The following is a 143,844-nucleotide window of genomic DNA, read 5'->3' as shown; positions in this document are numbered from 1 at the left end:
ATGGTGACGTTGCTGCTGATGGTGGTGATGGTGAGGATGGTGATGGTGATGATGGTGCTGGTGATATGATGATGATAGTAATGGTGATGATGGTGATGATGATGGTGATGATGGTGATGACTGGTACTGCTTATTGCGGTGATGGTTATACGGTGGTGGTGGTGACGATGATGATGGTGTTGATAGTGGTGATGATGGTGATGATGATGGTACTGCTTATTGTGGTGATGGTGATATGGTGATGGTGGTGGTGGTGATGGTGGTTATGGTGGTGATGATGGTGATGGTGCTGCTGATGGTGGTGATGGTGGTGATGGTGGTGATGATTATAATGATGTTGATGGCGATGGTGATGGTGATGATGATGGTGGTGAAGAGATTTTATAAGAAAAGTACAGAGAGTGATTGGATGGCCCCAATGGCTAGAATCCTTCACCTGAACATAAGTTCTTTCCATTATCATTGCAAAGATGACCCACCAAAAGCAATGGATACCGACATCTTCGGGTAAGCACATTCACACACTGAGACCCTTTCTCTAGCTAGGATCCCTGCACACTACCCTTTTGTTCAAACTCTTCCTCCAGATAGACTAATAGTTGTGGCCACATTTATCTCCAGTGCTCTAGTATCAACTGGGTGTCCTGGAGTTAGCATCAATTTCCAAAGCTCAGTCTTCCATAAGACTGCCCCCACTTAGATGCCAACCACAAATCTTAGGTGCCGCCACATATCTGACCAGCTGACTATAAATACACGAGTTCCCATGATTCCCTCAGGTTTGATAATTCTCTAGAATAACTCACAGAACTCACTGAAAGTGCTAGACTTATATAAAGGGTACTGATCAGCAGCAACCAAGTAAAGAGAAACAGGACAAGCAAGGTCTGAAGAGGGAGACACAGAGCTTCTGTGCCTTTTGTCTGTGGAATCCAGACACATCACCTCATCAGCAGATCAATGTGTTTGCCAACCAGGCAAGCTCCACCATGCCATGATCTCAGTGCTTTAATTGGGGCTTCATTATGTAAGCGTGATTAAAGAAATCATTGGCCACATAATTGGACTCAATCTCCAACACCTCCCATCCCCCACCCCTAGATGTCAGGCTCGCCCAAAGTTCCAGTTTTCTAATCACAAAGGTGGTCTTTCTGGTGACTAGTTCCCATTGGGAAGATAGCTAAGGGCCCACCTAGAGTCACCTCATTAGCATGACAAAGACACTCCTTTCACTCAGTTAATTCTAAAAGTTTTTGGAGTTCTGTGCCAGGACAAAAACCAGATATATATACTTTAACACACCTGCCTGCGTAAGCCTCTCTCCTCTCTCCTCCCCAGAGCCTTGATTGAATTTTCCAGGCTCTGAATTTATTATTTTCAACCGGGGAGACATCTTGTCCCTGGAAATGACCTCTCCAGGGACTGAGGTCATCATTCAGCTATATGTGGATTCATTTTCTTCACCGTCAGTACTCACACACCTTCCCTAAATCTCCTTCTGACCTAGATCCTGAGCTTCAAACCCAAACTCCACTTCCTAGGCTAGGGCTGAGGCTCCTCACTTGCTTACATCATCTCTTGGATCTGCCCAGCTTCCCCATCTCACCCAGTCACTGCCCAACACCTCTTACTGTGCTTTCTCGGCTCATCCCAACTTCAGATCATGAGCCTGCCAAGCCTAGAATCTGGCTTGAACAGAGTCTTAAAAAGACCTAAGTCCAATGGCCGATGGCACGTTTCCAGCCCCGCCATTTCCTAGTTGGATGGCCTTGAGCATGTCATTTCAAGTACAGAAAGTTATGTTTTCTCATCTGGAAAATAGAAACATATCTTCCATTAGTCAGGATTCACCTAGGCTTTGCTGCAGTAACAAATACCTCCTAACATAACAGCGGTTCATTCTTGCTCACACCCTCACCCATAGCACTGCTCTGTCTTATAACTATGTCTTCTAGGGCACATGGTCGCCATGGTCACTAGGGCAGTGGGAATAGGAGGGAGGGAGGAGATATACTGGCTGTCAGTTGCCTTGGCCCAGAAGTGACCCACATCACCTCCACTCACAACTGCTGGACCCTTAGTCATCACATGGCTACCACATACCTGCAAGGATTGCTGGGGATGTCTATATGCTATTTGGCAAGTGCCAACACTCTTCTCCACATGTTCTATGATTCATTGGGAAGTTGGGAACATCAAGAAAGCTCGTGCATGGGAAAACTCCAGCCACAGAGCAGGTGATTGCTAATCAGTTTTCTGATTTCACAAAGGGCCTTTTTTTGCTTTGTGCACCCTTTGGTCTTGATAAGAGAGGTGGGTCCCATTTGTGCTGTTTCATAATGGGGCCTCTTAGCTTACTGGCTGCCAAGGTTAGACAGATCTAGGGATCTGACCTCTGGGTGGTTCAGACTGGGCTGAGATAAGAGTCGCAGAGATGTAGTCCCTGAATCACTCCCAGCTACCCCTATCCCGACTGCCCCAGGTTGGAGATCCTGACTTCCTAGCCCCCAAATCAAAGGCACAGGCAGAGCTTATGTTGCTGTCTTTTACCTTTGCAGTAGAGAGCAAAAACAATCTGACTTAGTGCTTTCACTTTCTATTTTTCTGGCAAAGTTTACTCTGTGTAATTGTAACTGAGTTAGTGGAATGGAATGGAGCACAGGACATGGAGTCAAGATAACGGCAACAATAGTAACAGCAGTGGACATTTATTAAGCACCTACGGTATGCCAGGCTTTTAGCCAAGTGTTTCATGAGGATTGTCCCATTGAACTCTTTCAGCCTCCCTGTGGAGATCCTATTATTATCCCCATTTACGAGTGGAAAAATTGAAGCACAGAGTGTTGGGAGACCTGTCCCTATGGGTAGGTAGCAAGGCCAAGATTCACACCCAGGTCTGTTGGACTCCATGGCCTAAGACTAAGAGATGGAGCACCTAACTCCATGACTGGGATCAAGCGGCATCTCTGCTGCTCACCATCAGAAAGCACATTTCCCAAACATAAAAGATCTCTAACTCTTAGGGTGTGTGAGCATTAAGTCAATTCATCTTTCAGCAAATGTTTACTAAATGTCTGCTATGTCCAAGGCTGGCTAGGTTCTAGGTTTCAAGAAATGCATCAGACATGGCATCCTTAAGGAGCTCATGATCCAGGATGTTATTAAGCAGTAAGAAAGAGACCATGGAAGAATGGAGGGGAGGCACCTGGCAGGTGAAGATGGAGTGAGGCAAAGGCAGGAAAGAGCTGAGACCTGGTGGATGAACAGGAGAGAATCAGGAAGCCAACAAAGGAGGGTGTTCTGGATGGAAAACAGAATGTGCAAAGGCACAGAGGCACAGAAGGACCTTGTTGGGAACTTGGAGGGGCTTGGGATTATTTGGAACATAAAATCCAAGATGGGGACAGGAGGGGGACACCATTAGGAGATGTGGCTAGAGAGGTGGCTGGGGCCAGACTATTCATTCATGCATTTATTCATTTATCCATTGAGCAGCAGGAGACTCCAGGTGCTGTGCTAATCTCTGGTTACAACAGCCAACAAGCTGCAGAGTGTTAAGTGTGGAGCAAGGAGATGGGCAAGAAATGAGTAGACAAGTAAAGACAGAGCTTCAGAGTAAAACTCAAATGCCAGGCCCAGGAATCTGGGGTGGTAGAGAGCCCCAGAAGAGCTGTGGGCAGAGGAGAGATGATGTTCGATCTTTTAGAAGCTCAACCCATGTAGAAGGGGATGCCGGTGCCACAGCCTAAGCAGGCACTCTCAGCACAGGGCCAGGCACACCGTGGGCACTCAGATAATGCTAGGGATCTGGGTATGAGTGTGGTGTGCTCCCCGATCTGGGGCCCCTCCACACCTCTCTGTCCCCAAGGACATCTGCAGCTGTGCCAGACACCTTCTAATCACTCAGTTGGCTCTATGCCCGGCGAGGACATCTTGATAATCATTAAAACTCTAGCCTTGACCCCAGAGGAGGAGATAGCTCAAATCCCTTGCACTCTACAACTGACTGGCCGAGGACCCCGCCGGGTTTCCTCAGGGCCTCATCCTCTGAATGGGTGGTGGTCAGAGATCTGACTGGGAGCCAAGAGCCTCGAGAGCAACATTTATGTCTGCTCCTGACTTGCTGTGTACCCCGTACAGGCTGGTCCCCAGCTCTGTGCCTCTGTTTTCTTCCTGGCAAAACAAGAACAATAATCCCACCTTCCCACCTCACAGGGCTATGATGGGGGGCAAGGGAGATTATCCATTTGCTCCTCAGCCAGCATGTTCAGACCGCGCACTTACTAGGGGGCCCTCCATGTCAGGGGCGAGGGCAGGTGCAGCCTCATGCCCAGGCTCTGCTCTAATAATATCACATGGAATTGCTTCATTTAATTTTCATAGCAACCCAGGGAGGAGCATTCTCTCATCACCACCTCTTTACAGACTGGGCAAACAAGGCAGAAAGAAACTGTGAAAGCAGAAGAAAATGGGGCTATGAACTTGGTCTGGGTCCAGAGCCTTCCCTCTGCCCACGAGTCCACAGTGCCTTGCTGCCCACATGAGGCTCACAGCCTCGATGAAGGGGACAGGGCTTGAAAAAAACTCAAAAACTAACACAGAGTTACAAACTGAAAAGTTCTGTGGCATCCAGTTACGACGGGACAGGAGACAGAGACAGGAGGAGGCAGGGGAAGGGTGACCTTAAGGAGTGGCTGCCTGGCTGCAGGGAGAAGAGAAAGGGGCCCTAGGCAGTGGGGGGTCAGGCTTTGACTACAGCTAGAGGGCTCCACAGGCCTCGGAGGGGCCACGGGCCTGGGAGTCCCGGGCAGAGTTTGCACTTTCCTCCAGGTGCCCTGAGAGGCCATCGGAGGGATGTAAACTGTTTATGCTCTAGAAAGAATCATCTAGACTACAGGGGCCATGATTGGACACCAGAAGACCATTCTAAAGAGGGTGCAGTGACCCTGGTAAGAGGGCATGGTGGCTCCCACTGGGCGGCAGCAGCTTTGGAAGGATAGGGCGGGGTAGAATTAACAGGAGTGGACGAGTGACAAAGGACGACACCAGGAAGCGTGAGACGTGGAAAAGTTATGGGTCTCAGGGTATCTCAACAGACTCAGTCTCTATGGAAACAAGGGCTGAGTAAGAGTCATTATAGAAACACCCGAGTGAAGGATTCTCTGCCGGACTCTGACTGTCAGACCTGGAAACCCGGCTCTTCCCATGACCAGCCATGTGACCTCTGTCAAGTGTTCCTGAACCTCGTTTTTCCTCTCTCAATAACAGAGACGTCAACAATTTCCTCAGAAACCTCCAGGAGACTTTAAGTCTCAATGGCCAGAAATGGGTCACATGACCAACCCTAGACTAACCAGTGGCAAAAGAGTGAGGATGACATGATGTGGCCGTCTCCAAGCGTATCTGCATTTTCTTGTCACTGTCCTCCTCACAGGGCAAGTCCCTGTGAATTTTAGCCAACCTTAAAACCATGTGAGATTATAAGATGATGGTTGTTGTTTCTGAGTTTTGAGGTCATTTGTTAGGCAGCGCTTGTTACTGGATCACATGATCGGCTTACACCAACCATGCTTAGCCCCTGGGGTTAGGCGTGTTGCCAGCGAGGTAACACTGGGGCTTCAGTCACAAGGAAGAGGGGCAATGACTGTGGGACAGGCGATCCCCAATGTCTACCACATGGCAAGAACGGGGGCAACTGACCACCAAACCCTGAGCAACCAGAGTAATACTAGGAACTTTCTCATAAGCTGATACATACAGCCTGATGATATGATACTCAGACCTCTTGGTTGGTACAAGATTTACCTAAGAGCTAGAAATGTCGGTGCTTCTTGACACAGGTTCCTGCATTACTAGTGTGCTCCACCTCGGCGGCAGCTGATTCACTCATTCAACAATCCCAAGACCTTTCCCATGCCAAGCTGTCTCTGAGGCCCTGAGGCACAGAAATGAAAATATAACCCTGTTATATAACCCTCTGGAGCTCTCAGAGTCAGGCATTCCCGTAAATAACTGCCAGATCAAATGGAAAGTATGTATTCGTGAGATGATGCAACTCAGATGTGAAGGAAATTCAGAGCCAAGCAGTCTCTACTGAACTTGGGGAGATAGGGGGTCGGGGAGAAGGGACTTTGGGGCAGTGGCAGCATCGCAAACAGGGTAGCTCCCCTGCCCGTCTATCTTCCTGGTCTCTCCCTCACTCACTGCTCTCCCACCTCATGGTCTGCTTTTCACTCCTGAACAAATCAAGCCCATTCCTGCCCCAGAGCCTTTGCACTTGCTGTTCCTTTTGTTTGGAATGCCCATTCCCATTTTTGTGTGACTGGTTCTTTATCATTTAGACCTCAAATCAGATGTCACCTCTTCAGGTACTTATCATTTCTTAGCTACTCGGCAACAGACCAGACTTCACATCAAAGAAAGTCAAAGAAGGGTGGATGTCTACTCTCTCACTCTCTCTCTTTCTTTCTTTCTCTCTCTCTCTCTCCTGCCCCCTAGGAATTGTGGAGCAAGCATATGATCTAGCCTCCAATGGGACAACCAGAAATTATCCCCAGTGGTGAGAACAATCAAGTCTTGGGTCCCACAGGGCAGGAGAGAGGGTGCCAGGCGGCTTCCCAGGCTGACTGTGCTAGGGCTGGTCTGGCTGAGGTCTCACTTGGGTCCTGTCCCCTTTCCAAGTCTTGTTCTCTAATACGTGTAAATCCATCCAGCCATCCAGGGCCCCACTCAGTTCCTGATCAGCACTCACTAGCCAGGGTTGGTTTCTGCAGTGTGCAATCATCCCTCACCTCCCTCCCCACAGCGGCCAGCCCCCACCCCACTCTACCAGGTGCATCATCGAAGTACCGAATGAGACAGTGTGGTTAAAGTTACCTGTTTTGATGTCTTTACTTCTCTCCCAACTAGAACGCCCGCTGCATGAAACAGACACCTGGTCTGTTTTGTTCACAATTATATCTTTGGAGCCTAGAACAGTGCCTGACACAAAATCAGGGTCAGAAAATCAATAGGTAATTGTTGAACGGACATGTGAGTAAATATGGGGAGAAGGGTGTGCTGGTGGCAGGAACAGAATAAGGCAAGGCTAGGAGATCAGAAATGTTTGGGAAACAAGAAATCCTCACTGAAGGAATGAATATAAAAATGAGGGAGAGAAGGAAGCCTTACCAGGGGGCTCGTGGGCTTCCTGCCCACCCTCAAGTAGTTCAGTTCAGACCCATGGCCGCGTGCTTGCACAAGGCAGCAGGCCTACCTGTGGCCCAAATGGCAGAGCAACAAAACACCATGTGTGTGCCCGGCACTGCGCCGGGCAATTCGCAAACCTCCTCACATTATCCTGTAAGGTGGGTATCCACATCCCCACTGTACAGAGGAGAAGATGGAGGCCCAGGGAGATCAAAGAATGGCTTGCCCACCATCACATGGCTTCTAAAGAAAGGTGGGCCAATTCGAGGACCTACACACTTCCCTCTGCAGGGCTTGTCAGAAATAAGGGGGCTCCTAGAATTGTAGGCCCCAGAGTCACAAAGAAAGCCCCTCACCAGCCTTGGCTTGAATATCTGCAATGACGGGGAACTCAGCCCATGCTATTGCCAAAGGGCTGGCAGGTTTGGGGAAGAGAGAAAGGAGACAGATCCAGAAAAAAAGAACTCAGCAAAAGGCTGAAAGACTTTGGGGTCACATTAGATTGGATCTGAGCTTTGGGAGCATCCCCAGGGGTAAGATGAAAGGCTGCCAGGGAGACCAGGAAGCCTTGGGGGGACCTGAGGACATGCTGCAGTCATAGATGCCGGGTCTGGGGCACCGCTGGGAGATGATGGGGTGCTTGCTCATCAAGGTCTGGGTTTTCTTCTGGCTGTATTGGGCAGAGGAAATGCCACTGTGCGGCTGACGCCCTGCTATAGGCAGATAAGATCAGCAGGCAAGGTCACAGGGAGGCCTATTGCCTGTTAGGCGGGGGCCCTGGTGGCCATGCTGACCATTAGCTGGTGGTTAGGGGCCTCTGGAGGCTGGGCCCCCTGTCAGAAGAGCCTGTGCCCCTTGCTTTCCCAGCAGTTTGCCCACACAGCACCCTACTGCCCCCTCGGGAATCTTGCGTCGGATAGACTCCGGGCTGAGGGCTCATGACAGCTTTCTCCCCGCACACATCGGAGCAGGGCAGATCATTCGAATTCACTGTCACTGAATGACAAGGGATTCGTTATTGCCTCTCAGGTGGCCTAAGGCAGTCAAAAGTGTCCAGCTTTGGCCTCTCTTGGGTTCCGATCGTGACGCCCCCATCACGTGGAGTCTGAGTTGCTGCCTCTGTGGATCAGAGCCAGGGCTATGCTGCGGGTTGCATGAGCTACTACCTGTGAATGTCAGAGCCCGGCAGCTGACAGTCTTCCATATCCTCCTGTTGACTCTTACTGCCTGAAAGAAAGGAGCTAAGTTCTTCCAGAGGTGCAACCCCACCCCCTTCCTGGCTTTGAGTCCTGCAAGTCCTTCTACCCTAAGGTGACGCATGGAGGCTTCACACACAGAGCAATAGTTGTGTCCATCCACAGGGTGCACGTGGGGATGCGAATTCCCCAGGCAATCCTTTTTCTATTGTTAAATGTCCATTCTAAGTCCTAAGAGCTGGGGACACAAAGATGGATATATATGACCCCTGCCCTCTAGGTCAGCCGAGAGGTACTCATGTGAATAAATAATTCCAATCGACCTGATCATTGCCATCACCGATGTGTGTGCCATATTCAGGGGGAGCACTGGAGAAGGAGTCCTGCCTCATGCTGCCTGGGGACATAAGTTGAAAACTTGTGGTTCCTCCATGCCAAGAGTTTAGGGTGTAGAACAGAGGCAAACCCATGAATACATAATGTCAATACAACCCGATCAGGGCATTCGCAGATGTGTGAGCAAAATTTAATGGGAGCAATGGAGAAGGAGCAGTCAATTCAGCCCAGAGGAGTTAAGCCAGGCTTTCCAGAACAGAACAAGAACTGAAACTGGGAAGACCAGCAAGGGCTAAGTCTTGTGAATGTCCAAAACCTCCCTACCACCCTCCAGGGTGTCTTGCCCTGGGGAGCTATTGCTGCCAAGTCCCAGCCTTGCTCAACTTCCCGGCTGTCCTCACACTGGTTCCTTCCCCAGTTTTGCTCACAGCAGCATTAATGCTGGGTCCTCCCACCGTTCCCCAAGGTGTCCACTGGCACCACGCCCGCCTCAGGCTTCCAGGAAAGCGGGGCCAGGACAAAGATGCCTCTTGGTTCTCTGCTTATGGAGGTTTAGAAAAAAATGTACCTTTTTTAGCTTTCTGTCTGTCTGTTTCTTGAAGCTACTAACTTATGTACCCCACCACCTCCAGATTTCATAAATACATGCTTACCCTCCCCCTAAGAGTGGGTCAATATCCTGCATGGCTAACTCATTACACATCTTTTAAAGAAGAGAAAACCAAGGCTCGAAACATTCAGATGAAAAACGGCAGAGACAGAGTTAACTACAAGAGCAGGGCTCCACTGGCCTAACACAACTACCGACCCTCCCACCCCAGGTCAATCTGTGAGCTGGCCTTCAGTGAAAGGATTAAAGCAATCACCTTTTTTCAACAGGTAGTTACAGAGTTCCTACTATGTGCCAGGCACTATTCTACACACTGGCAGTTTGGCGATGAACAAGCCAGACAAACATGGCCCTTGGATTCCAGTGAAAAGGGAAAAGCAATAAATGGAGGGTCTGTAGCTGTGTTATGCCAATGCACAAATAAATAAGTAAATAGGAACATGTCAGAAGGTAGTGTACACTGTGAAGAAAAGAAAGCAGGGTAATGAGAGAGAGTGATAGGAAGGGAGAGGGGCAGCTCATTTAGATAGAGTGGTCAGGGAGGGGCTAAATGATGAGAACATCCAGCCATATGAAGAGCTCAGGGAAGAATATTTCAGGCCAAGAAGGCAGCAAGTGCAAAGGCCCTAAGGTAGGAAATGAGTTTAGCACGTTCATGAACCAGCAAGACCAGCGTGGCTAGAGGAAGAGGTCAAGTGTTATGAGATGGGACAGGAGTCCTTCTTCTAAACACCACAGGGAGAGAGAAGGGTATTAATCATCCACCAGTCTGCTGCTTCTGTTACTTCACCAGGTGTCCCTGTTGAATAGCTGTCTTGCACAGTCCTGTGAACACCTATCTACTGTAGCAACTCACCCCGGCTGGTCTGACCCTCCCAGTTGATGCCACAGTGGTGCCCCATGCATGGCACCAAATTTCAGCTCTCTTGGGGCACATACTACATGGTCAACTCTTCCTTCTGAAGCACTAGCCCAAGCCAGAATGGCTGGATCCGGAGCAGCTTTCAGCCACATGAGCTCAGCTCTTCCCATAAACACAGATTTCCTTTCCTCTACTGATGAATTAATTCTTCTTTGGGTGTTACTAGCAGATCCAGGTCAGGGGTCTCCCACTGAGATTTCTTCCTTTTTTTTTTTTTTTTTTTTTAAGGTATCTCTACACCCAACGTGGGGCTTGAACTTACAACTCCGAGATCAAGAGCCCTATGCTCTACCCACTGAGCCAGCCAGGTGCCCCATCCCACTGTGATTTCTCAATTTGAAGTATCAGAGCAAGGGGTTGGGAGTTTCAACACTTTTTTTTCCAGAGTACCCTGACATAATTCACTTTAGAAAAGTGTTCAAGCCCAATGTTGCCAAATTTTCCCATTATTTATCAGTAAAAGCCATAAATTCTTATTTTTATGTGAAATTTCCAGATACCACAAAGGCCAAAACCAAACTACAAAGCAAAGCAAAACAAAACACTATTAATAAATCATTTATTTAATTTTTTCATACAAACACATCCTACTTATACGTTATGTGTCTGCGTGTACTTTCCTAACTTTTTTTTTTAAAGATTGATTTATTTATTTTAGGTAAAGTGGAGGGAGGGGCAGAGGGAGAGGGAGAGATTCCCAAGCAGACTCCGTGCTGAGTGCCAAGCCCAACACGGGGCTCCACGTGGGTCTCAATCTCACAACCCTGAGATCATGACCTGAGCCGAAACCAGGAGTCGGATGCTTAACCAACAGCGCCACCCAGGCGCACCCCCTTTCCTAACCTTTGAAACCAGTTTTTTTTTTTCTATTATCGATGAGAAATAAAAATTTGCTCTGCTGCCTGCCAGACCGTGATGTTCCCATCTGAACATAAATGATGCTCAATGCTCACAGAATACAAACGGAGCCTCAGTGGTGTGGGGCTCGGACTGGGCCATGCTGCATCTGTGTTTCGAATAAGACAAAGACAAAGCCATTCAGAGGCCACAAAATTTACTAAATACCCCCTCCTTTGACTAATGTAATGACTGACAGTTTTGCACTGCCTCCAAAATAAAAAGTATTAAGATAACCAGAGACCGAATTGCCCCTGCTACCATCCAAACCAGAATGTACTTCCTTAATGCCACTGAAACCCAAAGTCTCCAAGAAGATCTCCGAACCCAGCCCTACCCTTGTGGCTCCCCTGGGGTGCATTTCCCCTTGCTGCAGCAAACCAAATAAAGATACCTTTTGGCTACAGATGTGCTCCTGGTGGTCTTTGGTGGGTGGCCTTTGACAACAGCTTATCTTGAGCACCTTTCCATCCCAGTCACTAGAGGTACCAACACCCCCTGTAATGGATGCAGGATAGTGAATGGTTTCAAAGGTAAAATCTGTTACTTCCTTTTGTTCCAATATGAAACATCATATATTCCTTTATTGTAGTATCTCATCCCACTCTGTAACTAATTCACTTTGTTGTGTTTATTTGTATCGTTCTGGTAAGAGCTCAATGAACGGCGAACAGAATCAGAAGGTGACCAGAAGGCTGTTATTGATCACCAAAGGAAAATGAACAAGAACAGTGCAAGTTATACTTTGGAGCACTTCCTGATCACTGTAAAATCAATGATGCTGACTCTGGAAGGAAGTTGCACCCCTGCAAGAGGGGAATGGACACTGCAGGCCTTAGCTGGCTGCCTGAGAGCCGGGACCTCTCGGGATCTACGAATAGCTTTCACTTGAGGGCACCCAGCTGTGCTTGAGGTCCTGGGACCAGAAGAAGTGATAGACTAATAAGGACAGCCATGAGACTGGTCCAGGGGGTGACCCCCAGCCCTGAGACTGAGCTTTTCCTCCACACTACCATCAATAACTCTAAAATAGATTGAGTTCCTTATTTGAGCTCAGGGATAGAAGGGAACTGAGAAATGTCAGAGCTCCCCACCTTCCGTTCTTGCCTAATCCAGCAATGGCATTAGACATTCCAGTAATCCAGAGACACTCTTGGACTTTGCTAGGAAATAGAACTCAAGAAGAATGTCACCAGCAGCTTAGCAGGTGCCATCCCCCACATGGAGTTGCATCTGAGGACCTTCTGGGAGGACGTGTCCTTTCTGCTGAGTTTGGAAGGGAAGACCCCATTCTCTGGAGCTGGGATGGGGTAGAATCAGACATGGGGGCTCATGCTTCTATTGTGGGCAAGACTCGAGCCAGAATTTGAATGTGGAAAAGAGGCTGTGAGCAAGGAGAGAAGAAGGGCGGGAGGGGGGCTTGAAAACAAGGGGGTGGAAATACATGACCAACAAGGACTCTTTCTACTCTACAAATGGTCTGTATTGTGTGCTCTGGGACAAGTCACATGTCCTTTCTGATCCTCAGTTTTTTGCCTTTAAGGAGAAGAGGGGAAAGCGAAGGCAGACTGAATAAGGAATAAGCATGGATTAGTGTCCTGTTGACTCTGGGCCAGACATCATGCTGGGCACCGGGAATGCAGAGATCAAAGACACCTTCCTGGGCCTCAGGAAGCTCATCACCCGGGAAGGGGACAAGTAAATAGCTCATTGTAATACTTGAGGGGCAATCAGAGGCTCATCAAGCCAAAGCTCAAGGAATAAGTAGGAGTTTCTCCCTGGAGAAAGGGAAAGGGCATCCCTGGGGAAGAAGCCACATGAGCCAGAGCAGGGAGGCATGTTTTGTTTGGTGAGCACCTAGAAGGCTCCTGTATGTATACTGGACATTTGTAGCAAAAGTTCCTTAGCCCAGTGACTGCGGGGCCCAGCAGGTGATGTACATATGTGCAGTGGACAAGTGTCTAAGACCACAGGAAATATGGGGACTGCGGTGAAGTAGAGAACTCACACCCTGTCAAGAGAGACACTCTTCAGTTCCGGTCCAGTGCTGCCTTGTGAGAATTAGCCCAGTGTCTGATGTTTTAGGAGAAGACAAAAGTCTGGATTTTTAGGTGAAATCTTCTAATGTGTAAACATCGACTTCAATGTACTAGACAAATAAAACAGGCTAGACACGACTCTTGGCTCCTAGGTTTGCAACCTCTGGGCAACGTGGTCTCTGAGGTCCTACAGCTCTTCTTTTCTAAAAAGGCACATAGCATAGTGACTGAGAACACGCACTGTGTAGCCAGAAATATCAAGTTCAAATCTTGGCACTGGCTCTTACCAGCCAGTTCACATAGTTTATGCATGTCACTGCCTGGAGTTGTGCAGTGCACAGCTTGAGCAGCTGTATATGGTTGTCTTGTATGTAACTCTAAGCCAGGACCTTCTCCTTCCAAGCCCCAATTTCCTCACCTGTAAATCAGGGATGATTACCTATGTAACTATGAGAGTGAAATGAACTTACTATATAGGTATATGTACTTACCTCAGTGTTGGGTATATAGTAAATATTTAAAATAGGACGTCTTCCATCTAGTCTTTCTGAGGAATCCAATTGAATCTACAGGCCCTCTGGGGAGAGGTATTCCTTTATACGGAGAATTCTGCTGGGGATCGGAAGGAAAGACCCTCTTCTTTGGAGCTGGTCTGGAGTAGGTAAGATAGGCGAGCTCATGCTTTACCTGGCAAGACATCAGCCAGAATGGCGGGGACAAAAAAGATTTTGAGAAATCTGGGCACCAGGTTTAGGTTTCGAGAAAATTTAGTAGGAATTTATTCAGAGAAGCAGTTGGAATACATTTGGAAGTCTGTTATTTTCTTTAGGCCTCCGGTTCACTAAGGAGAAAGGAAGTATCTACTTCAGAGGGTTATGGCAGGGATCAGATAAGTTAATACAAATGATGCCCTGCCCTTACCCTCTGGCGGACTGACTGTGGCTCCCCTGCTGTGGCGGATAACCCCTCTCCCTCCCTCCAAGCCCTCTCTTCACCCCCAAAAGATCTACTATATCAAAGAGCTCCCTTGCCTCTGGCTTCTCATTGAGTTCAGCCCTGCCAGGAGGGAAAGGGAGAGTGGCGTTAGGTCTGCGTCCATGTAATTGGACGGTTGGAATTTTTGGTCCCACCCCCTCCCCCTCACTTACGGGGAGAGGAGGGAGGTTGGAGGTGAAATCAATCCCCAACGACCAATGATCGATTCAATCACGCTTATGTAACGAAGCCTCTGTAAGAATCCAAAAGGACAGGGTTGGTGAACACGCAGACACTCGGGGTGAGAGGCGCACTTGGAGAAGGCATGGAAGCTCGGAGACCTTCCCACATACCTCGCCTTACGCATCTCTTCCATCTGGCTGTTCCTGAGTTGCATCCTTTGATAAGAAATGGTAATCTAGTAAGTAAAATATTTCTCTGAATTCGGTGAGCTCTGGCAAATTAACAAACCCAAGGAGGGGGTGGTAGGAACCTCTAGTCTATAGCCAGTCAGTCCAGAAGCACGGGTGGCAATCTGGTCTCGTGACTGGCATCTGAAGTGGGCGGGGGCAGCCTCGTGGGACTGAGCCCTTAACTTGTGGGATCTGGTGCTGTCTTTAGAAGATAGTCAGAATTGAGTTGAACTGAGGACACCCAGCTTGGTGGCGTTGGAAAAAAACACGTGGTTGGTAGCCATGAGAGTGTGTAGGGGTGGAGGAGTTAGGAAGGGGTGTGATTTCCCTCCCAAATCCCCATGACATTTGACACATTGGCTCTACCCTCCTTCCCCATCACCTGGTATATATCATGCTCCTTCTCATCTCTTCTCTCCCTCTCCCCTCAGAATCTTTCCCCCATCCCACCCAAGATTTCCTGTCTCCCATCTCCAGTCTCCGTGGGGTCTTAGGGCAATTTCATTCTCCTCCAGCATCTCCACAGCCAACATCAACATCACCTTGAAACATCTGAGAAGTCATTAGGTTGAGTACTGAACACATGTACTTAGTGAACAGAAAGTTCCCTCATCTGCCAAAGGGATGAGGTGGGGGGAGGGAGTTAGAAATATTTTTTTGTATATAGCAATAATAAAACACCCAGCATGGTAGGACATTGCTTAAAGTTATAATAAAATATTTATGTCAGTAATATTCCTAAGTAATCATAACAGACATTTAGATCATATTTGCAGTAGTACCAGGCAACACCCTCAAAGCTTAACCTACAATATCTTACTTAATTTTTACAGTACACCCATGGAGCAGACACTACTTCCCTGTCAAAGACCAGGAAACTGAGATTCATGGTGGCTGGATGATTTGTCAAGGCCCCACACTTACTAAGTGGTTTAACCCCTATATCTGCTAGATTCCAAAGGCAGTGCTCTGAACCACAGAAGCCAGCAAGAGGAAGTCCAACTCAAGATTCTAAGGGCTCAGTCACTCTAACAGAGAAAGATACCGTTCCAAAGAGCAAGGGTAAAAGCAAAATACCCAGGAATAAACTTCGGGCAAACAGGCAAGGCCTATAGCAAGGACATGATGCGGCTTTGCTCGGCCCAACAAAGCAGGAGGTTGGGTGAAGGGACTGCAGATCACATTTCTGGGGTTGTAAGGTTGATGCTCCTCACATTGACCCATTAATTTGTTGTAAAGCCAGTAAAAATCCCATTAGTGCCTGGGAGAAGATCTTGGCAAATTAATTAAAATTAATTTGCAAGAATAAATGCTCACGAGTAGCCAAAAAAAAAATGCTCAAAAGATGGAATAAGGAGAGGAACTCACACACTCATCCATTCTTTTTTGTGGATATTTATTGAGCACCTGTTATATACCAGGTGCTGAAGATAAAGACATCATCCCTGTCCTCAAGAAGTTTACAGTCTAATGGACATTATATATACCATAGAACTAGGACCATGTAGCAGACAGAGGGAAGCAGTGAGGGCCCAAACACAAGCTCTTGAAGGTAGGGGAGCTTAGGAAACAATAATCATAAGGATATTTACTGAATGCTTTGCATGTGCTGCAGGATTGCATCCCCTAGTCATCCTGTGAATCAGGAACCCTGATGATCCCTACTTTACACATAAAGAAACATAGCCCAGAGATATGTGACCTGTAGAAGGTCACAAGCCAATGAATGCTGGAGCAGAGCCCTGAATCCAAGTCCCTGCTCATAAGCACTAAAACATATGATAGGATAGGACATCAAGACCTCGCAGATCAGTAGGGAAAAGGTGGCTTAGTCAACCAATTGTACTGAGACAATTATTTGAGAGATTATTAACTTGATTTCAAAAACAAATTTGAATGGATTAGGTATTTAAATGTAAGGCAAACCCATAAAAGCAATAGACAAAATAAAGGGAAATGGATCAGATATTTATTTACTTTTATTTTTTAAAAGGATTTATTTGTCAGAGAGAGAGCGCGAGAGCATGCAAGTAGGGTAAGGGGCAGAGGCAGAGGGAGAAGCAGGCTCCCCGCTGAACAAGGAGCCTGATGCGGGGCTCCATCCCAGGACCCTGGGATCATGACCTGAGCCAAAGGCAGGCGCTTTACCAACTGAGCGACCCAGGCATCCCTGGATCAGATATTTAAATGTGAGACAAAAACCATAAAAATAATAGAGACAATAAAGGGAGCGAAGGGTTTACAATGTTGAGTTGAGAAAAGCCTTTCTTAGCGGGACATGAAGGCCAATAAAGATACAAGAAAAGATCGATGGATCTAACCACATCACAATTTAAAACTTCCTTATGGCACAAGACATGGACACAAAGAACAAAGTGAGAAAGTATATTCACAGCACAGACAAAGCTTGATATACAAGGAACTCTTATAAGCCCATAAGGAAGGAAAACCACTCTCATAGAAAAACAGGCAAAGGTCATGAACAAGCAACATGGGAAAAAGAAAGAAAGGGTGCTGGGCGGGTTGCTGGCCCCACACACTGGCCCCTCAGAAGGACCTGCCTTCCCTCTGGGCTCCCGAGTCCTGTGTGCTCATTTGCTGGCCTGAGACCCGTCAGATCCTCTCGAAGATCTGATTGAAGAGATCAGTTACAGAGCTGGCGATCAGGTGGGAGAAAGTTGAGCTGAATGGTCACCTTAGGGCAAAGCCAGAGTCACTGCCACAGAGCTGAAGCCTCAAGTCAGACATTCTCATGAGGAAGGCGGCAAAGTGACAAATTGGGAACAACTAAATGTCCATCAATAGGAGATGGGCTAAAAAAAAAGTATAGTTCATGCACATAATGGAGTATCATTTAAGAATTTAAAAGAGTCAGGTAAATCTTTATATACAGAAAAAGATGCAGAAAATTCCTGGGCTTTTATTTTATAAAGAACTCTATTTTTAAATTTATGTTTATAGTGTTGTGTGTCCGTGTGTGTCAGATACAAACTGCCTGGGTTTGAATCCTGGCTCTGACATTATTAGCCATATGGCCTTGAGCAAATTACTTAACCTCAATTTCCTCATTTCTAAAGTGAGAAATAACCATATCAGCTTCAGATGGTTGTTTTAATGAGGATGAAAATCTGTCTTATGGTAGGACCATGTTAGGAACATACTAAGTGCTCAGTAACCAGTAGCTTCTATTGTCATCATCCTCCACAGAGCAAGAAAACCAGAAAGATAGACGTCATACAGTTCCTTGCCAAAACTCCGAGAGAAGGGATCGGGGTGGAGATGGCAGTGGGAATGTGACTTCCTGCACAGTCCCATTAATTCATATTCTCGTCCTAGATAGGCTTTCCTTTGGAAACTAGAAGAAAGCTGTGAGGGAGCTTTCTTCCCTAAGTGGAGGAGCTGATCAGGAAAGAAGGAGAAGAAATTGGAGCCGACGGGCCGAGAGAGCAGCAGCATCCCTTCTTGGGTCCCCAGGGAATGAGCAGTGAAAGAAGTGAGCAGACACTGGCGATGGAGGGTGTCACTTTTCATAGGGTAAGGTGGGGATCTCTTTCTGAAGCTGCTTGGTGTTCTTATCGAAAAAACCACCCTCTTCCATTTTTTTGTGCAAATAAATGCATAAAAAATATTTTTATGCATAGATCAAAGTCTGGAATGAGCTATAGACCAAATTATTCATAGGCTTATTGCTGGAGGAATAAGATTTCAGGAAACTCACTTAACCCATATGGTTTGAAATTTTACTACAAACTTTGTTACTTTTAGAATGGGTAAAAAAATGATAAAAATATTTCCGTTTAGAAAAAAAAGACAAATAATATATGGTTCAAACATCAAAAACTTAATAAAATATTTTATCGTTTGTGGCAGATGCCGCTTCACGGCCAAGCCAGCACTTGCATTCCTGGCGTCCTTCTCCTTGCCTGCCTCCCACGCGGGAAACTAGAAGGGCCACATGGTCACCTGTAGCTAGGGGTGGCCGTGTGGTAGACTAGGGCGCATGAGACCAACGTGGAAGCCTGCTGAGAGAGACAAGGATCGCCGGCTCCCTCCCCTCCCCCATTCCTCCTGCCCCCACCCCCCACCAAGCACCCATTTTGTGAGGCGTTCACCATCTTGTGCAGGTGCGCCAGGCTAAGAAGGCTCTGAAGACGGGCGTGGGACCCAGCCTGGGAACTTAAGGTTGAACTGGCATAGAAAGTGATACCTAAGCGCAGCACCAGAGCAGGTGGAGAATAGAGAGGAAAGACGTCCCAGCAGAGGAAAATTGCATCACTGTACTCTCAAAGGGCAACAAATTAGGGAGGAGGTCATACTATTGCATGTTCGTGCACTTCCTCCTCGAATCAGAGTGTGTTCAGCTGCGAATCATAGAAACCCTGACTTAAGGCGGAGGGGGCTTATTCTCTTACAAGTGAAAAAGTTGGCCCAGAAGCCCTGTAATATTAGGTTTTGAGTCCATTTCTTTGCAGTACTCATAGTTTTTCCCTCATGGTCACAACATGGCTGCCTCTGCTTCAGGATCAAAAGAAGGAAGTAACCGAACAAGCAGGGGAAGGTGTGTCTGTCTCTCCTGTTATAGGAGGGGAAATTTTCACCATTCGCCCCCCCCCCCAGGCAAAATTTCCCCTTCTTCTCATTGGCTGAACCAGGTCACATATCAATCTCCATCTAGAATGGAGGCTGGGACAGCCCGGTGGAAATCACTGTTGTAGACAACAGCAGTGCCCGCTGCCTGCCACCTCCACCCGCCACCCCCTCACCCCCCCAATCAGAAACGGGTTTCCCAAGTCGTCCTTGGCTGGGTCTCAGGCTCACCTTCTGACCTTCACATCCAAACTCCTTGCCGCCTGGGACTCTGATTGACCCAGCCAGGCTCCCAGGGGTTCAGCTAAGCATGATTCCAAAATCTGGCTTTTCCTTCATTCTGGGCCCTTTGCGCTCTTACTTGAGCCCCAGTTCTGGGCTGCCTGTATCAGCCAACACATCCTCCAGCTAGCTGCTCTTAGGAAATCCTTCCTTTAGGAAATGGCGAATAGCTCTTATTCTATGCACTAGTCAAGGTTCTCCAGAGAAACAGAAGCAAGAGCATGTGGATATAGACAGATATATTTTAAGGAATTGGCTCATGCCATTATGGAGGCTGGTAAGTCCAAAATCCATAGGGTGGGCTGGCTGGCTGGAGACCCAGGCTAAATGCATCATTTCCAGCTCTGGGTTCCCACAGAACATTCTCCTTTTTGCTAGTGGAGTGCACCAGGAGAGCAGACTGGCTCAAAGATGGGGCTTTGGAACCCGTCAAGTGAATTCCCCAGCTAGCTGTGCGACCTTGGAGAAAACTCCTAACTTTCTGAGATTCAGCTTCCTCATCTATGAAAGAGTGATGTTGGCAGGTAATAATAATATCTACCTCACAGAGCTATGGCAAGAATTATTTGAGATGATGGATGCAAAAAATCCAGCACAGAAGATGGTGGATATTCAACAAATTGTGTTCCTTCCTAGCTTGTAAGCCAGAACTGGGGCATATATAATGTTGGAGACACTGGGGAAATAGCCAAGTCTGGGTTCTTTGGAGTAGCCGTTGTGGGGCAGGAACCAACTGCATCCACTGAGGGACTCCCAGCCCTGTGACCTTTCCAAAGCCTCTCTCAAGACTCAGAGCACAGGACGACCAAGAATTTCTACACCCCACACATCCTAATCACAGTCTCAGGTGCCCTACTGCAAAACCAGAGCCACCCCAGAGCCCAGGACAGAGATGAGAAATAGCTGATGACAAAACCCAGTGGGTTTCGCTGGAATTTTCCGCAGACCGCTTCAGTAAATGTTATCGCTATGCCATGTCATTCGTTATCTTAATTGTTGCATTTTTTTTTTTCAATTTTAAGCTGTCAGACTCGGCAGAGATTACTCATCCAAAGAAGGCACGTTTTGGGGGTTTTGTTTTGTTTTGTTTTTTTGTTTTTCTATTTTGGTCAAATAGTGGTTTGGATTTTCTTAGAAGAAGAAGCTTCTTCTGCTTCCTTTGAAAGGTGGTTTTTATTAAGTATTCAGAGCAAGAAGAAAATTTGGGCTATCAGCTCCCAAAGCCCTCTTGCAAATGATGACTTCCTATATGATCGTGTTTAGTAGTTTCCAAAGGCTTTTCAGATCTAATACAGAGCTAGAAACTTTTAGAGCTGGAAAGGGTTGCAAATGTTATCCCAGTCTGTGGGGGGACCAACCATGAATTGACTCCAGCAATAACTCCAGTACTAACTCGCTTTATAGAGTATAAGGGTATCGCTTCCCTGTTAAAATCCTTCCTTAGCTCTATTTCATTTAGGATGAAATCCACTCACCTTACCATGGCCTTGCAGCAACACCATCCCCAAACATCTTCCCTCTCCCTCATGCACTCAGCCATGATGAACTTCTCCCTACCTTGGGGCATTTACACTTACTTACCGCTTCTCCTATGTGGAACGCTGCTCCCCATTATCGTCACGTACGCCTGGGCTCAAAAGTCATGAGCTAAGAAAATCCTTCTCCAACCATCATGAACAAAGCGCTGCCCCCAGTCACTCTCAATCACATTATCCTGCTTTGCTTTCCTTGTACCTAGTATCTTTAGCTGAAATTATCTGCCTTGTTCATTGTCTTTTTCCTCCTCACATTCCCAATCCTTGCCTATCTGGTTCATTGCCGTATCCCAGAGTTAACCTGGGGCCTGAAACTTGGTAGATCCAGTTGACGTGTGTTGAATGAACGAATGAATTTAATATCCATTTCTTTTTTCATCTGAGCCTCATCTAAACTCTTTGAGGCAGACATTGCTGTTACTTTTATTTAATGGTCAAGGGAATGGGCTCAGAGATAGGAACTGATTCTCCCCCCAAAGCCCCTTTCCTAATTCATTGCTTTGTTAGAAACCACCCCAAAATTTACTGACTTAAAACAACAAAGATGCATCATTTCTCTCAGTTCTGTGGGTGAGCTGAGTGGTTCTTCTGCTGGTCTTGCCTGGGCTCACCCATGTGGCCATGAGACCTGGGACAGCTGGCTGTCTCTCTGCGTGTGGCCCTTCATCCCAGATGTCTTCACAGCCTGGTGGTCTCAGAGCATTATTCCAAGACATTGAGAGCTGCAGCACCAAGGCTTCATAGAGCCCGGCCTCAGGAGCCACATAACACCACTTCCGCTGGGTTCTGTCAGTTAGAGCCAGTCATGGGGCGGCCTGGGTGGCTCAGTCAGTTAAGGTTAAGTGTCTGCCTTCAGCTCGGGTCATGATCCCAGGGTCCTGGGATCGAGCCCCACACCAGGCTCCCTGCTCGGCGGGAAGCCTGCTTCTCCCTCTCACTCTGCTCCTACCCCCCCCCCCGCCCCCCCTTGTGCACTCTCTGTCAAATAAATAAATAAAATCTTAAAAAAAAAAAAAAAGCCAGTCACGAGGCAGGCCCAGTCTAGGGGAAGGGACCCTCTTGCTGGGGGTGCTGCCATATTGCAGAGGACCTTGGGCCCAATTGTGGCCATCTTTGAAAATCTACCATAGCTAAGAAGTGCCGACACCAGCTTGACTGTACCTCTAACTCAGTGAGGAACACCGAGGGCTACGAGTACCCTGCAACATCAGATGACTTAGAAATCCAAATGGCCTACAACAAATTGATCTCTCGGTCGCATTATGTGCCCACTCGGAGCTGGGTGGGGGTTCTGGGGCCCAATATGATGAAGCAGCCTCTCCCTGACACGTCGCCTGAACAGAACCGGTCTCGTGACAGAAGAAAGTGAAACGACAGACACTTGCTCTCCCAGACCCTCCTGCACAGAAGTGACACAAATCACCTTCACCAGCACGTCAGTGGCTAAACAGGTCACAGACATAGCATCCTTTCTCTGGGAGGGGTACCAAATATGAGTGTACCATAATCTCACCCACAGAGAGCCAATTTCCCTTTTCAGATCCTTAAAAAATTTCTTTACGGAGTCCAAATCTGTCTCATTCTATTTCTACCATTGGTCCAAGAGCTGGAGTCTCATCTCCCTCAGAGGGCCCTTCCTAGACACAGAGGTTGCTGAAGCCTTCTCTTCTCCAGGATACACACCCCAGCCTTTCCAGCCACCCAGCCCCCAAACCTGCCGCAGCTTCCATTGCTCACAAGATCAAGTCCAAACTCGCATCCCTGAGGTGTCCTTAAAGTCCACCCCACCGCACCCCAAGATGATTCCTGCTTGCTGGCCCACCAGGCAGCACTCCCTGGATGCCCCAGGCTAGCTGATGCTCTGCACTGGTCTTTTGCTGTTTCCTCCAGCCCTGCGGCCCTCCCCTCTTCTCCACTCCTATCTCAAGACAATCTTTTTTCCCCCTGACAGGGTCAATCACCTTTTTTCTAAACATTTTCATTATAGTATTTATTCATTCACTTACTCAACCAACATTTGTTGGGCATTTATTAGTATGTACCAGCTACTGTTACAGGCTCTGGGAGACACAGGGAACAATACAAACAAGGTTCCTGCTCCTTCACTGGTTACATTCTGGTGAGGTAAAGCAGACAATTAGCTTTAAAACAAAAAATTCTAGATACCGGTAAGTGTTTTCATAATAATAAAAAGGGATGATGTGAAAGGCACTGTGGCGAGAAGGTGACTGCTTTACATAAGATGATCAGGCCATGCGGCCTCTCTGACGTTTGAGCAGCCAGGAAGATACGGGGGAAGAGCAATCTCAGCAGAAGGAACCGCCAATGCAAATGGTCTGTGGTATGGCCCAGGGTGGCCCGTTCAGGGCACAAGTAGGAAGCGGCTGTGGCTGAGGCACATGGAGTGAAGCAGAATGTGGTGAGACATAAGATCAGATCACGTTGGCAGTGATAGGGGGCTTGGATTTTATCCTGACTACAACAGGAAGTCATGGGAGGGTTTTAAGCAGGGAGTACAGAGAGGCATGTTTGATTTACACTTTCTTAGAGATGACCTATGCGGCTTTGTAAATTGTAGGTGACCAAGCATGGAGTCCCCCAGACCCGCTTGGAAGCTCTTGCTGTCGTTCTTGGATGTGTGGCCTACCACATCCTCCCCCAGAAACTGTGACCTCGGAGCTCCTGAGGACTGTGGCCTTGGTCCGCATCTCAGCGCATAGGCACAGGGCCAGGCCCATAGTGTCAGAATGGGCTTAGGGTGGTGTGTCACTCATCTTTAGCACGCCTCTGAAATGTCTGCTTCCCTGAGCCAGCATCCTTCTGCTCTCCTTTGCCAAGCTTCTGCGCAAACTCCTTTCCTCGTATCAGGCTCCCCAAGCAACTACAGGCAGCCCATCTGACCACCTGCCTCTCCTACCCAGGCCTGACTACCCCAGGCACGACACCCTTGGCCATCCTGTCTGCCCAGGCTCCCTCCACCCACGTCTGCAGCCTTGACATCTTGATATTTAAGAGCTAGGTTTTCCCATCTGAGCCTCCATTTTCCATACCCAAAAGCCTCTTTCCCAAGACCCTCCTCTCTACCTCTTCTCTTTCTCCATCCCTTCCTCCAGCTAGAACAAACCCTCTCTGGGGGTCTTCTGAAGTCCCACTGATCCCAGAATTATCCAGGCTTTTCCCCGGAAACAAGTCCTGTCTCTCCTATATCCTGATTCCAGGTAGCAGGGTGCTGGGCACCCATGCTGAGAGGTGCCACCGGATCCCTGGGCCACAGCCGGGAGTCCCCTTCCACTCCTATCACCTCCCAACTGGACGCTGGGTCCCACCCAGGCAGGCCTGGGGATGGGGGGGAGTGGGTGGTGGAAATGAGGGGGGAAATGAGAGGAAGAGGGGTAGTGTGACGGAAAGAAAGAGGAAGGGGTAGCGTCAGAGCCAGAGAGAGAAGGAAAGAAGGTCTAGGAGAAAGTGGGGGAGCGTGGGGGAGAGGGACTGCGGGGAGGGAGCCGAGCGAAGGAAGAGAGAGTGTGCTGTGCACGGAGGCGGGAGGAGAGAGGGAGAGAAAGAAAGGGGAGCAGGAGAGCCCGGGAGAGGGAAGGGAGGGAGGGCGGGAGCGGCTGCGAGCGAGGAGGAGCGAGTTGGGGGCGGAGACGAGGAAGTGGGCGCGGGGCGCGGGCGGGGCGCCCGCTCCATCCCTGTCCGGAGCGGAGCCGGCGCGGGCGCAGGACGCCAGCGAGCCCGGAGCCCAAGCCGGAGCCACACGGCGCAGCAGCTCAAGGTAACGCGGCCGCCGCCTCCCCGCGGGGCCTCGACTCGGGTGGGGTCCCCGCCGCCGTCGTGACCCCGACCCCGAGTGCGAGCTCCAGCCCCGGGGCTCGCTGACTGTGCCTGACCTTGGACGACTCTCTCCGCCTGCGAGCCTCAGTTTCCTTCTCTGTGACCCGCGGGGGTCGTGCGCGCGCCAAGGGGGCGTTGCAAGGACAGGATGCAGCCCTGGTTCGAAGCGGTGCTCTGGGCGCGGGGTCCGGGGCATTGTCCTCCCTGCCGCGTGGGGGTGGATTTGGAAAGTCCACCTGCACCGAAACAGCCCTGTTCTGACCCCGGCTCTGAGCGGTGGCGGTTTTCTAGGGCCGTTGTGTCCGCGGGAGCCTGGAGCGACGTTCTACTAAGGAAAGCCAGTAGAGGGCTGGGGGTGGGCGGGAAGGGGGCTCGCAGTTCCTCAGGGAGCCCAGGCATCTGGCCTTTCATCCTCTGGGTTGCTGCCCTATGATCAGTAGCAAGGACGGGCAGGGCTTGCCTGGACCGATTTGCTTCTGGGATGAGCTGGGCAAAGTGGCCTCGGCCGGGAATCCCGTTCGCGGACTTAAGTAATTGCAGTTGACCTTGACCATGTGAACCTCAGTTTCCAACCCCGTGAAGAGGAGCGGGGATGCTGATGGCTCTCTGAGAAGGCTCCGAGGATAGGAAGGTGGGTCAGGAAAGTACAGGTTGTGGTGTCTCCCAATGGCAGCTGTCATACCCTAACTTCAACGGCCAGAGTCCTGGTTCTCGTTGCCTCCTGGGAACTCATTGGTACATGGCAGGTCCTCTCTTGGTCTCCTTTGCCAGAAGTGGCCAGTGACCCTGCTGGGCATGAAGCAGGCCCTGGGGAATTGGGGTGGGGAGCAGGCGCCCCTTCCACTCCAGACATGCATCCTGATGGTTCTCTGAGACGTAGAATCTGTGAGATGACTGATTCTGCCCTGAAAAACTCCTGGCGGAGTCTCTCTGAGCCTCAGTATCTTATTTGTAATGGGAAGTTATAAATTCATACTAATGAGTGCCCCGTCGCTGGAGGTTATAAAAGGCAATGAGATAGATTACATTTATTGACATCTTTGACTGTGAGGTATGATGAGAATCGAATGGAACAAGAAAATAACATTTCTCCTGCACTTGCTTTGTGCAGGCCTGGTACTTGGTGCATTGTGTATATGGTGTGGGCTATAGTCTCCACAAGGATCCTGGGAAGCTAGTGCCATTAAACCCCAAAATTACAGACAAGGCAACCAAGTCTCACAGGGGCAAATGATTTCCACATGGTCACACTGGTAGGACGTGCCTATGCTGGGGTGGGTCTCAGATCTGCCTGATTCCAAGCACTTCTGATGGTATCACACCGGCTCCACAATATGACTGTGGAAAGTGTCTAGCATGGGACCTGGCACCTGGCTGGAGCCCAGTCAGCACTGGTTTCTTGTTCTACGTGTAATAGGAAGAGCTGCTATATAAAGACTGGAGAAAGTGAGTCTGAGCCTGGCAATGGGGTTGGGTTACCTTTGCCTAGTGATTTTTCTAGGGATCTGGAAGGAAGGAAGGTCACTAGTCAACATCACATAGGAAGCAGATATCAGGCTGGCTCACCTCAGCCAGCCAACTTCTCTTCCTCTACCACCTTGTTCCAGTTAATCTCGTGTCCATTAACATTGGCCTAGGCTCCTTCTCCTTTTCGTTCTCCATCTGCTGTTGACTAACTAAACTGACTCTCCCAGCTGATGCGTCCAACAGGAAGAAAAGGCCAGCTGTGGTCCATCTCCAGCAATGTCCACAGAAGGGGAAACAGGATTAAGTCACAATCCCAAGTATTTGGCTCAACCTTGGGGAGGAAATCCCTGATGATGGGAAAATGGATGCCTAGCTATGGGAAAATGGGTGTCCCGGCAGGCTAGAGAGGTTCCTTTGCCAAAAATGTTTTAAAAGAAGGGAGGACATCTAAGTGAAATGATGGGACTATGCACGAAGTCTCTTTCAAATGCAAAGATATTCATCAACAATCAGAGAGTGCCTAAATGTCCAGTAGGGGATCAATTAAGTAAATTATGGGACAGCCATGTGGCTACTAAGAATGGAAAGTTTTTAATGAATGAGAACATGTTTATGCATATGCATATATAGGGTATGGTCACAAATTCATGGCAAACACTTAGAAAAAAACTAGAAGTTAAATAGACCAAAGACTGTTAACAGTATTTGCCCGTGGGTGGCAGGAATATGGGAGATTTGTTCCCTGACTCTTTATAATTTCTGAACTTCCATATTTTATGTAATATTCTCATTAGTGGACATAGAACTGTCTGGCTTCTAGTGACAATATAACCCACCATCCCCAGCTCCTCTTGGCCAGCACCCAGGACAGGGCCCACACAGGGATACTTACCAGTGACAAGGCCACCTCTATGTTGAATCCTGGAAGGCCCCTCAGAAAAAAGAAAAATAGTAAATTGTTATTGCCAGCAGTATCTGACATTTGCTGTGTTCTCGCTAACCCTACGGTGTAGGTACAAAGATAACCCATTTTACAGAGAAGAAACCAAGAGTCAGATAACTCAGGCACTTGCCCAGCATCCCACAGCAGTCAAACCCAAGCCGCCTGGATCTGGAACCTATATCCCTACTCAGGACAGGTGGACAGATCAGTTAACTCACATTTGAGTCCTGATCACAGAAACCCTGGGGGAGGCAATGCATCTCTGCACTTGGCAGATGAGGCAATGGCTCGGTAGTGACCTCCAAAGGGCCAGGTTTTGTACTCGATGCTGGGGACCCAAAGGCACGTAAGGTGCCGTCTCTACACAGCTGTGGGGGAGAGTGGTGTGTACACAGCGTGCTCAGGGCTATGATGGGGGTTTGTTCAAAAACTGGGAAACTTTAGAGAATGAAGGATGAAGACTCCCTAGAAGAGATGCTATGGGAAATGATTCTGGAAGGATAAGCAAGAATTCACCAGCTGAGCAAAAGAGGTTAGAGCAGTGGTTCTCCCTTGGGGTCGGTTTAGTCCCCTAGGAGATTGTCGCAGCTGGGGTGGGGGGATGTGCTGACTGCTAGTGGGGTGCTGCTGAACGTCCCGTGGTGCACAGCCCATGGTGCCTCCACAACAGAGAATGATCCTGTGCAAAATTTAATGGTGCAGAGTTAAGAAGGCCTGGATAAGAAGAGGGGGACATTCCTGAACAGGGATCAGCCTGTGCGAGGCATCCACACATAGTCACTATGTGCCTCCCGTGCGCTGGGCACTCTGAGCCTGTGGTTGTGCTCTTGGCTGCCTGGCCTCCTTGCTGCCACTCTGCCCCCACCAGCAACCAGAGTGGTCTTTCAAAACAAAATTGAAGCTTTATAGAGATGTAATGCACATGCCATAAAACTAGCCCATGTAAAGTCTACAAGTTGGTGGTTTTCAGTACGTTGTACAACCATTGCCACGATCTAAATCCAGATCTAATTTTCATCACCCCCAAAAGAAACTTTGTACCCATTAACTCTCATTCCCCAATCCATCCCCACTCCTACACAAGGTTGGGATGTATAGGTGTATCTATTCTGGACATTTCATATCTATGAATCATATAATATATGATTATATGGAATAATAGATGGCCTCTTTTGTCTGGCTTATTTCACTTAGCATGTTTTCAAAGTTTATCCATGTTGTATGTAACATGTATCAATACTTCATTCCTTTATATGGCCAAAATAATATTCCAGGGCGCCTGGGTGGCTCAGTCGTTAAGCAACTGCCTTCGGCTCAGGTCATGATCCCAGGATCCTGGGATCGAGTCCTGCGTTGGGCTCTCCACTCCGCGGGAAATCTGCTTCTCCCTCTCCCACCCCCCCCTTGTTTGTGTTCCCCCTCTCGCTGTGTCTCTCTCTGTCAAATAAATAAATAAAATCTTTAAAAAAAACCAAAAACAAAATAATATTCCATTCATGGACCCACCACATTTTGTTTACCCATTCATGGGTTCATGGGCGTTTGGGTTGTTTCCATTTTTTTGGCTATTATAAATAATACTGCTATGAACATTTACGTACCGATTTTGAGGACATATATTTTCATTTCTTCTGGGAATAAACCTAGGAATAGAATTATTAAACCATATAATAATACAATGTTTAACCTTTCGAGGAACTACCAGAGTGTTTTCCAAAGCAGCTGAAACTTTTTTTTGAAGATTTATTTATTTATTTACTTGAGAGAGAGAAAGAGCACGTGCATGAGTGGGTGGAGGGACAGAGGGAGAGGGAGAGAGTCTTAAGCAGACTCTGCGCTGAGCTTGGAGCCTGATGGGGGCTTCAATCTCATGACCCTGAGATCACAACCTGAGTCAATCAAGAGTGGGATGCTTAACCGACTGCGCCACCCAGGCGCCCCAGCAGCTGAACCTTTTCCATCACCACCAGCGGTGTATGAGGATTCCAGTTTCTTCTCATCCTCACCAACCGTAATTACCCAACTTGGATTCTGTGGGTATGACGTGGTATTACTCTCATTTTGATTTGCATTCCTCTAATGGCTGATGAATTTGAACATCTTTTCAGGTGCTTGTTGGCCATTTGTATATCTTGTTTGCAGAACTGTCTGCTCAAAATCAAAACTCCGTTGCTTTGTTCCCTTATGTACTTTAAAATGCAAACCCTACCGAGGTCTACAAGGCTCTACCTGATCATGATTGGGCCCTGCCTTCGACTGCATCTCTGCTCACTCACCCTGCTCTGACCAAAACGGCAAGCTGGTCCCCCACTAAAGTCCTCTGCACGGGCTGTTTTCCTCTGCCTGACGGTCATGTGCATCGCAGCTCTGGGGTCAGCCTCAGGGAGGCCTGTCCTGTCCCGAAAATTTCAAGGCCCTCCTCCCCAGGCCCTTGCTAGCACATCTCAAGGTTTCCTTTGATCTTTTTTTTTTCTTTTACTATCTGATAAGATCTGGAAGAGCTGGGCTCCAGGCATGACTACACCTTTCATCACTGTGTGACCCTAGGCAAGCCACTGTCCCTCTCTGGACCCCAGCTGCTCCATCTGCAAACCAGGCAGGGGCACACTGGCTGATCTCATAGAGCCTTTCTGACTCTGTCCTTTGATGCCAGCTTCCGTGTGACAGCGCTGCCTGGCGCCGTGACAGTGAGGGAAAGGTGGCCGGAGCCAAGTTGGTCACAGATTGGAGCAGGCAGCATGGCTGATTATCGCCAGCCCCGTGGGGACGGTCTCCAGGAACATGTGGCGGCCTTGACCCCTGCCCAACTTCCAGGAATGGCAGGAAGAATCGTCAACAGCTCCAGCCAGGACTGGACGCCTCAGCCACTTTCAGCCCGGGAATCGCCCACCTTTGCTGCGAGAGTAACCTTCTAACCTCCAGACCGGCTGCCCTGGGGGAATCGGGACGGGATCCACAGAGCTGGGGGTAGAGGTGAATGGGGAGGGCAGCAGGTAGACAAAGAGTATTCCACATGGAGAAAGAGGTGTACAAAGACGCAGAGCCACAGAACCTCTGGCGTGCTCAGGGCACACAGGACAGCTAGGTTTCGGGGAAGCGTGAGGGGCAGCGGAAGGAGGTAACAGAGGAGTCGACAGAGCTGGATCCCGCAATGGATCCCACAGTGCCAAACTGCGGACTCTGGCCTTTGTCCTGGAGGCTGGGGAGCGACACAAGGATTTCAGGCAGGGGATAGAGGTGACCAGATTGTGTTTTCTAAAATGTCCTTTCCCCCAGATAAAGTGGAGACAGGTGGGGCTGACGATAGAGCCGAGACCTGGAATAGTCCAGACAGCCCTGCCCTCATCCAGGTGAGCTGGGATAAAGGTTGGAACACTGCAGCGGGAGAGAAGGGGACCAATTTAAAAGCTGTTTGGGAGGTGAAAGCACGTGAGAGGGGTGTGGGTTGAAGGAGAAAGGGGAATCTAAATAATGAACAGCCCAGGAACAGTGGATGCCAGCCTCTTGGGGTGCTGGCTACAACAGAGAAGGCACAAGGAGCTGCCATTTGAGTGTGGCACTGTCCAGCTGCCTGAGGGATGGATGGTAGAGGCAGCAGGAGAGGGTGATCTCGACCCAGGGATCAGGATGTGCAAAGGCACTGAGGTGTGAGAATATGGAGAGTTAAAGGAAGGAGGAGACTTTCTGGGAGGCCGGTGCACAGAGGGTGTGATGGCAGGAGAAGAAAGGAAACTGAGGCTGAAGAGGGCAGGAGGGGCAGAGATACTGGCATCAGAGGGCTGTTAGAGCCCAGAGCAGCACCACTGACTGTCACTGCCTGACGCAGAGCATTCACTCCCCACGAGAGTGCTGGTTGCTAGGGTTAGTCAGCCTCTCCCGGACTCCTTCCCACACTCCCGGGGCAGAGATAGATGGATGTCAGCGCAATTTTCAACCAGAAGGAAGGTAAGCTCCCCTGGGCAATTGGCCAATGAGTTTGATGCTGATCTGGGGCAAAATTCTCAAAGCAATCATGAAAGAGGGTGGGTGGCTAGAAAAGGGAAAAAAATCTTCGGGGCTGACCTGGCTTTCTGAGAACACCAGCAACGCACCGAGCTCCTAGCCCACAGCTGGTGGAGGACTTTTGCAGGGAACCATAAGATATTAGAAAAAGAGAGAGAGAGAGAGAGAGAGAGAGAGAGAGAGAGATTGCACTGAAAAGCTTGGATATTTTATTTTATAGCCAGAAGATTTCATTTAAAATCCGGATTTCCAACTTCTCTTGGAGAATGCGGCAGTCTGGCGGCATTAGGCCCATAGTGACCACAGTGACCACCCCTCTGGCCAGGGCATGCATCCTCTTTCTGGGTCACCATGCCCACACCCCTGCAGTCTCATAGCGAGTATAGACAGTTCACACACAGCCCACCTGGCTCAGGGAGGCACGACCAGCCTCCTAGCTTTCCCTTACCCTGTGCTCCCTAAACTGGTCCTGGGAGCATCATTCTTCAGGTAGGCTCCATGGAAAAATAAGGCAGGGTGGGGGTGGGCTCTGGGACCTTATTTGGCTTGTTAGGAGCCCTGCAGTCCCCAGCCTCTCTCAGTCCCAGCACATACTGATGGGCTCTGTCAAGTGCACCATTAAGACCCTGTACTTCCAGCACAAATTCGTTTTTTTTTTAAGTAACAACTTTAACAAATGTCCACACAGCCCATTTGGGAAAATACTGCCTTTGCTAAAGGTTTATTCAATAGTTATGTTTTCTTTTTCTTTTTACTTTCCGATTAGAGAAAATATTCATGTGGTCAGAAGTACAGTATACGAAGGTGCACAGGGAGACCCTCACTCCACCCTGGCCCCCATCTGCCCAGTGCCCTGCCCAAAAGAGGGGGTCACTTCTGTTTGTTGTGATGTATCCTTCCAAATTTTCTTTATGCAAAAACATATGCACTATATGAATATATACACACACATATATATGCATGTTTTTGACATAAGAAGAGTACAGTATACACAATTCTGCATCTTTGTGTTCTTTTTAGTCACTATAGAATTAATCCTCAATGTAGAAAAGTTGGAAGGAAATTTGGAAGAAGACAGTAATAAGTCATCATACCACCATCCAAAGAAAACCACTTTTCCCATCCAGTCTGCCCTTCTAGACATAAATGTTGTTTTTCTCTCCTGTAGGTTAACAAGGTAGGAGTTCTTAATTATAATCATCTCCTAGATACAATTTCAATCTTGCTATTTTATTACTTAGAGATAAACATTTTCCCTTATTATTTCATAGTTTCCAGAGCATGATAGTAATAGCTATCAGGATTCCATTATGACATAATTTCTCCACCAGTCTTCTAGTTTGAAACACCTAAAAGTCATTTCTAGTATTCACCTGCCGTAAATAACACAGTGAAACCTGCAGTTTGTTCTGTATCTGGATTGGGCTGAGTGGACATCTCCGGGAAGCCTGGCATCTAGGTCAGACACTGCAGATGGGTTGGCTCCCCAGGGCAGGGGCTCGGAGCTGAGGGTGCTGCCGGGGGATGTAGCTAAGAAAGGGGACACGCTGAGGTCACGGAAGGAGAAGGGACAGGGCAGGACAGAGCCCAGTGGGGAGCAGGAGGAAGACGGGCTCTGGGTCAACCATTGTGCTGCGTGCTTGTGCATCACGTAGAGGGCTCACACCCACTGAACACCGACTACTGGGGCTTTGCACACCTTCGCCCGTTTCTTCCTGGCAACAGCTCATCATTTCCATTCTGCCTGTTGAGGCATCTGAGGCAGAGACACCACACCATTGCTTGCAGCGGCTGCGGAGAGAAGCAGTGGGGGAGCTAGTTCTAGAAATGCCTCGCTCTTAAGCTCGCAAGCCTCTCGGCAACCCTTGTGTGGTTGGGGTTATTATCCCCATTTCACAGGAAGGGAAGTCGGGGCTCCCAGCCGAGTCTCCTGGCCAGAATCGCCTCAGGGTAAGTAGCGGAGCTGGAATTAGAAGGCACTGCAGCTGCTGGGGGGAGCTCTGTTTCACTGGGGTCTGGAGGCTGAGATGACGGTGGGCTGAGGGGCAGTCCGGGAGAAGCCTGCTAACTGAAACACCGTCCCCTCTGGCCTGGCAGGCTGCCCTGGGCTCCCCAGGAGCTGCCCCTGCACCCACACTGTCCCCGTGGAGACCCGCGTGTACTTGCAATGGCTCATTTCTTCTCCCCATCTGGCCAGCTGGGGTGCCTTCTCTCCCAGAAAAGGCAGGACTCCAAGTGCAGTGTCTCTGGGAGAAGAGCAGGGAATGGCCGTGGGGAAGGAAGGGAGTGACACTTGCTAGGGTGCCACCTCGCTTCTAGCCATCCCTTTGTATCACACCTCACCTTCCCAGCACTGCACGCTGCGGTATCATGCCCATGTACAGATGGGAAAACCGAGCCTCGGAGAGGTTCCTGGCTCCTTTCCGCTGCCCAGTGTTGGCTTCCTGCATGAGCCAGATGTTTCCTCAAGGGTGGGGCAGGCAGCCCACCCTGCGGTCCCGAGGTGGACTTGGGTGGTCAGCGGCACAGATGTCGGCACGCAGCCAATCCTACAGAGAGAGGATTCTCTTCAGTTCTTCAGACCTTCCTCTCTGTGTCCAAGGGGTAGTATCAGCTTGGTGCCAGTCCGTCTTAAACACCTCCCCGCGCAGGCCGGTCTGCCTTTCTGGGAAGGACAAGGCTGGCTCTTTGTGCGGTAGTAGCCACATGGAATGTAACATTGGTTAATCGCCACATTAATTTTCAGGGTGACCTATTTGAAGGAAAGTGATCCTACTGGTTATTGCAATGATAAAACAATTCCATTTGCAATAAATTCAATCACTTTAAAGAAAAATAGTAAGTAAAAAAAACAGGACTGGTATTTTGTGGGTTTGGCAAGAACCCTGGAGGTGGTGCGTGAGTGAATGAGGTTTAAGAAACACAGGAGGTGGGGCGCCTGGGTGGCTCAGTCGGTTAAGCGTCTGCCTTCGGCTCAGGTCATGGTCCCGGGGTCCTGGGATCGAGCCCTGCATGGGGGTCCCTGCTCAGCGGGAAGCCTGCTTCTCCCTCTGCTCCCCGCTTGTGCTCTCTCTCACTATCTCTGTCTCTCTCAAATAAATAAAATCTTTAAAAAAAAAAAAAAAAAGGAAACACAGGAGGTGGGGGACAGGGTAAGCTGTGGGGAATGAGAGACAGAGACGGCTCTGCTTGCCTCTGACCAACTGTGTGACCTCGCCTAGGCAGTTGGCCTCTCTGGGCTGCATTTGCAAAATGGGGTCAGAGTGACCTCCCCGACTGCTCCACAGCGTTCTCCTGCAGGACCCGAAATGAGGGCACGGGCACGTGGAGGGGCCATGGAAAGTGGGAGAGGACAGAGAGGATTATGTAAGATAGCCAGTGTGTGTGAATGTTCCCGGCAAATGCTAGCTGTTCACTGCCGCCATCGTTAAGGTGACCCGGCCGGGGGCAGGACTGTCGCCTGGAGGAGCAAGTATACCTTGTCGGAAGGGCAAAACCTGGAGTGAGGCTGGGGGAAAGAAGAACAGAGACGGAGGGAGATCCCAAGTTGGCGGGGGCAGCTCCTGTGCCTGGCTCCCGGGGCGGTGGCTGGAGGTAGGGGGAGGTGATGCAGGGATGGAGATGAGGGCGGCCAGGCCCGCCGATGGCAGCAGGGATGGGCAGGGCGGTGGTGGCAGTGATGGTGGCGAGGAGTCCAGTTGGAGGGCCCAAGGGCTGCTTGCTCAGAAAGAAGCAAAAACTCAGGAGAACAAGGAGCTCTGTCAAGCTGCCTGGAAAAGGGGACTTTGTTCTATGGGTCTTCAGAGCTTTAAGGAACCTACAAAAGATGTCTGCAAACTCCTACAGGCACACACACACACACACACACACACACACACCAGATCTAAAATACAAAAAGAAAACCACAAAATTGCAAGTAATAAATGTTTAATTGGCCTTCTACAATTGTGTCACTATGACAGCTGGTCAGTGACAGCTCATTATACTAAATAGCTAAGTACACATTCTCTTTTCTTTGGAATATGCATTTATTACAACGCATTTATTATGCAGTGGGGTATGCCTCCAAAACAAAGAGTGTGTAGGGCTCTATAATGTCTTTAAATGGCAGTGACTGGCTGGCAAATCATTTCTGAGAGAGTAAGTCCCCCATCATTGGAGGTACGCAAGGTGATTGGGGCCGACGACCTTTCAGGGATGCCGTAGAAGGGCTTCTTGGCCACGGGGTGACCACTGAATGTAGTTTCCACCCAGAACATGCCTATGTTGTTATTTTGGGAGGTTATGATTCTATCCTGCCCACCCCCTCTACACATACATGCATACATAAAGTTGTTGGAAGAAACCTTTGAGATATTCTAAGCCCACCTCCTCACTTGTCTGCTGAGGAACCTGAGGGTGTGGAACTTGATGGAGGTAACACAGCCAGTCAGGGTCATACCAGGAACTCAAACTCGGGGTCCAAATTGCCAACCCCGTGCCCTCTCCACCCCACCCCTGCCCCCTGGACGGCAGAGATTTGGGCTCCCCTGCAAACATTGGCAATCCGGGTCTCACCTCCCTCGGAAGAACCAAGGCAGAATTTTCATTTGGCCCAGTCCAACTCGCTCTTCCCCAGGCCTTTCCCACACTTGCCAAGCCACTGCTGGCTGTGGACTTTGGCCAAGTCATCAAATACCATAAACCTCAATTTCCTTATCTAGAAGATGGAAATGAATAATGGAATCCACAAAATAGGGTTGTTGCAGAGATAAAATGGGATAAAGTATATGAGGTACTTAGAACATCGCTTGGCACCTTCAAAGTACCCAGTAAATGGGATATTATATTGTTATGATGGTTGTTTTCAACATGCATTTAGTCTACCTAGTCAGTATTAATTGAGCCCTCACTAAGTGCCTGTCAGGGAACAGGACAGAGTGGATCCTGGCCCTCATGGCACCCACGTTCCAGTGGGGAGAGAGAAATAGGGAACAAGTAGGGAAAGCAAGAAAAATTCCAGGAGGGAAAAAAAAATCTGTGGGAATTGGAATGGAGGGATATGATAGTGGTGAAGAAAGCTGCTTCGGGGGGGTCAAGGGGGGCCCCTCTGTGACATGGACGTTTGTGCCAAGATTGGAATGTGCAGGTCAGCAGCATCGGCAGCGCACCACAAGCAGAGCCCCAAGGAGGAGCGAGGGGCATGCCCACGGCACTGGGGCGAGGTCAGGATAGCCGGGTGCCCCCTGAGGCCTCGGGCGTAATGTAGGGGACCAGCGAGGTAGGGCACAGAGCCCATGGGGTCTTGTGGGCCAAGGGGAGGCGTCATGGAACAGCACTGGCAAGAGAGAAGGGAGGCCAGTGGAGAGCGGTCACAAAAGTCCAGGCAGGAGATGACGCTGTCTTAGACTAACCCCAGGGTGGTGGCAGAAGCTAAGGAAAGTAGCCACATCCTAGAGACACACATTTCAGAGTCCCCGGGCTTGCTGGTAGGTTGGGGGTCAAGGGAGATGCCTAAGTATTTAGCTGAGCATCTAGGTGGATGAAAGGGAGCCAGGGGGTGGAAAAGAGAATCAGAGGTCTCCCCCAGCCCCACACGTCCCAATTTTACACGCCTTTTGTGCCCACAATACCTAGAATAGGCAAATCCAAAGAGCCAGATAGCAGGTTGGTAGTTGGAAGGGACCAGGACAAGAGGGGATGGGGACTGACTGCTTAATGAGTGTGGAGTTCCTCTGTGGGGCGATGAACGTGTTTTGGAACGACAACATCATGAATGTACTGCATTGCTACTGAATTATACACTTTGAAATAGTTAACTCTCTGTTATGTGATCTTCACCTTAATTGAAACAAAAAAATGAAGGAGAAATAAAGACTTTCTCAGACAAACAATAACTAAGGGAATTTGTTGTCACCAGATGTGGCTTCAGGTTCCCACATCAACCATTAGCAGAGGCCAGGCAAACAGCGTGGGGTCTCTCACTGATAAGACACCTCAATGAGAACTGGTCACACAAACAGTCAGGGAATGAGCTAGACCAGATGCATGTCTTGGACACTCAGAGACTATGGAGCCAGGCCTGGTTCCAAGCCCTGCCGGCCTCTTTACTAGCTGTGCGCACTTGCAAAGTGACCTTAACCTCTCTGAACCTGAGTTTCACCATCCGTCAAACACCAATAATAATAATCTTGGCCTCACAGAGATGGTAAACTATCTGTAGGTGCTCAGCAAATAGAAGTGATCAGTGTCCGGGCTTGTGGTCCAGTGTGTGGACCTCATGTCCCCCTCAGTGCGATGCCAAGGTGATAGCATTCATGGTAATAGAATGTCCACTTTGATCCACCTCCCCACTCTGGGCTAAGGAGTCGGTGGGGCTCTCCCCAACCTGTACCAAGCGGCCCCAAGTCCCAGACAACCTTCAGATCTGTTCACTTCTCAGCCTGTGCAGAGGGGCCCCACCAAGGGAGCTGCAACGCTTGGAACAAGACACACTTGAGGACAGAAGCAAACACAATCCCTGGCTTTGGGCCCCAGGAGGAAATGAAAGGTGGGACCAAAGCTCAGATGACTGGGATCTGGGACCTTTCTCTCTAAAGAACAGCCTCGACCAAAAGCCTTTTCCTGGCAACAGGGCTTCTTTGACCAAAAGTCCAGCCCACTGCCGGGAAGGGGTTAGAAGTCTACAACCACAAGGATAAAAGACTAGCATTAATGCTATTGCGAAGAAGGAAGTATTTCGTGTTGCAGATGCCCAATCACACCGTCTCTTTGAAAAGCCCAAACAGTCATTTCTTTCTCCACAGGAAAAGATAAATAGGCAGTGGCCCAGTACAGACTCCGGAGTCTGACGGACCTGGATTCAAATCCTGACTTTTCCACTTAACGGTGTTGAGACTTTGGGCAAGTTCCTGAACCTGTCTGAGACTTGGTTCCTGCATTTGTAAAATGCAGAAGAGATTTCTTGCCTCAGCATGTTGTGGTAAAGTGTAAAGGAGATGATGTTTAGAGAGAAAGCCCCAGGCCCGTTGTGAAGTAAGAGTTGTATACATACTAACCAGTAATAAGAGTGTCCTCACTGGTGGTTGGCTGACTGGGATCCCGAGAGCGTGTTCCCAGATCTGCGACCAGTTTCCTGGGTAATCTTGGGCCTGGTGATTGAAGCTTCAGTGGCATTCTATTGCCTTCAGAACTAAGTCCAAACTCTTTTTTAAAAAAAATTTTTATGTAAATTCAATTCAATTAACATATACTGCATTATTGGTTTCAGAGGTAGAATTCGGTGATTCATCAGTTGCATGCAACACCCAGTGCTCTTTACATCATGTGCCCTCCTTAATGCCCATCACCCAGTGACCCTGACCCCCCACCCCCCTCCCCTCCAGCAACCCTCGCTTTGCTCCCTAGAGTTAAGAGTCTCCTATGGTTTGCCTCCCTCCCTGTTTTCGTCTTATTTTATCTTTCCCTATGTTCCGCTGTTTTGTTTCTTAAATTCCACACATGAATGAAATCATATGGTATTTGTCTTTCTCTGACTGCTAAGTCCAAACTCTTTAGCACTCCATCCCCAGCTCCAACTTCCCCTGGAGAATCAGCCAGAGAGGTTGGTGGAGGCCAGATCCTGCAGGGTATGGCAGGCATGGTCATCTTTATGCGAACAGCAGGAAAGCGTTGGAGGGGCATGGTATGACCAGTCTGACCCCCAAACCTGTGCAGTGATTGTGGGGAGAGGATGGTGCCTGAGGGCAATGAACTTGGAGTGGAGGATTTCTGATAAGGGGCTCCTGGGCTGAGCAGACCAAGTGCCAGTCCTGGCCTGGAGCCGTGACCAACCACATGGCTGGTCCTGCTCCTAGGTGTGATCTGATCACCCAGCTTCCATCCCTCTGCCAGGAAATCTCTGCCCTTCCCTTGTCCACCTGTCAAACTGTGTGGCTGTTAGGCTTTGAATCGGTGATACATACCCAAGGTAAAAAGATTCAAAAGGTCCCAAAGGGCATATAGTAAAAGAATTCTCATGGGGCGACTGGGTGGCTCAGTCAGTTGAGCATCCGACTCTTAGTTTCAGCTCAGGTCATGATCTCGGGGTCCTGAGATCAAGCCCCACATCGAGCTCTGTGCTCAGCGTGGAGTCTGCATGAGATTCTCTCTCCCTCTCTCTCTCTTTCCCCCTCCTGCTCATGCTCGCTCTCTCACTCCTTCTCTCTAAAATAAATGAATCTTAAACAAAAAAGTATTTCTCCCACCCATGGCTCAACCCCCAGGTCCCCAGAGGAAACAACCCCCTTTTGGCAAGTCCCAGTACCCTTCCTGAGCAGTCACGCGTGGATGCGTGGGTACACACACGCATTTCCCCTTTTCCTATCCTACTCAGCACATGTTTGGAGACCAACCCACATGGGCCCAGACAACCTACTCAGTCTTTTTGATGGCTTCATTGCTTTGCTTTCATTTTTTCATTGCTCTGCACTTTTACACCATTTCTAGCTTTCGCTAACACAGTCAGTGCTGTGGGGAGTCACAGGACAAATTCCTAGAAACTCAACTGCTGGGTCAGGAGTCTGAGTGTTCGGAACATTCACGGGGTTTTTCAGGCTCAGTAAAGCGTGTGTGCACACACCTGCCACCAGCCGCAGAGTCCCACCTCATTCCTCCAAGTTCCCACAGCCCTTCGTTGTCCCCACTGCAGCCGCTGTTAGCCATCCCTTGGCTGTGTCTGAACCGCCCTGTCCACTTGGTTTATATCCCCGGCCTCACAGCTTGCACCAGGCTCCTGGCTGATGGTAACTAGGAGCCTCAGAGCTCCTAGCGCGTAACAGGCAGTCAGCCTTTCCTAAGTGGAGCTGCACCTTGGCCGGCATCTATCTGTAAGTGGGAAGAAAGGACCCCGGGGAAGACCAAGGTCGTTTCAGTTCCGACAGACTGGCTGAGCCTCGGTTACGTTTGCTCAGCACCCCATGGGGGTACGGCCACTCTGGAGCTTGCAAAGACTTGTCTTCCCTCCTTAAGGAATGAAAGTTGCCCTGCTGACAGAACTGCTTCTCGGGCCCCTTTGGGACTCCTGACAGGGACAGAGTTCCTGAGGGTCTGTTGCTGGGGCTACTTTCTAATGCCCTCCTCACCAGGTACCAAGGACGTTTGCAATGGCCAATTATAAGGGGTAGGTTCGAAGAAATTATGGCTCATAAAGACAAGGAACTGCCTTTCCAGTACCCAGTGACTTCTGTCTCATAACTTATGGTGATTACAGGAGGTGGTCAGCAGGGCCCAGCTCAGGCCTACACCCACTGCCACAGCCCACCTGGTGTGGACAGCAGGGCAGGGGGCTCCTTCCTCCCTCCAGTCACATTGCCCTTCGCTCGCACTCCCCCTCTACCCCTGAGGCTTCCCATGACTCTAGGGTTAAAATCCACCATCTCCCTCCTGGTGGAGCTTTTGTGTGAGCTCTTCCCTCTTTCTGGAACCTGTTTGTCCCCCATTGTCATTGAGTTTCCATCTGTACCGATGTCTCAACTCACATATCCCTTCCTTGAGAAAACTTTAGTAACACCTGGACCAGGTCAGGCCCCCCCCATTATATAATCTTTGGCTCCCTATACTTCCCATTTATATATAGAACTCTTAATACAACTGTAATTAAATGAGCAATTCTACAGTGAGTTACTTAATGTTTGTCTCCCCCACTGTACTAGAAGCTTCTAGATGTGTCTGTCATGCTCACTGTTGTGTTCCAAGAGCCCAGCGCAGTGTCTGCACCTGAAAGGCACTCAATAAATATATGGAGTGCTCATGAATGTTATTTCCTGGCTGGACAGCTTTAGACAATAATACAGATAACATTTGGGGAGAACCTGCCATGTACCAGACCCTTACTCTGCATTTTCACATCCACCAAGTGAGGAAGGGCGTATTTATCTTACAAATTTTACAAATGAGGAAACTAAGGCTCAGGGAGGTGGCAGTAAAGTGCCCAGGCTCACAAAGCTATTAAGTGGTAGCACTGGAATTAGAGCCCAGACCTGTCCAGAGTCCTTGCTTTCAGCCCCTGGGGCTCCCCTTCATTTCTCTGCATGCCGAGGTTTGCAGAATAAGGATCAAATCACCTCCTTCACAGGACTTCCTGCTGGATCACCCAGGAGGTACCTGGCACACAGGCGTTGTCTGATGAATCCCGTTTTCTTTTCCTAGTGTAAATTATTGCTTGGAAAACCAGACTCATCTGTCAGGCCCAGTGAGAAACACAATCACACAAGCCTTAACTGATGCCCCCAAACTGCGGGCTGCTTGCAGGCAGTCAGCCTTTCCTAAGTGGAGCTGCACCTTGGCTGGCATCTATCTGTAAGTGGGAAGAAAGGACCCCAGGGAAGACCAAGGTCATTTCAGTTCCGACAGACTGGCTGAGCCTAAGCTCCCTGTGGCTGGAGCTTAGTTTCTTAAACCTTGAAAGGGGTACTTCATTTCACTTCCCAGGGAAAAGGGAAAAGAAAGTGCTCGACTCAGTTTGATAAAATTTGAAAGGGAGGAAGCCTGAGCCCCTAGACTAGTGGCTTTTCTAGAAGGCCTCACCCTTCTAGTTAGCGAACAGAATCTACCACCAGTAGCATTTCTTCTGGGATTTTGTCTATGAAGACTAGTGAGAGGGAAGTTGAGGCACGAGGCAGACCTGGGTTTGCCTCTGGGCTACGCCTGTGCTGGTGGGGCGACCCTCGACCCCCCAAGCCCCTGTGTTCTTTGTGCTGCATGGGAGGAGTGAGGAGGGAAATAACATTCTGGATCCCAGCCACCACAACTCCGTTCCTGGGGAGACATATTCTGATGATGAATCACCAAGGACCCCTCAAGGAGGAGAGTTTTCCTGGAGCACTGAAAACCCAGGATTCTACGCAGCGCACCCCAGAAACCCCAAGCCTGTGCCAAAGGTGGGTGCAAGTGGGAAGTAGAAGTGAGGGGATGGAACGAGTACCTCTGGAAGCCTTCCCGGCTGAGATAGCAGAGGAGGCCAGGTCTCACAAGAAGAATGATGGCTCGCCAGCCAAGAGAAAAGAGGAGGGGCATTCCAGGCAGGAGGAACAGCATATGTGAAGGCACAGAGTCAGAATGGGCCTGGCACTTTCAAAACCAGAGGAATGAAATGTCACCTGTGCCGTGTTTCTCAAAGTGCTGTCCTAGGACACGAAAGTGCACATGGCAGGCAGGAGCTGAGACGAAAGAGAGGAGACAGAACCGGGTCACAAAGAACCTTGAGTGCCACATCAAGGATCTAAACTTAGAGACCAACCAAAGCTAGCAATGGAAAACGGATCAGACCTCCCCCGCACAGAGCCCAGCACGGCAGGTTTAAAACCCATCAGAGAGTGCAGTGAGTGCACTTATCACGCTGGGCCAGGGCTGCTCTTGAGAGCTAATTGGCCAGCATGGCCTCACAGAGGCACGCAATGAGCAGACTCTGAGCTGGCCCCTGCTCTTTGTTATGGCTGCATCTACTAGGTGATAACGCAGGTAAAGGTCAGAAGCTTCCCCAGGGGGCAGCGGGGAGTACTGCCACCCTGAGCCAATTCTCCAGAAGGTGCCTTTTGAAAGGCTATTAAGACAAAGATGAGAAGAGGAAACAGTGGGACATGTGCAGCTGTGACATCGGTGGTTAGCCTACGGGATGGGGGGAGGAAGTAGCTGAAGCCTTTTAATGAATTTCAGGTGATTTTCACACAGAATGAGAGGTGAACAGTCAATTATCTAATCTTCACGGACAGTTGGATAAGATCTATTGTATATTTTGTTGTTTTTCAACTTTTTGTGTGTGAAAACGTTCACCATAAAATGCTGGGGAAAATAGGCCCATTTTCACATATCCATTCAGATACTAACCAGACCCATTGGATCCCAAGGGGAGTACCCGTATATTTCCAAGGTGGGGAAACCACACACACACACACACACACACACACACACACACTCACACTCCAGGTACCCTGTACTTCTCCTGTTATATAGACAACAGAAAATGTTGGCTGGCTGTATGGATGGATGGCTGGCTAGATGGATGGATGGGTGGGGGGGTGGGGGGGTGGATGGATGATGGATGGATGGATGGATGGATGGATGGATGGATGGATGGGTGGGTGGCTGGATGGATGGATGGATGGGTGGGTGGATGGATGGATAGGTGGATAAATGGGTGGATGGATGGATGGATGGTTGGGTGGGTAGCTGGATGGATGGATGGATGGATGGATGGATGGGTGGCTGGATGGCTGGATGGCTGGCTGGATGGATGGATGCGTGGGTGGATGGGTGGATGGGTGGATGGGGGGTGGAGAGAGGTAGGCAAGATCCAGGCCCTGTTGGGAGGGCAAACACGGAGCCATATTAACACTGCAAGGCATCAGGTGCCAAAGTATAACTCGGTGCAAAGTACAGGGGAGAATGCTTCTGCCTCCAGGCATTCAGGAAGGCTCCAGGGAGATGGAGGTGTTTGAGCAGGGCCCTGAAAGGAGAGTAGTCGAAGTGAACAGAGGGAAGAGCAGGGCTGCAGGCTGAGGGAGACAGCAAAGGCAAAGAGTGAGAGGGTGTGATACGTCTGGGGGAAAAGCTGGGTTACCTGAATGGTGAGGTTAGAGGACAAGTACAGAGTGTTTGGTGAGATCCAGCTGGGAGGATGGGTTGAAGTCTGATCCGAGCACAGGCATTAAGGATGGCTGAGGGAGTGTGAGCTGAGTGTGAGCCCAGACTCTCTGACCACTTATTCGGCCTGTGACATCACTGGGCCTCTCTGAGCCTTACTCTTCCAGCCACTAGAGAGAGCAGTGATTTCCCTCACTCGTGGGTTATTGTGAGGATGAGATGATGTTTCATTTAATATGCTATCTCAGCATGCCCAGGGTGATCCTACAGTATGGATGCACCATGATCTCTCAAGCCATCCCCTGCTGCTGGACACCGGTGGATTCCTGCTTTTTGCTGCTTGCAAACCTGCTGTCACAGACGTCCTTCATACATTTAGCCCGACAGAGGCTGTATTGCCACAGAGTAGGTTCTCAAAAGAGGGAGTGAGGCCTAAGTGACTGAGAGGGGTGTCCTTATACAATAAAGGAATTAGGGAAACTGAGCTGCTTGGTAATGTGGAGAGCGCGTGTGCCTGTGTGTACACAGAGAAGCACAGGGAAAGCAGGGAAAGCCCCCATCACACCAAACTGTCAGCAGCAGTCACCTTCCAGGCAGGAGGGCCTGGACATGTGACCACACAGTCAGCCTCTTCTGTATCCCTCAGGATACTGGGTTTACTGTAATAAGCTTGTCATTGCTTTGGAAATTTGAAAGGAAAGTTCGAGAAAGTGTTTTTATGTTGTCTGGGATGATGAAAACAGTGACAGTGATCTTGTGGTGCTGTGGCCTCTGGGGCAGTCACTCTACCCACAGGCTACAGGGTGGATGAAGCTCCATTCGAAAGCTCCTGCCTTCACGGAAGGTCACCAGAAACTCTGGGACCTGGGCTGTAAAAGAGAAACACGACAGAAGTGATTCTTCTTTGAAACTCCATGAAAAAAGGGACCACCGCTGCTCTGTTCATCATTGTGCCCCCAGCACCTAGAACAGCGTTGGCCACGTTGTAAGGTCTGAAAGAAATACTGGCCGAAAAGAACAGAGGGATGGAAGAGAAGGAAAGAAGAAGGGAGGGGAGGATGAATTTCAAATTATATGAGAGGCTGCTTCGTTCAGATTTGAAAACCCCAAACATTAACTAAAACATTGGTCCAGGGCCAAAATACCTACACCGGGCTGTTAAGAAACTCAGAAAAAAAAAAAAAAAATTGTTATCAGAAATAGGGAGTCTCAAAAAAGATAGCCTTGCTGCTATCTCCTCCACAGTTAATTAAATGTACCAGTGAGAACCATGCTGCTTGTGTTATTTATGTAATGAAAAGATCTTCTAAAAATAATACCCAGAGGCCCGGCTCGCAAAGCCCGGCGGCTGAACCAGCTGGAGCGGCAGAAGGTGACCAGGCGCCGTGATCCCTGCACCAACACAGTGGTTACGATTAAATGATGCTTCTCATATTCAGGTTGCAAAACCGCTCCAGGCCAAAGCCTAGGAGAGGCTTAATTCATGTCACGTGGCGATTAGCTTGCTTCTGAGAGGGATTCCACAGTCATCCTGATTTCTACAGGCTCTCAGATCCCAGTAGATTGCCTGCTAGCTGCTCTCTGGAAAACCAGGATCGGCTGGCGTGAAAGGGAATCGGCAGGGCCTTCGCTTGTCTTTCATCGATTGGAATCACAGAATATCACCAGTAGGAGGGGATCTCTGGGGTTTAACCAAGACATACTGTGTGTGCAGCCTTTCTGTTGAAGTGAGGTTTGCATTGGGACAGGTGGAAGGAAGGTAGGAAGATGGGAGGGAGGAAGGAGCTGGAAGCCACCAAAATACTCGTGATGAAGGCATAATAGGATCAACCGTGGCCAGCCACCCCGTGGGCTGCTAGGCAGCCGTCGGAGAGACTGAGTCAGTTCTGCGCCGGCTGACCGACCACATGTGCCGCCAAATAAGAAAAGAAGGATTGAGAGCGATGTTTGGAGCAGGTGCGGGCAGGGCGAGCCACTGGCGGACTATGACAGCAGACTCAATCTGGCCCTCTGCCTGGTTTTGCGCAGCCCATGAGCTAAGAATAGCTTTTACATTTTTAAAGCGTTTGGAAATAGTTTTAAAGAGTTGGAAAAAACCAAAAAAGAATCCTATTTTGTGACACGTGAAAGCTATGTGAAATTCAAATTCCAGTACCCATAGTAAAGTCTCATGAGAGCCCAGACACACTCATTCATTTGCACGTCGTCCGTGTAGGTGCTTTCGGGCCACAGGGACAGAGTTGAGTCATTCCAGCAGAGACCTTGGGGGATGCAAAGCAGAAAGCACTTACTACCTGGCTCTCTGCTGAGAAAGTTGGTCAGCTCCTGCTTTATGGTACGATGACATTTTGTGAAACCAACAGTGTCAGACACTGTTCTCAGTGCCTTATCAGAGCAAAGCCATTACATTTGCTCATTTATTCACTCATTTGATCACTTATCCATCAGATGCTTAATGCCTACCTGTGGGGTCAGGCACCAGGAACCGGCAGTGAACAAGCAGACACAGCCCCTATTCTTGTGGTGTTTAGAGTCTGTGTCTAGTTCTTTCTTTCTCCTGTATAAATAGTCCTACCCTTCCAACGGTATCTCACAGGATGACACAGTGGTCCAGCCCCTTGCATCCTGCCTCCATTCCTCCTCCCGCTGTGCATCCTGGTTGCCTCAGTCCCTCCTAAAGAGAGGCATCCAGATTGACCCTGTGCCTCCTGGTGTCTTCCAGGAAGGTCAAGGTCTAGAAGGATTCATCTCACATCGGTCATGCTCTTGGTCTGATTTCAAAGTGTTCAACACTGGATGCTTGCATTTTCAGCTCCTGTTCGCCAGTGGTCCTAAGAGGCAGATGCAGCAGTCCCTGACCCCCATCACATGGGTGGGAGCCTCCACCAGCTATGGAGAAGGATGTGGCCACAACTCCACATGATCACTCCCGAATAAAACCAAAGCCACCTCCAGACACATGCTCCAGTGCCTCAGTCTCTATGCAAAACCTGGAGAGTAGAGACCTGCTCCAGTCGCTGGAGGAAGCTGGCTCAGCAGGGGGTGATTTGAGGACTGGAATCTGAACGAGGAGCTTTCTCCTTTTGCTCTTCTTCATTCATACTCATGCCCGATATCTCCCAGAAGACTGCTTTATTTATTTCTAGGAAAACGGTACTGGGCAGTCATTGTCACCTCCCCATGTTTGGACATTTTCTTTTGGCTCCATTGGGAGCCTAGAGCCCAGTGGTTGACATAATTGACACACTGGGAAGCTGGGCAAGAAGTGGCCAGGGCCCGCCGGCAGAGGACAGACCTATAGGGTCCCAGGATGGGACCTAACGGCACAGCCTCTTCCTTTTGTCTGGACTCTCCCCCATGCAAGATCACTGTCAGCGTGGTCCTCACCGTCCTCATCCTCATCACCATTGCTGGCAACGTGGTGGTCTGCCTGGCTGTGGGCCTGACCCGCCGGCTCCGCAGTCTGACCAACTGCTTCATTGTGTCTTTGGCTATCACCGATCTGCTCCTCGGCCTCCTGGTGCTGCCCTTCTCGGCCTTCTACCAGCTATCCTGCAAGTGGAGCTTCGGCAAGGTCTTCTGCAACATCTATACCAGCTTGGATGTGATGCTCTGCACGGCCTCCATCCTCAACCTCTTCATGATCAGCCTCGACCGGTACTGCGCTGTCACGGACCCCCTGCGCTACCCCGTGCTGGTCACCCCAGTCCGGGTGGCTGTCTCCCTTGTCTTAATTTGGGTCATCTCCATCACCCTGTCCTTCCTGTCTATCCATCTGGGGTGGAACAGTGGGAGTAAGAACAGCAGTTTCAATCACACCATCCCCAAGTGCAAAGTGCAGGTCAACTTGGTGTACGGCTTGGTGGATGGGCTGGTCACCTTCTACCTACCGCTGCTGGTCATGTGCATCACCTACTACCGCATCTTTAAGATTGCCCGGGATCAGGCCAAGAGGATCCATCACATGGGCTCCTGGAAGGCGGCTACCATTGGGGAGCACAAAGCCACAGTGACACTGGCTGCCGTGATGGGAGCCTTCATCATCTGCTGGTTCCCCTACTTTACCGTGTTTGTTTACCGGGGGCTGGTAGGGGATGATGACATCAATGAGGCCATTGAAGCCGTTGTTCTGTGGCTGGGCTATGCCAACTCGGCCCTGAACCCTATCCTGTACGCCACGCTGAACAGAGACTTCCGCACGGCATACCAGCAGCTCTTCCGCTGTGGGCCTGCCAGCCACAGTGCCCAGGAGACTCCTCGGAGGGCTGGCAGCTCTCAGCTGGCCAGGAACCAAAGCCGAGAACCCATGCGTCAGGAAGAGAAGCCCCTGAAGCTGCAGGTGTGGAGTGGGACCGAGGTCACAGCCCCGAGGGGAGCCTCAGACAGGTAACTGCCCTGAATGTGTGTGTGTGTGTGTGTGTGCGCGCGAGAAAAACGCCCCAGGGAGGGGGTCCCAGTAATGGCGACCGTGAAGGTAGCGGCCGTTCCCCAGGTGCTGGTCGAACATTCTGTGCTGGGAAGTCTTCATGAGCACTTTGCAACCTCATGTTGTTCCATCCTCCCAACGGCTTCCCGAGGTAGACGCTTTGACTTCCATTTTTAAAGGACCACATTAAATCTCAGAGCACGTGACCAGGGCCACACAGCTGGGACCTGGACAGAGATCTCTGACTCCAGAACTTGTGGGCCCTTTATTCTAGCTATGTTGTCCTTACAATCGGGAATCCCAAGTTCAAGGCCCAACTCTGTCATTTGGTTAGTCATGTGAGGTGTTCACCCAAGCTTTCCAGGACAGCCCTCAAATGGCCAGGCACTGATGCCGCCACCCGGGGAGTAACCGCAAACCCAGCTTGGTCCACGTTCATTGAGCCCCTGTGATGCACCCGCTCTTATGCTAGGGGTGCTCGGGTCAGAGGAGAAAGAGGACTGGCCAAATTGAGAAGGCAGAGCCTTGCAGGTCAGGCTAGGGGCTTAGACCTTGTACCATTGGTCTCAGGGGAAGATGGAAGGATTAGAAGCAAGGATAGAGGGAAGCCAGGCAGCTCTGTGCTTTGGAAAGAGAGCTTTGGTTCCCGGAAAGACGTGGACCAGCAGAATGAGATGGGGCCATTGGTGAAGGGGCATGTGCACTGGCCCATGAGAGAGGAGAAAGGAATAGAGCAAAATCTAAGAGGCTATTAAAAAAAAGATAGGCTTGGAGAGCATTGGATGTTTGGGGTACAGGAGATGCGAGAGAGAAGATGCCCCAGGATTCTACCCCCAAGAGGTATCCAGGCTGAAAAAATAAACAGGATTGGAATGAGATGTAGATACATGCACTGATGGCAAAGGCAATGCCGGGTACTGAGGGAAACCCCACTAGAAACCTGAGTGGCGCTGAGGAAGCTCACCCACAGCATGGAGAATACATTGACCGGTTTACGGGCACTCTAGCTGAGGAGAGGGCTGAGTGAAAGGGCGCTGGTAGAACGCCTGGCACGTGAAAGTGCTCAACAAATGTTGCTTTCCTTACTCTTCCCACAGACCATGCCTTTGCCTCCCAGAGTGCAGGTCTGTGTGACCGACGCACCCACCTACCCACCCACCCATCCATCCATCTGTTCATCCGTCCGTCTGTCCATTCATTTGCAAACCTTTATCAACTTCCCACCACATGCTGGGAACTGTGCTGAGTCCCCAGGATGCAGAAATGACATTTTGGGCATTTGTTCTGATGCACAGGCATGGAAAGTCAACTGCATAGTCCCGCTCTCAGCTCTGTTCTCCCTCCCTCCTTGGGTGAGCAAGTCCCTGCCCCTCTTGGGCTTCTGTTTCCTCATCTCATAGCGGGTGGGGTCTGTCCTCATGCAGCCTGCCCTGCTCACCTCCCAGGGTTGCCTGATGCCCATGTGAGTCAAGAGATGTGAACAGGCTGGGACACTTGTCTCCTCTCAATAATTGAGCATCAGACTCAAGAAAAGCTTGGGCGAATGCCGCAGCCCCACACCTTCTCGGTTCTGGTCCCTGTGGAGCGTTGTGGGAGCAAAATTGCCCAGCCAGACCCCTGGGCCTCATGTCCCCTCTGGTCCTTGCAGCAGCCAGGTGTGGAGTGTCCTGCCATAGACTTGGGTCCCGGGCCCTCCACCCCTCCACTGCCAGCCTTCTGGAACAAGCCTCATTGCTCCTGCCTCCAGCTCCTAACCTTGAGACTCTCCCTCTCAAATCCATCCTCCAAACCACCGAGCAATGTCTCTCCAAAATGGAGATCTGGAGCCTTCCACATCCGGCCCTGATGGGTAAGGCCCCCTCTGACCATGTCCTTCCCCATTCCCTCCCCCATTCAGGAAGCAGCCTCGAGCACAAAGCTAAGTTAGATCACGAAGCAAACAAAGAACAAAGCACAGAGAGTAGACCCGGTAGAAGGCTGTTGACACCATTCAGTCTAGTCATGCATGCCACTTTCCGCTGCTCTTACCAGTGAGACCCCCTGGTGAAGAGGCTGCTTTCACCCCTAATCCGTAGAGAAGTGTATTCAATAAGCACTTAGCAACAACAGCTGATGCTCCTTGGGCACCCACTGGGTGCCCGCTGTACACGTTGGCCATTGTTTCCATGTATAATCATTCTGTGGGCATCCTATCCCCACCCTTGGGCTGGGTGCTAAGGGTGCGAAGGGAAATAAAGCAAGCCCCCCACCCCAGGTCTCGCCACCTGTCATTGCTCATGGTCTAGTTGACGAGTAGATGGCCAGCAGCTCAGTGCAGCACATGCCAATGACTGAAACCCAGTGTGCTGGGCACCCAGAGGAGGCGGTGCATGGCCCAGGGAGCCCATCCCAGGGAGCAGACCTCCAAGCTGAGCCTTAAATGCAGACAGGAAAAGACCTTATTCATCCAGGGTGGTACTGGACCCTTTGGACTTATGGCCTCATTTCACTTTCCCCACGACCCTATGCTTGTTTAAGCTCCACTTCACAGATGGGAAAACTGAGGCTCAGAAAAGATAAATAAATTACCCAAGGGACATAAGCTAGTGAGTCAGCCAAAGCCACGTTCCAAGCAACAACAGAAATAGCAGCCCCCCTGATTGGCTGTCCTCTGGGTGCAGGGGCACACTGTGGACCATGAACGCCCACCTTTTCTTCCGATCTTCACGGCCACCATGTGGCGGGGGGCGGGAGGGCGGCTATGAGGCTGAGGCCAGCTGAGAGGTGGGGCCTGCCTGGGTCACACACAGCAGCCACGAAGCCAGGGCCTTCAGAGCACATGTCCTGTGCGGCCGTGGCCATGCTCTGTCCTCCAAGACCCAGAAACAGTGAGCAGAGGGGTTGGGCAGAGGAGGATGGTGAACCAGCTGGACTGGTGGGGGCCTGGGTCGGGGGTGAAGGAGGCCACGAACAGCCAGAGGTTGATTTTCCCACTGAGACTGCCAGGGCATCAGGGCCTCATGTGGCCCTCCATGAGGTTGGCTCCCGGCTTCCCTGATGACTGATAACATGTCCTTTCTGCTTTCCGTCTGGGGACAAAAATCAGCCTTGACCTGACCGAAGGCCCTTATCCCTGCTGGGGCGGGGGGCGGGAGGGTGCGGCGTGGAGGTGTCGCTCTTAGTGGAGAATTCTGAAGGGCCTAACTGGGCCTGCCCTTGGGGTAGGGTGGAGCTGGGTCAGGGGCATGGTGGCGCCAGCCAAGGGGAGACTCCTGGAGAGAGTGGCCCTTGTCTCCTCTCTGGCCATGTGCCCTCCCCAGTGACCTCCACCGCTCCTGCTGGATATCGGCCTGCATTCATTTCCTAGGGCTGCTGTAATATTCGGTGGCCAAAAACAAGGCAGATGGATTCCCTTACAGTTTGGGAGGTCAGGAGTCTGAGACCAAGGTGCTGGCAGGGCTGGTTGCTCCTGGAGGTTTCAGAGGAGACTCTCTTTCCGTGCGTTCTCTTTGCCTTTTCCGGGGGCCACCTGCTCCCCTTGGCTCATGAGCCCTTTCTCATGTCTTTCCCCTCTTGCTTTCTTTGTCACAACTCCTTCCCCCATCTGTAGCCAAATCTCCTGCCACTCTCTTAGAAGGGCTCTTGTGACTATATTTAGGGACCACCAGGATAATCCAGGATCATCGCCCCATCCCACATTCCTTAACTTAATTATAGATATGATTAAGTCCTTTTTTTTGCCACAGAAGGTAACGTGCTCAGATTCCAGCAGTGAGGATGTGGACATCTCTGGGGACTGTGTTCAGCGACCCCAAGTCCCAACGCCTTGCCTGGCATTAGAAGCCCTACCCTCCTTCTGATCTGTTTCTTGCCAACATCCCCTGACCCACACCTGCCCTCCACCCACTTCAGTCACAGCCAAAACAGACCACTCCGAGCCCAGGATCCCCAGGCCCCCAGCAAGGATTTGCTATAAGCCCAGCCCTGCTTGGGGCATAGAAGTGAGCAGATCAGAGGCTGTCCTCCCTGAGGGATGTTATTCTAGGGCAGTGCTTCTCAAAGTGTGGGCCCCCAGCCAGCTGCAGGCTTCCAGAAGCAAAGTGGTCAGCGTCAGACCACGTAGCCTCAAATCCAAGTAAGGATTCCAGTCTGAGCCTGTCTGACCCTAAAGTTTGGGGTCTTTCTACAGTAAAACACTGTCTGGACTTGAATTTAGTCCAGACTCAGTGCTAGTCCCATTGATACCAGATGAGGGAACTAAGATCACTGGGAAGCAAGTGACTTATCTGAGGCGCAACGCAAGCTCAGGAGGGGCTGGTGACAGACCCAGTACTTTGGACCCCTGCCCAGGGCTCTTGGGTCCCTTTTCCACACACTGGCTTGCTCTGGGTAATCTCCCAGAGCGGGGAGATAATATTCATAAGCACCTGGAGTATCAGCAGTCACTCGTGGGCATGGCATTTCCGCATTCCTGCAGAGCGCCTGGAGGCTGGAGCCAGAGATCAGGAAAGACCCTGGGAGAAGAGGTGCAAAGGGAGCCAAGGGGCCCCCACCCCTCCAGCCAGCTTTCTCCTCCGAGGTCCCGTGGCAGCTGTCCACCCGACCCCTCCTATCTGCTCTCCTTCTGCAGCCAGAGAGCAGGTTTCCACGTGGAAGTGGGACTATGCGCCGTCCCTCCTGATGCTCCCAAGTTCTTATCCTGACCTCCCAGACCTTGTCCTCCACGCCCCCTGGCCTCAGCCCAAACTGTCTTATTCCTCTTGAGGCATTCTCTGTGTTTCAGGTCTGCACCCCCAAGGGTACGCTCCCCAAGGGCAGGTCCATGCCTGTGTTGTTCACTGCTGTATCCCTACTAGGATAGGCACAGTAATATTGTTGGATGGGGCTGGGTCAGGGGCATGGTGGCACGCATGAGTGAATATCTAGTTTTAGTTCCCCAAGAGCCCTAAGAGGTAAATAATACTGCCTCCACTTCAGAGATCAGGAAACCAAAACTCAGTGAGGGAAGTTGCAGGAACAAATGGGAGCTCAGAAATCCCTGGTTCCCCTTTCTAATTTGGACATCACAACGGGCCTCCCTCCAAATAGTGGTGTCAGGGCAGGCCTCACAACAGAACCCAACCACACGCTCTGAATCAGTCTTGGAGAGGGAAGAGGCCCCGAACAGTAACCTGGTCCCTCCCCCTGGCTGTGTTACACACCAGCCCAGACAGTGAGGTCACTTGTGCCAAGGACACAGAAAGTGAGCTTCTGAGTGGGGGGAGGGGGGGAGTCCACAGTTCCTGACAACCCGATGCTCTCCATTAGGCCTCCACAGCATGTCATGGTTTGGCCAGAGGTTGGGGGTTCAGGAGAGTGCGGGGCTGACTTCATCTGCTGCTCCAAGCCCAGCCTCAGCAGATGAAGCTGCAGTACCCACAGGAGTGAAAGAGCCCCATGAGCCATGCACACACTCTTCCTAAGAAGGCGTGTTGCTCAGGCAGGAAGTTTCCCATAGCTTGCCTAGCTAAGAGCCCAAATTTGTTTCCCTGTATCATCTGGGTTCTAAAGTAGTCTAACCTTTTGGCACACTGATTCCAACATTTCTTGACAGCCTTTACGGTGCTTTGTGCAAAGGTGCCTGGAGCAACTCACCCCCAATGAAGGGCCCTGGCCAGCCTGCCCCCTGGCACACTGGAATCCCACTGGCCACTTTGTCACCTCTACCCTCTGTGCCTGGCCATCACACCACAAGGCTGTTGGGGTGTTCTGCTTCTGGGGTGGAACTAGGGAGCCCCAGTATGAGTCCTGCCCCACCACTGCTTAGGGGTTGGTTATTTCTGGACTCTCTATTCTGGATCCGTTGATCTATGTGTCTAATTTTATGCCAATGCCATACTGTTTTGATTACTATAGCTTAGTAGTATAGCTTGAAACCAGGGAGTGTCATACTTCCAACCTTGTTTTTCTTTCTCAAGATTGCTTTAGCTAGAGAGTCTTTTGTGCTTCCATACAAATTTTAGGGTTATTTGTTCTAGTTCTGTGAAAAAAGCCATTGGAATTCTAATACAGATTACATTGAATCTGTACCTTGCTTTGGGTAGTATGGACATTTTAACAATATTAATTCTTCCAATCCATGAGCATGGAATATCTTTCCATTTATTCATATCTTCTTCAATTTCTTTTGTTAGTATTTTATAGTTTTCAGTGTACAGGTCTTTCACCATCTTGCTTAAATTTATTCCTAGGTATTTTATTCTTTTTGATGCGATTGTTAAAGAGATTGTTTTCTTTCTTTTTTTTTTAAGATTTTATTTATTTATTTGAGAGAGAGAGCACGCGCATGCACACGCGCATGCAAGTCGGGGGAGAGGCAGAGGGAGAGGCAAAGAATCCCAAGTAGACACACGTTGAGCATGGAGCCCAACTCGGGGCTTGATCGCATGACCCATGAGATCATGACCTGAGCTAAAACCAAGAGTCAGACGCTTAACTGACTGAGTCACCCAGGTGCCCCTAAATAGATTGCTTTCTTAATTTTTCTTTCTGCTACTTCATTATTACTGTATAGAAATGCAACAGATTTCTGTATGTTGATTTTATATCCTGTGACTTTACTGAATTCATTTATATCGGTTTTTTGGTGGAATCTTTCGGGTTTTCTGTATATCATTATCATGTCATCTGCAAGAAGTGACAGTTTTACTCTTCCTTTCCAATTTGAATGCCTTTAATTCTTTTTCTTGCCTATCTACTGTGGCTAGGACCTCCAATATAGTGTGGAATAAAAATGACAAGAGTGGGCATCCAAGTCTTGTTCCTGACCTTAAAGGAAGAGCTTTCAGCTTTTCACTGTTGAGTATGATGTAAGCTATGGGTTTGTCATATATGGCCTTTAATATGTTGAGGTATGTTCCTCGTATACCCACTTTGTTGAGAGTTTTTTTTTATCATAAATGGATACTGAATTTTGTCACATGCTTTTTCTGCATCTATCGAGATGATCATATGACTTTTATACTTTTGTGTGTGTGTCATCATTGATTGATATGCAAATGTTGAACCATGCTTCCTTCCCTGGAATAAATCCCACTTGATCATGGTGTACGGTCCTTTTAATATATTATTAAATTGGATTTGCTAATGTTTTGTTGACAATTTTTGCATCTACATTTATCAGGGATATTAGCCTGTAATTTTCTTTTTTTGTGTAGTGTCCTGGTCTGGTTTTGGATCAGGGTAATGTTGGCCTTAACATGGGTTTGGAAGTATTCCCACCTCTTCAGTTTTTTGGAAGCATTTGAGAAGAATAAGTATTAAATCTTTGAATGCTTGGTAGAATTCACCAGTGAAGCTGTGTGGCTTTAGACTTTTGTTTGTTGGGAGTTTTTGAGGGGCAGGGGGTAGTTTTTTGATTACTGATTCAATCTCTTTAATAATTGGTAAAGTAATTAGTCTATTCAGATTTTCTGTTTCTTCATGGTTCAGTTTTGGAAGATTGTATGTTCCTAGGAATTTATCCATTTCTTCCAGTTTGTCCATTTTGTTGGCATATAATTTTTCTTGGCAGTCTCTTATAATCCTTTGTATTTCTAGGCCATCAGTTGTAACTTCTCTTCTTCCATTTTTTATTTCACTTATTTGAGCCTTTTCCCTTTTTCTCTTGATTAGTCTAGCTAAAGGTTTGTCCATTTTGTTTATCTTTTCAAAGAACCAACTCTTATTTTCATCGATCTTTTCTATTTTTTTTAGTCTCATTTATTTCTGTTCTGATCTTTATTATTTCCTTCTTTCTGCTAACTTTGGACTTCATCTGTTCTTCTTTTTCTGGTTTCTTTAGGTGTAAGGTTAGATTATTTATTTGGGATTTTTCTTGTTTCTTGAGGTAGGCCTGTATCCCTAAGAATTTCCACCTTAGAACTGCTTTTGCTGCATCCCCCAGATTTTGGATTGTGTGTTTCCATTTTCATTTGTCTCAAGGTATTTTTTTTTATTTCCCCTTTGATCTCTTCATTGACCCATTGGCTGTTTAGTAACATGTTGTTTAATCTCCATATATTTGTGATTTTTCCAGTTTTCTTCTTTGTAATTATTTTCTAGTTTCATACCACTGTGGTCAGAAAAGATGCTTGATGTGATTTCAATCTTTTTCTTTTTCCTTCAAATTTTTGTTTAAATTCTAGTAGTTAAGATTTAGTGCAATATTTGTTTCAGGAGCAGAATTTAGTGATTTATTACTTACATGCAACACCCAGCATGCATCACCACAAGCACCCTCCTTAATACCCATCACCCATTTAGCTCATCCCCCACCCACCTTTCCTCCAACCTTCAGTTTGTTCTCTATTGTTAACAGTGATTTCAATCTTCTTAAATTTATTGAGACTTGTTTTGTGGCTTAACATGTAATCTAATCTGGAGAATATTCCATATGCACTTGAAAAGCACGTATATTCTCCTGTTTGAGGACAGAATATTTCGTATATATCATTTAAGTCCGTCTGGTTTAATGTGTCATTTAAGGCCAGTGTTTCCCTAATGGTTTTTTGTCTGGATGATCTATCCCCTGATGAAAGTGGGATATTAACATCCCCTACTATTATTGTATTACTGTCAATTTCTCCCTGTAGTTCTGTTTGTATTTGTTTTATATATTTAGGTGCTCCTGTGTTGGCACATAAATATTTATAAATGTTATCATCTTGTTGGTTTGACCCCTTTATCATGATGTAACACTCTTCTTCGTCTTTTATTACAGTTTTTGCTTTAAAGTCTATTTTATTTTGGGGTGCCTGGGTGGCTCAATTGGTTAAGCGTCCAACTCTCGATGTCGGCTCAGGTCATGATCTCAAGGTCTTGAGATCAAGCCCCATATCAGGCTCCATGCTGGGTGTGTGGCCTGCTTAAGATTTTCTCTCTCTCCCTTTGCCCCTCCACCCACCGAACTCAGGCATGCATGCTCTCTCTAAGATAAAAATAAAATAAAATAAAATAAAGTCTATTTTGTCTGATATAGTTAAACCAGATTTCTTCCCATTCCCATGGAATATCTTTGTTCACTCCTTCACTTTCAGTCTGTGTGTGTACTTATATCTGAAGTGAGTCTCTTGTAAGCAGCATATATAGTTGTCTTATTTTTATCCTTTCAGCCGCTCTGTGTTTTTTGATTGGAAAATTTAGTCCATTTACACTTAATTATTGTTATGTACTTACTGCCATTTTGTCAGATGTTTTCTGGCACATAGTTCCTCTATGTTTTTTTTTCCCCTCTTGTTCTCTTCCTTTGTGGTTTGATGCCTTTCTTTAGGGTTAGGTTTAGATTCCTTTCTCATTATTTTTTGTGTATCTACTCTAGGTTTTTGCTTTGTGGCTACCATGAGGTTCACATAGAACAGTGTATATATATATATATATGTGTGTGTGTATATATATATATATATATGTCTTATTTAAGTTGATAACAACTTAAATTTGAATGCATTCTAAAAACTCTATATTCCCCCCATGTTTTATGATTTTCATGTTATATTTACTTTCTTTTATTTTGGTATCCCTTAACTAATTATTAATAGCTTCAGTTAGTTTGACTGCTTTTATCTTTTAACCGTTATACTAGCTTTATAAGTGGTTAATCTATTACCTTTACTGGTGAGATTTTTACTCTTGTATGTTTTCTCATTATTAGTGCTTTTTCTTTTCAGCTTGAAGAAATCCCTTTAACATTTCATGTAAGGTCAGTTTAGTGGTGATGAATCCCTTTAGATTTTGCTTGTCTGGAAAACTCTCTTTATCTCTCCTTCAATTCCGAATGATAACCTTGCCGAGTAGAGAGAGTAATCTTGGTCAGAAGATTTTTTTCCTTTTAGCACTTTGAATATATCATGCCACTCTCTCCTAGCCTGCAAAGTTTCTGCTGAAAAAACAGTTTATGGTCTTATGTGGGTTCCCTTGTATGCAAGAGGTTGTTTTTTTCTCTTACTGCTTTTAAGATTCTCTGTTTAATTTTTGACATTTTAATTATAATGTGTCTTAGTGTTATTCTCTTTGGTTTCATCTTATTTAGAACTCTCTTGGCAGGGGCGGCTGGGTGGCTCATGGGACACCTGGGTGGCTCAGTCGGTTAAGCATCTGTCTTCAGCTCAGGTCATGATCTTGGGGTCTTGGGATCCAGTCCCACATCAGGCTCCTTGCTCAGCAGGGAGTCTGCTTCTCCCTCTCCCTCTGCCTGCTGCTCCCCCTGCTTGTACTCTCTCTCTCTGTCTGTCAAATAAATAAATAAAATCTTAAAAACAAAACAAAACAAAACTCCCCGGGCTTCCTGAACTAAGTGTTTCTGTCGCCAGGTTAGAGACGTTTTCAGCCATTATTTCTTCAAATAAGTTTTCTGCCCCTTTCCTTCTTTTCCTTCTGGGACCCCTATAAAGCAAATGTTATTCTGCTTGATGTTCTTCCATAAGTCCCTTAAACTATCTTCACTTTTTAAAATTCTTTTTTCTTTTTGCTGCTCTTGGTGAGTTCCACTGCCCTGTCTTCCAGGTCACTGATCCATTTACCTGCTTCATCTGGTCTGTTGTTGGCCCCTCAAGTGTATTTTTCAGTTCCATTATTGTATTCTTCAGCTTTGTGACTTGTTTGGTACTTTCTTACATTTTCTGTCTTTGTTGAAGTTCTCACTGTGTCCATCCATCCTTCTCCTAAGTTCATTGAGAATCTTCATGACCATTACCTTGAAATCTTTAACAGGTAGATTACTATTTCTGTTTCATTAAAATCTTTTTCTGAGATTCTGTCTTGTTCTTTTATTTGTAACATATTCCTCTGTTTTCTCATTTTGCTTGCCTGTCTGTGTTTGTTTCTATGTATTAGTCAAAACAACTACCTCTCCCAGTCTTGAAAGAGTGGCCTTGTGTAGGAGATGAACCTTATCATTCAACCTTGCCCTAGCTCTTGTTGTCCCTCACACCTTTGTGACTCTCTGAGTAGCCTGATTTATTCTTGATAGACCTCTGTGGTTGAGGGTGTGCCAAGTCCTGCCAGTGTTCCAAAGGGAGTAATCACAGGCAGCACCTACTTTCAGTCTGATTGGAAGCCAGATCCTCAGGTAGCAGCTTTTTAAGTATGCAAATATATATAGTTCCATGGGACTGCAATTGTAAACTTTGCCAGCCTCCAGACCAGGAAATCTAGAGGTGTCCTGTGGGCAACTCTTGGAAAAATCAGGGCTTCAGGCAAATGTATAAGCTCTTTTCTAAGAGATAACAGTGAGCTGTGTGAAGGCCAAGGGGAGGTTCAAAGATGCTATTTCCCTGCCTACATTCCCGCAGAGTGCCTCTATAGCCTCTAGATGTCTGGCAAACCTGAAGCCTGTCCCTCAGATTGAAGCTCCAGGACAAGGAGATAGGTCTTTTTCAGAGGCAGACTGGAGTTGAAACAGTGCCCTGGGTGTGAAAGCCTGCCCAGAACTGTCTTTCCAATTGTTATGGCCCCAGGGGGCCAATAAACACAAGCACCTCAGGCCACAAGGGCCAGGGGATCAACGGTGTCCCTTGTGGGCTGCCCTCACCCACCAGCTTCAGCAAGGCTGTTGGAGAGTGTTGAGGCCAGGGCATGCCTATGGCTCTAGGGAGGCAGAGAGAGTGCTGGGGGCCAGGCGCACCCAAGGCTTTAGCAAAGCTGTGTCTGTGCATACCTACCTGTGCTAGCAAGGCAAAGGGAGAGTGCAAAAATGCTGCTCACCAGCACCTCTGTCCCCAAAGAGAGTCCCAACTGTCCTCCACCCCTCTGGTTAATGCACCTCCTCCACATATAATCCAGTCATCTCTCAAACTTCTTCCTTCCCGCTGGTCCCAGGATGGGCAAGTCTGTGCAAGAGCCCCTCAGAAGGAATAGCTCAGATCTCCATAGACCGCCCCCCCGCCCCGGGTTTCCTGGACATAAGGCCCATTGGTTTCCAAAGCCAGATGTTTTTGGGGCCTCATCTCTTCAGGGCGGGTACCAAGGGTTGAGGTGCCCAGTGTGGGGCACAAACCCCTCTCTCCTCAGAGAGAGATTCCAGACCCACAAGATCTCTCCTTATTGTGAATTATCCCACCAGGGTTGAGGTTTTTGGTGAGATCGCATCTCCACCTCTCCTACCTGTTTTGATGTGGCCCTTTTATCCCTTGTTGTGGAGGGAAATGTTCCACTACTTTTCCATTCTTTTTCAGCAGGAATTGTTCCATATGTAACTATGGGTTACAGGCTGGGTATGTCCATTGGAGGAGGTGATTTCAGGGTCTTCCTATGCCACCATCTTGGACCGCCTTCAATCTTTCTTCCTTCCATGTAACAGTTTTATTGAGATATACTTTACATACCAGGCAATTCAACCATTTCAGTGTACAATTCACTGGTTTTTAGTATAGTCACAGAGTTGTGCCGCCATTACCACAACCGATTTTAGAACATTTTCACCACCCCCCAGAAGAAACCCTGTAACCTTCTGTGATCATCTCCCAAACCCTGATTCCTGCCTGCCCTCCACCAAGCAACTACTAATCTATTTTTATCCCTACAGATTTGCCTATTTTGGACATTTCATATAATATATGGTCTTTTATGCCCTGCTTTTTCACTTAGCATAATGTTGTCCAGGTTCTTTATTTCTGCTTTTTCTTCCTTTCTTTCTTCCATTCTATTTTGTGTTTTCTTTTCTTCCCTCTGTTTCTTCCTTCCTCCTCTCCTTCATCCATGGTCTGATTTCTCCTTTACCAAGCGCTTGGGCTTTATGGAAGCTTTTGGCCATTTGTAGGCCCTGGGTGGGGAGCTCTAGGCATGAGACTATGTCATGGACTCCCCAGGTGCCCATCCCTGCCTCCGGCCCAGGGAAGGCCCAGGACACTGTGCTCAGGCCTGCAGGGCTCACTCACACTTGTGCACAGCTGCCAGGCAGAGCAGACAGGCTACAGCAAAGAGTTAATCCTTTTCATCTTCTGTCTCTTCTGAGAGTTTGGAGAATGAGATTCTTTCCCACCCCCAGAGGGGAAGTCAGGGGAAGGAGAACAGAGACAGAGGAGGTGGGAAGCCTTTTACAGCCTTAAAAGTCACGGAGAATAAATAATGACCTCCCGGGAGTCCCTTGAAAGGTAGAGAACTCCTCGTTAAACTCCCTGGTGATTGTCCCTTTTGAGGCCAGCTAGAGGCCCCAGCTCTGCCCAGGCCATCCCTCCCCGCCCCACCCCAGCTTCACGCAGACCCCTGCCCCTGCTTGTTCTCCACTTTCACTATCCACTCCTTCTGCTGCAGATCTGATGGGACATACTTTGGGGCTGCTTTCCCAGAGGCTGTGATGGGAAGGAAGGGGAACTGTGCATTTGGGACCACTGCTAGTAGCTTTGTACCCATAAAAGAGTGAACATTCCAGGTGAACAAATTAGAGAAGGGCCCTTCTCCGGGGGATCCAGCCCCAGGGCACATGGCTTGGCAAGCAGAAGGAGGCCTGGGGGGCGCCTGGGTGGCTCAGTTGGTTAAGCGACTGCCTTCGGCTCAGGTCATGATCCTGGACTCCCGGGATCGAGTCCCACATCGGGCTCCCTGCTTGGCGGGGAACCTGCTTCTCCCTCTGGTCCTCCCCCCTCTCATGTGCTCTCTCTCTCTCTCATTCTCACTCTCTCAAAATAAATAAATAAATCTTTAAAAAAAAAAAAAAAAAAGAAGGAGGCCTGGGTTTCAGCCCTGATGTCCTTGTGCAGGGATAAGGGAGGCCCTGCAGACTTTCCAGGCCCCTGGGAAATTGCATGGCATCGGGCAGGAATCAGCCAATCTTATCTGCAACGAGCCAGATAGTAAATAGTTTGGGCTTTGTAACCCATATGTTCTTTCTTGCAACTCCTCAACTCTGCCCTTAGAGTGCGAAAGCATCATAGGCAGTACATAAATGAATGGGGGTGGCTGTGTTCTAATAAAACTTTATTATGGATACTGAAATGTGAATCCCGTATCATTTTCATCACTCATGAAATGTTATTCTTTTTTTTTAAGATTTTATTTATTTATTTGACAGAGAGAGCGAGAGAGCACAAGCAGGGGAAACAGTAGAGGGATAGGGAGAAGCAGGCGCCACACCATGTGGGACTCGATCCCAGGACCCTGGGATCATGACCTGAGCTGAAGGCAGACGCTCAACCGACTGAGCCACCCAGGCACCCTGAAATGTTATTCTTCTATTTATTGCCCCCCCACACACACACCATTTCAACAGAAATAGGTAGTAGGCTAGGTTTGGTCTATAAGCTGTAGTTTGCCAGCCCTTGATGTAGGGGAAAGAAATGGGTGTCAATTTCAGCCCCAGCGCTTGCTGGCTCTGTGACTTTGGGCAGGTGGCTTGTACTCTCTGAGCCTCAGCTTGCTCATCTGCAAAATGAGGATAGAAATGTCTCCCTGCGAGGATAGCAATAAGGCTAAGCATCAATTTATGCAAAACACCTAGCACAGAGTAGATGCTTAATAAGTGGTAGTCTTTCTTTCTCCCATTCTCTTTCTTTCTTTCTTTCTTTCTTTCTTTCTTTCTTTCTTTCTTTCTTTTTCTTTCTTTCTTCCTCTCTTTCTTTCTTTCTTTCGTCTTTCCCTCTTTCTCTCCCTCTCTCCCTCCCTCCCCCCCATCCTCCCATCCCTTCCCTTTCCTTCCTTCCTTCCTCCCCTCTGTACAGAAGCAGCTGGGAAGTTCAAGGCAGGCTTTGTGAACTCATGTTGCAGAGGTGCCTCTGAATTGTTCAAGTCAGGCCCTGACCCCTGAGTCTCACATCTGTCCTCTGAAAATGAGGGATTTGGATCAGTCCCAAGGGACAATTTCAACCCAAATTATATATAAATGCTTAACAAGGGAGAGATTTTATGCCAAACCCCCAATGTGTTTGTGTCAAGAATCTTCTGGCAAGGGCGGCAAAGAACATGTTTTTCATACTAATAAATCGTTCTGAGTGTGGAGGCAAATTCAGTAAAATGTGTCCTTGTCACGCCCCAAGCTGTGAGTGCAGATGGGGGTGCAAAGCAGGTGCACCACAGGGCTACCAAGAGATCCCCGCCCTGGCAGATGAGGGGCCTGAATTCCTCACCGCCCCTGCTGCCGACCCACTGTGTGGTCACGATAAGATCACATCCCGGGGCGCCTGGGTGGCTCAGTCGGTTAAGCGACTGCCTTTGGCTCAGGTCATGGTCCTGGAGTCCCGCATCAGGCTCCCTGCTCCTTCTCCCTCTGACCCTCCCCCCCCATGCTCTCTCTCTCTCTCTCTCGCTCTCATTCTTTCTCAAATAAATAAATAAAATCTTTAAAAAGAGAGAGAGAGAGAGAAGATTACATCCCTCTCCGAGTCCCAGTTTCCTCATCTGTCAAAGAGAGCTAAGACTTCTGGAGGCTACCATGGCTCCTGACAAGCAGCAATGCGTCACAGGGCTCTCTGCTTCAGGGTGTTTGTTAAACCCATAGGGGCTGTTTGTGGCAGTGTCGGGAGACAGGGATGGGGTACGCCTGAGATACGCTGTGCATTGCAGGGTGTCCACAGCCCCTGAGGCTCTCCTGGGGTTTGTGGATCCCTTACTCTCTGCCCAGAGATGGGAAGGTTGGGGGTGGGGGAGTTTGTCCCAAATGGCGTAAGTGGCGGGTGGCTCAACAGCACACTGGTGGGTCTGCTGCTCCATACCGATCATGCAGAAGGTTGCAGCGCGCAGGGAGGGCCACAGGCTTGGGCAGCACAGGCCCTTGAATGAGACTCTTCCCTTCCTCATTCCAGGACTGAGCAACGTGCCATTGTCACCCAGGGACTGGCATTCGGGGTGGGTGGCAAGGCAGTCCCAATGCCCAGAGGATTCAGGAAACTTCCCCTTTCCACATTGACTTTGGAAACACAGTATTTGTAAACACAGTATTTATAAATTGTGGAAGGGGAACATTAAAATTGAAAGTCGAGGAGATACCTCATTCCCGTTGCCATCTTACGCAATCCCTGAAATCATGGCTCTGTTCTCCCTTCATGTTCTTCATGAGCAGATGTGGCCTCAATATCATGGCAAAAAAGAGGTTCCAAACTTGGAGTTCTTCAGCAGGCCACATGTCTCCTGTTTTAGGGGCTGCTAAGTCTTACTGAGTCATTGATTCACTCATCCTTTACCAAGGGCCCCCTCCCCTGCAGGGGTTTGGGTGGGAGGGAGGGGGACACTAATGGAGGCCCTAGAAGAGCAGGGAGGGCCCTGTACAGACACATGTGATGAGTGCCCAAACCCCGTTGCTGTGGGAGCCGGGCTGGGAGTGCAGAGAAAGCCTCCTGGAAGGGATGATGTCTCAGCTGACTCCTGAAGGACAATAGGAAGTTTCTAAGCTGAGGAGCAGAGGGCCATTCTGGACAAAGGAACAGTGTGGGGAGAGGGGTGCGCTCATAGGCCATGAGATGCTGTTTAGTGCCATGGTCTGTTGAGAGAGCGCTGAAGGCCAACCTCCCCATTTTTGCTGACTGGTTGATCTTGAGTAAGTCCTTCCCTCTCCAAAACTTTGTCCCCATCTGATGAGTGGGGCTGGTCCTTACAGTACCTCCATCCTAGGCTGGAGAAAGGAACAAGGCTATTCATGCATGTGCCTGGGACAGCAGCTTATGGCGCAGCCCTGAGCCCCCACAGGTGTAAGATTCTTTGTTTCATTCTGCTCAGGATGCCCGTGGACCACCATTTCATGGATGGTGGAGAAGCTCTGGTCAGAGAGCTCGGTCACTTCCAGCTGGAAACACAGTGACTTTGGAAGTTGAACCAACTCAATACAAGACTCTCTCCACTACCCCCCATCTCCTTCCCTCCAGGGTAAGCTAAGTTCCCAGAGGCTGTCTGACCCCCACAGCATCCTCTAGACCACAATAGACTTGTCATGCCAGTTTCTCCATCCCTGGTGTTTGTGCCATGGTTGGGCCCCGGGACACAAATGACCTGCTCCTGGGCTCTCCCTGGCACTGCTGAGGACCGACCACATTCTCTCAGGGGTTTTCACCTCTGCTGCAGCCCCCAGCCTTCTTGGACTCCCCCAGCAGGCAGGCATCAAAGCCCGGCCACATGCTGGAGCTCGCTGTAGATCCAGGAGATTTGGGGGACCTCCTGCACCCCGCGTGGGAGCAGAAGAATTGGGGTACAGGGTTAAGCTAAAGCCTCCTCTCTGCCTTGTCTGCAGGGGCCCCTCCTTTGTCCTGGCTTCCACTAGGGATAGGGCACAAGCCCCTGTGCTTTCAGACCCTCACACTCATCCTCCAGTGACCCCCCACCTCACCTCCAGTCTGGGTTCTGACCCCAAAGGAGGGTAACCGGGTGGGGCCCACTCTACCACCTAGCTCTAGGCCTCCTGCCCCAGCCCCCAGGTCGTTCCTCCTCCTCTCTGGGTGGTGGGGGAACTGGTCACATGGGCCCTTGAACTCCAAATACCCTCAGACTCTCTCACTACTGTTTCTGTTTGGGGTCTAAGAAATCATCCCTGCCCGCATCTGCAGTTGCTGCCTGAATGGTGGGAGGCAGCAATGACAATGGGGACAGGCAAGAGTGAGAAGCCACAGCAAGCCCTCGACATCTCAAAATAGTATCCCATCCTGCCCCACCTGAGACATCTCACACACCTGGCACATTGGCTTGCATTTAACAACCAACTACCTGGTGATGGTAACTAGTCACTACCACTGCTCTGGGAGCGGTTGAGCCTGGTGGAGTCAGACTGACCTTGGGCACATTACCTGACCTCTCCATGACTCAGTTTCTTTGTCTGTAAAATGGGGGCGTTGCCAGGACCCACTTCAAAAGGTTGTAAGGATTAAAGCAGAGAATAAATATAAAGGTCTGAGAAGAGTGCTTGGCGCGTGGGGGTTCCCCAGTGAACACTGGTCCATGGCAGTGGCAGTCTGCTGGGTGGGGGTGGGGGGAAGTGCATGAGGAGCCTCATGATTGACTGAAATGTTTCCCTATTGCCCTTGGTCTCCAGATTTTTTTGCTATTATAAGCATCCCTGTGATGAACATCTCCATGCAGAGAACATTTTGTTTCTTTCAGATTATTTCCCTAGAAACTGAATTTCTGGGAACAGAATTACTGGTAGAAGGGGAGGGACATTTTAAGCGTTTTGTCACCCTTCGCCTAGTTGTTTTCTAGACAGGCTGCTGGGCTTCCTTGCCACCAGCCACACCGGAAGTTATCACTTCCTCGAAGCCAAGTGGGGGGAGCGTCCTGGAAGGGTTGTAAGGGGCGCTGCTGGCTAGGGCAGGGCATAGATGCAAGGAGAAGGGGCCACCAGCCCTGTAGGATGGGCAGAGGGGACAGGGAAGAGTCGGGAGTCTTTGAAAGGGCTGAGAAAGAGCCATCAGAGAAGGGAGAGTCTGTCACACATCCACATCCTGAACCGTTCAGAGAAACCAGCGTGGCGGTAACAGGGAGCTGAGCCCAGGATGCAGCACCTGACAGCAGCTGACCTTGGGCATATGGCAGGCCTGCCTGAGCCTCAGTTTCCCCATCTGTAAAATGGGCATGACACTTGGCCTTCCTCACAGAAGTGGGATAGAATGAGTGATCAGAAATGACTTTGAGGATTGACTCGGGTGCCATGTGGTTCTTTTTCCATAAGCACCCACTGGTGTACGTGGGCAGGGGTTTTGGGGTTTTCTTCGGGTTTACCAAACATTCTATAGTTTTAAGGAGAGGATTGGGCAAGCCATCCAGTCTCATGGGAGATTACTGGAGGGTTCGAGCAGCAGGGCAGGGGGAGCACAAGCCTGGGCGAACTAAGTGTGATCCAAAGTGCATGGGTGATGCCCGGCCTCCCCGAGGGCCGTTTTGTGTATAGGAAGGGATCAGGGTGGGTAGGGCATCTCCAGCTTTGCAGTTGGGCCAAACGGGGCTGTCTCAAGGCTCTACCACTTACCTGCTGTGAGTCACTGGGCAAGTGACTCGAGTTCTCTGGGCCCAGACGTCGTCTGTTAGTGCTAAGAAGATAACAACTCTATCATATGTGTCCTACAGGTGCTATGAGAGTTCAGTATTGAGTGCCAGACACGTGAACACTATCATCACTTTTTTATTTGGCAATCCTAGTGCAGCCCCAGGAAATGGATGACATGGAGGCAAGGGAGGGGTTGAGTGGAAGTAGGGCTCCCCATGCCTTCACTCCTTCAAGCAACAAGCCCAGTGTGCTGTAACATACCCAGCTCCCCCTACCAGCTGTGTGACCTGAGGCAGGTTTCTCACCTCTGTGCCTCAGCGTTCTCCATCACATGGGGAGAATCATAGCACTTACCCCATGGGTTTTGCATGTGGATTAACTGAGCTCAGACTCGCAAAATGCTGAGACCCAGAGCGCAGGAGGCGCTCCGTGGATGGTGGCTATTGTTTGGTTGCTCTCAGGGCTTAGAGCACAGGCTTTGGACCAAGGTGACAAGGCAAGAACCCCATTCCTCTACCCACCAACTCTGCGACCTGGTTCAGGTCCCTTAATTCCACGAAGAGCTACTCCCTCATCCGTCAAGATGTGGGTGGTGCCCGCGTGGCAGTTCAAGTACCCCGGAAATGCTCAACATGACTGGAGACTGAGAGTCTTAAAGAGAACACCCGTGAAAACGGCCCAGACCCATGCCCTGCAGCCTCAGCCGTCCCTGTCAGTGGGAGCACCTGTGACAAAGGGTCACACTCCCTCCCCACCAGCCACCCTATGCCAGGCCCTCACTCAGGTCCAGTCTCACTGACCCACGTAGGTGTAAGATCACGGAGAAGGGCCAGTGTAGGCCACAAGCCGAGACTGTTCCTCAGCCGATTGCTGACACTCCTTGGCTCCGTAGCCTCCAGCATTGCTCCAGGGCCTGCCAGGTTACTTGCAAACTCCTCCAGCCAGCCCCTTACATTCTGGCTATGGAACCCCGCTCTGTCTCCTCTCCCGCCGCACCCTCAGGGCCCTTTTGCTCCGGATGAACTAGACCTCCCTGCTCCAGAGCACAACTCACAGCTCAGGCTGCCCCCTCTGCCCAAAGAGACATCCCCCCTGCCAATATCCCCGTTCTGTTTCCACTTCTTACCCCAGGCCCAACTCAAAGGCCACCTGCTCCGCAGGGCTTCCCCTGATCCCCGGGGCCAGAAATGGTTCTGTGCCCACCACCGTCCATGTGGGAGCCAACAGCTATTGTTTCCTATTTGAGTTTTGTTAATGAGTGACCTAGGGGCATCACTTAATCACCCAGAGCCTCAGTTTCCTGGCCTGTGCAGTGGGACACCCGTGCTTGCCTTATAATACCACTGGGAGGGTTACCTAGAAAAAGGATGCCAAACAGCCCGCTCAAGACCTAGCACGTGAGCACTCGGTAAATGCTAGTTCTTGTCAATCATTTGCTCATTCACCAGTACAATGCATGATCCCTGCTCTGTGCCAGGTCCCTCGCTTGACTGCTAGAGTGGTAGCCAACCATTCCCTCACTGAGCTCCCGTGTGGTCCCAGCCTGTGACCCTCCAGCATTCAGGGATGCGTCTCCTGGGAGGTCCCTAATCAAAATCCCTCTGATGAGCCCAAGGCAGATCCTCACCATCTAGTTCCTATGTCACGAGAGAAAATTTGAAAGAGGCCAATGGTTTATGACTATTACCTCTAGATCTCAACTAAGTCCCAGGGAGTTCTGGGGTGCCCTTCTTGGATAAATTTCACCTTCTCTGGCATGAAAATGAATGCAGTGTGTGTGCAAAACTCCTGCCGGAAGCCTCTGCCCAGTTCGCTGTGATGCTTGTTGAAGGACAAAAGACCTCGCCACCACCCCTTCAAAGCTGATGCTGGTGTAGGCAAACCCTCTATGTTTGCTTCCAGAAAATTCTGAAAAGGGCATGAAAAAATTATTTCTTTCATGAGCAGAGGCCTGAAGTTTGGTCACTCCAGCATATCAGGTGGTATCAATTTGTGGGAGGAAACAAGGGTATATGAAGATGATGCTCTGAATGGCCTCTGGGTAGCTTGGTGTCCTGAAATGTCCACCTCATAGCTTATTTCAGAACAACCAGAAATTAGGCCTGGCCTGGAGAAGACAGTCACCCCTGACTTTGACAAAAGCTTAAGGCAGGGGAAAGAGCCCTGGTGGGTTATGGCCGACTCCCGGGGTACGAGAGAGCCTCTTCTGCTTTCTCTTCTCCACTTCCTTTTCCCCATAAAGGAGTTTTGGTGACCCAGTTCCCAGGATGTAGGCATAGCTGACACGTGGTGGTAGCGGTTATGCCGTGTAGTTGGGCACAGCCTAGTAAGAACCTGGCTTCAGAGATCAGCCTAGACCCTCAATATAGAGTCCCTCAACCTCCATTTCTTGGGGACCCTGAGGAACAAAGCAGCCGTGACCACACCCATTGCAAGAAACAAGGGAGGAGGAGGGGAAGCTTCCTCTCCCAGCCCCTTTCACTGGGCTCATCCCCATTTTACAGATGAGGCGAGGGACTTGAGAAAGAGATGGAGTTGTCTGAGATCCAACAGCAGGGGAATGAGGAAGGCTCAAACCACACTCAGGGCTCCTGGTCCCAAATCTCCTGCTTTCTCCATCCCCCCAGCACATGGCTAGTCTCAGAGGTGCTGGCTGAAATGGTCAGCGTCCCTCACTGCCCCTCCTGGGGCTCCTGTCCACAAGGTTCTTCCCGGCCTGCAGCAGGGAGATGGAGATAGAAATAAAGCCAGCATGAGTCACCAACACAGCAAAAGGGTTGCCGGAGCGGCAGGGAAGGGCTTCTGTTTCTGATGATCTGTGAATTGGGGAAGTCAGAACATGGCAGAATCACTCCTGAAACTCAGATTGATTGGGCTTTTCATTTTCACACACCTGACTGACTGAACACCTGCTAGAAACTTGGATGGTGGGGCTGAAGATGAAAGATCCAGTGCGTCCCTTTCGTCTGGGAGATAGACAAGTAAATGCATAGTTAACCCAAGGAGGTCAGTGCTTCAGCAGAAGGGCTATAGGAGCTGGGAGGGGATCAGCAATCCTGGGAAGCCTCAGAGATAGCTTCCCATGGGAGGTGATGCCTGAGCAGAACCTTGAAAGAGAAGTAGAAGTTGAGCGGCAATGAAGAACATAAAGACTCCAACAACAGGACATGTGCAAAGGCACAGATGTAAATGACAGCAGGTGCTGTGCACATGTGGTGGTTCTGTGTGGTCGTCGGTACTATATGCAATAGACGGTAATGATGAAGAGCTCTGACATTCATTACCTGTAGTCCTCACAGCAGTCCTGTGAGGTTGCTGTTATAAACTTATTTCAGAAGAGAAAACTGAGGTTCAGAGAGGGCCTGAGCAAGGCTTCCTATAGAGACAGTAGCACCGAAACTGGACCCAGACTGTGAGTGGCTGGTTAGATTTTAACACTCTCAACATGAAAAGATGGGATTCAGATTCTAGGAATATTATTAATCAGGGTATTGTTGACTGCCAGGAGCAGAAACCCAGTTAAAAGAGGCTGTTGGGTGAGGGGGGACGCCTGGGTGGCTCAGTCGGCTAAGCGTCCAACTCTTGATTTCAGCTCAGATCATGATCTCAGGGTCCTGAGATCGAACCCCACATCAGGCTCTGCACTGGGCGTGGAGCCTGCTTAAGATTCTCCCTCTTAGTTTTGGTGACCCAGTTCACACTCATGCACATGCGAGCGAGCTTGCTCTCTCAAAAAATTAATTAATTAATTAGTTAATTAATTAATTAAAAGGGGCTGGGATTGGTGGAGGTGGGGAACTGACTCATAAAACAGAAGAAAACAAGGGTAGCCTCAAGCTTGGCTAGATCCAAATGTGCAAATATCATCAGAAATTTGTCTTTCTCCAGCTTTCAGCTCAGTTTTACAGTGTGTTGACTTCATTCTCAGAGTCTCCCTGTGGCGCCACCAGCAGCTCCAAGTCTACATCTTCCCATCTTAGCAACTCCAGTGCAAGATGTGTCCCTTTCCTACTGTTCCAACAAAAAAGTTTCAGGCTTTCATTGGTTGGGTGGGTCATGTGTTTACCTCTGTACCCACCCCAGGAGCCAGGGCAAAGAATAAGAGGTCAACCCCACCTCGCTCACATGGGCAAAGAGTGAGGAGGGCTGGCTCCCAAACAATCAAAGTGCTATTACCAAGAGAAGGGGAATAGACGATGGGAAGGTGAAAATGACAGGTGTTTACCATAAGCACTTACTGTGTGGCAGACACATATTATGTGCTCTTGAGAACCCCATTAACATCCCCTGCTTCAAGATTTAGGGCTCAGAGCAGGATGGGCCATGGGGCTATGAAGGGGGTCAAGGAATATTAAACCTACGGGTATCTCTAGACTCTGTAATGTAATAGAGTCTACACAGTATTCGAACTTAGCTTAGTGTCTCATCCCAACTTGCATTTAGCATGGATGGCAAGCTAAGTAAATGAGGAGGGCTCCATGCCACTAGACTTTATTATATTAAATATGCATGTTAAAATTATTTTATAAGAGGCTAGAAATTCCACAAGGTAAGAAGGAAAGAGAATGAGGGGTGGGGAAAGGGAATCTAAAGCAAAACAAGAAAATATAGGAAAACTTAGAAAAGGTAGGGTGGATATAAAACACAAAACCACATTGAAAAACTTAGTGAAAATATATCAGTAATCACAATATGTGTAAATGGAATAAACTGTCCAAGTAAGAAAAACAAAGGTCGTCAGATAAGATTTTTTAAAAATCCAAACAAATGTTTTCACAAGAAATAGACTTAAGGAAATAAAAATGTTGAAAGTTATACTTTCAAAAATACAGTATGCTAGACAAATATTATCAAAAGGAAATTTGGGTAGCTACATTAAATCAGACAAAGTGAATCTTAAGCAAAACATTTTACTAAAGATAAAGATGGTCACCATATTTTTAAAAAGAATCTTATTTACTGGAACAATAATAGTTCTAAATACATACGTACCCAATAAACTAGCTTTTAAAAATATATGAAATAAAATTGAAAGAACTACAAAGAGAAATTAATCACAAACATCATAAACAATATTAAGAGTTTAGAGAGGATATTATTTTAGATGTTACAGAGATAGGAAAGGTAATAAAAATGCTGTAATCAATTCCATGCCCCAAACAAGGGAAAACTCAGATAAAGGGAAAAATTTCTAGTGAAACAGAACTTGTCAAAACTGACTTGCAATGAAATAGAAAACTGGAATGGTCCTGTAACCATTAAAAATAAATAAAATGAGGGGCGCCTGGGTGGCTCAGTCATTAAGCATCTGCCTTCGGCTCAGGTCATGATCTCAGGGTCCTGGGATCGAGCCCCGCATCGGGCTCCCTGCTCCGCAGGAAGCCTGCTTCTCCCTCTCCCACTCCCCCTGCTTGTGTTCCCTCTCTCACCGTCTCTCTCTCTGTCAAATAAACAAATAAAATATTTTTTAAAAAAATTAAAAAAATAAAAATAAATTAAATGAATGAAACACCAGTAGTACTTGGTTTTGCAAAGGAGTTCTACCAAATATTCTAGGAATAGATCATTCCATTTCTGCACAAACTCTATCAGGGGAGAAAAAAAGGGAAACTCTCCTATTCATTTGATGAGGCCATTATTGTGTAAATTCAAAAGCAAGTATGAGAAGGGAAATGATTAAAAAAAATGGAAAACAACTCAGATGTCCATCAACAGGTGAATGGATAAATAAATCGGAGTATTTTCACATAATGGAATACTTTATAGCAGTGAAAATGAACTACAGGTACATGCATCAGCAAAGTTCAATCTCAAAAATATAGTGTTCAACAACAACAGGGCGCCTGGGTGGCTCATTTGGTTAAGCGACTGCCTTCAGCTCAGGTCATGATCCTGGAGTCCCGGGATCGAGTCCCACATTGGGCTCCCTGCTCAGCGGGGAGTCTGCTTCTCCCTCTGACCCTCTTCCCTCTCGTGCTCTCTATCTCTCATTCTCTCTCTCTCAAATAAATAAAATCTTTAAAAAAACAACAACAAAAGGTAGCTACAGAAAAAAATCGTAAAACATGGTTTTATTGATATAAAAGGAAAATCTAAATTTTAAATACTTTCAATTTGTAGTTTTAATCCTTCTTTGGATTTTTCTGGTTTTTTTTAAATGCAGAGTAAATTATAGTTATTACATAAATTAATGCTTATTACCTAAGTGATAATGATTGAGATGTATGCTGAGAGATTATGTATGCCAAAAAACACTAACTGCATTAAATAATCAAAATTTTAGTGTCTGGGGGCGCCTGGGCGGCTCAGTTGGTTAAGCGACTGCCTTCAGCTCAGGTCATGATCTCAGGGTCCTGGGATCGAGCCCCACATAGGGCTCCTTGCTTGGCGGGAAGCCTGCTTCTCCCTCTGACCCTCCTCCTGCTTGTGTTCCCTCTCTCGCTGTCTCTCTCTGTGTGTCAATTAAATAAATAAATAAAATCTTTAAAAAAAATTTTAGTATCTGAAACTGTATTAACTGATAAATAAGCCAATATTTTTCTCTTTTTTTAAGATTTATTTATTTATTTGAGAGACAGAGAGAGCATGCTCAAGTGGGGAGAGGGGCAGAGGGAGAGAGAATCCTCAAGCAGACTCCCCTCTGAGTGTGGAGCCTGTCTCAGGTTGGGGCTGGATCCTGGGACCCTGAGATCATGACCTGAGCCAAAACCAAGAGTCGGATACTTAACTGACTGAGCCACCCAGGCGCTCCAATAAGCTAGTATTTTTCAAGCCTCTATATGCACTCAAAATGTCATATAGGTGGCAGGTCCTTCCAGGCATGTTAAACTTGTGTTTGCAGTTATTAAATATTATAAAAGTTGTTTTGTTTATAGGGGCAAAGTGTTGTAGAGGGTTGTTATGATCATAAAGTACAGAAGGTTGGTTGTGTTTACAGTTATAAACTGTTGTAGAAGGTTGTTTTGCTGACTATATTATTACTGGAAATAGTCAACCTCAAATAATACTCTGTGTTGTTGTATTAGACAAAAGTCTTCTTTTTTCTTTTTAAAGAGAGAGTGAGAGCAGTGGGGGAGGGGCAGAGAGAGAATGAGAGAGAGAATCCCAAGACCCTAAATCATGACCCTGAGATCATGACCTGAGCAGAACCCAAGTGTCGGATGCTTAACCAACTAAACCACCCAGGTGCCCCTGGACAAAAGTCTTGGTTGGAAGTGATAGTAATTCAGTTGGATAGCCATCGACTGCCTTTGTGCTCCTAGCTTCTCTGCCTCATAAGAAAGATGCAGTAGTCATGGGAAGGACTCTTTCTTCTGGGTTGAGTTCTGAACTCACCTCTCAAGCAGTCACTGTTGCCACATGGAGAGGTGAATCCAAAAGCATCCTCTAGGGGATGGGGCCCGATGATGCTGTGGGGATTGAATGGTTGCCAAAGGAAGGCATTTGGGGCAGAGAAATCACATTTATCCATCAAGCTTCATTTCAAGATGATTGTCATCCATGAACAGCCTTGTATCAGACAGACAATCCAGATTTAGCCCCCATTTGGAAAATGACAATATTGCTGAATTAATTGTTATTTTGTAAAAAGAATAAAGCTGTAATTTGCAGCCCCCCACCTCTGCCAAAATAATGATAAATAAATAAATAAATAAATAAATAAATAAATAAATAAATAATTGCAGGCAGAACACCACAATATGCACAATATGATGTTTCAGGATACCTAAGTATTTGCTAAAACAAGTCAGGTACTGGTAAATTCTGTCCCTTAACCTGAGAGGTGGTTATACTGGTATCCATTTTAGTATTCCTTAGTAGTCTTTAAACCATGCATATTTGACTTTTATATAATCTCTTTGGATGTATGATGGATTTCATTTAAAAATACTTAATGATGGAATCAATATGTAACAAAAAGATATGTCTGAGTAGAGGAGTTATTTGAGATATTTATCTTCTTTGTTTTGTTAATCTCTATGTCCTGAATTTTTTATAAGGAACATGTGATATTTCCATAATAATATTATTTTAAGTCACCTGTAAGCTCTTTACAAGGGAGCTGGTTATTTCCTAGCCAAAGCCAGCTTTTCTTTGATGATGTCAGTGAAAGTCGCTTGACCAGAGCTGTGTCTGGAATGTTAACCCAAGGGTAGATACCGCCTGCCTGGTCAAATATGTACACTGCTAGCATGGAGAATGGGGCCTCTGAAGTGCCAGGGGTATAACCTTGAGGTTCAGGTGAGGGCACGTGTTCTGGGGAGGGCAGGGCTGGCCAAACCTCCAGGGAGAGCTTGGGCCACTCACAGCCTTCAGCAGTGGCTAAGCTGGAGCGTACCTATGCACTGAGCGAAGCTTTGGTGTCGGGGGCTTCTCTCATCTGTGTCTTACAAAGTCAGGCGTCCAAATCCACAACCCCCATCTATCTAACAGATGCTAAAGGGAAGCTCCATGCTCTTACCTCTCTGTATGTAGAAAGGAGGAGGAGCAGGGAGTTTGATTCTCTGGCAGCCAGAGTACCTTAACAGATGATGGGGGGAGCTGAGGCCAGGTGTGATCTTCACCGGACATCCCAAGGAACTGCAGGGGGTCTCAGGGCAAGCAGCGGGTAGCTCCCAGCTTGAAACTGACGAGGAAAGCTACCACTCCAGCCTAGGTAGGGAAGCCAGAAAGTAGGTAGCGTTTGTGGCTTTAGACATAGCTGAAGCCAGATTTTGTCCTGCCCTGGGTCTGCAGAGACCCCAGACAGAGTCTCTAGGGACACCATGCAGTACTCAGCTTCTTCTGTTTTGGGCTAAGGGGAAGCTGGGATGGGTCGGGGACTTGGAACGGCACTCCCCAAACCACGGCCGTTTGCACATTGCCTTCCCCATCCAGTCCAGCCTGTAGTCTTCTCCCACCTGCATTATATGCACTTAAAGCTCTACACCAACTTGCTGTTTTCACTGAAATACACGAGGAAACTTTATATTGTCCCCATAAATGGAAACACAGTACCCCTGGTGGAAAACAGAACCCATGAGCATAGGTACAGTGACACCAAACAATGTCATCAAAGTTTGACCAGACCCAATTGCCTGATTAAAGCTCTGAGCCTGCCTCCTGTTCTCTGTTCTAAAGGGAGATCTGCAGGTGGTGCGTGCTGAAAACACAGGAGCGCCCCCCTGAGCCTTTCCCTCTGACTTGAAATAAAAAATGATAAAGGAGTTCTCACTCACTGAAAGTAGCTCAAGAGAAAAGCAGGTCTGCCATCCGCACCTTAGCAGGCAACAGCGCAAAGGAACTCTGTATGCCCAGAAGGGAGGGAAATCCTCTTCTTGCTAAAAATGTATGCCAAATACTTTGTTAAAAACTTTCCTACCAAGCTTTTGGCTAACTCAGTCTTCAGTGATCTATTCTTTGATCAGATGGACTCAACAGACGTTAACTGAGGAACTACTATATACCAGCCATAATTGCCGGGGTCTAGCGCCTTGCCTTTGGGGAGCGCACATTCTAATGGAGACAGACGCGCTCACAACTGATTTTAATGGAAGGATGAATAAATCTGTGTGTCTTCTCCCAGCCTCCCTTCAACCCATGCAAGGCGTACCGCCGACGTTCTGGAATCCTTTCACTAAGAGCGAGAAGCAGCAAATATTAATTGGGCTCCTATTATGAGCCAGGCAAGGTGTGGGATACTTCTGTACCTATTTTATAATGCTTAATCCTTCCAAGAATTGGAAGGGTGGCTGTTTTTTCCTCCACTTGGGGTTCAGAGGAGTTAAGGGGCGCACGGCATGTTGGAAGCAGGCGTGAGATCTGAAAGGTGTCCCGAATGCTCCCCTCCGTGGATTGAGGGAAGAAGTCCCTGCTGCATGCGGGCCGCCCTGGTGGCCGAGGAAGGGCCCTGACCCCCCCCCTTCCCTAGGCCGGCACAGGAGAAGCGAAGGCCGGAGGGTGGGCCCCGGGCCCACTGGCCTTGCTCTGTGGTCACCTCAGCCCTGACTGTGCTTGTGTCTCCTCAGGAAGCCAGCGCTCTCCTGCACTGTGTGCTCCAGCAAACTTCTAAGCTGCTGCAAGAGTCTGTGGGGGCTTAGGTTCCTCCAGAGACACATGAGAGGCCCCTCAGAGGAGCAACCAGGCGAGCCACTGTCCGAGGAGCCACTGAGGACACCACCCCAGGAAGCAGTGAGGACTCTGCCCTCCGAGGCTGTCTAGACCCGGCCCGGGACACAGAAGATACTGCTTCTGGTCACCAAGGTTTGACTCCTGGAGCCATTAAGGACCCAGAAGCCCCCAGAGCCACCGAAGATGCACCCTAGCCTGAGTCTAGGGACTCCCGGAGCACACAGCGGGGTGCTGGGGTCCTCAGGTCTAGTGCGGAGCAGCCTGTTCTGTGCTCAGCATCCCTAGCAGACGTTCAGAACTCTCCTGGGCCTGGGTCCGCTGAATCCCATGGGTTCAAAGCTCACGTTGGTGCTGGCCCTGAGTCATGAGCAGAGATGGCTGGACGTGGCAGATGTGTGCACAGGTGCGTGTGTGGATTTGTACACGCAGGAATGTGCAGGCCCTCTGAGCACAGCAGAGGGTGTTGCCATAGAGAGTTAGCCTCTCACTCTCTCACAGGTTCTGTAGGATGAAGGGAAGGAAAGGCGAGGGAAGGGAAGGGAAAGACAGGAAGGAAATTAGCCTTTCCTGAGCACCTGCCGTGTGCCAGGTACTTCATCTGCATGAGCTCACGTAATCCTTATAACATGTGGTAAGAATCACCAACCTGCTTCACAGAGGTAGAAACTGAGGCTTCAAGAAGACTGGGGCCCGCCCCAGGGCACTCAGCTAGCACGCGTACCTGGCTCCTAGGAGGCACTCGAAAAATAGTTGTTGAGGGAAGGAAGGAACAGGAGCATGGGCAAAGAGCCAGGCCTCAAGCCCACATTCTTGACTTGACATTGCACTGCTGCTCAGGAGAGAGATCAAGGTGTTTGCTTGACTCAGCCTACCCTTCTCTTAGCGGGGCTCCGCTCCGGAGCCTGAGGGGTGCCTCCGTGCTGCAGTCCTGCCCCTCTCTGGTGCTTTTCATCAACAAGAAGTGGTGCGGAGCAGCGCCAACGGCGGGGCAGGTGGGGGGGGGGGGGGGGGGTGCCCGAGAGAGGGGGAGAGGGGCCCGGGGGGGGGGGGGGCGGGGGGGGAGGGAGTCGACCCCACAGCATCCTCTCCTGGATGTGTGACCTTGGGTGCATCAGTAGTGATCTCTCTGAGCAGCTCTTGACTCCTCCATCCAAGGGGGTAAGATCCCCTTTGCTATTTACAAGGTTGTTGAAGAGACCCAAGGAGGTGGGGGTGGTGACACCCCGAGAAAAGAGGGTGTGCATGGACTCTCCCTGCTAACCCCGGTCCCTCCCTGAGCCCGCTCCTCCCTTGGTTCCAAGAGCCGCCGGTGGCGTCCCCCTCCGTGCGCACCCAGGCCTTCTCGGCCATCTGGTAGCTCACTGTCCTCTCCCTGGCTGTCAGGTGTGCCTGTCCCATGAGCCTTCTCTTCTCACTGCGATTCCTCTGCCTCTGTGGCCTTGTCTGCACCCTCGTAACCGAAGTCACCAGGAGACTTATCTGTGAGGGAATGACTCCCAGGTTTGTGCCTGGAGCCCGGGCTTCCTTTGGGAGTTTTCCACCCGACCCCTCTACCTGGGTGTTTCGAAGACACCTCACTTTTAGCACATCTGCAGCCACACTCCTGACCGTTTTCCTGCACCTGTTCCTCTGCCAGGTCCCCCAGGTCAGCCTTAGCTCCTCGTGGTCAGTTGTCCCAGGCCCCAGCTACACAGGTACCCACCATCTGCTTGATTCTGCCCGCACTCAGCCCCACTGCCATCTTTTGGTCAGGACAAATGAGACAGCTGCCTGACAGCTCTCCACGGTCCCCTCTGGCCTCCGACCAGCCCGCCCCCTACCCAGCAGCCACAGCTGGCTATGCGAAACTCGGATGTGGTGACACGGCACACGCAGGCAACCATCTTTCTCCTGGGCCCCCAGCCCTGCGTGCTCAGGCCTGACAGAGCCCTGCAGCCTCCTCCTGCCACGTCCCCCTCTGTCTCTTCACCCCAACCCTCCTGGCCTCTGCTTTCTATTTGTTTATCCTCCTGCTCCTAGCCGCCACAGGGCCACACAAAAAGCTGTTTCCATGGCGTGGAATGCTCTTCCCACCATCTGGCCATGAGAGCTCAGCTGAAATATCACTTCTTGAGGAAGTGTTCCTTGACCCACCCCATTAGGTCAGGCCTCCCACACACACACACACCACAACTGTCCTCAGAACCCACCGCATGTTTGTAATTTACAGTCATCCGTGTGGCTCCCTCACCCTTGTCTGTCTGCCCTACTCAGGAGGTCATGGACCCTGCCTATTTCTGTCGACCTTTGTATGTCTAGTCCCTAGAAGGGTGTTTGGCACCTAGTAAGGGCTTTAAGCAGTTTATCTACCAAAACACCTGAAGGCATGGTTTGCCCCCAGTGACCCTCAGAGGTGCTCAGTCTTGGCTGGATTCCTCTGGAAGCCCCAGAATCCCCTCCTAAGTGGTTTTCCCGGGAGTCTGAGGCAGGTGGGTCTCTAAATCATGGCCAAGTAGTTGGAGGCATAAGACCCCAGTCTGGCTCGTCACAGTCTCAGCTGTTCAGGGCTCCAACCCAGCGTGCCCACACACCACCCGCCATGGCAGGGGCCTCCTTTGGGTCTGTGTCTGAGCTGCCCCCACCCTTCTGGAGTCTCCCTGGAGCCTCTGCTGGCTGCAGAAGTGGGGCACATGCTGTCTAGATGAGGGGAGCATCTGCGGTGGGCCCCCAAATCCATGTTCTGTGTTACCATCATGTTCCAATAAAGCTATCGAAACAGATGCTGCCTCGCGGTTTTATTTTTTAACTTCCTGGTGAGGACTACTCCCCAAACTTGATCATACGGTGTGTCTTGATTTAGAAAAGGAGTTATGGTAAAATACCGGGGTAAAGGCCAACTTGGCAGTTGCCTTAAAAAGTCAAGGAGTTCTCAGGGGACTATAGAAACACCACACTGGTGATGAAGGACGGGCTGGTCAGAAGGATCAGGCCTTTGTCCTGCTTACCCGGTGAGCCACGTACATGGTGGGTGCTTGGCAAGAGTTTGCAGAAATCCATGTGCCCAGAATTGCCTGCATTAAGGAAGAGAAAAAGACATCTTCAAAATGGAAAACTTGTCAGTCGAGGAAGTCTGCAGTAAGCTAGGTGGTTGAGGAGCAAGTAAGAGGCCACCAGATCAAGAAGAGGTTCATGGATTTGAGGCCAGGAAGGAATACCAAAGGCACCAACGAAAGGGTTTGGAAGATGGAGGGAGCTGACCAGAGTCGAGATCAGCAGTGACTGTGTCCCCTGGGAGGGAAGGGAGGAGGCCAGAGGAGGCTGTGGAATCCTGAACTTTGGGCCTTGCAGCGAATGCAAAAAGGCACACCTGGATGAATGTCCACAGGAGGCAGAGAAGAGATTATGAGTCATCTCAGTCAAAGCTTACGGGAACTGACTGGCTCAAAGTGGATTTTTTTTAAATTTTTATTTATTTATTTCAGAGAGGGAGAGAGAGAGCATGAGCGGGGTGAAAGGCAGAGAGAGAAGCAGGCTCCCCGCTGAGCAGGGAACCCGATGTGGGACTTGATCCCAGAATACCGGGATTATGACCTGAGCCTAAGGCAGACACCCAACCGACTGAGCCACCCAGGCACCCCTCAAAGGGGATTTTAATATGGGTTTTTTCAGGGCAGAAAAGACAAAGCTGTGTTAAGGGAGACTTGGGAAAGATGAGAGTAGCAGATGGAGTCAATAGTTGGTATTAAGCAGTTCTATGTGGTTGGAACGAAATGACAGGGAAGTGTCCCGTGAACTACAGCAGTGGGGGCGATGAATAGTGGGGCACTATATAGGCAGCCAGCCAGGGCTGGAAGCCTGGGAATTTTTCCGGAATCCTATTCCAACAGGTGTAGATTCCACCAAGAGGAAGCCGAAGAGAAGCAAAACCATTATTGCTAACTAGGCAAACAGGGGAAGGGCGGGGAGGGAAAGAAGACCAGGGAGTCTAGAAGGGCTTACCTCAGGGAGCGAGAGCAGGTTCCCGAGGCCGCTGCATTGGGAACATGGGTAATGGGATGGCTTGGAAGGGTCTTCATCAGGAGGGGCTAAAATGATGAGGTCTGCATTATGGAAAGATCATTCAGACTCCAGTTTGGAAAATTCAGGAATGAGGAGGTCTGTTATGGAACAATCCTTCATTCTCCAGTTGAGGGAGCAGCCCCACTGCTGGGAAGGGTGGACTGTAGCATTTTATTAGGATCTACTGCAGACTGTGGGCTCCATGCTGGGAACCCAAAGGAATGGACCCTCCCCACCCTCCAGAGAGACTGGCCTGTACCAAAATTACCAGGGAATCATGCAAAGAATGGGACACGGGGGCCAATGCTGGGGTGGCCAAGGAGCGGGGTGTGGAGTGTGGGAGGACGTGGCCACGGCAGCCATGACCTTCTGAAGGGATGCATTCCTGGGGCATGCTGGGGCTGCGCTGAAACTCAGAAGTGTGGCGGCTGGGAGGGAGTGCTCAGTAGCCCGGATTGAGGGAATCCATGCTTTCAACTGGCATTTATGAGCCCCTTCCTGTGCCCAAACATGATGTCAGCCCCTCCACAGACACCAGCTCATTTCTTCCACCAGTCAGCCCTGGCAGGTAGAGGCTCACATCCCCACCAACTGGGGCCTGAAGAGGAACACAAAGTGCCCAGAGTTAAAAACCTAAGTATGTGACACAGCTGAGGTTCCAATTCAGACCCGCTTGTCTTCAAAATTGTAACACTACAGAGAAAGCCAGAGTCCCTTTGACGGCCACTCCCCGTGCTTTCCCCTAGCACTTCTCCTTGAGAAACCACTGCTACCCAGTTGGCTGCGCGGTGTTAGGTTCCGTTTTGTTTGCCTCTCAACACAAACGTTATGCTCTACTTTACGAACTGAATTCAGCAATGCGTCTTCAAGGTTCAACCACATTAACCCATAAAGGGCTCCTCCATTATTGTTAACCATCAGAGAGTGTGCCATGGTGTCCCCCTAGCCGGGAATATTTGAGTCATTTTAATTTGTAGCTGTGTAAACAATACTATGTTGATCGTCTGACAATATTTCCTTGTGCACATATGCAAGTGGGTTTTGGTGGTGGTGGTGGTGGTGGTGGTGGTGTATGAATGTGTTTAGCATACCGACAGGTGTAATTCTGGAAATGGAGTATACACGTTGCCCAGTAGCCCTTCAGAGAGGCACAGATCATCCAAGCTCCCACCAACAACCCTCGGAGGTGGAGGGCCTGGCTCCCTACAGCCCCACCCACCTGGGTCTTTTCTATCATGCGCTGTGGCTTCTTTCATCCGCTAGAAGTTAGAATACTCCCCCTAGAGATACCTTACCTCCAGCGAGTGCAGGACAGGATATTTAACTAGAAGAAATTCCCAGAACTTTCCTTGGGCTCACCCCAGGCTTTCTATGAGCTCTACCAAATCTTGCTTTCCTCCTGTGGGTCTCCATGGAGGAAGCCAGGCTTCCCAAGTCACACAGCTGGTGAGAGACTGTATCAGCTCACAATGGCCACAGTAGTGCTCATAACAAGCATGCCCAAACTCTCCCAGAAAATGACAGTAAACATTTATTTAGCTCAGGAATCTGTAGGCTGGGTAATCTAGGATGGGTTCTGCTGAGTAGTTTAGCTTTGTTCCACATGCCTGCCATCCTCTCTTGGGACCAGTAGGCCCACCTGGGCATGTTCTTGTCATGGAAATGGCAGGGACACACAAGACAGCAAGCCCAGCAGCACAAGTGCATTTCAAGTTCCCAAGCATCTTGTCTACAAACACATTAGCCAAAGCAAGTCCCATGGCCAAGTCATGGAGAGAGAGAGTAAATTTACTCCTCCCATGGAATTGAGGTAGAGGTGGAGGTGAGTGTTACTAGATGACCACCAAATCCACCGCAGCGGCAGAGCCTAGATAGGAGCTGAAATCAGCCCAACTCCAGAGCTCTGCAGAGCTAGAGCCTTTCAGATGGAGGAGACATGGGTCTCCTAGTGCCTGGCAATTCCTGGGAGCTCTCTAAGCTTCCCTACTCCCTAGTAATACAGTTGCTTCCAGTCTCTTACACACCCTATGTTCATTCTCTACCCTGGCCTGCAACAGTATGTCTAAGACTCAAATCTGGGCCCTGGCACTGACTTCCAAAGGTCATGCCCCAACAGGGAAGAGAGAGGGAAGCCTCACATACCCTGAGCTCAATCTAGGATGCAAGATCCAAGTCAGGGCTGCCCTGGGCACCCAATGTCTCATAGAGATTTAGGGACAGAGTTCATTCTGATTTTACTCCAGACTCTTCTCCCAGGGAAACAGCATGCCTCTGATCTGGGGGGCTGAGCCAGACAAGGCGATGGGAGTGACAGACACAGTCCTCTCTGACCCTCACTTTCTCATCCATGAAATGGTGGTACTGGGGACATTTTTCTTTATGCTATTTATAACCTAACTGCTTTTTCAAGAGAAGGTCCCTTTATTGATAAATGGGTCCCCTTTGTTCTGCTGAGCACCTAGTTGAATCTGAAAATGCATTTATCTGCATAACAGTGGGGAAAAAATTTGGAGTTCCTGAGGCACAGTCTGGGGTGGCAGATGGTGAAAAGAAGCTATGGGAAAAGAGGAAAAAAACAAGAGCCACTAAAATGGGGACAGGGCGATGTTAATCAGGCACCTTCCCAAATGACATTTTGAGGAAAGGGGAATGCCTAGTGTTCATTTTATAGCTGTACACATTGACGTGATGTAAACCATTCTCCATCTCTCTTCCTACAAAAGAAATCTCCAGGGAAGTTCACTGCACTCATGCATATTTTGTGTGAGTGGCTTTTGGGGAGAATTTAGGAAGGGAGTGGAGTTTCACATCTGGGTCCACAAAGAACATAATGGAAGGGGTCCCAGAGGAAGCAGGTGTCCGGAGCAGAGCAGAATTTGAGAATCCGAGCCCTTTGGGAAGGCACCAGAGTCTCCGGGAAGGCTGTAGACTTCCTCGGGGTGGAGGGGGGGGGTATCAAAACAACCTTGTCCAGATCTCAAGGGATCAGGAGGCCCCAGATGTCATTTTGGTTACACAGGGGTAATAAAATCTACCTTGCATGTTGAGGTTTAAGATTCAGGATTAAGGTTTAAGGATTAAGAGATATGATCAATAAAGACATCCGATGAATACATAGAGACAACGATTATTTGAGGTGAATTTTCCTCATGGTTACATCCTCAGAAAATGGCTGTCTTGCAAATGCCACACACAACATGATAGGGTTTTCCAGTTTGAAGATCATGTCTCACACAGCATAAAATGCTAAACACTGGGTGGGTCTAAGCAGGTGTTCCAAACAGTCTGGAACAGTTTTGACTCATACCACAAATGAGAAGAGGAGGAGTATCTTCTCAGTTCTCGGCGCTTACATCTCCCCTGAAACATGTCACTACAGATAGACCCAGCCCAAGGTGAACTGTGGCTTGAGCCAGCCAGCCAGCCAGAGTAGGAGCCCTGAAACATCATGAAGATAACTACAAATATGTTAACTCAGGTTTCCAGAACCATTCTTCTATTGTAGCTGGCAAATTGTGCATTGACTCCTACAATTCCAATGAAGAAAATGGCTCCCCATTGTGGAATTTTTAAAAATACCTTGCTGTGCTGATCCTTCTGTGGGTATTTTTTTTATTAAGGTATAATTCACAGACCATATAACTCATCCTTTAAAGTACACAATTCAGCACTTTTAGTATATCCACAAAGTCAGGCAACCATCACCACTGTTTGATTCAGGAACATTTCCATCATCCCAGAAAGAAACTTCATACCCATTGGCAGAGTCACTCCCCCAGCCCCTGACAACCACCGATCTCCTTTCTGTTTCTATGGATTTGCTTATTCTGGACATTTGGCTGTATACACGTGCCATCAGATCAAGCTTGGCATCCAAAGCGACGGCTGCTGAAATTCCAAAACCCAGTCGTTCGGGCTGCTTACCAATAAAAAAAAAAAAAAAGTATTATCTAAAATTAAAACTCTTGGGCGCCTGGGTGGCTCAGTCGGTTAAGCGGCTGCCTTTGGCTCAGGTCATGATCCCAGGGTCCTGGGATCGAGCCCCGTATCAGGCTCCCTGCTCAGCAGGGAGTCTGCTTCTCCCTCTCCCACTCCCCCTGCTTGTGTTCCCTCTCTCACTGTCTCTCTCTGTCAAATAAATCAATAAAAAATCTTAAAAAATAAAAAATTAAATTAAATTAAAACTCTTTACTATGCCTCCCACTAGTTATTTGATTTGGATCCTCCCAAAGGCAGGCTAAGGAAGGAAAAATAACCACCAAAAGACAGGAAACGTTTTGCTGGAGTATTTTCAGAACTGACTCGCTGGGACCATAGACCTGAATGCGTTGACTTTCTTTCTGTATCTAGTTTTTGTTACAGAAAAATCCGTTTTCCCTTGGCTCTACTGACTAAGTGTTGAACAGAAACTGAGAGACATAGACCTGGAGGGGTGCCAAACTATTTATCTGCCCAGGGATCCACACATCTACAGCCAGCCATGACCCCGGCAAGGACTTGCCCCCAAAAAACCCTTATCTGTTCTTAAGACTTGGAAATAGGGCTAAAGATGATGGCACATCCTCTGAGTGTCATATGGGAGTGTAGCCAGCGGGCCCGACCAGTATTATATGATTCTCTAGGGGAAAGTCCTTTTGTTGACTATTTAGTATTGATCAGGGACCAGACTCTGGAGTTACATGTTAATTTATACAAGACTGATAAGTTGTGAATTATTTTCTTGTGACCCAATAGAAATGCAAATGATTTCTGTTCAGCAGAAAAGATAACTCCAAAGGTTACAGTTTATTGTCCTGTAGGACACTGACCAGTTTTATGTCTCAGCAGTCTTATTTCAAGATTCTTCCTTTCCAGATGTACAGCTGCCTCTCAAATACTTCCTTGAGCCAGCTCTATCATCTTGCTTGTTCCCCCACGAATGGGCTAAATTAAACTCTGTCACGTGTTGCCTATACATTTGTATGAGTTATGTTTTTAATCTTTTGAAAATTATGCTTTGACAAAAATCTTGTTTTTCTAACCACGGCAGTGGGCAGGGGTGCCCCCTGCCTGCAGGGTTACTCTAACCATCAGACACTGTAAAAACACTCTTTTACCGAGACCTCCAGAGATATTTGGGAACTGAAAACAAAGTCAGAGCTTCCAAAATGTAAGAAAATGTAAACTTAAAAAAAATGAACAAATGCTTGTTAAATAACTCCAAAATACAGCATTTTAGATGCCTACGAAGTATAACTTGTCAACCATAGCTCAGCTCAATTCATGATTATATAAAAATGATTTTTAATATGCTGTATTCTCAGTGGTCACAATTTCTGATGTTGGGAATCCCTGAAGAAAAGAGGAAGCTATATTCTATGTCGGTTTCACCAAATGTGAAATGGAAATAAAGATAGTTATGTACCTGGGGACATTCTCTTGGAAAGGCAGCCTCTCCCACATGCCCTATTTCTGAGAGGGGATCAGTTTCTGTTACAGAAACCCAGATCCGCCTGCCAAGCCCACGTGGGCCCCCTAGAATCTAATGGAGAGGGTGGGCAAAATTCCGGCCCTATATTCCTGAGACTCTATGCCTCTGTGGTCCTTTGTCATGCTTTAGGACCAGTAGGGTGGGCCTGGGCCTTGATGCCAGTCAGCTATTGATCTGGGCAACTGGAAACCCAACACCCTTCTGCATGACCCACTGAACTTCATGGGAAGGCACACTAATGTGGGTGTCCTTCTCCTACCTGGTGACAACAGCCACCCAACCACTGTAGTTTCATGGACTCCTTGCTGCAGTCTGTGAGGACCTGGCACTAAAAAAATACTAAGAACGTTCTGGTTTGAGCTGTCTTTCGGGTAATCAATTCACCAGTTTGTATCCATGGTAACCCCTCCAGGCAAAGAAGAGGTCTCAACAGGGATTTCATATCTCTATGTCCACAAGGTGCAAATGATCTTTTTAACTATCCTAATTTTGATTTCGATAATCTAGAAGTATCGATTTTGATCCACCAGCGATAGCAAGTGAGGTTACAAAATGGCATTACCGTCTGTTTCAAGCCCAAGAAACTCACTCTTAATGGCCACGGGGTGGGGATTAAGCTCCTGTCCTCACTTCTCTGAAACTGTGGTCAGACCCACCATATCATCGTTGACAAAGCCAGGTTCTATTTTGACCCAAGATAAGAGGAGAAAGCAAATAGGCACATTGTGGCTCTCAAGGTTTTGAGACCTTTACTGAGAAGGACCCTCACTCCTGTCTTGATCTCAGAACCCTAAGATCTGAATTCTGGCTCCAGTTCAAGTCCTCAGAAAGCCTGGTGCTCATTCATTTGTACCTTGGTTTCCCCATCCATGAAATGGGAGTGACCATGAGTATAAGGATCAAATTATGATTGAATGAGATAATATATACAAAGTGCCCAGCACCTACTCGATAGCTAATAAATATTTGCTTTAAAAGCCTCACAATTTTAAAGTAAATAAATGTTTTACATCTCACCAAATGAAGACAGTTACAAGTTTTTAAACATCGTGTAGTTTGAAGTTTGATGAAGGTCCTTCCCATACAGATATGCTAATCTGGGAGGATTTACCCCATATCTTCACTATTAAAATGTTTTCAGACCCCACCTTATATGACTCTAGTGTTGAATTCACCTGCAGTTCACCAGCTTGCATAATATTACTGCTTGAAGAATATGTTTAAATATAAACATTGATTGGTTTTGATTTTGCAGTCTTATTTTTTTATTTTTATATTCTGAAATCAGCTTTTTTTTTTTTTTTTGGCAATATGCAGGCAACAGCTAAACAGAGGGGATAGTGACAACCCTGTGAGAAGAGGGAGGGAGTCCCGAGCTAGAGGTTATAAACTGCAGCAACTGCCATAGGGAGCATTCATCCGCGGGGTGGTTTAAATATTTACCCCAAATCGAAATAGAATGTGACTTGCAAAAAAATTTGGAAGGGATTGAAAATCCTTTATTTGGCAAGATTAGATCCATTCTTCTTCCTCAAACTAGTGGTCTCCAAAAACAAGTGGCACTTTACTAGCAGGAAATGTTAAGGCTTCGCTGTTGCGCGTTGCTTAACGCCGCTGGATTTCGTCCTGCGCAACTGGTGGGTCCGTGCGCGCCCCTTGCCAGTCAGGCAGCTGTCAATCACGGCTGCCCACACCTGCGCGCGCCCTCCCGCTTGTCCAGGGTTTCCTCTACTGTGAACTCCTCCTGCCCAGTATAGAATGCAAACATCTGCATTTCCCAGCCTCCTTGCCCTTCGGGTACAGACGTGTGACTTTAACCGATCAAAGGCAACAGGCATCTTCAATTGAGAAATAAGCTCATTGCAGAAAGCGGTGGGCTCAGGGAGCAGCGCATCAGGCTGGTGGGCAGGGCCAGCTTCAGAGCGCAGCCAGTTCTGCCAAGGATCTATGAGCTTCCTAATAACCCCTATGCTAATAAAGCCCTCCTGCTTAATACCCAGCTCCTGGCATGTAATAGGTACTCAATCCATTCTAATTGAATGAAGGCCTGTAAAACAAAAAAACCTCTCCCATGTATAGGTTTTCAAGAACCGGTATGCTTGGGGAGAAGGACTTGGTCTGGTTTGAGGTATGGCCTCCCCTACTAACTGCGAAGGCAGAGGCTGTGTCCTTCAAATCTTTGGTTGCCAGAGCCTGGCAAGTGCTTGGCATAGAGTGGGCCCTGGTGAGAACTGAACTGGTATTATTTAATGCCCCCACCCCTTCCTGTCTCTCCAGGGTCATTTTTGTTCTGGCATATCCCTGCAGGTGCGTCACTCCTGCCTGAGAAGGCTGGAACAAGGGCCCTCCCAGGGTGACCCTCATACTCCGGCCAGAAGGGCCCGCACTGTGGTTCCTGAGCTTCAGACAGTCCTGCCCTGGACCTCCAGCTGTACCCCACAGTCAGGAGTCTGTGGGGCCAAGAGGATATGCCCACCAGGAGCTCAAACCTCCCTTATAAACCACACTTGAGACCCTGGATTTCCTCGGCTAAATAGCGCTAAAGCCCAATTCTAGGGCCTGCATGGGCTTTTTCCCTAGAGCCAGCCTCTTGAGGCCGACTGTAACAATGGTGTGAGCATGGCTGGGCCCAGAACTGGCTAGTTGTTATTAGCAACTAGCTAATGTTAAGGGGGCTGGTGTATGGAGTTTTAACCCTCACACGTGTATGAGCCCTGGGGTGTATGGGATAGAGCCAGAGTGTGAAGAGCAGGGGGGTGTCCTCATGCCACAGTCCAGCTCCCCCCACCCCACCAAGTTCTGGTGCAGAAATCCAAGGAGTCCAAAGATTCTAGATTTAAACCTGACCTCTCAGGTAGTTTTTAAAGTATACTTTGTCAAGGTCAAAGGATAGAACATATTTAATTTAATAGTTTGTCCATGTACTAGTTACCTATTGCTGAATAACAACTTAGACCAAAAATGAGCAGCTTAAAACAACACACAATTATTGTCTCCCTGTTTCTAGGGTCAGGAACCTGGGATCTGCTTAGCTGGGTTTTCTGTTTCAGTCTCTCAAGAGGTTGTGATCAGGTGTGTCAGCCCAGAGTCTGTGGTCTCATCCAAAGGCTCAGCTGGGGAAGGACTGGCTGCCAGGCTCACTTGCCAGTTGTTGGCAGCATTCGGTTCCTTCCTGCATGGGCCTCCCCGACATGGCAGCTGACTTCCTTGAAGCGTGCCAGCCAGAGGCAGTAAAGAGGGTCTGCTAGCAAACCAGAAGTCATAATCTTTTGTAACCTATGTAGAAGGGACATCCATCACCCTTGTCATATTCTACTAGTTAGAAGCAAGTCACTAGGCCAGCCCACATTCAAACCCACTTGCTGTGCCCTGAATGTCCCACCCCAGGGGTCGGGAGAACCCAAATGCTTCACTTTGAGCCAACCGCAGGCTGTGTGCACACTGCTCCCTCCCAAGAGCCCAGCACTCCCCCCAGAGCTCTACCCTGTACCCTGGACAGACAAGCAAAACTCAATTCAGAGGGAGCTTCCATGAAGGACAGAAATTACCACCTCCCGTTCCAATTACCAGCTGAGCTAATTGCAAAAGTAATTGCAATTGAAAGGTCTAATTACCAGGCTGGGCCAGACTAGCGCCTCCTCCCCGCCTTTGGGGAGCCTGCTGCTGCCTCCTGGGGGCTGCAGACATGGTGGGAATTCTGTTCTGGAAGGAACAGGAGGTCTGGCCCGTGTCCCAGAGACCAGATTGCCAAAGATAGGCCCCCAGCTGCCCCCCACCCCCCGATAAGACACCCCCAACCCACCCATGCCCTCCCCCTTGTGTTTCCCCCCCTTTTTTTTTTGCCCCATCCCTGAACTCTTAAGCCACTTGACCTATTCCTGAGCTACATACCAAGAGCTAAGAAATAGGAACTGAGGGCTCCTGGCACTGCTATCTGGGCATTAGCCCTCTCTCTTGCCCTTCCCTCCCCCATGTGTCACTACATCAGGCACACATCAGCCCTGGGACTGTCTCCCTGTTTGGCCTGGCATTTGTCCTCAGCCTGGCCCCACAAAGAAGAACACACTCATGCCTGTGTGCAGCCACCAGCCTCTGGATTCCCACCTACAGAACTCCTTCCTGGCACCTCGTGCCAGCAGTATATCCAGGCCTGCAGAGTACATATGGCCCAGGAAACCACCGGGCCTGGCCCAGAGAGCCCAGCACAGGGCACAACGCAGGTGCTCGTAAGTCTCTGTGAAGGGAACAAAGGGCAATGAAGAGAGACCACATGGGCATGCCCTCCCCTCCCCTGCAGCAGCTCCAGCTGCCTGCTACCCTCCGTCAGGCACCCTCCAACTCCCTCTCCACACGCCCAAAATGGCTGTTTTGGGGTCTAGCCATGCACACACCATCAGCATGGCCCACCCTCTGGAGTTGGAGCTGGGCAAGTCCTGCACAGATCATGGAGTCAGGTCCCAGCTCGCCAAGGTGTGTTCTGGAAGAGGAGCTGGGGGTGGGCTCCAGGTGCGCACATCCTCCTGGCCCAGGGACTCATCGCCTGTGGGGACCAGCATGGCTGGAGGGCCAGGGCAGGGTCTGCCAAAGCACGGGAACCACGGTGGGGGTCCCTCTGCCTGGGTCAGGGGGTTGCTCTGGGAGAGCTCTCTGCTCTGTCAAAAATTTTCTAACTCAGGGGTAGCCCGGCCACTCTCCTACTCAGAACCTTTTAATGGGACCCCATTGCCCTCAGGACAGAGCTGAGTTTCTTAGTTGAGCCAACAGGCTACTCTCTGCCTCTTACCATTTTATCCTCTGCAGTCCCCCCCCCCCCCGGCCCCAAGGCCCTCCTCCAGGGCTCTGGCCACACCACCAGCCTGGCCTGGTCTAGGGCACAGCTGCTTCGGCTCCTCCTTGGCCTGGGGGCAGAGCCAGGTAAGGTGGAGCCCCTGAAGCTCACACAGTCTGGGCTGGGTCTCCTGAAGGAAAAGAACACAAAATGATGACTACAGCGTGAAATCGGAGCCATTCCCTTCGCGGAGGACATGCTGCTCCGTCTGTCCCCATCTTACCTCGGCTCCCCTCTACACTCACCCGACCTGGTACCTTCTTTGACCAACCTTTCCCTCGCCCCTCCCACCGCTCCCCACTCCTGCCCAGGCCAGGGTTCCCAGGATGCCCTGGGCATGGCTTCACGGCGTCCACATCGCACCGCATCATGGGCATCCGCCTGTGGGCCTGAGCCTCCCATGAGGCTGGGGCCTCCCTGAGCACAAGGGTGGTGCCAAGTCATTAACTTTTGGGCAGGGGTAGGCAGGTGTCTCCGGAGACAGGTTGAATGCATTCATGAATAAACACTTTTCGCACAAACAAGCCAACACATGAACATCTGTTATCTCTTCTGGAAGGCTTAAACATTCAGCTGTCCAAAAGCAGAGGCCATTCCACCAGGAAGGTTTCCCCAAACCCACCCATAGCTACCATCAGCCTGAAACTCCCAGCTCAACCCTCCAACAGCCCGGAGGCCAGGCTCGGGGAGTCCACCAGGGGGCAGTGCGGCAACATGGATGCTCACACCGCGGCACCTGCCAGCAGCAGCCCTTGGCCAAGCCTTCTCCCTGCAGAAAGCCTCTCCACCCAGCCCCACCATCCTGCAGCTCCCAGCGTTCCAGCTATTCATCCGCACTGCTCACAGAAGAAAACCGGGGCTGAGGAGCCAGGCAGATCCAGGATCAAACCCCAGCTCTACCATTTCCATCTCACTGTGTGAATTTTGGCAGGTTCCTTCCCATCTCTGAGCTAGTCTTCTAACCTGCGGGGTTGTTGTGATGCCCATGGGAGCCTCTGAAAATGGTAAACTGCCAAACTCAGGTTGGTTATTGGTTAATTTATCATAAACAATTGTCTCAGTCTGATTCCCAAATGATGCCACATTAACTTGATTTCAGTTTTGGGGAAAAATGCTGAAAATGCCAACGCTATAATAAGGTTATAAAAAGCTCTGATTTTGTCTTTATTAAAGACATTATGAGGGACGCCTGGGTGGCTCAGTTGGTTGGGCGTCTGCCTTCGGCTCGGGTCATGATCACAGCGTTCTGGGATCGAGCCCCTGCATCAGGCTCCGTGCTCGAGAGGAAGCCTGCTTCTCCCTCTCCTTCTGCCTGCCACTCTGCCTACTTGTGTTCTCTCTCTCTCTACCTGTCGAATAAATAAATAAAACAAAAAAAAAAGACATTATGAGCAGTTTATTGATTTTTTTAAGGGAAATGAGAGGAAGCAGGAGCAAACCCTTCTGGGTGCCAATTGAATTAGCAGTTGGGAGTTTATTACATGGGAGACATGGCACAGCAGCATGCTGACACTGGTTTCTGTCTCTTCGCTGTCCCCTGCTACAAACCATGAGCTCCTCCAGGCTGTGAAAGAGATCCGGACCTCTCTGGAGCCCAGGTGCCCAGCACAGGGGCTAGCACACCGTTGGTGCTCGATAAATGTGCACTGCATTGCTCTAAAGAAGGCTTTAGAAAATATTTCCTTTCCTACTATCTACTTGGGTTTCTGTCTGCATCATCAAGAGTCCTTGGCTGCAAGCCCTAAACCCTGATGTGAGGGAACTTAATCTACTGGAAGGATGTCAGGTAGCTCCCAAAATGAAGGGAAAGCCAGAGGATTGAGCTCAGCAAATGCCAGAGCAGCTCAGGATGGGGCGGGGGGGGGGGGGATACACTCTTCTCTCCGCCAGGCTGCCTCCACTTGATGAACGACCTCTGATGGTCTCTCCCTATGATTCAAAACCCCTGGCGTAAGGCCACGCCCCTGGCCTGGTCTGGAGAACACAGCCACCTCCATAGACAGCCCCAGGACAACCCCGCCCACGGTTCCCCAGTGAAGGGGGTGGGGAGGCTGGGGAGCCAAAGACCAGCAAAAGTCCACGACCCAATCCAATAGAGCGAGTCCAGGTTGGCACTCCAGCCCCCGGAACTCCCCCTCAGTTCCCAGAGCCCAGCCTTGCAGCCCAGGGCATGGAAAGGGGGCGATGTGGGGGAGGCAGGTGAGATTCCTTCTTCAGGGTGTAGGAGGGCCGGCCAGGGAGGCGAGGCCCACGGAGGGCGGGGCAGAGCGAGCGAGTAACAGACAGAGGCCTTCAGCACGGACCTACGTCCTGGGTGCTCATCACAGCTCGTCTGGCTTCTCTCGCGGGGCTCAGGTGGTGTATCATCAGGAAAGATTTTTCTGGGCAAGCATACCTGCCCTCCATGGTCCCTCTGTCCAGCAGAATCCCAGTACACTTGGGGTCACTGAGGCCTACAGAAATGCAAAGATTCCCCTGTCTTCGACCACACACACACACACACACACACACGTTCGCCAGGCCCCAGTGATAAAGGGGCCCCTCCACATCTCAGTCATTCAACAGCAAATCTCTAGAGACGGGAAGCTGGCCTTGAATTATAGCTCCCTCGCTCATTAGCTGCGTGACCCAGGGCAAGTCATTAATCCTGAAGCTCAGTGTCCTTCCTCTGAAAAATGTGAGTAACACCTTCCTCATAGGTTTGGCACGTTCCATGAGATCACAGATGTGGGAGAACTTTGTAAATTATAGAACTAAGCAAATACAAGAAATTATTTCCAAGTTGTTAACTTTGCCCTTGCCTTTGGTGACCCAGGAACTAATTCTAGGTTTCAGTGGCAAAAGCCCAGGGCCTTTTATTTGGGGGTAGCAGAGCCCTTTCTGTCTCTGTCCGCATTTTGCAGACTGGCTCATTGGGGAATCTTGTAGCCACCTGAGTGCGGCCTTCTGCTGCACACCCATGCCACGGATTCCCGCGGGAGCCAGCCTGGGTGAGGGGGGCTCAGTGTGGCCCATTCCTGCCACCGGAGACTCAGCCAAAGTGTATGTTTACACCCAAAGGTGGTAGTTACCAAAGATATGTGTGTAGTGAGGGTCATGCTAGCTACTACAAAAATCACCCCAGAGGTTGAGGAACACTCAAACCCAGTAGAAGTGTATTTCTTGCTCAAGCAATAGTCTGAGTCAGGAAAACCCAGCCGATCCAGAGAGGCCCTGCATTTCTGAGCTCTGTTGCCTTTCATTGCAGCCCATAGCCTGGACAGTTCTCACCTGGGCGCGTGTCTTTCTCGTACTATCTTACTGTGGGCAGCAAAAAGGAACCAAAGCACACTAGCTTTCAGGCTCTTTCCCTCTTCCCCTGAAACAACTGCTTCCGTGACCCCTTGTAGGCAACAGCTCATTAGATGTTGTCACCTGCATAACAAGAGTGCCCAGCTTTGCTGCCTGAGTCTGCGATGTCCTCTCCACCCATGGCCCCGCCCCAAGCCATGCCACATATGTTGTGATGGCAACACCAACCGCTCAAGGTACCAATTTCTGTATTAATTTGAGTAATACAAGCTGCGGAAATGTAGCTCCACCATGAATAAGGGCTCAACGGGTCTGAATTGGTTCTTCTTCCCATGACGGTCCTAAGCCTGTATTCCTAATCAGTGGGACCTCTTCCTCTTCATCAGGATTGGAGCAAGGCCTCCACCACTTGTCGCTTTGTCCCCATCTCCTGCCAGCCTTAGCAAGGGGAGACAATGTGGAGGGACACACCTGCTCCTTAAAAGCCTCAGCCCCAAAAGGGAGCCCATTGCTTCTGGCTGCATCTCATGGGCCAGAACTCAGTACTCAGCCCATGGCCACATCCAACTACAAGGGAGGTAAGAACCAGGAAGAAGAGAAAACGGATTTGGGGGGGAACAGCCAGGAGTCAAGTCCAATTCCATCTTTGGGGGGTTCTCCCTGACCCACCCCGCATGCCTAGAGCATACCTATTGTCATTCATTGTTCATTCAACAAATATGTACTTAGCTCCTACTATGTGCAGGCCCTGTGAGGTGAATAGTGGTTGAGGAATCAGACACCGCCCGTGCCCTCAGTGAGCTCACAGCCTAATGGAGGACCAGAGAAACATACAATTACACCCCAGTGTGATTCAAGTCGATGGAGAGTGTGCAAGGAAGGGGGGGTAATGAGGTGTTGAAGTACATGGAAGACTTCTCGGGGTGGGAGTGATGTGTAAACTGAGGCTTGTCTGCTGGGTGCATTGACCCCATGGAGGAGGAAGACTCAGAGTAAGTCCCAGGCAGCGGCGGATCTGTGAGCCCATGCAAGCTGCCCAGCAGGGTGGGGTTGGTTGAGCGGAGCGGACCTGACTCCCAACCCTGCTTCAGCAGGGATGCGCGGGAGATGACTCTTCCTCTGGGTGATGGAGGGAGGCCAGTGCAGAGCAAGGCATCCAGAAGGTGAAATAACAAGTACACAGGGGTGTGTCAGTTTCCTCTGGCCGCTGTAACAAATTGCCACAAACTTCATGGCTTATAACAACACAAATGTATTACTGACCGTTCTGGAGCCCAGAAGTCTCAAGAAAGCTCCAGAGGAGAATCTGTTCCTTGCTTTTCCAGCTTCTCCAGGCCGCCTGTATCCCATGGCTCATGGCCCCCAGCCAGCAGTGGCATCCCTCCAATCTCCCTCTGCCCTCACATCGACTCCTCCTGCCTCTCCAGCTTCCCCCTCATGCACAAGGGTGCTTGTGATTACCCGGAGCCCTCCCGGATAATCCAGGACTGTCTCCTCGTCTCAGGGCTCTTAACTTCATCGCATCTTTGCCACAGAAGCTCACATATCCACAGGCTCTGGGGGTTAGGATGTGGACATCTGGCCGTCACCAAGAGGGTGCTCAGACAAGAAAAGGGGCATCTGGGCAGAGGGTCCAAGCATCGTGATAAGGAAGCCAGGAGTGCTCAGAAGTCAGAAGGAAAGGCGGCAGGAAGCCCATCGGCAGGATCAGGCCCCAGCCACAGACAGGTTTCGCCTCACCTCCATCCACTGTCCCTCTTCTGGGACCCCAATTCTCCTTATGGAAATACTTCTGTACCTTCTTAACCCAGGAGTTGGACCACGACCAGTCAAAGCGAGCCACAGCCTTCCAAGCCTGTTCAGGGCTGTGCATGGCTAAGTCAGAGCAATGAGACTGTTCTTGGAACTTATGCAGAGCTAGCAGAGAAGTGCTGCCAGTGAGCATCTTTGGGAAAGCCCCTCTGAGACAATACATGGGAAAAGCAGATTTGAGTAATGGAAAGAGATGAGGACATTGTTTGAGAATCTGGATCTAGCTATGCCTGAAGCTGCATCTGGACTTCTCAATTACATGAACCAAAAAAAAAAAAAATCCATTTGGGTTTAATTCCATTTCTAGCAATTACAACCAAATAGGTATTGACGAACCCAGCTTCTGGCTCTAGTCTCAGGTTTAGGGACTGCCTGCAATGTCTCTCCCTTTTCCCCCAGTCTTCTACATCTTTCAAGACTGTTTCACACCACCTTTGCAAGGAAGCCATCCCTGATTCTCCACACTCGCAGCTCACCTGCCCATACCTAGAATGCTCCCCATAGGATCCCAGCCTCTCCAGATGGCCATCTCACCCAGGTGCCATCCCGTAGCCCCCTTGACCTTCCCTGTCCTTTCAGCCTTCGAGATGAGCTGTCTGCCCTCTGGTCACTTACATCTGCTGGAACATGACCTTCCACCAATTTGGAAGAACCAGACGCTAAGCTGCAGGACAGTCAACAGCTGCCATCCTTGAGAGCAGGGAAAGAAAAGCATTATTGGTCCCTCGCCAAGGGTTGCTGCTCCCTGTCCTTGACAGGGCCCCAAAAGCCAGCACAGAGCCTCAGCCTGAGGTCTTCTCTGCAAGGCCAAGGTCATCCGCAACAGAGGAGCAGTCAGATCATCAGTTGTTTCCCCCAGATACAGAGAATCAGGAAGGGTCCTTGGAGATCCCGTTGCCCTAATCCTTCCATATCTCTGCTCCAGTATCTGCCTGAATACCTCCAGAGACAGGAAGCTCAGCACTTCTCTGGCCAATGATTCTCTTGCTGGACAGTGGATCCAAGCCTGCCTTCTAAACCTACTTCCCTCCAGGCCTCTGGGAAAGCTGACAGAGCACCTCTCCGCCTGGCCTTGACCCCCCACTTTCCAGGGCTGGCCCCAGCCCCAACACTCACTGGCTGTGCAGTAGGAGCGGCTCTCGGGTCCCCCACCACTGACGGCCCACCCACATTTCCACAGACCCCTCCCTTATACCCCAAGTGTCTCTAGCTGTTTCCTGAGGGGTCTCTGACAGGCGGTCCTGTGTCGCCTCACGCCACGCCCCCTCGGCCCTTCCTGGACGCGAGCGCTCACTGTCAATGTCGCAGCGCTGCCGGGGCTGCCCCCGTGGAGAAGGCGCGCGGCCGCTACAGCTCTTCCCGCAGGAGGAAGCTGTTGCCGCCAAGAGGAAGACGCGCTGAACGTGTGGGCTGGTGGAGGCGCGCCGCCATCTTCCCAGACCAGAACCCGAGACTTCAAGGCGCCAGTTGCTTCTCCGCGAGGCTAGGCGGGGCCTCTGTTCGGCCCCAACCCGCCACCTTCCCGAAGCTGCCCCAGGCCTGGTGTGCAGACCGGGCTCTCCTCCCCAGCGGGGTGCGGCCCAGCAAGCTGTGCGGATACACACAGCGCGGCCGAGCTCGGCATTTAACCAGGCCCAGGAGGCCCGTGCGGGCAAGGCCGGCAGGGGGCAGTGTGATCGGGGGTGCCCGTGACTGTGTGTTATTCCTCCAGACGCCACTGATGAGCCCCACCGTGCGTGCAGTGGCTTCCGCCGCGCAACTCCGGGCAAATCAGTTCTCATCTCTCAGTCTATTTCTTGTCCGTAAAATGTGCTCGAATCTAGTCTCTGCCTTAAAAGATGGTCGGCAGAAATGAATGAGATGATGAAGTCCTCAAAGAGCATTAGCTACTGTTATCGTACTCCTTCCCTCCTGACAACCACACAGCTAAATGATGTTCCCATTTCACAGAGGAGAAACCTGAGGCTCAGGGAGGTTCTCGGCCCTGCTCAGGGTCCGGCTGGGAGGACTGCAGGGGAAGCCGGAAGCTCTATACCACACCATTGTGTCCAAACTTAGGGGCGCCCCCATCACTCCCAGCGGCACACCAGGGGTCAGGGGCTCTGATGCACCTCAGGCCTGGTCCCCGGTCCAGTGGAGGAAGACAGACACACAGACAGAAGCACTTCCAGGGAGGCAGAGCTGTGATGGGGACCTAGAGAGCTGCAAGAAACCACGGAGGGTCCTATCCCAGACTGGGGAGCCCTGGGGAGACACATGAAAGGCCTTCTTAGCCAGGCCCTGAGGGATGAGGGCTATATGTGGAAGCAGCCGCCCAGTTCTTCAGGAAGCAGCTGGAACAGTGGTAAGACACGGTTCAAAGTCTGGCTCTGGGGGTGCCTGGGTGGCTCAGTCAGTTAAGCATCTGCCTTCGGCTTAGGTCATGATCCCAGGGTCCTGGGATCGAGCCCCGCATCGGGCTCCTTGATCAGTGGGGAGTCTGCTTCTCCCTCTGCCTGCCGCTCCCCCTGCTTGTGCTCTCTCTCTCTCTCTCCCTCTGACAAATAAATATGTAAAATCTTAAAAAAAAAAAAAAAAAAAGTCTGGCTCTGCCCCTCAGCTGTGTGAGGAGGAAGTTTGCCTCCCTGAGCCTCTCTTTCTTTATGAATAGCAGGGGACTTAGTCACAGCAAGGTCATGTGGATAAAGATGCCTGGCGCCTGGTAGGAATTTATAGTCCACAAAGTCCTCTCTCCTCTCAGGCTCCAGACTCTCATTAAGTGCCTCCTGCCTGCCCAACCCTGGATGTGAGATTGTCATCATCCCATTCTGCAGACAGAGATGCTCAGGCTCCAATGGCGGAGGGACTGGCCTAAGGTGGCACGGGTTCACAGCCAACTCTGCATTCACTGAGCGCTTACTACATGCTCATCACCCCAGCGCATCCTCTGAACATCTCTGAGAGGACAGCGTTGTTTGTTTCCATTTCACAGATGAAGGAATGAAGATCCAGGATGGGGACCTACACAAGATCGTCAAGGGGGGGCCATGACAAAGGCCACCCTCAACCTTCTTTGGCACTCGGCACGAGCTCCTCTGCAACCAGGCCCCACATGTGGCCCCGGACATCTCTAGAAGTCGACACAAGCACCCTGGTTCCACAAGGGTCTTTTAAGTTGACTATGTGACAGCCAGGTCCTATTTTTCGGAGGAAATAAGTTTATTAGAGGGGGTTGAGTTAGCTGCTAATGAAACAGTGGCAAACATACGTTGTTTCTTCACCTGTAAAATGGAAATGATAATAATCCTTACGGATGTCCCCTGCCTCAGAGAGCAGAAACCACCCTGGCTTCCCCGTGGGACCCACTGCCTGCCGCTTGCAGCCCAAGAGGTTTGGAGGGAACCAAGCCCCCACCCCCAGCTCCAGGCATGGAGCCCAACAGGGCTGGCCCAGGCCCCCAGCTGCAGCATTTGGACCCAAGTCCCAAGATGCTTGGTGTGTCCAATGGGAAGAGAACGCTCTTTCAATGTCACTGTTGAGAGGAGAGGACAGGGGCAAAGGCTGCCCCAGAGCGAGGGTGACGCAGGAGAGCAGAGCCAAGAACCAGACACTGCATCCTGACCCACCGTCTGATTGTCTGCCTGCAGCCTCGTTCTGGCTAAAGCAACCCCCTACGATATTTAATTACAGAAACCAGTAAGTGTCTCCCTTTTCTTAAGTCCCCCTTCAAATCAGGTTTCTTGCAACAGCAGAAGCTTGACAAATAAAATAACCCCAAGTGGAGTTAAAATATCACATTTGCCATGAAAAAATACAAGAAAGCATTAACGTTTTAATGGTAGTAATTAAACAAACAGGAAAACAAATTAGAGAGTTTTCTTTATCTAGAAGGCAATACTTAAGGAGAGAATTATTTATTTAGAGAAGAATAAGGGGGGAAAGTGGAAACTTCTGAAATTCTAAAGAAGGCGACTTCTTAGCCCTCTCAGAGGGAGAATCTATCATGGACTGAGTGCTAACTATGTGCTGGGTGCTTCTCCAGCTGTGATCCATTCCATCCTCAAAAACCCAGGCTAGTCGGTGGTTTTATACCCACTTTCACACATGAAGACATTGATGTTCAGAGGAAATAGACACTTAGCCAGGGACACATAAAATTTGTATCAAGCTCCATCTCACCCCAAGTCTGAGGCTATTCACTCATCAAACAGTTCATTCAGCAATCATTTATTAAGCACCTGTGGAATACCAGACCCTAGGAAATCTCCATGATCACAGTCTCTGTTGGTCACCATATAAACATTATAGAAGGTATCCAGAAGTGGAAACCCATTGTGAAAATCAGGGCCAGCACCAATGGGGATGAGGCCCCAGAGGCTGCCTCCATCCCCACTCACTTCTGGGTCACCAAACACAAGGTGAAAATTCAGGACCGTCTGACTGTAGGGTCTGCACCTGCCCCATAGGACAAGCACACCCCCAGGCCCTAAGACCAGCACACCCTCTGTCTCCAGGATCAGCACACCTCGTGTGCTTGGAACTCACATACCCTCTGCTCTTGAGAAAAGCACTAATAGTCTGGCCTAGAAACCCTTCAACTCTTCCTTCTACAAATAAGAAATCCCTTGCAGCTAATTATACCATCTCTACTCTCTGGTTCAAATGAAAAGCATATGATTTGTAAATCTTTGTTAAAGCTCCATCCACAAACTCTGCCCCTGATGGGGGACTCCAGGAACTCAGAGCCACACAGGGTGAAGCTGGACCTAGTTTAGCCAGGACAGAGCACGGGACTACCATCAGATGAGCACCTGCTATGTGCACCCAGTGTCAGGCTGTACGCCTATAGGTTACTGCTTCACTGAAGGCCCCCAGGTGCCTGGCAGGGAAGTAGTGCTGGTCTCCATAGCACAGAGGAGAAAAAGGCCTCCCAGAGAGGGGGAAGCATAGCGTGACCCAGGGCAGAACAAGACTCGAACCTAGACCCCTCTGTTCCCAGAGGCTATCCTGCTCTCATCTCTCGATCTTTGCCAGCGCATTGAGAAACAGTAACTGAGCAGGAGCGGAACTGAGTTCCAAAACAGTTCTTTAATGCTGCAAAAAAGAAGCTAACCCCCCCCCCCCCCGGGAGGTGCAGAGTAGGGCTGCAGGGATTCTAAGGAACAAAGTCACTCACATTCTGCCCTGACATCTTCAGAATATATCGCTGCGCTCTGGGAACGTGTCTCCTTAGGTCCATAAATAATTGAGAACCCGAGCGTCCTGTGGCATTTCTGCTGAAATCATCACTCACCCACACTCTCTGTGCTTCCTGCAGCGGCCAAAGAAATTCTTGCTGATTTTTTTAAATGCAGCCTTTTGTTGAAACCAGTTTTTGAATTTAGCCTCCACTGAGCCCCTACTCGGTGCCATGCCCTGTCTTGGGCACTGGAGACATAGAGATGACCTGGACCTGGCCCCTCAAGGAGCTCAGATCTTGCTGAGAAGGGAGAGACTGGACAGACCACTGGAATTGCCCCGATGTAGAGTATTCACCAGAATTAGGAGTGGGGAGCAGAGAAGCGTGGAAGGAGGGTAGGTAAGTGCAGACTAGACTGGCAGGTCTGCGCCTTGGGGAGGGGGGTGGGGAGACAGGAGGAGTAAATGCCAGGCCCAGTGGGGGGCCACCCTGGGGAGAAGGGTGTTCTTAGAAGGGGGTGGGGCTAAGTGGGGAGCCAACCTAACAGCAGAAGGCTCTGTGAGAGGCATGGGATTCCTTTGTCACCCTCAGGTCTTCAGTCAGGGTAAAACACTCACAAAATCACACGTGTGATGAGATTTTGTTGTTGTTGAGATGGCAAGGGTGTCGAGGTGTGCACACCAGTGGCCAAGCTGAGGTGACACGCACAGATGTGGAAGCCAAGTGTCATGCGGAGGAAAGCCAAGGACGCGTGGAAATCAGGGAAGGTGTGAACTGGCACAGGCTCTGAAACTGGGGAGTTTGGCCAAGTTCACCAACATTTTCCAGAAGCAGATGACCCCAAGAGGCCCGTGGCAGCATAGCATTGAGTGATGGGAGGGACCCACAGAGAAAGGAGTGGCTTATTCTAGGGTGGGCTCAGGGGTCTACAAGAGGGACCCCACCAGAGGTGGAGCTAGGAGGATGAGTGGGAGTTTGCCACGCAGAGAAGAGAAAAGCATTTCAGACGGAGGAACCAGAGGGTGGGGACGTCTGTTGTCTTGGCTTCCCCGCCTCTGTTCAGCACTTCATTTGGTAACCGCCCCCTGATTTTCCCATGGGAAATCCCCACTCTGGGTCCCTGTGGTTTAAGTGGAGCTAATGCCACTCTCTTAGATGCGGGAATAGGCTGAGGATCCAGGCCTGGCCAATCAGTACACTCAATCTCCCACAGCCCTTGGTTTAATGATGGACACGTGACTCCAATCAGCCAATGAGAGTCAGCCCTGGGACCTTTGCTGGACTATCTAGAAAAGACACTCTTCTTTTCTCCTGAAGCTACTCCTACTGATCACGGTGAGGGGAGTGCCTGCCCGAGAATGGAGTAAATAAGAGAAAAGCATATTCTAAACAGCATGATTTAAGCACCTCTGCATGCCTGAAGCCCCCTCCACCGCTGGATTTTCAATTACATGTGCCAACAATTTCCTTTTTCTTGTTTAAAAGTAGTCGAGATGGCTTATCTTGCCGGTGACCTCCAAGATTGTGACAGTGGGTGTGGAGGCCTAGAGGTGGAAGATGTCCAGTGAGTCTAGATGCTTATCGTGAGCAGAATGTGCAGGAAATGCAGTTGTGTAGGCAGCTGTGGCCACACCACAAAGACTGTGCGGTGAAGCCAAGCTGGGCTGTGGGAGCCAGGAAGGGACTTCAAGCAGGGGAATGAGAGTCAGATCTGTGTTTGTGGCCTCACTCTGTTTATTCAAATGTGTTTAAAACCTAGAAAGAATTCACCAAGTAGAATATGAGCCAGCCATTTTTCTTCTCCAGGTTTTCAGCACGAAGGTGTTAGGCAAGCTACTGAGATCCCCAAGAGGACTCTTCTAGGAAAGGGAGCTGCCTGAGTGTTTAGGAGGAGACTGGCATGCTGGCTTGTACATTCAAAATGCCAACGAGTTCTAGTCTCCACGCTGTCAGTCTCTCTGATCCCATAGAGGGGGAAGGAAGACTATCTGTGTATTGCTCCTCCCGGAAATCAACCTCAGGACACACAAAAGTCTTTTGTCCTTGCCTCTGCCTGGGCGGATGGAACAAGGGACTAATAAAGCTTATAGACAAGAGGACCGGATAATGAGTTCTTTGACACTAGAGGTGTGCAAACAGCCAGAATGATTAACGGAGTGTAATAGAGTTGGTCGTAGATGGCATTATTGGCCCCAATTCATCACCTCTCCCCATATCCAAGCCCTTTGTCATGTGACATTAGAGTCCCTCTCATTAAAAGAACAGAGTATGTTTCCCATTTTCCTGACTTTGGGCTCAGCCATATGACCTGCTTTGGCCAACAGAAGGCGAGAAGTGGCAGTCAGCCTGTTTCAGGTGTAGGCCTTAAGAGACCTAGGTGTTTCCACTTAGCTTCTTGTACCTCTGCCATCACCATAAAGAGGACATGCTCCAGTAAGACCACTGTTGGGGGATAATTCTCCATGTCTCTGCACAGCTCATGAGAAGACACCAGGACTGGCTACGTAATTTGCAGGTCCCACTGCGAAATGAAAATGCAGGGTCCCTTATTCAAAAATTATTAATGCTTTCAAGATGGTTGTAGCAGAGCATTCAACCAAGTGGGGGCCCATCTTTGTGCAGGACCATGTGCATTCTAGCAGATCCCACACCTAGGAAGCCGCCAGCTCTGACAGAGGCAGGGACAGCTTTTGGTTCAGGCCAGGGTGAGCAAGCTGTGGTTCTCAGGTCAAATCTGGCCTATCACTTGTTTTTGGAATGGCCCTGGAACTAAGAATATGTTTACATTCTTAAGTGGTCAAAAAGGGGGCGTCTGAGTGGCACCGTTGGTTAAGCATCTGACTCTTGGTTTAGGCTCTGATGGTGATCTTGGGGTCGTGAGATCGAGCCCCGCATCAGGCTCCACGCTCAGCACAGAGTCAGCTTCAGATTCTCTTCTCCCCCTCTCCCCCACCCCTCCCCCCTGCTCTCTCACTCTCCCTCCCTCTCTCTCTCTCTCTCTCTCTCAGGTAAATAAATAAATTTTGAAAAAAAATTAAATGGTTGAAAACAATCAAAAGGAGAACATTATTTCGTGAGGTGTGAAAATTACATGAAATTAAAATTTCAGCATTCCTAAAGTTTTATGAAACACAGCCCGACTGAGCCACTTACATCTTGTCTGAGCTGCTGTCACACCACAACAGTAGCTTTGAGTCACTGCGCCCGACACTGTGTGGCCCGCAAAGCCTACAACATTCACTTCCTGACTTGTTACAGAAAGAGTTTGCCAACCCTGCCCCCGACTAGACAGAAGGGTCGCCTAGTCAGTCCTCACCCGGCTCAGCTGAGTGCCAACGAAACCAATGATCTCTGGGAGGCATGCTTACTGCTGTCTGCACGCCCCCCCAAACTGTGTTGTTATGTGCAGTGCAGAAGTCACAAAGCATTTGGGCTTCGATCTAAGGTAATGTTTCCTCCAAGGTGGATACATGGGATGATTTCAGGTGGACATGGAGGAGCCTTCCATGGCACCAAACTGCATCATAAACAAGGCTGGCTGCTTTGCCCCTTCTCTGTAAGTCATTACTTCATCAAGGAGGGAGCTTGGTGCTGGTAAGTCTCTAATGCGTTCCACGCTCCTGGTCATTCTTCGTAAGGGAGATAGAGTACACTTGGAATTCCAGAATTCTGGAATTCTGGAATTCCAGAGGTAACAGCATCCCTCTGGAAAGGAGAAGAGGGTGGTTTGCATTGTATTTCTTTTGAGGATTTATCTTCTACTTCTGTCAAGCAAGACTAGTTTCTCATGTATGTCAGTGGTTTTGTCCTTTTTTAATGTAATCGTTGATGCCAAAATCCTGAGTTTATCGTAACGAAAATTATAAAGGCGATCTTCGCTAAATAAAAAAGTTTTGAGTAAACCATCATGCAGGTATGAGTCAATCTGAGGGGGAAACCACAAAAGTGGTGGACAAATGGCTGAAGTTCTGGAAGCAGTGACACAGCTGACTTCTAGAACCCCTCCCTTCTCTGGTTGCAGAGCAGGAGGCTAAGCGTCTTAAACCGGGGACGACCCCCCCTGGCTCAGGCTCTCTCTCTCTCTGTTGCTCACTGGCTGTTGAACTTGGAACAAATTCTCTCACCTCTATGAGCCTGGAGATGGAGATGACACTTGCCTACCAGCATGCTTCCTCTGTGGCCCCTAGTAACAGAGCCCCAATTTTATTCAGGTATCTACTATGCCCCTAGGTAGTCATGAGCTTCATGCAAGCTGATCCCAGCTCCAGAGGTGGCTTAATTGCCCTTCTCCCTTGCCAACGAGTTGTTCAGGAGAAGATGATAAACCAGTGCTGGCCACTGAGGCATGAGAGACATTTTGTGACTTCTAAGAGAGAGTCACTAGAAATAATGTGCCTTTGTATTTGCCTGGATATTATTGAGTCCCGATGTGGTTCCTGGAGCCACTGTAGCCAGTTGCCTCTGATGAAGCCAACACTAATATAAGAGAAATGATAGACGGACAGAAAGAGTTTGTTGTCGAGCTGCTGAATCAACCAACCCTGATGCTAACCCTACCTCTGTAAGTGAAATATGTGGGATTATAAGTGTCCTTATTGTTTAAGCCTGTTAGAGATGGGGTTTCTATCACATGCAATCAAAAGAATCCTAACTGATACAGACATTGGTATTTTATGTTAAGTAGCTACATTAATACATCTGCAAAACAGTCTACTCGGTTTGTGATTATGCATACAATCCTTTGCACATAAGCATCTGCAACAGAGGCTCTCATTTACCAGCCAAGGTTCTTTCCCCCATTCTTCCTTGCAAACAAAACCCACACTTTATTCAGGGTAGCAATGTGCCCAGTTAAAAGACAACATTTCCCATCCTCCCCTTGCAGGTAGGTGTAACCACATGACTGAGTTCTGGCCAATGATGTGCAAATGGAAGCAAATTGTAAGCATTCCAGGAAGACTGCCTAAAGAGTGTTGACTCAGCCAAAGTACACTCCTTTCAGCCCTTCCTCTCTTCTTCTTGGGCCTCCAGTGGAGTTGTTGACTCTGGATGTGATTCCTGGAACCAATGTAGCCAGCTGCCTGTGATGAAGCCAATGCTAATATAAGAGAACTGGAGCTCCAGGATTCTTCTTGGGCCATTTGGTGGCCTTGAGGACAGAAGCTTTGTGCAGCAGAGCATAAAGATGGAAGGAACCTGGGTCCTTAATGAATTCCTGGAGCATCCATACCAGCCCTGCACGACTTTTATGCAATAATGTAAACTCTGTGTTTAAGCCTCTGTTACTTTGGGATTTCCATCACACACAGCAACATCTAATCCTAACTGATAGTGTATCTCATTGAAAATTCCTTGTTCTTTATCAAAAGGCTGATGTCTGCAAATATATAAAGGTGTGCCTAGGATAACTTTCAGATACACAAAAGACCTAAGATTTAATATGATCTTTATTGACACTTGGATTCTCAAAAGAAACTTAGAGTTGGTGGGAGAATGAAAACAGGTCATTTACATGAAACACTTAACTCAGAATCTAGTCTGTGCGAAGCACCCAAATAACAATGACTTCTAGATTATTCTGATCAATTAGTCCAACCCTGTGATTTGACATGTGCAGAAATGGAGGTCCAGAGAGAAGTCATGTAGCCGCTCAGCAGTGCAGGCAAGACTAGAACTCTCATTTCTTCACTTTTGCCCGTGATTGCTCCTGATCCCTTCTGCAAGGCAGTGAGGAAGTGGTCAGGAGGCCCTGGCTGACCACACCCTCTCTAGGAGGCTGCCTCTGGCAGCGATCCTTTGCCTTAGTCCATCTCGGCCGCTGTAACCACATACCACAGACTGGGTGGCTTATAAGCAACAAAAATTTATTTCTTACAGTTCTGGAGCCTGAAAGTCCAAGTTCAGGGTGCCAGCATGGTCAAGTGAGGGCCCTCTTCTGGGTCACAGTGTTCTTGCTCTGTTCTCACATGGAAGAAGAGGATGAGGGAGCTCTCTGGGGTCTCTTTTGTAAGAGCACTAATCCCCCAATCATGAGCTGAGCTCTCACTGACCAAACTGCTTTCCAAGGGCCCCACCTTCCAATACAATCACCTCGGGGATTAGGATTTCCACCTGTGGCTTTAGGGTGGACGCACACCTTCAAAACACAGCATCCCTCTCGTGGGCAGCCATCTCAGTCAAACGGTCTCTTGGTTCCCTTCCAAGTTCAGGGTGCCCTAACTTATTCAGGACCAGAATGAAGGGGAAGGATTGGAAGTCCTGTCCTCTATCTGTCTGTGTGTCCCCTGCCGCTGTTCCTGTGACGTCTGCAAGTACAGTGATGCCTGATAGAAATGAGGACAAAAGTGGGGAAAGGAAACAGTCTGAGACTCTAAATTGTATCAAACCTAGAACATGTGTAGGGGCTTTTACTGCTTGCTTCCTTCCTTCTTAAGGGTCTTTGTGTGCAGTCCTTTCAGCTGCCCTGTCTCCTATAGGGAAGGTGGGAGCCATAAGACATCAGGGTGGCTAACACAGCCATGGAAGAGGGTCTGGAGGAGTCGAACCTTGCTGGAAGACCAAAAGGGAAGATTGGAAGTCTCCAGAAACCATTTTGATGCTGCCTCCCTGCCAGAGAAGTATCTGTTATTGGAAGAACCCTATCAACATTTTCTTAGTGCTGTTATTAAGACAGCCAACTTTCCCTAAGCTGATGAATTTTGAAAGAAGCATAAAAAAAAAAAAAAAAAAAAAAACCTTGAAGCCGAAAGAGTAATGAATGTTTAAAAGCTTGGTTCATTTGAAGCTTCTCTCTGGAGCAGGTTAACCCATTCACTGATTACAGCTTCAAAGGAAAAAAAAAAAAGATTATTAGCAGATTCCAAGAACCATGTTAGATATTAAAATATCTCCGACTATTTAATCCTTAAAAGAACCCCGTGATGCAGACATTGGGGTCGTGCCCCCCCCCACCCAGCCACAACCAGGGGAGCTGGCCTGTGAGACGGTGGCAGCTCACACCCTGGTCTCCACGCTGGGTCCAGCCACGCTCCAGTCCTCCACCGAGGTCCACCCTGGGACTCAGCCAGGACAGATGGCCCACTTAGCCTACCCAAGGACAACCTCTCATGCTTGCCTGCCAGCTCTCAAACCTTCCGGCCTGGCCAAAACGGTCAGAAAGCTCTTTGCGGGGGGCAGGGGGGGGATGCTGCTTGGGCCATCTCCTCCATTCTGGTTCTCCTTGGCTCAGAGGAGAAGGCCGCTAAGCAAGACGTGGAGGGGAGGCTGCTCCTGGTGTCCCTGAGGCAGAACTGGAGACCCCAGGGAGGAAGCCCACACCGAGAGAGGCAAGTGTGAACTCCACAGAAGATCGGCTGCTAGCAGAGCTTCCAACTCAACAGGAATGAGTTTCCTGTCACTAGAGGTATGCAAGCTGAAGCCAAACAACCACCTTCCAGGAATTCAGTGTGAGGAATCCCTGCCTTCGGTGGTTCTGGTGCTCAATGTCATGGAAATAATCCTTATTCCAGGAGCACTTACTACAACCGACATCATGTTAGCATGCACCAAGGCCCCACTCCAGGTGCCCATCCAACCCCAACAGTTCTGCAGGTAGGGATCATTAGCCCCATTTTCCAGATGCTCAGAGAAGGTCAGCGGCTTATCTGGGGTCACACAGCTTGACCCATATCCAGCTGCTCCCACACTTGTGCTTTTGCCACTCCAAATCTTGCCTGAAGTCAATCCGATTTGTGGAAAGCAATCTTCCCAGAAGGGATGAGGAGCTCCTCTGCATAATACCAAAAATCACTATTTACTGGAAGTTTGCTCTGTGCCAGGCACTCCTTTATGCACTTTTTTGCAGATATTACCAAATTTAATCCATCCAGAGCAACTTTCCCCTTCACTGTATGAAGAAACCGACCTGCAAAGGTGAAGTCACTTGCCCAGGGTGGCGAAGCCAGTCAGTGGCGGGGCAAGCTTTCCTGTTTCTTTGAGGTGCTTACTGTCAGGGGGGCAGACCGAGCCACAAGGCATGTGGGAGAAGAGGACAGTGAGAAAGAAGAGGGAGGAGGTGTTGTCTAGGGCTGCCCTGTGAAAGAGTAGCATGCATAAAGGGAAGCTGGGGAGGACCCTTCCAGCAAAGGGGCTTGATGGCAGACAAGGGAGGCTGTCCCAAACCCGGGTGGTTTGTATGGATGGCTGTATGGCCTTAGTCAAGTCACTGCCCCTCTCTGAGCTTAGGATAGACCATGGCTTAAAGCAGAGCTCCAAGTCCAGCAGGGATGAGAGGACAGTTGGGGAAACTGAGGCAAGCAGACAGAGTTAGTTGAAGTTATGATTCCATAAGCCCAGATGCTGCAGGCCTACCCACCAGTTTCCCAGGCTGGGAGTGTTCATTTACTCTCCCAGCTCTGGGGGGGAATTGAGAATGGAGATCCCACCACTCGCAAATTATTAGGTCCCCACTATTGATAGAAAGAGCGGGAGTGGCACTTGGCAGGTGCTATCCCAGCCTCTTGAGTTCTCAGATCCCATTCACACCTTTTCCCTCTTCCAACAAGGACCTGCAAGGGGTCTGTCTCCAGCCAGCTTCCAGGGAGCTGATCCTACAGTATAGGTCTCCTTCATTCATTCGTTTATTCACTCAACAAACATTTATTGGGCGTCAGCCATGTCCCATCCCGGAGCTGGGCACTCTCAGGCCCATACCCTTGCTACTCTGGGGTGGGGCTAATGACCCACCATGGGCCAGGAGAAAGGAAGAAATTCAGCCGTGGTCACACAGCTAAGGAGGAGTAGCATCCATACACGAGCCTACGGCCTTGCTACCACGCCCGCCAAGCTTGGCCCACTATGTCTGAGATAAACCCACAACTCAGGCCCTGCTGCCCGTGCCATGTGTGTGCCTGTCTGAAGGTCCTGGATTTCCCACCGTCCTGGCACCTGTCACAGTTTAGCAGGTTACCATGGTATCGCTCCCCAGCACCCCGGGCAGCAGGGACCACCATCTGTTTACACGGCTGTCAGAGGAATTGATGTCATGCGAAATTGTCAGCTCAGCAGGATGGGAGGAGGAAGAGTGGGCGGCTCTGAAAGCTTCCAAGCCATCAACACTCATCTCGAACAAAGCCTGAGCAAGTCGCTGCTCCCCTGCGAGGAACGGAGAAGGGGGATTGAGAAAAGAATACCTCCTGAGAGGAAGAAGCAGGTGGCAATAGTAATAGTATTATTATTTCCATTTTTAGCATCATTTACAAGTCACAAGCTCATTTCAGCCTCCCGCAGCCTGGAAGGTCAGCATCACCATTAGCTCCATTTTACAGATGTTCCAAACTGCGAGACTGAGGCTCAGAAACATGAAGAGACTGCTCAAGGTCAGAGGCAAACAGGATGGCAGGTCCTGTAGGAAACCGCGCCTGGTCCTCAGGCTAGGAGGCAGGGAGCTGCTTTTGGCCAGGATGGGAGGCGAGTGTGCCCCCGGTGGCCCTGCCCAGAGATGCCAGCACAGGGCAGTTTGCCCGCTGACCACAGGCGCAGAAAGTGGGAGGGAAAGGACGTGAAGAGCACTGGGCTGAGAGCCGGGAGCCGCGGGTTCTAAATTACAGCTCTGACACTAGCTACAAGAAGGGACAAGCAGCCGGCGTTCGCCATGGCCAGGGCACAACTAGGGGACGCTTAAATATCCCTGGAACTATCACCGGAGGGTGGAAATCCATTACTTGCCTGCTCAGCATCCATTCCCTTTTTCAGTAAGCCTACAGAGTCTCCCCTGGGGAGCCAAAACCCCTCTAACCTCACTCCACGGGGGTATTGGAGTCACCCAAAGACCACTCGTCCACTGGTCCCCCCCAGATGACCTGGATCTAATCCAACCAGTGTATCTCAACTCCCAGCCATGATGATTGGCTCAGGCATGGGCACATGACCCAACAGGAGTCAATGAGTCAGGAAAGAGAATCCTGGCGGGGGGGGGGGCACCTGGGTGGCTCAGTCAGTTAAGCGTCTCAAGTCGGGATCCCGGGGTCCTGGGATCGAGGCCCACGTGGGGCTCCCTGCTCAGCAGGGAGCCTGCCTCTCCCTTTTCCTCTGCAGCTCTCTTGTTCTCTCTCTCTCGATTCTCAAAGAAATAAATTAAAAAAAAAAAAAAGGAAAGAAAGTCTCTCCTGCTGGGCTCATAAAAGGAGAGCATACAGGCCAGAACTTGGCCACCATCTGGCACCATGAGGGCAGAACCTGCCTGAGAAGGGAGCTGTCATCAGGGAAAGCAAGGCCAGGAAGGGGAGAACAACATATTTCCCCTGGATCTAGCCAATCCTGAAGGAGAATCTATTGGACTCACATCAACCAATAAATTTCCCTTTTTGTCATTGAAATTTCTGTCATTGAATTTTCTGTCAGTGCCACTTGAAATAACCCTGGTTGGTTCACCCCAACTCATCTCAGTGAAAGAACCCTATGGGGTTCGGGGGAATCACTGAGGAAGCTGCCTGGGTTAAAAGTGAGACACCCCCTCATACACAAGGGCAAACTGAATAACAACAGATGGTTGCTGAACTGCCCTCAAAGGAGAGTGGGCGGGTTAACTGCAGGGTTTGGTTCTGCTGGGTGGGTTGTGCGAATTGGGACCAGAACGGAATTTCAAGAACAGGGACCAGGCTGAGGGTGCCACAAGAGTCTCTTCTCTCCATTCTTCCCCTGCAGTACCCAGCCTCACCTCTACATAAATGCTGACCAACTATTTAGAAAACATTGACTCAAAAGGACCCAGAGGACTAGCCTGCCTAAGTGACCCACTTGTCTCCAGCTAGCCCGTGTACTATAAAACCTCACAACCTTGGACAAATCCTGCTCCTCTCTGAGCCTCAGTTTTCTCATCTCTGAAGTGGGGATCAGGTTTGCATTAGCCATGAGGAAAGGGAAGCAGTGAAGGACAGGCCTTGCTTGACATGCCCCGTGGAAGGGCCGGGAAGAGCTTGGAGTGTCTCATCCTGTGCCATAAGGTCACAGTTCCCCCTTTTCAAATAAGCAAATGTTTCCAGTTGGGAAGGTTTTCTCCATTCAAAAATCTGTCTCTCCTTACTTCTTAAAGACACAAACTGAAATATTTATGGATGAAGTGCTACGATGCCTGGGATTTGCTTCAAGATAATATGGAAGGGAGAGAGTAGGTGGAGATACAGATTAAACAGAATGGGCTGGGAGCTGTCGGAACGGGGATGACGGACACAGGAAGGTTTATTATACTATTTCTCTACTTCTGTATAAGTTTGAACTTTCCATCATAAAATGTTAAAACAGGAAAACAAGACCCCGCCTTGCCATCAGTGTGGGCTGTTCTGACAGGTTTCAAGGCGCTACACCCAGAGCCTGGGACGGTCTCAGCCCCGCGGGGAGAAGTGTCCCAGGGTAACTGATGGAGATAATCATTTGAGCTTTGCACTTGTTGTGTTTTTTCTCTTCCTGCCTCTCAAATGAAGTGGCAACTTCATGCTCCCTGACTTGCAGGAAGGCTGAGGCCGGGCAGGAAGGCAAAGAAGCTTAAGTCTCCAATGAAGAGCTGGGAGAGCTAAGAACAGTGTGGGAATCACCAGTTCTGCTGGAGCTGGGACTGGGAACATCTCTGTGGGGACCAGTAGGCACTGCCCATGTCCAGTGATGGAGGGAACCTCTCAGAGGCTTTGGCAAGGCCTGAGAATGTACGGCCTTTGCCTTAACCTAGAGGGGAGGCTACTTCCCTCATGGCTGACCCTGCCCTTCTGGTCTGTCAGGTTTGGATTTTGATTTAAGCCAATTTAAAGAAAATGAAGAACTATACATTGGTGGCCACATGACAGGGATGGCAAAATAACGTTGGAGGCTCTGGAGTCCAAAGAGCCACATCCCGGTCCTGGTTTTGCTCCTTACAAGCTGTGAGGCCCTGGACACGTCATTTCATCTCCTCAGACTCAGCTTCTCCGTTTGTCAGGTGAGGATGACAGAACCCACGTGACGGACTAGCTGGGAGAGCAGGGACGAGGGAACATCCCGCACAGCGCATGGCCCTTCCGCTTCCTACTCTCTCTCCATCTTACCCACCCACCACCACCCTGAGTTTAGGGAAAAGCTATTTAAATAGAACTGCAATTGATATGCAGTCAGCAGAAGCTAATTAAGAATTTATTTTTGCTCCTTGATTAAATGACAGTTTCAAGTCTGGTTTCTTATTTTCTTGGTCGGTTACACGGAGTCCCCTGGAGTCTTCTGCACGTAGGGAGGAGGCCTGCATTAAATCTACACACAGGAGTAGGTCATCTCTAGAGCAAACAGCCCAGTACAGGATCACCTGGCCCGCCGGCCCCCACCGTGCAGAGAGGATGAGACTCCCACGGGCAATTCTGGATTTCCTCCAAGCTCCTGGTCTACTCCAACTCAAGAAATGGAACCCCACCCCCCTGGACTATCCTTCATTGTCTCCATTCCTCACATCTCCCAGCCCATCCATCACGGAGGCTGCTGGCTCCATCCTGCCCCCGCCCTCTGCCCACTTCCCTCCACTTCCACACGACCTCCCAATTCAGAGCACCATTTTCTCTTACCCAGAGCTTCCTCACTGGTCTCCCTACTTTCCTTGCCCCCCACTCATCCTCTCTCCGCATGACAGCCTGAGTTTTTCCAAATATAAACCAGAATATCTAAAATATTAATCAAAATCCTCCAATGGCTTTGTACTGGGCTTAGAATAGAAATCCACTCCTTATTCTGGCATAGCGGCGTCATCTGGCCCCGGCCCCCACCGCACCTCACCAATCCAGTCCCAGCTCTGCTCACTCGGCTCCAGCCCCTCTGGCTTCCTTCAGTCTCATGAACACACATGCTAAGCTTTTTCCACTTCCAAAGCCTTTGTACCTTCCCACAGCTGCCCCCTTGTCATTCCTCTAGTGTCAGCTCACATGTCACCTCTTCAGAGAAACTCTCCCTGACTGCTCCATCTAAAGTAGTCCTCTCCCCATCCCCCATAATTCTTTGTTATATCAGTGACCCAACAATGCCCTTGTATATGGGCTCCTAGGTCATTTCTTCATGGCAGGCTGAGACTCATTAGCCCAAAAGCCTGCCAGAGTCAAACTCAAATTTTACAGTAGTCCAAACAGGCAGATTTTTAGTCACTTAGGGCTTGCCTGTTTTGCATACCCCACAAAACCACATGCAACATTCGCAGGCCATGGGTGATAGAAGCCTGTGGTTACAAGACCCCAAGCTACTACTGCTCTTCAGAGTTCTCACCCAAAGTCTCCCTTCTGTGCTGCCGTGTGACACCACTTAGACATGGAAGCATCATCTCTGGCCCCCACATCCCCCACTTCTGGATGCGGCCCCCTCTCCATAAGCTTCTGGACAGACTCACGCTGTGAGGGACCTCCCCCCTTACACAACCCTGGCACCACCCAATAAAACTTATGTGTTACTACCGCTCGTAGTCATATTTTGTTCTTTGATGAGCCCCAAATCCCTTGATTCCCCCTATACTCTTACCCACTGCTTTGTTTTATTTTCTTCAGACTACTTACCATTCTTTAAAATTACCTGGCTAATTTGTTTGCTTGCTTTGTGCCTCTCTTCCTCATTAGAATGTAAAATCCATGTAATCAGTCAGTAAGTCCATGGAAAGAATATTTGCCCCCACTAGTAATCAAAGAAATTGCAGCATTAAGCAATGAAATGTTATTTTTTCACCAAGTTGGTGAAAATTTTTAAATTTGACAATGGTACATATTCAGGAGTACAGTGAGGGGGAGGACACACTCATACCCTGCTAGTGGGAATATAAATTGGCATTTTGGAGGGTAATTCAAAACTTAAAATACACATAACCTGTGACAGAGAAATCACCATTCAGTATCTACCTTAGAAATTCATTTCCAGGTCTGCACAAGGAGGAATGTTAAGTAAATCAATAAAAGAGGATTTGCATCTCCAGGAAGATGGAATACAAGCACTTTTCCCTGGTGTCATATATATATATGTAAGATAACATACATTATATATAACATATATGTGTATATATACATACATGTGTATATATATCTCTCTTTCACATATATAACATACATTGTATATAACATACACGAAAAGATTCTGAAAGGCAGAGAGAAGAAGGCAGACTGGTGAGAGACCTCAGGACCCAAGGAACAACAGAGTGGTGAGTTCCCAGGTTTTCTTTTAGCCTCATATATCCCAGACTTGGGGCTGAAGAACCCACCAACCAAAAACAAAACAAAAGTCCAACAAAAGCTTGCCTTTTCTAGCCAAAGGATCAGGAAATAGGCAAACTAGAAAGACAGAGAACTTTTAGATAACAACCAGTCTATTCCATAAACACCGTAGTCCTACCCTCACCCACACCAGCAAAGGCCAAGTAGGGAGCCTAGAGCTCCATCATCACCAGTTTAGAAGAAGTTGTCCAACCCTCCCCGCCATCACCCCCCTTGAGTCAGAGAAGGCCATGCAGGGAGCAGATAAGAGCTCCCTGTCTGCCCATGGTTCAGCGGAGGTGTCATGGAGACCGCATCGGGAGCCAGAAATCCCAAACCCACCCAGCAGTAATGGGGAGTTCCCCCCACCTTGGGCATCAAAGGAAGCTGAATGGGGAATCTGAATTTCTACTCCCATCTGACATTAACAAGGCAGCACCCATCCCTTGCCAGAGAATCTTCAGAAGTCAGCTAAAATAGGTTTAATAGGATTTTTTTAAAGATTTTTTATTTATTTATTTGAGAGAGAGAGAATGAGAGATAGAGAGCACGAGAGGGAAGAGGGTCAGAGGGAGAAGCAGACTCCCTGCTGAGCAGGGAGCCCGATGTGGGACTCGATCCCGGGACTCCAGGATCATGACCTGAGCCAAAGGCAGTCGCTTAACCAACTGAGCCACCCAGGCGCCCTAAAATAGAAGGTTTAAATAAGATGCGGAGTCTCATAACATGATACCCAAAATTTCTAGGTTTCAATCAAATTATTTGTCATACCAAAAACCAGGAAGATTTAAAATTGAGAGGAAAAGCATCAACAGATGCCAACATTAACATGGCATAGATGTTAAAATCCTATGGCAAGGATTTTATAGCAGCTATCCTAAAAATGCTTCAACAAGCAATCATGAACATGCTTGAAGCAAATGAAAAAATAGAAAGCCGAGCAAAGACATAGAAAGCCCTAGCAAAGAGATTAAAAGTACAAAAGAAACCAACACAGTCAAGTGGAAATTTTTGAATTGAAAAACACAATAACTGAAATTTGAAAACTCAGCGAATGGGTTAACGGAATTTAAAATACAGAGGAAAGAGTCAGAGAACTTGAAAATAGAATATAAATTACCCAATCTGAACAACAGAGAGAAAATGGATTGAAAAATAATTAAGGGAAACTCAGGGACACACGGGACTATACACAAAGGTTGAATATTTATATCTCTGCACCCCAGAAGGTGAAGAAAAAGGAGGCAGTGCTGAAAAAGTACTAGAAGAAATAATGACTTAAAACTATGCAAATTCGGCAAGACACATAAACATACAGTTTCAAGAAGCTGACCAAAGCCCAAATAAGACACAGGAATGAAATTAGGGGTATGACTTTACCTATAGAGGAAAAACAATTTTAAGGACAGTATATTTCTCATCAGAAACCACGAATTCCAGAAAGAAGTAGCACAACAGTGCTGAAGGAAAACTATGTGCATCAAAAATATTCTTCAGGAATGAAAGGGAAATCAAGACATTCTCAGATAAAGAAAAACTAAGGGAAATTGCCTCCAGCAAAACTACCCTAAAAGAATGGCTAAAGGTGGTTCCCTAAACAGAAAGGAAATGATATGGGGCACCTGGGTGGCTCAGTCATAAGGCGTCTGCCTTCGGCTCAGGTCATGATCCCAGGGTCCAGGGATCGAGCCCCACATCGGGCTCCGTGCTCAGTGGGAAGCCTGCTTCTCCCTCCCCTGCTCCCCCTGTTCGTGTTCCCTCTCTCACTGTGTCTCTCTGTCAAATAAATAAATAAAATCTTAAAAAAGAAAAAAAGAGAGGAAATGAAAAAAAAAATCTTGAAATATCAGGAAGGAAGAACAGGGTAAGCAAAACTATGGGTGAATACAATATAGTTCCCTTCTCCTGTCAAGTTTTCTAAGTTAAGCAAGAGTGGTGGTAGTAATAACAGACAAAGTGACTTTGGAACAAAGAAAATTACCAGAGACAGAGAAGGATATTCTAGGATGATAAAACAGTAAGTCCACCAAGAAGATGGCAATTTTAAATGTGAGGCACCAAAAAACACAACTGCAAAGCAAAACATAATAGAACTGAAGGGAGAAAAAAATAAATCCACAGTTATATTTGGCGACTTTAACATACCCTCTCAATAACTGATAGAACAACTACAGAGAAAAGCAGCGAGGACATTAAAGAATATCACCAACAACAAAGAAGATCTAATCAACATTTATAGAACATTCTACTCGGTAACAGCAGAATACGCATTCAAGTGCCCACAAAACATATACTAATACAGCCCATATTCTGGGCCATTAAAAAAAAAAAACCAACAGATTTTAAAACAATTGAAATCATACAGAGTATGCGCTCCGAGCATAATGGAGTAAAAATAGAAATCAATTACAGAAAGTTAGCAGAAAAATCTCTAAACATTTGGAAACTAAGCAGCACACTTCTAAATAATCCATGGGTCAAAGAGATAGTCTCAAGGGATACCAAAAAATGCACCGAGCTGAGTGAAGTTGGAAATAGAATATATCAAATTTGGGGGCACAACGAAAGCAGTGCTAGGAGAGAAATTTATAGCACTAAATGCATACCTTAGAAAAGAAGAAAAGTCTTAAATCAATGATCCGAAGCTCCTAGCCCAAGAACTTAGCAAAAGGAGAGCAAAATAAACCCAAAGCATGGAAATAAAAAGAAATAATAACCACGAGAGCAGGAATCAATGAAACTGAAAACAGTAAAACAATAAATAAAAATCAGTGAAACAAAGAATAGCTTCCTTGGAAAGATCAATAAAATTGACAAACCTCTGGCAAGATTAACGAAGGAAAAACGAAAGAAGATACACATTACTAACAACAGGATATCCCAGACCCTACAGGTATCAAAAGGATAATAAGAGAAGACAACAACTCTACACACATACGTTTGACAACTTAGATAAAATGGATCAACTCCTTAGAAAACACAAACTCCTCCCAACTCACCAAATATGAAATAGGCCATTTGAATAGCCCTAAAACTACCCTAAGGACATTTATTTCATAATTTTGAAACTTCCAAAAAATAAATCTCCATGCCCAGATAGCCACCAAATGTTTAAAGAATAAACTCCAATCTTACACAATGTCCTCCAGAAAAGAGAAAAGGAGGAAAGACTCTACAATTTGTTTTACAAAGTCAGTATTGCCCTGAGACCAACATCAGATAAAGACAGTACAAAAGCAAAAACAAAAAAGTACAGACCAGTATCTCCTATGAATACAGACACAAAAATTTTAATGAAACATTAGCAAGTAGAATCTGCAATCTATGCAAAGAATTAAACACCATGACCACATATTAATCTAATATTTGAAAAATCAATCAGTGAAACCCACCATATTGATAGACTAAAGAAGAAAAATCACATGATGGATCAGGTGCTGCAAAAAAAAAAAAAAATAGGTATTTGACAAAATTCAATACCCTTTCGTGGTCAAAACTCCCAGAAAAATAGGAATGAGGAATATCCTCAACTTGATAAAAACATCAACACAAAATCTACAGCTAACAGCATAACTAATGGTACAAGGCCACTGAATGTTTTCTCCCTAAGATCAGGAGAAAAGCCAGGATGTCTGACCTCATCACTCTTATTCAACAGAGTGCTGGAAGTTCTAGCCAGTGCAACAAAGAAAAAAAAAAAAAAAGGAAATAAAAGGCAAACAGACCAGAAAGGAATAAATAATACTGTCAGTATTTGTAGATGATATGATTGCATATGTAAAAAATTCTAAGTAACCTACAAAAACAAAACAAACAAAAAACCCTAGATCTAATATGTGAGTTCGGCAAGACCATAGGACATAAGGTAAACATAAACATGCAGAATTTAATTTTCTTTCTATATACTAGCAATGCACACATGGATGATGAAATTGAAAATACAATAGTATTTAAAAGCACTCAAAAAAAGAGAAATACTTAGGTATAAATCTAATAAAACATGTATGGGATTTGCATGCCAAAAACTACAAAATACTGATGATAGGAATCAAAGACAATCTAAATAAATGGAAAGACATGCTCTCTTCATGGATTGGAAGACAGCATAGTAAAGAGGTCAATTTGTCCCCAAATTAATATATAGATTTAACACTATTACTCTCAAAATCCAAGCAATGCTTTTTGTAAATATAGACAAGATTATCCTAAATTTTATATGGAAGGGCAAAAGAACCAGAATAGATGATGCAATTTTGAAAAAAAAGAAGAAGAAAGTGAGACGAATCAGTCTACCTGATTTCAAGAATTATTATAGAGCTACAGTAATCAAGACTGTGTGGGATTGGTGGAGGGATAGATACATGGATCTATGGAGCGGAATAAAGGACCCAGAAATAACCCACACAAATCCACCCAGGTGATTTTTGACAAAGGTGCAAAAGCAATTCAATGAATTTCAACATATGGTGCTGAAGCAACTGAACATCCATAGGCAAAGAAAGAGAGAAAAGGGGAGGGAAGAAGGGAGGAAGAAAGATCATGGACTTAAAAATAAAATTTAAAACTAACACTGTTTGGAAAAAAAACATAGAAGAAAATCTTCAGGGTCTAGAGCTAGCTAAGCATTCTTAGACTTAATGCAAAAGTCCAATCCATAAAAGGGAAATTTGATAAATTGGACCTTTAAAATTTAAAAAGTTTTTCTCCATGAAAGACCCTGTTACTAGGATGAAAAGACAAGTACAGACTAGGAGTAAATACAGCAAACCATGTATTCAACAAGGTACACATGGTATATGTACATTCTAGTGTGTGTGTGTGTGTGTTCTTAGAATTTCTCAAATTCATTATGCTAAGTAAAAGAAACCAGACTCAAAATGTTGCATATTCTATGATTGCACCTATATGGCTCTTAGGAAAAGGCAAAAGCAAAATTACATGGGTAGAAAATGAATCAGTGATTGCTGGGAGTGGGGTTAGCTAAAAAGGGGAATTTGGGGGGTGATGGGAATGTTTTATATATTGATTGTGGTAATGATGGTTACGTGATTGTATGCATTTGTCAAAGTTCATCAACCGTACACCTAAAAAGAGAATTTTTATAATCTGTAAATTTAACCTCAGTAAACCTAACCAAAAAAACCTCAGAAGTTACCAGTAAAATTAAAAAAAGAAAAGAACTTAACCAGTAAAATAATAAACAATCCAACTAGAAAATAGCCAAAAGACATGAAGAGTGGTTTCACCAAAGAGGACATACAGATAGCCAACAAGCACATGAAACAATGAAATAATGTTTGACACTAGCCATCAGGGAATTACAAATGAAACCCGCAACGAGGTATCTCTAGACACCTCTCAGAACGGCTAAAATAAGAATGGTGACAATACCAAATGCTGATGAGGATGTAAAGAAACTGGATCACTCATTCACTGCTAGTGGCAATGTAAGATGGCTCAGCCATTCTGGAAAACGGCTGAGCAATTTCTTTTAATAAACTAAACATACAACTACCATATGACTCAACAATCACGCTCCTAGGCATTTACCCTGCAGAAATGAAAACTTACACTTGCACACAAACCCATACAGGAATGTTTATAGCAGTTTTGTTCATAGAAGTCAACACTTGAAAACAACCCAGATACCCCTCCATAGGTGATTGGTTAAACCAACTGTGGTCCACACATTCCATGCAAAACTATCAGCAATAAAAAGGAACCAACTACACATACACTGATAAATCTCCAGAGTATTTTGCAGAGTGCAAAAGGTCAATCCCAAAAGACTTCATCCTGTATGCTCCCATTTATATCACATCTTTGGAATGAGAAATGTTATAAATAAGGAACAGTTTCTTGATTGCCAAGGGTTAAGGTAGGGTGGGGTAGCAAGGAAGTGGGTATAGCCATAAAAGGACAAGGTGAGGGACTGGTAGTAAAGGAATGTTCTGTATCACAGCTATATCAATGTCAACATCCTGGTTTTGATACTGTACTGTAATTTTGCAAGAGAGTTACCCTTGGGGGAACTGGGTAAAGGATACATGATATCTCTCTGTATTGTTTCTTACAAGTGCACGTGAATCTACAATTATCTCAAAATAAATAGTTTAATTTAAAAAAGTAATGTGTTTGCAGCATTGCTCATATTCAGGGGAAAAACTTGGAAACAGCCTATATGTTCTTAAGTAGGGGAATGGTTGGTTATAATGCCAGCTCCATAAAATGCAATAGTGTGCAGAACCAAAAGAAAATGGGAAAAAAACTACTTCTGACTTGCAAAGCCATGTTGCAGAACCCTTTATGCAAGGTGGTACCATTAACGTTAAAATGCACACACACAGAGTGTGGTTCCTGGGTAAGGGCCCGCACCCCACATCCTCAATGGTGGTGACATCGCCTCCAAGTGGTAGAAAATTGATTCTTCAAGGCCTAAGAAATCTTGCCCGTCTCGGGTATAAAGTGCAGATATACACAGAGTGCATAAGCAAATAAACAATACGTAAATAGTATTAAAATATCCCAGGGGAGTGTGTTTAGGAAAAAAATTATCTGAAAAGACTCTTGAGGAAGGCAATATTGATGGAAAAAAAGGCTAAGAACTCCTAGCCTCGACTAAAATTTCTCCATTTCTGTACTGTTAGCATTTTGGGCTAGATAACTCTTTGCTGGGGGTGGGGGAAGGGGGCTGTCCTGTGCTGTGTAGGATGTTCAGCAGCATCCCTGGCCTCCACCTCCTGGATGCCAGTATCACCAGTTCCCAGTTGTGACCATCAAAAATGTGTCCGGTCATTGCTAAAAGTTCCTGGAAGGCAAACTCACTCCCAGTCGCGAACCGCCAGACAAAGGACTAGAAGTAATACACCAAACCCCAGCCATGGGATGGGCTGTGCAGTGGGAGTGATGGATCCTTAGTGCTTTCATTTTTGACAAGGAGAATATATTCAGGGCTTACTTGTGTCATTAAAAATTAGTTTTTCAGAAAATTGCTCTAGCTGGGAAATTCAGTCCTGGAATGGGGAAGAGACCCGGTTGGCCCCGGGCACTAGGGTCTAATCCCAGCCTTTTCCCTGTCCCCTGTCTGCTCTCGAACCACCAGCAAGCCCCCTCCACCCCTCAGTGGGCCTCTGTTTTTCCCCTTCCTCTTGTACCCATATCCCCGGACACCGCACTATCACCTCCATTCTCCACGCTTTGCTCCCAACCCTTTGTGCTCAAGCAGCTCTCTGTCAGGGACACTGTTCGCCTCTCCTCTGCCTGGAAAACTCTTACTCATCCCTGGACACCAAGGTCCCATCCTCCAGGAAGTCCTCACCACCTCCCACCCCCATTTAAAGGGCCCTCCACCGTAGTTCCACAGAATCGTCCCTCCGGGCAGCATGCGGACACCACACTCACCTGTCTACAGGACATGGTGCCGAGTCCGCCTTTACCACCCTCCTCACCCACCCCTCTCTCCCTTGCTCTCAGCTGCACTCCTTCACCCTCTGAATCCGGTTGGCTCAGCGAATGTCAGGCACCAGCGAAGGATGAAACAGGGGAGAGGGAGATGGGGGGTGAGTCCTGGCTTCCGCCCTGCTGGGCCCCCCTTAGGCAGCACCTCACTTCCTCTTCCAAAGGAAGCTTCTGTGGGCAGCCTCTCTCCACGACCACAGCTCTGGCAGGGCTCCAGTAACCGTGTGTCCTTTGTCCCCAGAGGGTAGTAAGAGCTTCCTTGCTGCTACACCACCTCTTGTCAGCACCTGGACCTGGTCCCCACCTTGGAAATGCTGCGTTAGCCAAGCCCTCCTCAGCTCTGCCTGAGTGGTTCCGGACAGGGGGGGGCCCTGATGTGATACACACATCTGTCCCTGCCACTCAAATACGAGGTCCTCGAGCACCAGAGCTGTGTGTTTTTATGTTGTTTGGTTTTGTTTTTAATCTCAGAACCCTGGGGGTCAGCGCTGATAGGACCTAGAGCACGGATGGGCAGGGCTGAGTGAAAGCTCACTGAGTACATGGGTGAATGAACAAAGAATAGATAGATGGCAGGACAGATGGCAGATGGACAGATGGATGAACACGTGGACGGTACAGACTCTGATTTGCAAAGATTAATAACAGCTGAAGTTGCGTGAGTGCTGTCTGCTTGTCAAGCACAGCACCAAGCTCTTCATTTGTACAGTCACCCAACGTCCATGACCAGTCCATGAGGCAGCAATGTCACTATGAATAAAGAGAACTTCAGAAGGGCTAACTCACTTGCACAAGGCCACAGTTCAGAGGCTACTGGCCTCTAGAGCCTGCCATCCTGATAACATGGGGGTATGACTGCATGAGTCCAGAACCCCAAGATCCACACTGCCACGGGGGATGCTCTCCTGAGGCCTCTCCTGTCCCACGCCCCGTTCCCCCAAGGTCCTGGGTGGCCCTTGCTCTTTTCACAGTGGGCCTAGCTTCTGCACACTTCCCTCCAAGGCCACCCCCCCCACCCACCCCGAGTATCTCTGAGGATGTCTGCTTTACATGTGTGGGGCCCAGGGAGGCACCAGGCTCCTCCCACTCCAAATCCAGAAACCCTTGTTTATCTCCTGAGCTGGCAGGAGCTCTGCAGGTCTGCGGGTTTCTGCGCAAAATGAAAAGCTGCTCCCTGGGAGAAGAGCCGGGCTTGTGAAGAACAGCCTCAGGGCCCTGCACTCCGTGGGTTTCCCCCACACGGGAAAGAGCGTCGGCTTTAGAGACACGAGGTATGGCCCACAATCCCAGCTCTGGGATATTCCGGGTCGAGTCCCCTCTGAGCCTCAGTGGAGGGACTGCTAGTGCTTCCGTGTTCCGGCGAGGGGCACCTGCCACATCACCTAGCGAAGCTGCAGGTAGACACCCGTCCTCACAGCATGCCCTCCACCTGCTTGCTCCACCTTCTCACATTCTCCCCAGCATTGGCTTTGGCCATCTCTGTGCTGTCAACTGCTTTTCTCCTCCTCTGGCAAATTAGGAAATCGGAGCACAGAGCGCTTAAGAGGCCTTCCGGAGGTCACACAGCAGGACAGAAGCAGGGCTGGGCTCAGACCCTGGGAAATCTCTGCATCTTCCCAGCCCTGTGGCCCCCGTCCCCAGTCCCCATCCCCAGTCCTCGTCCCCCACTGCACTGCCCTGGGCTCCAGCTTTGTTGTGGAAGCTGTAGGCGTTATTTAGTTCCTTCCGTTATTTATGCACAGCACGTTTGGAACAGGGCCCTTGGTAATTAAAGCGCCTGGGGACAGAAAAGCCGAGCTGAAACAGTCGTGAAAATACAGAAAGGAAAACAAAGCTACAGCATCAACAGGGACATCCGGGGGGAGCACAGCAGTGCCGCTGAGGACACAAACTCATCCCAGTGCCCCGGTGGCGGTGGTGACTGCTTCCTCGTGGGCCCTCCTTCCGTATTCCAGGTACCCCAGGACCAACCCACCCATTCGCCATCATTATCAACAGGAGGAGAAGCACCATCCCTAGAGTTTGGGGGTGAGGCACACCTGGCTTATATCCCCGCCCTGCGAGTTCTGGCTGTGTGACCTCGGACAGGTAACTAGCCTCTCTGGGCGGCAGTGTGCTGGGCTCTGGTTCCCAGGACAGATGGGGAGTATATGGAATGATGTATGTGAAGCCACAGAGGAAGACTTGGCACCTTAGAGTCCTAATAAGCAATAGATTTCTGTTCTTCCATGACATTCTAAAAAGCCCTTCTACATACGTTATACTGTAGGGTGAGCACCCAGACTCTGGAGCAGACTGTTGGCAACACAGCCCAGCTCCAACCGTGATTACCTGTGATTAGGGAGAAAGTTATAGAACATCTTAAAGCCGCATTTCCACATCTTTCAGAGGGGGCTAACCATAACCCCTTCCCCTAGGTGTGCATGAAGTTTAAACGGGGTACTACATGCAGGGACTTATCACAGTAACTGACACAGGACAAGTGCTCCCTAATGGTCATTATTAATATTTGCCATCTTTCCAACATGCCTCCTTGGTAGTCAGGATATGTGTCATTGCCTGGTTTTACAGATGCTGGAAGTGGGTCTCGGAGAGGTAAAATGACTTGACCAAGGTCACTCGGCCAGACAATGGCAGAGCTGGGACCTCTGCACTGGGCTCCCGATGCTAAGTCAGGGCTCTGTCCATTACAAGAGTCCTAAGATTGTCCATTCAACAGGACCCTGTGGTCTTGCTAGCTCTGCCCAAACAAAAGGGACTGGAGGACATCTCGTGAAAAAGCTTCAGGCTGATCCGGGTTTCTAGCCCTCTTCCTAGTGTGTGACCTTGGCTAGAATTCAGCCTCTCTGGGCTTCGGTTCTCATACGTAACCTGGCAGCACAATCACTGTCTTCCTGCTCAGGGTCATTGTGCAGGAAATGAGGATGGGTGTGAAAGTGCACAGCACCGAGCCCAAAACACAGCAAGTGCTCAGAAAATGCCACCATCCCCTCCCCTGCCCCAACAGTGCATCTGTCATTGCCTCCCCAAGGGATCCTGGCACCAGCTTCGTTCCCAGTCAGAGGAAGCTGAGTGACTGACGGCCCCTGACATTCTGGCTGACAGAGCTGCTTTGTCTCCATCAGCCTGCCCCAGCCTCCCAGGCACCTGACACCCAGAGCTAATAAGGCCACTAGGGGGTGGGACAGGCCCAGGCCACTCCCACCAGCTCCTGCCTTTGTCCCTTGCTCTCCCCATCCTTCTTCCAACCCTGACTCCTTCTCTCTCTTTCCCCTCATCACCCCTGATGCTTTCAAAGAAGCAGCCCAAGGCCTCTGACCAGGATCCCAAAAGTACCAACATCAAAAAAGTACAAGATGATTTAATTCTACAAACTCTTATGCATTCTTACCCTGATTCAGGGGTGCAGAGAATGCAAGGTTGAACAAGATGCAGACCTGCCCTGGGAGAATCTCCAGAGGAAAATGAGGCATCAGCAGAAATGTACCAAATAATAGGATGTTTCATAGTAAATAAAAATCACAACGGCTGCCATTTATTTGTTTGGCACTTTATATGTGCTTCTGTTGAAGGTCATAGCTCAGGTTCAGAGAGGTCACGAATCTTGCCGAAGGTCACACAGTCAAAATGGGATACAGCTCAGATTCAAACCCAAGGTTGTCTGCTCTCAAAACTTGGGCTCCTTCCACTTCATCAAGTTTACCCCTCCGGTGAAAAACCACAAAACTAAAAAAAAAAAAAAAGTTACTATGCAATGTGAAAAGTTAAATAAAAAACACAAATTCCAGAGTGAATGACTTTGCCTGGGGAAGGGGCAGGAAAAATTTCACAGAGAATCCTCGTGAGCTGGATAGGGAAGGATGGTGATTGTGTATGTAGAGATCCACACCTATACTTCTACTTCTCTCTCGGTCTCTGCATGCCTATGTCTGTAACCAGCACCTGGTCTCCCCCTCCCAGACTCCTTGAACAGAACTGTCACCCTACTCTGCACTATGTGTGGTGATTATAATTGAATGCAAACTGTTGGGGTTAACTGGTTAATCAAAAAAGTCAGGGGCACGTGGGTGGCTCAGTCGGTTAAGCGTCTGCCTTCAGCTCAGGTTATGATCCCGGGGTCCTGGGATGGAGTCCCGCATCGGGCTCCCTGCTCGGCTGAGAGTCTGCTTCTCTCTCTCCCTCCACAGCTCCACCCAACCTGTGCTCTCTCTCTCCAATAAATAAATAAAATCTTAAAAAAAAAAAAAAAGTCAGAGTAGGAAGTGATTTCAATAATGAAATACATACAGGCTGTCTTAATCCGTCCGGGCTGCTATAAGAAAATACCACAGACTGGGTAGCTTATAAAGAACAGAAATTTATTTCTCACAGCCTGGAAGCTGGAAAGTCCAAGATAAGGGTGCTGGCAAGGTCAGCAAGGTCACATCCCGGTGAGGGCCCACTCCCTGGTTCATAGCCAGCCCCTTCTCACTGTGTCCTCATGCAGTGGAAGGGGGCAAAGGAGCTCTCTGGGATCCCTTTTACAAGAACACAAATCCCATTCATGAGGGTTCCACATCCATGACCTAACATTCCCCCAAAGACCCCATCTTCTAACACCATCACCTTGGGTATGAGGATTTCAACATATGAATTTGGTGGGGACAGAGATATTCAGAACACAGCATTGCCTAAACATCGTACTCTAACATAAAGCACATTAATGTGCATATATCTGAGCAATATTTAGACAGAAGCCTCCAAGGCCTTTAAGAATGGGTCTGTTGATGGAATTCTGCATTCTCTCTTTTTTCCATAAACCATAGCCCTAAGACGTCTAACATTTACACTACAGGCATCTTCAAAGTAGAGCAAGAAAATGCAGCCCGAGTGCAGAATCCTTCTGGATTTTTATGCTCATTTTCCTGATACTTTAGAGGTTTTTCATCCACACATAATTGGACAGAATTTTTTTTAACACTGACCTTTATGGAGTGCCTTCAAAGTATTCAACTCAGTTCGCATAGAAATAGAACTTTCTTTCCTATATTTTGCTTGTATTGAACTCATTATTATAATTACGTTATTTCGTTAAATATGATGAGAACTGATGAAACATGAGCATAAAAAAGAGAAGGTGGTTGTTCTGCTGAAAGCTCAGCTGAGTGCTTTGGAAATACCCCACACAAATGAGATCCTGCAAGGTAACAAACATAACTGGTGGCTGTTCCCCGCAGCACAGGTGACAGGGCGCAAACACTGTGTCACCTGCCGGCCTTTGTCTTCCGCCGGCTACTGGCAGCAGGGAACGAGGAAAGGAGTCATTTATCGGGACAGGCAGGTAAGTGGAGGCCACACAGAGACAATTTTATATTTCTGAGCGCCCTCCCACAGTGTCCGTGAGCGGTGGGGACCTGTCCATGTTCTAGCCCCTTCTCGTTCTCCCACAAGGAAGGAAGGAACTAACTAGCAAGATCCTAGGACGCTGAACAGACTGTTTTTACTAGTGGGTAGGGTCACTGTGCCAGAAAGGGACAGCTCGTTGTCACAGCCTCTGGCTCTTTTCTCTCGGGTCCAGTGGCTCTCAGCTCGTCTCGTGTCTCGTACCAGTGGCGGGAAGTTGTAAGAACATTCGCTGTGCGAGGATAGCAAGAGAGGAGGGTCCTGTAGACGACGTGGCTGTGCAGGGGGCAGGCGTCAGTGTGTGAAGATCCTGGCCTCTGGGCTGAGGCATTCAGACTTTATCCTACAGTCAAGGAGGAGTGGTTGAGGTTGAATCTGTGCTATGGAAAGCTCACTTGGGCAGTCCACAGAGAACGGAGGCAGGGAGACCATGGAGGAGGCTGCTGCAGTCACCTGGGCGCCAAGGTGGGGAGTGGGTGGGGACCCAGACCTCACAGTGGAGTAGACATGAGGAGTGAGGAAGAAGGGGTCTCTAATGATGCTTAGCTTTGTGTCCTGGCCCCACGCCGTGAGCCAGGGAAGACGGGAGTACGAGCAGGCTGGGGGCCAGGAAGCTGAAGTCCTTGGTGTTGGCCATTTGAGTTTGTGTCGTTTGAGAGGCAGCCAGAAGGAGAATTCCAGGAGCCCAGAGACATTCAGACCAACTGAGGGGATGGCATCTTGGAAACGGAGCTGCTCTCAATGTTTGAATCAGGTGAAGAGCACCCTCTGCCCCAAAGATGTCTGATGGTTCTCGGTCGATTCGATAACTGGCAGCCGAGCAGTTCGGGTGGAAAAACCCAGGGCTTTGAGATCATCCCGATCTGGGCAGAAATTCCTAACTCGGCTGGGATGCATTCTGTGTGGCTCTGGATGTGTGATTTAATGTCTAAGAGTCTCTGTTTCTTTACCTGTGAAGTGGAAATACATAAAAACACGTTCTCCATGCACTATACTGAGAATCGAACAAGACGGGGGAGGGAAGCGGGAAGCTAGTGCCTGACACATAGTAGGTGCTCAGTAAATGATGCTAACTAGCACTAGCCATGGTATCTGATGTGTAATTTATACAATACCAGCTAGTATTTTATTAATCCTATAGAAACCAAAGAATTATAATTCTGGAGTGGAAGGTCTCATGACTCCAGGGGATTTGAGAGACAGATATTTCTTGATCTCATTTCAACAAGAATTTCCTGGGCTCTCCTGGGTGCTCAGGCCTGTGATAAGTGCTGGGAATTTAGGAGGAGCTTCCAGAGTTTGCCATGCTTCTCCCCCTCCCCCGCCCCAAGCAGACAGTCACGATCACCAACGGGGGGGGGGGGTCCCCCCAATTGCGTAGGAGCTCTGAAGAGCTGACTTAAACAGACATGCCACGCTGGGCACTGGGAACATGGAGAAAAGTCGCGCCAACCCTGCACCCCGGGGGCCTAGAGCCCAGTGCTGGGCATCAGTGAGTCTTGAATGAGCTTTTTCTCCAGGAACCAGTGTCCACCCCCGCCTCAGGCTCCCTGCCCAGGCCCAAGGCTGCCAGCCCATCTGTGTCCTTGAGAACATGCTGGGCTCCTGACCCAGGCAGCAGCTGGTCCACTACCCGCTGCCCCCGACCTGGCACCTGTCCAACTGTGAGGCAGGGAGGACAGAGAGAATCTGAGAGCTGAGAAGGAATGTGGCCCTCATCCAGGGCAGGGAATGTACAACTCACTGAACCTGGAACCAGAGCAAGACTTGATTTTCCGCCAGCTTGGCCCTCTGCTAGCTGTGCGGGTTGCCGCCACTTTTCACTCTGAACCTCAGTTTCTTGATCTGTACAAGAACGATAACAAACGCCTACTTCAAGGGTTTATTGTAAGGATTGTGTAGGAGATACATGATTAGGACGCTTTTGACTGAAAATGACAGGCATTCACTGAACCCCAGCTTAAGGGGAAAAGAATAAGGGGGCATTTATTGGTTCGAGGTGTGACTGAGAAATGGTGAGTGGATCTAACTTCAGAAACCAGGGGCTCAAACATCATCAGAAATCTGCCCCCTTCCCTCTCCCTCTCCCGCTGTCCCACTCCCTTCCACTGTCCTCCAGAATTGCTTTATTTTCAGGTAAACCGTCCTTTGAAGCAGCCTTCGGCTTATATTCTACCTCAGCAGAAAAAGAGGGCTTCTTTACCAATGGTCTACCGATAAGACAGCCTGGAAGTGGGCTTTGCTTGGCCCCCTTTAGGTTACACGTCTGCACCTCAGCCAATCACTGTGACCCGGGAGATACCCTATTCCACTGGCCAAGTTGGACCACGTGTCCATGTTTAGAATCCTGGATTCTAGTCTGGCTCACCCCCACCCAGATAACAAGGACTGATTGTGGAGAAAGAAGTATCCAAAGGAAAATCCAGATGCTATTACAGATAAAAAGGAGAATGGAGACTGGGCACGTCAAAACAACACCCTAAGCATTATCAACACCCCTGTGATCACCGTCATCCTCACAGGCGAGGAATAAATCTCACCTGTGTGTTCCTGTGAGCCGCTGCTCCCTGTGGGGACCCCTTCCACAGCCATTCTATGCCTATAGGTGAGGACTCTTGGCACTCAGTTGGGGTCTCTGAGAGCCCAAGGCTCCCCTGCTTGCATGCCCCCCAAAATTGTCCAGCCCCTGCCTTCATCCTCTCTCTGCGTCCTGAGATGGACCTGCCCCACTCATGGTCTCTGCTCTCACCCAGCATCAGACCCCCAGCCTTTACACTCTTCATCCTTCATAGCTAAGGCCTCCTGACCACCACTCTTTGGACCCAGCTCTGCTCCAATTCTGGACAAAATCAGGAAGTCTGAAAAAACTCCAGACCTATTCTTTAAAACCCATCATGCAGAGTACCACACTTCTGCCCCTGACCTTAAGACCTGTTTTCATTTCTGGAATTTATCCTTGGCCCAATATCCTGAGTTCCTACCTGGCTATCTGCATTGGATGAGTATATCAGCAAACTTTTGGTTGCAAATAACAGAGAACCTCGCTCAAATTGACTTTTAAAAACAAAAGAAATGTATTGGCTGATGGGCACAGAAAAAAATCCAGAAGTAGTTCAGGCTTCAGGCAAAGCTAGATTTAGCAGCTCAATGACATCTCCAAGGATATGGTTTCTTCCCCCTGTTAACTCTGTCTTCTCAGTGTTGACCTCATCCCAAGGCTGTTTCCCTAGTGTTCCCAAGATAGATCCAAGTAGCTCCCAGGCTATATGTCTCCACTTTTATAGCCAGCAGGAAAGAATAGCTCTTTGTCCCAGAATTCTTAGCATAATTCTAACAGATTAATTCTGATTGAACCAGCTTAAGTTTTGGAGTGGTCTATTATGTAGCAAAAGTAACTGGAACACCATGCAAATGGATGCAAAGGCACTTCAAAAGAGAATAATTTTGATATCAAAGTATTAACAGACACCCTTGGGGAAAATTTTTTAATCCATGAATATTTTTTCAAAAGAAACCTCTTGATAAATGTATTGCAAAAGTCAAATGAAAAATAACAAATGTTGTAATGAGCTGTCCAATTTTACTGGGAAAAAAATACACTCTTAAGAAATTAAATACTTCATTCAATTCCTGTTTGTCCTTAAAATCAGTACATAATTTCAATTATGACCCATGTTTTGTTAAATATAGGTTAATCATCAATTTTATTTCATTTTAAAACTCTTGACAAAGTCCAAATCAAAGCTATTAACTTGCATTTATGACAAAATTATAGTCCCTCCTCAAAGTGGTTCATATTGAGTGGGACTTTTTTCCTGATCCCCCATTAGTGTTAGGAAACAAAGATTCTCTTCTGTATGTCTGGACCATAACATGTCAATGTTGTATCCTTTGGCTGCCGGTCTTGCATTTTCCTTAGCACCAGAAGAAAGGAATGGTCCCCAACCTTGGAGAATCTCCTCCTACCCCATCCTGCCCCTCCTGCGGTAAATTCCCAGCCTCTCCTTGCACCCATTGAGAAAGGGCATCAAGGGTTACTGCTTCTTTCCACCGCCCCAGCAGGCCTGGACTACCTCGTTCTCCCTCCCACTGTGCTTTTCCAGGCTCTCCATCTCCTTGCTTTTCATCTTCATCTGCTTCCCTTTGCTGTCCTCAGCTCTCCTCTTCATTCCAAATGAATACTTGGATTTTCTCAGCCTCCTCCGGGAAATAACCCAGACCAATTCTATTCAGTCCCCGACACTAGCTCATGATGCTGGTGTTTCTGCCAGACTGGCCTCATTTGTCACCAAGAGAAAGAAGCCGCTGTTAACCATCCATTCTCAAAGAAAACTGAGATTGACAAACTTCACACTGCTTTGGGGCTGGGTCTTGGGGCAGGAAGCTTGGGGATGAGACTACACATCAGGAAATTTCAAATCCAACCTCTTCTTCATCAAACTTTGGGGCTCAGAAACCACTATACAGTGGTTAGAATTCCTTATGTCCAAACTATCAGAACATCCAACTCAAACCAGTTGAAGCACTAAAGGGAATTTGTTACCTCATATAACTGAAAAGGGCAGAGGCAGGCCTAGCTTCAGGTAAGGTTTGCTCCAGACACTCATCTGATGCCACCAAGAATCCAATTTCATTCCATCCCTCCTCTCTGCCTACCTCTCCTCATTCTAAAGCTGGCTCCTCTCTTGGTCTCAGGACATCTGTCAGACTCTCCAAAGGTTACTGAAGTCCACTCACCAACAGCTCAATACAAGTCTCGGCAATGAGTCGTTATCATTATTTTAATTCAGTCTTATCAGAGGGGACATGATCCTTCCCCCAAAACTCTCTGCCCTCCTGCCCTGGCCCCCAGCATATGTGCACACATTCCGTGAAAAGCAAAATATAAACATCTGTCCCACCCTTCAGACAATCCTGATATATTAGTGTGTTTTTTCAGCCTTTTAAAAAATACCTATGTTTATATCTGTATGTGCTAGATATGGAGAAAGATTGATTATATGTGTATATGGTTATACATAAAAATGTCATAGGTAGTTTATACTTTTTTAATTGAAGTATGGTTGACACACAATGTTACATTAGTTTCAAGTGTATACATAGTTTACACTTGAAAAAATGTTGACCACACACACTCCCTTTGAAATTCTCTCCATGTGAATTAATACTCTTTTATATAGAGAAAATATATAAATACATATATATAAAAATATATATAAGATACTCTTTTATATATTAGAAATTAATATAATTTCTAATGGTAGGATCTAAGAACAACCTAAGGCTACATCAGCATTTCTTTACAGGCTTCCCAACTGCCAGTGTTTTTATTTGGAATTCCGAGCCAATGCTTCAATCTGCTACTGTCAAAAAAAAAACAAAACTATAAAATTATTGTTAATTTAATCAGTTGTAATAATGACATTATGGTTCATTTAAAAGGAAGAAAAAGTCCTTATTGGTTAAGATGTACTTACTGACAAGTCAAATGTGAAGATATTTGGGACTTGCTTTAAAATATTCCAGGAATAGGGGCGCCTGGGTGGCTCAGTCAATTAGTAAGTGTCTGCCTTGCGCTCAGGTCATGATCCTGGGGTCCTGGGATCGAGCCCTGTGTCAGGCTCCCTGCTCAGTGGTGAGCCTGCTTCTTCCTTTCCCTCTGCCCTTCCTCTCCACTTGTTTTCATGCTCTCTCTCTCTCTCTATCTCTATCTCTCTCCCTCTTTCTCTCTCTCAAATAAATAAATAAAATATTTTTAAAAATAAATAAAATAAAATAAGGGTGCCTGGGTGGCTCAGTCAGTTAAGCATCTGCCTTTGGCTCAGGTCATGATCCTTGGGTCCTGGGATCGAACCCCTCTTTGGGCTCCCTGCTCAGCGGAGAGCCTGCTTCTTCCACTCCCTCTACCCCTCCCCCTGCTTGTGCTCTTTCTCTGTCAAATAAATAAATAAAAATAAATTAAAAATCTTTAAAATAAAATAAAATATCCCAGGAATAAATAAAAGTGGGAAGCAGGGGGTGTGATTGCTGAATAAGAAAAACAAAAAAGAATTGAGCCTAGGGGTGGCATTTGGCTGGCTCAGTCGGTGAAGTGTGTGAGTCCTGATCTCGGGGTTGTGAATTCAAGGCCCACGTCAGGTGTGGAGATTACTTAAAAATAAAATCTTAAAAAAACAAACAAACTGAGTCTAATTGGCCCTGATTAGCTGGCTTGGATTATGTCACTGGCGGATCCTCATGTAATCTCTGTGACTGGAGAGATGAGAGACATTATCTGGTTCAAGCTAGTTGGGCTCACTCTTTGGGGCTGGAGTCAATGCCAACTAAGCCACATGTATGAGAAATGCAAGCTACTCTTAGGAAGGCACACATGGATGTTGGAAGGCTAAAAATTAACTCCAGACCACAAGTCCCACATCCTTCTTGGATGGAGGGCATATTAAGGTACCTAACTGTCCCCAAGCCGGCAATAACAATATATGTCTGCACACCTTTCCACAATTTGCCAAGTTCCTTTCCATCCATTACCTCTTTTAAGCCTCATATTTTCTCTGAAAGGTAAATACTAGTAACCTTGACGTCCAGGTAAGCAACTGAGATTCAGGCCAAGAACACATAACTGGTCAGTAGCAGAGACGTGACTTGAACTCCTAAATTCTGTTTTTCTTCATGATAATGCCACTGACTTCTTAGGAGATGAGTTTCTAGAAAACCACATTCAAAGCTGCTCCCAAATGACAAAACATGGTCTGAGCCCCAGTTCTTGATCCCTTACCCAGTACACAAATAGGCCCAACAGGACAGCCTGTTTTATGATGTTCTTGGTTCTGGAAATCCCGAATTCTACCATCTGTAAGCTTAGGGGATGACATTGCCCACCCTCAGGCCCTGTGACAGCACTATTATTTCCCATGGGGCAGAGTCCCGGGTTGTATCCAAGCCAGCTCCATGGGACTCGAAGTCCTTTCCTCTTGGACTCTCTTCATCCAATGTGTGTCAAATATCTACTAAAGCTCAAAGTCCTCGCCATAGCCGTCAAGCTCCCCTACCTGTTTCTCTGACCTCCCCTCCAACCATTCTCCCCTTACTCACTCCACTTCCTTCAAATTTCTGCTTAAATATCCCCTTATCATGGGGTCTTTGCTAACCTTCAAAAAAATATATCAATGTCCCCAGCACTTGTCGGTTCCATCTCTGTTTCAACTGTTTCCATAATAATTATCACAACAAACGTCTTACACATTTACATCTGTATCGTGTGTCTCCCTTTCCACGAGAAAGTGAGCACCTCAGTCTTATCTGGTTTTGTTCATTGATGAATTCTGAGAATCTGGTACTGTTCTTGGCACATAGCAGGTGTTCAATAAGTATTTGTGAAATAATGAATGCTAGCAACACAGCCAACTAGCCATACTCTCTTGCCTTTAGAGTTTTCCAGACATGGGTGACACCAGCCTAAGTGCCCCCCAATGTCAGAAGACTCAGATGAGGTTTCCCAGGGGAATGTCCTCAGAGTCTTTCTTATTCTTAAGGTGTTCCTCTCCCCCTGACCCACCATGACTGTGGGAGGCTGGGGTGATAACCAGAACACCAGTAACTTCAAAGAAACCCTTTCTCCTTCTCTTTAACTTCAACCTCTTAGGCCCTCAGGGCTGGTCAAGCTAACTTCAAAATTGATTAGTAAATCCGTCACGGGTGGAATGGAGCCTCACTTTACCTAAGGGTACTTGGCACCTCTACTTTCTTTCTGGCTTCTGTGGCCTTAGCCGACACTGAGATAGAAACAATCCATTGAACACCCTGCTGCACATATGTCATATCACCGAATGTTCATGGTGCCCTGATGTGTTTATCTCTATTGTGCAGCTAGGGAAACGAAGTCTCAGAATCCTTCCTCCCTGGCCTCTGAGACTGGAGAAATGCTCACAAAGTACTTGCCTCTCAGGTGCCCCAGAGAGCTATGGGTATTGTTGTTCTCCGCCCCTGGATGCCACCCCCAGATAGTGAGTCAGGGTCTGGTCATCTGCTATTTGCTCTGTAGGACTCTGCTTCCCACCCAACTGTCAGAACATGCTCTACCCCCAACCAGGCAGCACCCAGAGAAGCCGCTGACCCTGATCGGCTGGACCTCTGGTCCACCGCTGCGATAAGCAGCTTGGTGGGGAGGTAAATGGATGTGATGATTAGCCTCAAATGAGGTCTAAGGATTATCTGTGGATTTTCTCTATCCTTGTGGCAGACACAATGGAGAGGGGAGGAGTTATGATTTCAGAACCCAGAGAAAGGAACCAAGTGTATTCATGACTTGAATCATACCAAATCTTAAGAATCAAATGGGTTTTGCTTTGGATCTATGTTCCGTGACCTTGGACAAGTCACTTCACCTCTCTGAACCTGTTACCTCTCTCTGTACAAGAAATTGGAGACATGCTAAGAATGTTCTTCCACATCAGAAGAGGATCACTCTCCAAAGTTCTGGTTTAAAGGATCCTACATGCAGCCGCAAAGCTCTATGTCAATTCCCTCTAAGCACCTTATCTCCTATTGCATGTCCTCAGCAACATCTTGAAGGAGCAAACTGAATTGCCAGCTAAAACAACAACACTGATCCTAGCAGCCAACATTTGCCCAGCTTCTTCTATGCAAGCACTTCACTAGCATGTGACTATTTAATCCTCTCAAGAATCCTAAAAAATAGATTCTACTACCTTCTTACTTTCCAGATGAGTAAATTGGGCCTCATGCGGCCTGTCCCATGTCACAAAGTTGGTGAGGGGTAAGACAAGGCCTAGAACCCAAGTTCTATTCCCCAAAGCCAATATTTAAATATCTCAATATCCTAAAACACTCTGCTAAATGCCTCGATTGCACATACCATGATTTCTGTACACTGTTCTGCTAGAGGCTCGAACTGGCTTCATGAGAGTGATCTTTATGCAATCTGATTGAACTACTTGGATGAGCACATCCCATACTTGCCTCCTGCATCCCTGTTTTTTCATCTGTAACCCGGGGATGATAACACTTCCCTTTGAACGGCTGTTTTAAGGATTGAACGAAATATCATAAAAGTTCAAGAACTATCAGTTTTCCTTCTTTTCCCCTCAAAAATTAATATAAGTTGATTTGCTGATATAATGACAGCTGGGATTTTTAAGAACATCAATAAAAACAGGAAGATAAGTCAGGTATGAAATTGATAATGTTGGAATTGTCTACCTACCTATCCAGCGTGTGACATAATGCTCCAACTCTGGAGACGCTGTGCGTGCTGACGCTGAGAGCGCGATGACGCAGAAAACAGGGTGGAGAGGCTCCCATTCTCCCTGATTCACTTTCTTTTCCCAGCCCTGCGGTTTCAGAGAAAAACGCAATCGACATAGTCCTTGCTTTCATGGAGATTACATTCTGGTGAGAGAAGCAGAGGATAACAAATAAGTAAATAAGATGTTTCGAAGAGCAGCAAGTCTTATCAAAACTAAAGCAAGGTAATCAGCTAGAGCGTAACTTGGCTACTTTAGGGAATGTGGACAGATCAGCCTTCTGTGAGAACACATTTGTACAAAAGCCTGAAAGCACAGAGCTGAGGCCTCTGGCTGGGAATGAGAAGTGCATACTTAAGGAATGAAAAGGAATTTTGTGGCTGGTGTGGAATGAGCAACAGGTTAAGTGGTGGAATAATACCATCTGATAGATAGGTGGGGCCAGACCAGGTAAAAGCCTTGAGGAAATTTGAGTTTTATTCTGAGTTCAACAGCAAAGATGCCATGAGAGGTTTAGCAGACCAATAACTTGATCTGTTTTATACTTTGAAAAGTCACATTGGACCCAAACACATATGGATGCTTGGTTTATAACAATGATAGCATGCAGAACAATGCAGGGGGAGAAATGGATTTTTTTTTTCATTAAATGGTGCTGTGTCAATAGAGTAGCCGTCTGGTCAAAAAATATTTAATCTTAACCCCTATTTCACACCATACACTAAAATCAATTCTTTGTGGATTGTAAATCGAAATATAAAAGGTGAAACAATAAAGATTCTGAAAGATACCAAGAAGGATGTTTCTTTGACCTTGAATGAACAAAAATTTCTCAAACAGAACACAAAACGCACTAACTATAAAGGAAAAAAATGATAAATTGAACTATGATAAAACCAGCAACTGTTCATCGAATGACACTAACAACAAAGGACTAGGGCAAGCTACAGCCTGGGGGAAGATATTTACAATATATACGGTTTCACGGCGCCTGGGTGTCTTGGTCAGCTGAGTGTCCCACTCTTGGTTTCCATTCAGGTCATAATCTCAGGGTCGTGGAATCGAGCCCCACATGTTGGGCTCCCCACTCAGCAAGGAGTCTGCTTGAGATTCTCTCCCTCTGCCCCCCCCATGCTCACCCACCTATGCACTCTCTCTCAAATAAATAAATAAATCTTTAAAATATATATATATTATATGTACATATACATGTACATGTCATATCACTGAATGTTCATGGTGTGTGTGTGTGTATATATATACATAGATATGTGTGTGTGTGTATATATATATATATATATATATATATATATATATAGTGGTTTGTGGCCCAAGTGTCTGGGCAGATGTGGAACCACTGGTTCAGATGAGGAAGACCAGGAAAGGAAGCAACAACAGTTAGATGCCTTCATATGTGACCTCATCTATTTCCCCCAGCAAACTTTTTTGGTAGCTATTTTTATCCCTATTTTACAGCAAAAGAAACTGAGGCTCTTAGAGATTAAATTATTTATCCAGGCTTACACAGGTCAGGGAGGAAACAGAATGGGAAGATTTTATCCAGGAGGCATTCAGGGATAGTGTTGGAGCCTGCAGCCTCAAGTCAAACAGCCAAGGTTTAAACCTGCCTCTGTCAGCACGCAGCTTTGGGCAAGTCTCTTCTTTTGTCTTTATCTGTAAAGCAGGGATAAGAGTTATACCCTCTTCATAGGGTTAATATATGTCAAGAGCTTTAAAGGAGCCTGATGCAAGTCAGCCATCTCTAAGTTAGCCATATCAGGGTCTATGTGGACTTCCCAAAGGGGTGGAGAAACAGAAGGTGGATTTTAGTTCTTGAGCCAAGACTGAGTTTCATTAGCATGGTGATGGCCCCTAAAAACACTGAAACAAATGATGGCATATAATGTTATTGCCACATAATAGAGACCATCGGGACAAAAATCCAGGAGCCAAAAGACATAAAGTGCATACAAAGGAGGAAATCCTGGCTTGGCTGGGTGTTGGCCACATGGGTGCCAAAATGTTTTTCTGTATGTTGGAGAGGAAAATTGTTGCAATTACTCAGAACCATTTTGGAGGGCTAAATTCCAGCTTCTCCAAGGTGTTCCAAGGTAGAGGGCCATAGGTGTTTACTTTCCAGAGTCAGGAGTCAAAGAATTCTGTACTCTTGGTTTAAGTGATGCTTCTCATCACTTCTCTCTTATTTCAATTATTGTAGCAGCCTCTAAACTAGACTCCTCCGATTTCTTCCCCATCAAGAAATAGTTCCTGAGCACCCACATTGTTCCAGGCATCATTGCGAGGTGCTAGGGAACAATACCAATGAACCCACAGGTATGATGCCCTCATGGATGCCCTCAGAGAGCACATCACTCCAGAGTGATATTTCTGTGAGTAGAAAGCACCTTACACATTGTAAAGGACTGCTCCAGTGTTGCTACTGTAGGATGATCAGGGTAATAGTGGCAAGGGTTAAAGCAGAGCTCTTGCCTTTCAATGTGGCTCTCCACTGCCTTCAGGATAAAAGTCATAAGCCAGGTCCAATCTGGATTCCAGCCTCTCTTCCCAGCCCCTATCCCTCCCATCAACCTAACACTCCAACCAAACAAAAACACTAGCAGTCCCTTTATTCCCACACCCCAAGGCCCTTGAATATTCCTCTGTCTGAAATACTCTTCACCTACTGTCTGCGGGGAAACTCCCACTTACTCCTTCAAGAGCCAATCCCAACCTCCCGTAACTCTGCCCCACAGGTAGGTTCATTCCCTCCCTCATCTCCTTTTGCAGCATTCTCTATATGGTTGTTTCTCAGTAGGCGTTAAGATATAACAGAACAGCCCGAGAATCATCTTCACATCTTGGGCCAACCCTGCTCACCAGTCATTGGCTTTTAGCATGTCTGGGGCGCATAATGGCTGAGAACCCAGGGCTCAGGTCAAACAAACTCAGGTTAAGCCCAAGCTTCACTCTTTACAAGCCTCGTGACCTTGGCCAGGTTACTTAACCTCCTTAAGCTTCTGTTAACTCCATAAACTGGGAATAGAAATAGGCAGGAATGATTCGTTGCAACAAAGTACGTAAAACACTTAACACAGTAGCTGACACCTAGGAAGTGCTGAACAAATTGTAATGGTTACTGAAAGAATTTTGGTTTATTCTGCCCCAGGCAGCCTATCCATTTCTTCCCCACCCCACCCATATCCGGATTTGAGAATCAAATTGTATTATGATCCATTGTTTATGTGCCTGTGTCTCTTACTAATGTGAAACCCTGGAGGGCAGGAGGCAGGTTTCAGTTCTAGATGCCCCGCACATAGCACAGTTCTGGAAAGAGCATCACTATTTGCAAGCTGTGTAATCTTGGTCAAGTCCGTCTGCCTCTTGTGGCCTCAGAGATTTTCAATGTTGAGGAGAATAATGCTTACCTGAATAAGGCTGTTATGAGTACCAAATGAGATTATGGATGTGAAAGTGTTTTGTGTGTTGTCGTTACCGTTATGCCATCCAGGGCAAGAACACGTGATTTCACAGCCACGTGTCTGTGGCCCTCCATTTCCTCTTCTTTCTCATCCCATGGAACATCAGTGTGACCCTTTCTCCTCAAACATTCTTACTCACTTTATACCAAACAGAAGATCCCACAATGACCTGCACAGTAGCTCCAGCCTTCCCAGGGAGAGAGAGACTACAGATGCCCTGGTATGAGGTAAGTTCCTGCGGCAAGCCGGACAGATGTGATCCCCATCCCAGTAGAGTTGTAATGCTAGTTGAGGGAAAGCCGATGATAAGCAAGTAAATCTATAAATAAAATCATTTAGAGAGTAATAATTACTAAGAAAAATGAAGTAGAAAATGTTACAGAGTAATTGGGGGAGCGAACATTATATAGAGTGGCTAAAGGTCTTTTGAGGAGGTGACATTTGAGCCCAAATTCAAAAGACAAGAAGGATTCAGCCATGTGAAGATCAAGGTTAAAAGGGCTCCAAGCAGAGAAACAGAAAAAAAAAAAATGTTTAAAGCAACCTGGTACAAAATGGAGGTTACTGTAAGTGGAATTACTGAGTCAGGAGAGAGTTGGTGGTGATGAGGCAGGAAGGGTAGAGAGGGAGGCCACCATGTGCGGCTTTACAGGCTGTGATTAAAAAAGAGACAGAGAGCAAGAGAGAGAGAGAGATTGACAGAAATCAAATGAACAGTCAAGGGAAAGGAAGTTACTTTGACCTCTGCTTCTCGTATGTGCATACAATTCCACATCTCTCGTGTGGGAGCGCCTGGGTGGCTCAGTTGGTTAAGCGTCTGCCTTCGGCTCAGGTCATGATCCCGGCATCCCGGGATCGAGTCCGGCTCAGTGGGGAGCCTGCTTCTCCCTCTGCCCGCTGCTCTCCCTGCTTGTGCTCTCTCTCTCTCTCTCTCTCTCTCTCTCGCTATTGCTCTCTCTCTCTCTGACAAATAAATAAAAGCTTTAAAAAGAAACATCTCTTGTGTGTCAGTCCTCGTGTTAGGAGATGGAGATACAAAGAAAAATAAAATATGGAACCCATTTTTATGAGCCTGGTAACTGAGAATATAGATGCATAAGTAATTATAATACAATATGAGAAGTCTCCTAGAGGGATGTAAACGCTGAAGGAGCTTAAGGAGGGAGTGATTGACTGTGCCTTAGGGATCAGGAAGTTCTCATTGAGCATGAGGACACTTGCAAATAAAGTATAAATAGTAAGGGGAAAGAATGTTCCAGCCAAAGGGAGCAGCAGATGCTAAGGCACTGGGGTGAACTTGCTCAGAATGAGTGGTTATCTGTTCCGATGGGAACACACCTGGAAAGGAGACCCTGGATCTTGCTGGTGAAGGACCTTCAGTGCAACACCGAAGAGTTTGCATTTTATTATGGATGGGCTGAATATATAGAAGGTTTGGAAAGCTCTCTCTAGGACTTGGTAGATAATAGACTGGAAAGAGATATTAGAGGCACTCACCAGAGGTACGGCAACAGAGCAAGTACAAGACCTGCATGTGGTTGTTGGTCACGGAAATGGGGGAGGGGGAGTAGACTTCCAAGGCAGGCTGCCCTTTGTCCTCTAAGTAACAGGACCCTGTGTTCCCAAACTTCAGGGCAGAACTGACTCTATGGGGAGCTCCCCCCATGTCTCTTCTTGGTTTCACTGCTGGCGCCCTCTCTCGTCCCCGTCGCCAGCCCCCGCCTCCTATCTCAGGAAGCTTGGGTCTCCCTGGGAGCGGGTCTGCCCTTGGGGGAGGCCTCTCGGCTTTGTGCCCTGCAGCTTGGCTGACACTCGGGGCGGACCGAAGAGGGGCTGGGCGCCCCCCGCGTGCACATGTGCTAGCCCAGGCAGGAGGGAGTGCCTCAGCGGAGGAGTGCATAAAGGGGGAAGGAGACGCGCGCCAGAATCTCGGTCCCGGGCGCCCTGGTCGGCCGCGGAGGAGCTGCAGCCTCCAACAGGTTCGTAGAACGCACGCTCGCTCTCTGTTGCTGAGCCGCCACCTCCTCGGCTGGAGCAGGTTCGCCGGAGAGACCCTAGCCATAGGCCCCGCGCCGCCGAGCTCCCTGAGGGTGGCTTCCTCCGGCCCTCCTTCCTTCTCCCGGTAGCTCTCAGCCGCGACCGGCTCTTCCGGGGAGAGGCGGAGGGCGCCACGGGCTCCTTCTCGCTTCAGCACCACC

At 48.4% G+C, this 143,844-nt stretch overlaps 2 protein-coding genes across 6 annotated transcripts in view; both read left to right on the top strand.

The window, feature by feature from the left end:
* The first annotated feature begins 24,618 nt into the window (after positions 1-24,618).
* HRH2 (histamine receptor H2) lies at positions 24,619-113,458 on the top strand. Of its 5 annotated transcripts, none has more exons than XM_073889768.1 (3): positions 24,619-24,755; positions 46,639-48,212; positions 113,339-113,458. In XM_073889768.1, the coding sequence occupies exons 2-3, from the start codon at positions 47,137-47,139 to the stop codon at positions 113,373-113,375; spliced, it is 1,113 nt and encodes a 370-aa protein (XP_073745869.1). In that variant the 5' UTR covers positions 24,619-24,755; positions 46,639-47,136; the 3' UTR covers positions 113,376-113,458. The 5 variants fall into 5 exon arrangements, with proteins under 5 accessions (XP_073745869.1, XP_025722799.1, XP_025722801.1 ...); XM_025867014.2 differs by lacking the exon at positions 113,339-113,458 and adding an exon at positions 77,152-78,245; XM_025867016.2 differs by lacking the exon at positions 113,339-113,458 and adding an exon at positions 49,901-50,027.
* Positions 113,459-143,393: 29,935 nt separating this feature from the next.
* Positions 143,394-143,844, top strand: part of CPLX2 (complexin 2) — an 82,755-nt gene continuing 82,304 nt past the window's right edge. The window contains exon 1 of the mRNA XM_073889760.1: positions 143,394-143,625. The gene's annotated coding sequence lies outside the window, so the exon portion shown is untranslated. The remainder of the gene's footprint in view (positions 143,626-143,844) is intronic.

This window comes from Callorhinus ursinus, unplaced genomic scaffold (genome assembly GCF_003265705.2).
Source record: "Callorhinus ursinus isolate GAN/ISIS: 27379988/994484 unplaced genomic scaffold, GSC_fseal_2.0 scaffold3, whole genome shotgun sequence".
Classification (NCBI taxonomy): Eukaryota; Metazoa; Chordata; class Mammalia; order Carnivora; family Otariidae; genus Callorhinus; species Callorhinus ursinus.
The sequence above is the reverse complement of the archived record's forward strand: the minus strand, read 5'-3'. Positions and strand labels throughout refer to the sequence as shown.

Coding starts and splice junctions, on each gene's coding strand:
- HRH2 (XM_025867014.2), top strand. CDS start 47,137: ATGGGACCTAACGGCACAGCCTCTTCCTTTTGTCTGGACTCTCCCCCA. Junction 48,213..77,151: donor CCGAGGGGAGCCTCAGACAG/GTAACTGCCCTG, acceptor GTGTCTCCTCAG/GAAGCCAGCGCTCTCCTGCA.